Source organism: Bubalus bubalis, chromosome 13, assembly GCF_019923935.1.
Source record: "Bubalus bubalis isolate 160015118507 breed Murrah chromosome 13, NDDB_SH_1, whole genome shotgun sequence".
NCBI lineage: Eukaryota > Metazoa > Chordata > Mammalia > Artiodactyla > Bovidae > Bubalus > Bubalus bubalis.
The window spans coordinates 8,040,875-8,161,665 of record NC_059169.1 but is presented as its reverse complement, the minus strand read 5'-3'; the positions used below and the strand labels follow the sequence as shown (position 1 = coordinate 8,161,665).

General features: G+C 42.6%; 4 protein-coding genes across 12 annotated transcripts; 2 read left to right on the top strand and 2 right to left on the bottom strand.

Annotated features, from left to right (window-relative positions):
* Positions 1-3,839: 3,839 nt before the first annotated feature.
* On the bottom strand, positions 3,840-10,418 carry TEX30 (testis expressed 30). 4 transcript variants are annotated; one of them, XM_006042237.4, is made up of 6 exons: positions 10,287-10,418; positions 7,189-7,262; positions 6,481-6,711; positions 5,658-5,706; positions 4,948-5,153; positions 3,840-4,301 (listed from the first exon to the last, which is right to left on the bottom strand). In XM_006042237.4, the coding sequence occupies exons 2-6, from the start codon at positions 7,201-7,203 to the stop codon at positions 4,128-4,130; spliced, it is 675 nt and encodes a 224-aa protein (XP_006042299.1). In that variant the 5' UTR covers positions 7,204-7,262; positions 10,287-10,418; the 3' UTR covers positions 3,840-4,127. The 4 variants fall into 4 exon arrangements, with proteins under 4 accessions (XP_006042299.1, XP_044783025.1, XP_045018475.1 ...); XM_044927090.2 differs by lacking the exon at positions 10,287-10,418 and adding an exon at positions 7,861-7,995; XM_045162540.1 differs by lacking the exon at positions 6,481-6,711.
* A 1,620-nt stretch (positions 10,419-12,038) lies between these two features.
* On the bottom strand, positions 12,039-25,669 carry POGLUT2 (protein O-glucosyltransferase 2). Its single transcript, XM_006042235.4, has 10 exons — positions 25,117-25,669; positions 23,319-23,524; positions 21,302-21,507; positions 21,054-21,131; positions 20,524-20,696; positions 20,166-20,403; positions 17,558-17,767; positions 16,776-16,865; positions 15,270-15,377; positions 12,039-12,271 (listed from the first exon to the last, which is right to left on the bottom strand). The coding sequence occupies exons 1-10, from the start codon at positions 25,296-25,298 to the stop codon at positions 12,254-12,256; spliced, it is 1,509 nt and encodes a 502-aa protein (XP_006042297.1). The 5' UTR covers positions 25,299-25,669; the 3' UTR covers positions 12,039-12,253.
* A 160-nt stretch (positions 25,670-25,829) lies between these two features.
* Positions 25,830-88,454, top strand: LOC102389249 (basic immunoglobulin-like variable motif-containing protein). 3 transcript variants are annotated; one of them, XM_025262601.3, is made up of 24 exons: positions 25,830-26,198; positions 33,718-34,315; positions 38,011-38,137; positions 41,789-41,884; positions 42,377-42,481; positions 42,695-42,789; positions 51,424-51,556; positions 52,174-52,260; positions 53,205-53,301; positions 54,770-55,001; positions 65,967-66,142; positions 67,056-67,171; positions 67,563-67,649; positions 68,716-68,776; positions 72,399-72,542; positions 74,915-75,122; positions 75,449-76,567; positions 78,907-79,154; positions 79,509-79,628; positions 79,957-80,170; positions 81,838-81,982; positions 84,441-84,641; positions 85,755-85,839; positions 87,503-88,454. In XM_025262601.3, the coding sequence occupies exons 2-24, from the start codon at positions 33,841-33,843 to the stop codon at positions 88,094-88,096; spliced, it is 4,965 nt and encodes a 1,654-aa protein (XP_025118386.3). In that variant the 5' UTR covers positions 25,830-26,198; positions 33,718-33,840; the 3' UTR covers positions 88,097-88,454. The 3 variants fall into 3 exon arrangements, with proteins under 3 accessions (XP_025118386.3, XP_025118385.3, XP_006042295.3); XM_006042233.4 differs by lacking the exons at positions 25,830-26,198; positions 33,718-34,315; positions 38,011-38,137; ... (5 more) ...; positions 53,205-53,301; positions 54,770-55,001 and adding an exon at positions 59,894-60,745; XM_025262600.3 differs by lacking the exons at positions 33,718-34,315; positions 65,967-66,142; positions 67,056-67,171; ... (10 more) ...; positions 85,755-85,839; positions 87,503-88,454 and having other exon boundaries at positions 54,770-56,707.
* Positions 88,455-93,694: 5,240 nt separating this feature from the next.
* Positions 93,695-110,517, top strand: LOC102415483 (protein-lysine methyltransferase METTL21E). 4 transcript variants are annotated; one of them, XM_006042227.3, is made up of 5 exons: positions 93,695-94,143; positions 95,125-95,204; positions 104,888-105,054; positions 106,226-106,343; positions 109,365-110,517. In XM_006042227.3, exons 1-5 carry the CDS (start codon positions 94,097-94,099, stop codon positions 109,823-109,825), a joined length of 873 nt encoding a protein of 290 aa, XP_006042289.1. In that variant the 5' UTR covers positions 93,695-94,096; the 3' UTR covers positions 109,826-110,517. The 4 variants fall into 4 exon arrangements, with proteins under 4 accessions (XP_006042289.1, XP_025118384.1, XP_044783024.1 ...); XM_025262599.2 differs by lacking the exon at positions 93,695-94,143 and adding an exon at positions 94,222-94,410; XM_044927089.1 differs by lacking the exon at positions 93,695-94,143 and adding an exon at positions 94,454-94,609.
* The last annotated feature ends 10,274 nt before the right edge of the window (positions 110,518-120,791 follow it).

Sequence of the window (120,791 nt, the reverse complement as noted above, 5' to 3'; positions counted from 1 at the left end):
TGCTGGGTTTTCCCATATTTAATGCAGCTAATGAAATACTCATTCTTTTGACCAATGGCAAGAGAAATTAAATTCATTTAATGTTTACTACCTTAAAGGGGATTCAACATTTTAACATGAAGAAACTCTAGTTCGTCCCTAAGATCTTTTAAGTGATGACACTGAACCCATTAATTAGTATATCACTGATATCTACCACTCCTATTAATGCTTAAGTTTGCATAGAGGTAAAGAAGAGTCTCCGCTTCCAGGGCTTTGTTGTTCAGTTCAGTTCAGTTCAGTTGCTTAGTCATGTCTGACTCTTTGTGTCCATCACCAACTCCTGGAGTCCACCCAAACCATGTCCATTGAGTCGGTGATGCCATCCAACCATCTCATCCTCTGTCATCCCCTTTTCCTCCTGCCTTCAACCTTTTCCAGCATCAGGGTCTTTTCCAATGAGTCGGTCCTTCGCACCAGGTGGCCGAAGTATTGGAGTTTCAGTTTCAGCATCAGTCCTTCCAATGAATATTCAGGACTGATTTCCTTTAGGATTGACTAGTTGGATCTCCTGCACGTCCAAGGGACTCTCAAGAGTCTTCTCCAACACCATAGTTCAAAAGCATCAATTCTTCAGCACTCAGCTTTCTTTATAGTCCAATTCTCACATCCATATATGACTACTGGAAAAACCATAGCTTTGACTAGACAGACTTTGTTGGCAAAGTAATGTCTCTGCTTTTTAATATGCTTTCTAGGTTGATCACAGCTTTTCTTCCAAGGAGCAAGTGTCTTTTAATTTCATGGCTGCAGTCACCATCTGCAGTGATTTTGGAGCCCCCAAAATAAAGTCTGTCACTGTTTCCATTGTTTCCCCATCTATTTGCCATGAAGTGATTGGATCAGATGCCATGATCTTAGTTTTATGAATGTTGAGTTTTAAGCCAACTTTTTTCCTCTCCTCTTTCACTTTCAGCAAGAGGCTTTTTAGTTCTTCTTCGCTTTCTGCTTGTAACGGTGGTATCATCTGCATATCAGAGGTTAATAGTATTTCTCCCAGCAATCTTGATTCCAGCTTGTGCTTCATCCAGCCCAGCATTTTGCATGATGTACTCTGCATATAAGCTAAATAAGCAGGGTGACAATATACAGCCTTGACATACTCTTTTCCCTATTTGGAACCAGTCTGTTGTTCCATGTCTGGTTTTAACTGTTGCTTCTTGCCCTGCATACAGACTTTCAGGAGGCAGATTAGGTGATCTGGTATTTCCATCTCTTTAAGTTTGTTGTGATCCACACAAAGGCTTTGGCATAGTCAATAAAGCAGATGTTTTTCTGGAACTCTCTAGCTTTTTCAATTATCCAATAGATGTTGGCAATTTGATCTCTGGTTCCTCTGCCTTTTCTAAATCCAGTTTGAGCATCTGGAAGTTCACGGTTCATGTACTGTTGAAGCCTTGCTTAGAGAATTTTGAGCATTACTTCTTGAGAGAAGACATGTGGCTTTCAAGGAGATACTTGGTTGGGGTAATTCAAGAAAAGCTGTGAAGTGGAGAAGAGAACTTAAGGGCCTTAAAGGATGGGAAGGATTGGTAGCAAAGACTAACAAAAAAGTTTCAGGAAGAAAAGGCAGAAAGACTTTGTTCCAAAACTTTGTGCAGTGAATTTAGCTGGAGTACTATGTATAGGTTCAGAGTATGCGGGGAAGAAAATAAGGTTAAAATGTTGGTAGAGCCTATTGTGGAGGACCTTGAACTAAGGTCTTTAACAATCACCTTTGGAGATCCACCAACAGTTTCTGAGTTAAGGTGTCAAATGGTTTACTGGTACAAGGAGACAATAGTAAAATGAATTAGGCTGCTGTAACTATACAGATGTGAATTGATGAGGGCCTGGCTTGTAAACCAGGCAGTGTAAACAAAATGGGGGTAGAATCAGACTTTGATACTGAAAACATAGGATTTGGTAACTAAAAGGAAAGCAAATGGATTCAGGGGTGGTGTAGAAAAGCTGACGTGAAGGAGAAAGGACTTAAAGATAAATCTCAAAGCTGGTTTGTCAAGGACAAGGTTCTCAACTTAGGAATTACTGACATTTTGGACCAGGAACTTCTTTGTAGTGGTTGGTTGTCCTGTGCACAGCAGGATGCTAGTAGAATCCCTTTCTTGTGAGGTGCCAGGAGCACTCCACCCCAGTCATGACAACCAAAAATGCAGTTATGTGGTCCCCACCCATGGCTTGGTACACAGTTCTCCAATGACAAGCTATTTCATCAATCAGTAGTTTCTTTTTTTTTTTATAAATTTTATTTTATTTTTAAACTTTACATAAATGTATTAGTTTTGCCAAATATCAAAATGAATCTGCCACAGGTATACATGTGTTCCCCATCCTGAACCCTCCTCCCTCCTCCCAATCAGTAGTTTCTTATGGGTAACTCAGGGAAAGCTGAGTTGTGCTGTCATGTCTGACTCATTGAGACCCTATGGACCATAATCCACCAGGCTCCTCTGTCCATGGGATTCTCCAGGCAAGAATACTGGAGTGGGTTGACATTTCCTTCTCCAGGGGATCTTCCCAACCCAGGGATCGAACATGCATCTCCTGCACTGGCAGGTGAATTCTTTACTGCTGAGCCACCTGGGAAGCCCAACTCAGGTCAGGGAAAAACCAACTTTAAATGAACTTCTACGTTATCCTTATATTTGCAGTAGTATCTTTGAATGGTCATCCATATTATGCCTAGTTTAGTGTGAAACTTGAATATTATGACTACAAAGCCTGGTTAGTAACCTTTCAAATCTATTTCTTCATTGTACTTTTATACTGTAGTCTGCATTCTAGTAAGTTTTCCTTTGTATTTTCCCTGGTTTATATTATTTGCCAATTGATTTATATGTAATAGATCATTATTATATTTGTTAGCTCTGGTTAAGTATTTTTTATGTTAATATTTTGATCAGTCTTGTTTTAAAAGTTAAGTATTAATTATACACTATTTTTAAAAATTAAGGCATCATTCAAGAAATTCAGTCAAAAAGTAACTATTATACACTGAGTGACATGGAAATTTTGATTTTGTAATAGTACATTTGATTCTAATATTCACATTATATCTAATATACACTTTAGATAGTTATCTAGATTTTTGTTCTTTATGCACTATTTAGAAAAATTAAAATCCACTGACTTCATCAGGGCAGGAGAAACAAGGAACCTGAAAACTCTGAAAGCTTCCTAGGCTGCCCTGGCTGTTGGAACGGCCTAACCTGAGGTCAGTAGGGTACTCAGGGAGTTCATTTCCTACTGTAGAGAACCACTGCTCACTACAAACTCAGCCTCATCACATTTTTTGCATTCTTTATAGGAAATATAGAAACTAAGTTTTTCATATCTAACTCAATACCCTCAAGTCTAGTCCAAGTGATACCTGCACTTCTCAAAGCAAAATTAAGAGCCCTAACTCTGCTAGACACAACACAGATGTTAGTTCCACTATTTACTCATTTCATTCTCTCCTTAATCAGAGAGCTTTAGACATCAAGTTCCCCTACTATATTAAACTCCACGTTTAATCATTGTTGTAAACCTAATGAAGCTTTGCCTGTAACAGACCTTCAGTATGCATTTATTCAATAAAAGTTGTTACTTTATTCTAAAAACAATGTTCAGAGTCCCCATATTTGAAAATGTATCTTCATCTATCCCTTGAGATTTAATAAAACATTAGGTGACTTAGATGTATACATTCTATAAAACTGACTAAATTTACTAAAGCATTGTTTTTCCTTCATAAAGATGACACTGCTCTGCACAATTAAGAGCACTGTTTGAGTTGCACAGCAATGAGACAAAAGTTCTGTTGTAACAAAATTCAACGTTTAATTTTTCAAAACTTATTAAAGAAAATAAATTATATTTAGACCACCTTCAATATTTGTACATCATCTTTATACAACTATGACAGTAATCTCGAGACATTTTATAAAGAACATTAATTTCACTATTAAAATGTTTTAAAAATGGGGGAACATGAAAGGATATTAAATTAGTCTGAAATATATCTCATAATGCTGAGAAGTATGCTCTTCTTTTACAAATTAACTGTACTTGTATTCAAAATAACATAGCCTTTAACTTATAGACAATTATTTCTTGTCCGTTTCAGTGATTTCCTGGATCCAAAACAAAATCTGTGTATTTATTTCTTTGAAAACATCATTTGTTGATCGTCCTTTCACTGCCATGGAATGATTTGCCTTCTCAATCCAGTGGATTTTATGAGGAGCTTGCATTTTCTGTGCCACTTTCTCCAACAAGTTCTAAAAGGAAAAAAGAAGATGATACTAGACTAATACCCTATTGGTGTTTCATAAAGATTTACTCTCTCCTACCCCACCTATACTTGGCATCCATTCACTAAATATTAAAACCTACTCTAAAGATAACTTCTGAGGCAATGGATTGTGCAAGAAGTGACAATACAGACTTCTTACATATAGCAACACCACAGAACAGATCAAGCATTCATTCTTGACAAGTCAAAAAATTCTTCTAAAAAATATTTTTCCCAAGAAAATTATATATTCTGGGAAAGACACTAAAATTTAGTAATATGTACAAGTTACTTTTCTTCAAGGGTCAATTTTATAACAAATTTGAAGAATGTGATTAAATGTTGAAATGATAAAACAAATATACAGTCTAGTAATCCCAAATTCACAAGATTCAGATATTAATCCTTCATTTGCTAAGAGTTAATTCATTTATCACCTAATTACAAGGGGTTGAATATTGTCAGTATGCTCATAGTTTTAGATTCCCCTCAGTAACAGGGTACCAAAGACGCAAATGGAGCATAGTAAAATCAGCATCTTTTTAAAGAGACTGAATGTTGCAGGTAGCATCTTGTTCCCAAGATGTTTCTTTCATTCTCTTTCATTCACACAAATAGCAAGTCATAATCACCTTTTCACACATTTCATCTGCTGAGCCTGACACAAACAGTACAGGATCTTTTATACGAAAGAGATCTTCATCTCTAAGTTTATGCTGCTGTTTTGGATGGTGCAGTGGATAGGAAATACAAATGAGACCTCGAACAAAATCATCAGCATCATCAGGCTCAATATGACACAGTACAGAAGCAGCTGCTCTTGAGCCCATTGAGCGACCTAAAATCAATTAAAATCAAGTTCAGTTTGAAATACAGACATTCACATAAAGTAGCAGTGATGATAATGGCAGATTTAATTTACTATGCATCCATCATATTGCTTATCTATACTTAACAGAAGGTGGCAATTAACAAGCCTCAATACCCACAGACTTGTGAAGAGCTAAAAACTGATCCTAAATCAAATCTAAAAAAAAGAATAATTATTTATTGAAAGAATACTTAAAGAGGTAAAGACAAACCTTGTGAAGGGATCAGTTCAGAGGATGATTCAAGAATATAATAAAAGGAGATGTCTTTGGGTTATAATACATATGTATATGGCTTAAATTCAATTTAAATATTAAAGTACCTTGATGTTATTATACCTGGAAGTGACTTACCAAAACAAAACAAAAAATCCTTAACTCCATTCCTGTCATTAATTTTAATTCTTGATTACCTATTCCTGTATTAATGTGAGTAGATTTTAAAACAAGTGTTCACAAGTATTGCAACTTACCTCCAAGGAAAACACCTGCAAGTTTGTATTCTGAGGTCTTTAGGTAATTCTAGAAAAATCAAACAAAAAACCATCAATTCTTCTCCTATGAAATATTCCACTGGAAAAACCAACACATATTTCTCATCATTACTAGAGTGTATAAAACTTTTACAAAGACAACCACAAAATTTTAACGGATTTTACTTGGAAGAGGTAACCAGTTCTTTGCTCTTCTGGTCATGCCTTCACTATCAAGTCATATATTGGGTAATACACGCAAATATGTGAAAAAAAAAACACTGTCTAAAATATTCAAGTACTAAAACATTTTTAAAGAAAAAAATTTAGAGGGGAAAAAAAGAGCCAGTTAAAAGCTTCCAACTAAGGCAAAATCTGATAATGCTACAACTAACATCTGATTTAAAGCTCTGAAAAACTTAGCACGCTTGAAGTAATTTGGATTAAAAGAAGTTTCGGTTTTCATCCAGGGATTTTAGTTTCCAACATGGAAATCATGCTATTTGTACACTCACAGCATATGAGGCTAACTGTCTAGAACTGTATATGCTTAAGTTATATAATTCCAAGAAGGAAATTACATCATAAGTAGATGCCTTGGCAGTATCATGGAGAAACATCTATGATGTGAGCACTCATCCCTATAGAAACTGATGGCAAAAAAGAGCAATCTGACCACTACCCAGCCTTCACACACTGTTGAGTTTCTAAGAATATTCATTAGGGTTTTTAAAATTAAACCACATGACTAATAAAATTTGTCAATTTACTGTGCATTTAAAAAATAGAATTATTGTAAGTAAATATAAAGAAATTTTCTTACCAAAACTGATTTATATGCCTTAATTCTATGTACAATATTAAGGCCTTTACAGGTAAATCTCAGGCAAAAAAACCCATGAGAGGCAAGATGGGATGCCAGTGATGTCAAATGAGGGAGATTCATATCTCCTGATGCTCCATGTGTAAGAATGACTCCATATGTTAAGCTCTTGTTAGGTACCAAACAAACAGCATCTAGCAATTTATTTCCAAAAGGTACTTTTAACTTTACCTGGAATTCAAGAGAATAAAGGGATCAAAAATTACTTCCCTGACTATTCAGACAAATGAATAACTATATAGGTTTGTTCTGCAATACAAATGATTCAAATCACAGTCTCAAAATTAAAAAGCAATATTAATAATAATTTATATTTAAGTACTTATTGTGTCAGGTACTATCATAACTGCTCTTTATGTATTAACTCATTTAAACTTTCTAAGAATTCTGTGGTAAGTACTGTTACAATTTCCATTTTAGAGATGAGAAAACTGAGGCACAGTACGTTATATCATGTGCCCAAGGTTATATATCCACTAGCCAAGATCCAAATTCAGGCAGTCTGCTCCAAAGTTCTCACTCCTAACCACTAATGCTATACTGTCTCTCACAGTACAAGCTGAAAATAAGAAAATTATTCTGGAGCCATATGACTACAAAAAAAAAAAGGAACCCTGAAGATGCAGAATATATGAAAATATGTATTACCTCTGTATGACTCATTTTCACTGTTGAATAACAAACTTTAAGTGCCTTACATCTGAGAAGCAAAGGACATCTCCCTGAAAAGAAGATTCTATTGTTAAAGGTGGGTTGGCAGACATGGATATGATAAAAGAACTATGAATGAATACATTTAGTAGCTAAAATAAAGACATTTATATATAACTACTTTAGGAACTGATATCTTTACATCTACATTATTTTCATTCCAATGGTCATTCAGAATTGGTTATAGGGCTGGCCAGGTGTGGGGCTGGCAGATGTTATCTAAGTCAATGTGATACCATAATATGCATTCTGTAAGAAAACTCCTATCAAAGTAGGATGCTATATCTTGGTACATATAAATATGTATTTTTCCTAAGCATCTTTGTTCTCAACCAACTATCTTCAACCTAATTTCACAGCATCTTTCTATTAACCCATTTCCTTCATCTTTACTGGTCCCAACTCTTCCTTCTACCCTGCAATGGAAGCAGACATCCACATTTTTTGTCCTGAGACTGCAGAAACCTCCCACTAGACAGAATGTAAATCTCCACACTATTGCCTTTGGGCTTGACTATGTGACTTGCTTTAACCAAAAGAAGATGTTTCAGTGTGCCACTTCTGAGCTGAAGCATGGCAAATTTTCCAGAAGTGCTCTTAAACTCTCACCTTCAGCCCCAAGAAAAGTATGCTCCACGTATTTTTGCTTTTTCAGCCCAGGTTCCACAATGAAGACACATGGAGCAGATCTGAACTCAAAACTGAAGTCTGGAGTCCAGCCTAGTCCAATCAACATCTAAACCACTGAAGAACCATGAAATGTCTACCTGAAGAATCAAGGGCATGAAATGCTGTGAGCCACTAAGATTTCAGGGTTGTTACACAGTATTCTTTCCCGTAGTAAGAGATCTTTTATTGTTCAGGATATGCTTAATATCAGGATCATTAATTTTTTTCCTATTAACATTTACTAATTTATTCACTGAATAACATGTTCAAAATGTACAAAAATATACAGTGAAAAGTCTCTCCCTAATTCCACTTTTGCCTTACCATCCAGATCTCCTCTTCAAAGGCAATCAGTATTCTGCTTATCTTTCAGATATTTTATATACATATATACATACATACATCTTTTTATAAAACTAGTGATATATTTTTTCTGAACCCCCTCCCCAACATATATCTTTGTGATTACTTTTTTATACAATGAGCTTATTTCATTGGTTTTTTATGACTACAAAATATTCCAAAGGAGGGTTGTACAAAATTTATTTTACCAACCATCAATTAATGAAAATTGAGACTGTTTCCAATCTTTTGCTAAAGCAATATTGCAATGAGTGGCAATATTGCAATGAGTGGCAATACATGTGTGTAGACGTATCTATAAATTCCTGTGTCAAAGGGTGTATTCATTTGCATTTAAGAAATACATTTCATTTTTGAATAGGCAATATATGCACATGGTACACTATTTTAAAAGAATAAAAATGTCTGAATAGTGAAGTCTCTTCACATTTTTCCCCCAGCCACGAAGTTCCTTTCCCTTCCAAGAAGCCATCACTGTGACTAATTTATTGTACAGATCCTTCCCTTTACATGTTATGTGTGTGTAGAATTCTCATACAGAGCCTGAAAGGTATTAGACCGACTGCAAAAAGTTCTGGGATTTAAACTGGAGGAGGAAGATGAAGGGCTTCAGCCTTCACTGTCTGTTTTCATAAATGTAGACTCATAATTGTGCTTGGAGTCCCCAGCTTCAAAGATCCCATTTTATGTTCTCAAGAGAAGAGCCTCCCTTCTCCTGGTGGGAGAGAAGCAGAATCCTACCAGTGTGCAACGGGGAAGGAGAGCTTGCTATCTAATTACTTCTCAGACAGACCTCACCTAAGTGGTCTTTATTTGAGCCATCCACATCCATCCCCAGCACCATTCCTTTCACTGCCAGCTCCCAAAGTGTCCCGTGCTGCCAGTTTCTGCACATTTTGAAGATTTTGTTTCTTATATATATATATATAATTGTACGACACTTGCTTTCTGGAGCCCAGTATTTTACTGCTATTGTTTCTTTCCCATTTTCTTCATCTCTGTGGGTTTGTGTCTTTTTGAAAATCCCTTTACTGTCCTTTCAGTGAGATTTCAGTGAGTAAAATTAGATACACGTCCTCAACCCACTCTCTTAACCTAGAATGCTCTATTCCTCAACAAGTGGGGTGCTCGTGTTTTGTTTTCTGGCAAACGCCACTCTTGAGTGATGGACAGTCTGTCCTTGCCAACAGTGCACACACGTGCTGGACTATAGGGGCAATAGTGAGCTGGCTCTAGCTAATAAATCTCGGGTTTAGCGGGTCAGAAGGGGCGGCGGGGTTGGAGCCTGGCTCCGCCTAGGTGTCTTCAAAGGCAGCAAACGCCACCAACTTCGGAGAGAGGCTGCGACGGTTCACCGTCTGGACCCGCGTGCCCACGCTTGTGGGCGTTTTCAAGAGTGATTTGTGTGACTACTGTCGTCAGGATGCGACAGAGACCACATCCGAAGCCGGATGATCGGATGCCACCACCCCTTAACTTTCAGTTGGAAAAAAAAAACGTTCGTGCGTCATCCGCCTCGTCCGGGCGGAACTTTGGAAATCGCGAGGAAAACGCAACGGCAACTGTCAGACTTCAAGTCCTTCAGGGGAGTCGCGGGTCCGGGCCGCCTCGACAACAAGCGGAACAAGGCAGAAACTCGAGGTCAGGATTCCCGGGGTTGGGGACCCAAAGGCGCCCGAAGACCGTCCGATTCCGCCCGTCGGGGCTGCACGGTGGCCGGCGCGCGGGAGACCCTCCTCGCTCGGAGGCCGCCGGTGGCCGGCTCGCCCCGCCCTCACCGTCCCTTCTAGGAGCCTCCCGACCGGCCGGCCGAAGCCCCAGCGGCCGCGGCCCGCGGGACCTAACCGACGCCTCACGCCTCACGGAGTCGCCCAACAGCCCCTGAGGGGCGACGGCCGCGAGGCCGAAACGCCGCTGGAGGGACCGCGGAAAGCCCTCGGAAGCCGTTCCCAAGTAGCAGCCCCGACCACTGCCGCCGCCGCCGCCACAGCCGCCGCACTTACCAGGGACGGGAAGTGGCCGGCAGCACCTAACCGTCCTCACTCCCTTCAGGGAGCGAACTACCACACTCGAAGGGACCGCCTCGCCGCGCCCGCCAGCGCGTCCCGCTACAGCGCAGGCGCGCGCAGGCCTCGCCCCCCAGGCGCGCGAGCCGGCGCGCGGGGCACGCTGGGAGCGGGAGTTTTCCCGCCCCTGCCGCCGGTGCTGTGGCGGTGTCTGCTGCCCAGCCCGAGGGGGCGCTGTCGGGCCGCCTCCCCTCGCTGCCTCACCCCCGACTTCCTCTTTCAGGATGCTTCGGCGTCCCAGCCATTCCCTTCCAGCAGTTGTACCGGCCATAAGACTAAGACACCGCATGCTGCGTCAGAAAAAGAAGATTCCATCCATATTGTATCATATCTAATAGTACTTTGTTCCTTATAACTCGTTTCTTTTCATTGCTGAGTAGTATTCAGTTTTACGGATAAACCACATTTTGTTTATCCATTCACTGGTGGATGGCTATTTGGATGGTTTCCACTGTTTGACTTGTTATAAATAACAGTGCTGCAACGTTCAGAGAGAGAAGGCAGTGTGATGACAGATTTGAAGATGCTGAGCTGCTGGCTGGGAAAAGGAAGGGGCCACAAGACAAGAACCACAAGAAACGCACCCAGGGAGCCAGAAAAGGCATTCTGCCCTCAGAGCCTCAGGAAGAAACCCGCCCTCCAAATACATCGCCATTGTCCCAGAAACACTGATTCCTGACTCTGAAATCCAGAACCCTAAGAGAGTGAATTCCTCTTGTTTGGTATTAATACTTTGTCACGGCAGCAATAGGAAACTAATACAAAACTATGGACACCAAAACTTCAATTTCAGATACATTTTACATGTCATTATGATTCTTGATTTTTTCCAACCATTTACAAATTTTAAAAGCATCCTTAACTTTCAGGCTGTCCAAAAATAAGTGGTGGGCCAGATTTAGCTAAATATTAGCATGATTATTCCATCCATGCATTAAAATAATACATAATTGGATGTACTAGAGTTTTTATAATGGAGGTTCTATAATGTTTCGAAATGAGAATAGTATTAATGTAGTTCATCATGGATTAATGGAACAGAATAAATCACCATAAAACATGAATATGTAAACAGATGCCTGAAAAGCATTTAATAAAATTTTAATGTGCTTCCTTTTTAATAATTGGAAATTTCATATTTTAGTAGTGGTTGTTTATCATTAACCATAACAAATATTTTGCTTAACAGTGAGAAGTCAGTAGCGTCTTTGATCTTTAAAGTAGCCACCACCACTAAGCCCACTTTCTCTAGTAACTGTTTTTTAATCAATCCATAATTGCCCTGCTTATTTATTTTTACTTGTTTATTTCACTCTTCTTTCAGAAGATATAGTGACTGTTCACTATTTTATCTGTAGAACCTAATACAATGCCTGGCACATATTAGGTGCTTAATAAATACTTGTTAAATAAAATCCATTTGTGATGGATACAGGAAGAGGCCAGATTACAAAAAAACCTTGGAAGGTGTATTAATTAGTATTCAGTTTGGCTGTGAGTGACTGATTATCTAAAATAATAGTGTAAACAAGTCAGAAGTTTACTGCTTTGTCATGTAAACTTTATCTAGGTAGGTGATGGCTTTTGACATGCTTCAGACTGAGTTCAGGACTCAGACACCCATTTTTTTTTTTTTTTTTTTACTGCTCCATGGTCCAAACACAGCTAATGATGAGCACAACACAGGCCTTTAAAATAAAAGTGATTTTATTATAAAATTCTAAAAATGTACTTCCAATGACTGTCGTAGGAATACTGCATAAGAAGAAACAGATCTTCATAATCCAGACAATCATAGAGCAGATTTTATACTGTCCATGGAATTAGTATTTAGAAGACATTCTTCTTTTCACTTAAGAAGAGTCTTCAGAGCACCACTATTTGAAGGAAAGGTATTTTGCGTATCACAGTTCATCTTTGGTCTGCAATTAAGAAACAAAATATTTAGAGCCATCAAGAAGTTTTCCACGAGTAAGAAAGCTTACATTTAGTCTATTAATTACTTTCCCCTAAAGACAAAAGAGGTTTCCCTGGTGGCTCAGATTGCCTGCCAATGCAGGAGATGCAGGTTTGATCCCTGGGTGGGGAAGATGCCCTGGAGGAGGAAATGGCAACCCATTCCAGTATTCTTGCTTGGAAAATCCCATGGACAGAGGAGCCTGGTGGGCTACAGTCCACAGGGTCACAAAGAGTCAGACACAATTTAGCGACTGAGCACACAAGCACACAAAGATGAAAAAAGGGATAAATGAAGCCAGTCATCACTAGAGGATTTTAGGACTTGAGTATTTGAATTTTAGGATTCAAATAAAATTTTAGGATTTTACTATTTGAAATCATTATTTATTATTTGAAATCATCTAAGGGTAAAGTCCGGAGAAGGCAATGGCACCCCACTCCAGGACTCTTGCCTGGAAAATCCCATGGATGGAGGAGCCTGGTGGGCTGCAGTCCATGGGGTCGCTAAGAGTCAGACACGACTGAGCAACTTCACTTTCACTTTTCACTCTCATGCATTGGAGAAGGAAATGGCAACCCACTCCAGTGTTCTTGTCTGGAGAATCCCAGGGATGGGGAGCCTGGTGGGCTGCTGTCTATGGGGTCGCACAGAGTCGGACACGACTGAAGTGACTCAGCAGCAGTAGCAGCAAGGGTATAGTCTCATTGGTGGGAACCTGAACATCTAGGGGTCTGTATTATGGTAAAGGCTTGTGTTCTGAACGGTATCAGTGAATGGCCAGAGTAGACACGGCGGGTGGGAAAATCAATAAAACTATCATTCTAGCCGTAAGTTCTATGAATCAGGGGAATCATTTGGCACTCCTCAAACTCACTTATGAGATAAAAATAAATAAAAAAAAAAGAGGAGTGGAGTAAGGCAGCCACCCAGTTTCATTTGGAGCCAACAGACTCATTCTGATACCAAATCAAACTCCATGTGGGAGTACCTTCCAATTTTGGGCATTTCTGTTTTGAAAATGGTTTTCAGTGATTCTGTGGCCTTGCAGCACTAAGAGGGGTTACCACTGATGCTGTGCCACTTCGGAAGGCTGCTGCTGCTGCTGCTAAGTCGCTTCAGTTGTGTCTGACTCTGTGCGACCCCATAGACGGCAGACCCCATAGACCGCCCCTGGGATTCTCCAGGCAAGAACACTGGAGTGGGTTGCCATTTCCTTCTCCAATGCAGGAAAGTGAAAAGTGAAAGGGAAGTCGCTCAGTGGTGTCTGACTCTTCGTGACCCCACAGACTGCAGCCCACCAGGCTCCTCCATCCATGGGATTTTCCAGGCAAGAGTGCTGGAGTGGGGTGCCATTGCCTTCTCCCCTTCTGAAGGCTAGCTAGAGGCAAATCCAAAACAAAACCAAATGAAGCAAAATAAAAATAATTTCAGCAGGTGCTGTATTCATGGTGTAAATACTGCAGTCAGGTGTATTCCAAGCTACCAAAGGTTAACTGCTGTGCAGAATTCCTAAATATTTAACAATCAGTGAGCTTGTATGTGACTTGCCTGGTGGCTCAGTGGTAAAGAATCCACCTGCAATGCAGCAAACACAGGAGATCCAGGTCTGAACCCTGGGTTGGGAAGATGCCCTGGAGGAGGGCATGGCAACCCACTCCAGTATTCTTGCCTGGAGAATCCCATGGACTGGACCTGAGCCATAGGGTCACAAAGAATTGGACACGACTATAGCAACTGATCATGCATGCATGAGCCTGTATGAGCTGGTTCCATCACATTACCAGAGCTGGCAGTCACCTTATTCTTTTTTATACCCTCTTGGAAGGCAGAAATGGTTAACTGCAAAATCTGCTTCTCAACTCTGGTTCCAATGCACAATTTTGAGTCTGTCCATTCACAGACATGGTGATGTTGTTTAAAAGAATGTCAAGCCATTATATAATAATTTTTATACAATATACATTCCTTTAGATGAAACACAACTATAATTGAAACAATCCTCCCCTGCCACAATTCTTTACACACAAACATGCACACAATTTGAAGAAGGCACACTGGTTTTTCGTGCTTGTTTTGCTATAATCCAGATAGATGGTTCTGAGCTAAATTCCTCTCTAGGCTTGGTTTTGTTACCTATAAAATGCCTAAATTCCTCTCTGGGCTTGGTTTTGTCAACTATAAAATGAAGGCATTTACTGGGTGACAGCTAAGGTCCTCTTTAGCCAGCCAAGTCCATACGCGAGCCTGCCTTTTATAAATGAAATCAGTGAAAGTGAGAAAGTGAAGTCGCTCAGTCGTGTCTGACTCTTTGTGACCCCATGGACTATAGCCTCCCAGGCTCCTCTGTCCATGGAATCTTCCAGGCAAGAGTACTGGAGTGCGTTGCCATTTCCTTCTCCAGGGGATCTTCCCGACCCAAGGATCGAACCCGGGTCTCCCGCATTGGAGGCAGATGCTTTACCATCTGAGCCACCAGGGAAGCCCAGTAATGTAGTGGTATTAACAGAGATCACTTTTAAATGAATAATCTGTTAACATGAATAATCATGATTATATATTTTTCCATCTCTAAACTGGGATGATAAACTTTGCAGAAACTATCTCACAGGGAGATGAGGCTATTAGATGATACATGTGAAAATACTTTGCAAACTGCAAATATCTATTCAAATGCTACATGATCTGTAATTCTCACAATAAAAAAGGCCTCTGTCCACTTTGCTGGGAGCTCCTATGTCTCTTCACCTCACTGCATCTTAGCACCTGTTTTTGTTTTTTTTTTTTGTCTTTTTTGCCTTTTGTTGGTAACTTTTTTCTGCCTCTGCTAGAGTGAGTTGCTTAGAGGCTCCAGGAGGAATTTGGGTAGTTGCTGCCTGACTGAATGAGTAAAGGGGAGAATGAGGACTCGGATCACAGTTAGTTCTTCCTGTGACATTGGCTAGGAAGTCAGTTCCGGTTACCTTCTTCCTGTGGCACGTGCAGGGAAAGAGGTCATCCTCGGTCTCTGGTTCTACCCTCATCATGCCCTCTCGGATCTGGGGCTCACTCACTTGTAAACTGGCATATTCCTGTATAGGCAACAATACAAAGGCATGTTTTATTTAGCACTTAAGATGCTGAAGCAGGAGCTCCAATACTCTGGCCACCTGATGCAAAAAGCTGACTCATTGCAAAAGACCCTGATTACTGGGAAAGATTGAGGGCAGGAGGGAAAGGGGGTGACAGAGAATGAGATGGTTGGATGGCACCACTGACTCAATGGACGTGAGTTTGAGCAAACTCTGGGAGACAGTGAAGGACAGGGAAGCCTGGCATGCTAAATTCACGGGGTCGCAAAGAGTCAGACACGATTCAGTGACTGAACAACAACATAAGGTGCACTTACCAAATGAGATACACTGGAGTGTGCTAGAACTCGGTCCATTTAATTCACGTGTGTCAAGTTATGAAATGCAAGGCCCTCCTTAAAACCCCACGACAAGAGCTTCTGAGAGGTGACTGTCCCCACTCCTAAGTCTACCCTTCATTTATATGACTCTTTTATGGTATTTCTTTTCATCTTCTGCCACGTAGTGAAAATGCCTGAGTTCCCATCTTCCCTAAATTGAGAATCTGAGGACAGACTATTTCTGCCTGACCCACCACAGCTGGTACAGCTTCAGTCACGTCTTCATTCATCATGGGCTTCCCTGTCCTAAGTTCTGGGCGAGGAGCTTATGCTCTAGTACATGTGAGTTGAATGAATGAACTCGAATAACCTGTGGCTCTTTAGGAATTCAGATTAGCAAATGCCCCCAGTTCTTTCTTTAGTTTACATACTTCATCACTCTTTAGGAAAGGTTACAAAGCGGGAGCGGAACAGCAATGACCAACTTTGTTCTGTAGCAGAGCCTGAGACACTGGGCTCAATATCTAGAATTCTGCAACTCTGAGATTAAAACAATCTGACTTAGATCTAGAACTATTTATTAGCAAATTACATGCTTACGACTGCATTTTTTAAAAAAGAACCTTTCAAATTGATAGGCTTTGACTACAATCCCTAAATGGGTAGGTCCATAAAGGCAAATTGCAAGAAAAGTTATGGCCCGATGGGGTCAGCACAACAGGTCCAAACATACCTTGCACTGTATAGAAAAAGAAACAGCAACAAAATAGCAGTTTTGTACAAAGAACAAATAAGAATCCATGCCCAGTAACTTTGTAGGCTCAGAGGCCAATTGTCTAACCACATGCCACACAGTTCTAACATTAACAACTTTCCCTTAAGGTTGTAGCATTCTCCATTAGCTATTCTTCAGCATCCTTCATTTTCACTATAATTTAATATTTATCCCTGACTTTCACTTACAGAGGTATATATGTATCTCCTTAATGAAAATACTTTTAGAAATTGTTCAGTGAAACATTACTTGCTACTAACATGAACAATTACAAATATTTCTATTTTCTTAGAAAATACTGACCTGGAAAAGTTTAAAATAATAACAGAATATGTCATCACCCATGAGATTATTTCTTGCAAATTCTTGTCCTGTTTTGGCTATCTTCTTTGCCTATGGGAGCAAGAATAATATCCTTTAATGAAACATATTTTTCTCCATGCAGACATATGCTAAGTGATCTTCCAAGTACATTTTGGTGGGAAAATAGTGGCTACAGTATCTTTGAAGTCTTGTGTGTAAAGGGAACATTAGAGGATGTGTGTTCAAATCAAAGTGAGGTTTTTAAGACTTGATAAAAGTTTAAGAAGTCATATTGGGCCTTCTAGAATGGGCCTCTCCGGGACAGAAAAGGGAGACAAAATGAAGTAACAATGACTTTGCAAAGTCAATGCAAGATGAAGCTTAATGCACTGCCTGAATAATTTTTAGCAGACAATTCGTTTGAAGCTTCTCTCATGCAATCCTTCGTTTTAATCCGTGGCACAGTTAGTTCTTCCCCTGCCAGGCTGACCATCTTTATCTGCATGTTGCTAGTGGAGGGGAGGCAGTGCTTGGAGCTCAGATCTAACTGAGTGAGACAGCAAAATCGAGGCCAAGGGTTAGGTTTTCGTGTCATGTGCAGAGTGGGCAGTTAATCCAAGCCACTGTGCCTGGCTTTACCCTGAAGGGATCTGTGCTATGCATGGGGCAGTGGCTTCCCATTTATAGGAAATGGTCTCCATGTAAGCATCTTGAATGCTTTCCAGGCACAAGACATGGAAATGACCCCGTGATACCTGGGGGTACAAAGAGACTGACCTTACCTCTTCATCGTGATCTTTTGCCCACTGAAGTTTCTCTAGGAGATCACTCAGGTTGCTTTTAACTGGAATGTAGTGTTTCCAGGGCTGCAGTTCGTTATAAAAGTGTTCATAGTAGATGGAGTCCTGCTTCAGCACCACACTGTCACCAACCAGCAGATACGGCAGGCGGTAGGCTGCCACGGTGCCATCCACGTTGATCTGGTATTTATGCTGCAAACCGCAGGACAGCAGAAGAACCTCCATTAAACTCCCTTTTTCCCACTCTTCTTTATTCTCCTCCTCTTTCCACACATCAAACCTCACCATCCTCAGATATAAACTGGCTAGATTTTGTCCTTGGCCCCTGCCACTTAGTAAGTGCTATTAATTATTTATATGTATACATAACACACTGACCTAGATGTAGGGCCTATTTTGATGTTCCCCCAAATTTCAAGAAGGGGGCCCAAGTCTAACGCTGGAGCAACCAATAAAATTATAAAACTGTTGTCCAAAGCCTACCAGTGAAGGAAATTAGATTTATTACGACTACTTCCCAGGTGGCAGTAGTGGTAAAGAATCCAGCTGCTAATGCAGGAGGCGTTAAGAGACGCGGATTCGATCCCTGGGTTGGGGAGTTCTCCTGGAGGAGGAAATGGTAACCCACTCCAGTATTCTTGCCTGGAGAATCCCCATAGATAGAGGAGCCTGGTGGGCTACAGTCCACAGGGTCACAGAGTGGGACACAATTGAAGTGACATAGACGCATGTGACTACTTTATCGATGGCATGATAGTACCTACTGATGGCACATTCTAAACTGTGTTAACCATACCTTTGAAACATCCAGTGGCCACACCCAGCTCTTAAAGAAATTAACAAGCTCTGGGGCAAGAACATCTATGAATCAAAATATTTCTAGCACGGCAGAGGTCAATAAATATTTATCTGTTTATTTAACCGGGTCTTAGCTGAGGCACATGTGATTTTCATGCAGGCTGTCTAGTTGGGGCACACAGGCTTAGTCGCTCTATAGCATATGGGATCCCAGAGCAGGGATGGAAACTGCATCCCCTACGTTGCAAGGCAGACTCTTAACCACTGGACCACCAGGGATGTCCTAGTCAATAGTTTTAAGCTGCAACAAATTCAACAGGTACAACAGAAAGAAAGCAAAGGTCTGACAGGACACTCTCGGAGGAGGAATGGCTGGAATCAGCTCTCTTTGGTTGTAACCATTTCTTTCCAAAATTTCTGTGACATGCATATGGAAGAAAAACTGATTATTCAGCTTACGGCCATCTTTAAGTCTTGTGCTCTGTGCAGTAAGTTGCTTCAGTCACATCTGACTCTTGCGACCCTGTGGACTGTAGCCCACCAGGCTCCTCTGTACAGAGCTCATCAATCACTGACCTTCCCACCTGCAGAAGATGGCTGACTACCCTTCACCACATGGGGCTTCAAAACCCCTTGGGGGTCTAGAGATCAGGGTGGTATACCTCACTGCTTGAGAAAGGAGAGTTGTCAGAAAAAGGATCAACCCTGGGAAAACAGGAACAGCCCACATTCTAGACACAGAGAGAGTGTAGAATCCCCAGTTTTTTAGCAGAACAGCTGGTTGGATTCCAAGTCATTTCCCTACCAGAAGGGAAGAGACACCTGCTTTATATTCCTTCTTTAGTCTATTGTGATTCTATGGCTCAGGGGAGAAATATTTATAAAATCACTAACATGTATTTTTTAATAAAAAAAAGGGTTTGGGGTGAAAATGTGCTTCTCTTGAAGGTCAGTTGGAGAAAAAATTACCCAGATCCCAAACTCCCTTGGTGCATATTTCATGTCAGGTCTAGATACTGAGTCAGGACTTCCCTGGTGGCTTAGAGGGTGAAGAATCTGCCTGCATTGTGGGAGACCCACATTTGATCCCTGGGTCAGGAAGATCTCCTGGAGAAGGGAATGGCAACCCATTCCAGTATTCTTGCCTGGAGAATCCCAAGGACAGAGGAGCCGGCAGGCTACAGTCCATGAGATCAGAGAGAGTTGGACAGGAATGAGTGACTAACACTTTCACTTTTCTAGGTATTGAGTACAATCCAGGTTGCCTGCTAGGGGCCGGTTAGTCCCTGGCGCCCCATGCCTGGATGTTCCTAAAATTTTGTGCTCACCTCTCATCTTCTGTTGCAGAAGGAAATGGCAACCCACTCCAGTATTCCTGCCTGGAGAATTCCATAAACAGAGGAGCCTGGTGGGCTCCAGTCCATGGGGTTGCAAAGAGTTGGACATGACTGAGCAACGATTATCACTCACTCACTCACTCATCTCCTGTAATTTAATTTCCCACCCATCAAATGCAGGTGGGACTTCCCAGGTGGCACTAGTGGTGAAGAACCTGCCTGCCAAAGCAGGAGACAGAAAAGACACGGGTTTGATCCCTGGGTCGGGAAGATCCCCTGGAGAAGGAAATGGCAACCCATTCCAGTATTCTTGCCTGGAGAATTCCTGTGGACAGAGGAGCCTGATGGGTTACAGTCCATAGGGTCACGAAGAGTCCGACACGACTGAAGTGACCTAGCACGCAAATGCAGGTATTTGGAAAATCACAAAGCATTGGCTCTGGATGATGTCATACCTTGAAGAAATCGAAAAATGAAATGTGTTTCACGATGGGACCATACAGGCTTTCGTCGTGTTTAAAGAAGAAGAAGTTGGTGAAAGCAGCGTCTATGAGCTCCGGATGCTTCCTGCTCAGCTTAACCAGCTCTAGTCTCTCTTTGCGGCTGTCTCGCCCTCTCCAGACAGCGGTAGAGTTTTTGCTTTCCCAGGGAGGACCTGTGTTGGCCTGCACGGACATCATATCCAGACTGACTCTGGAAGACAGACAGTGCAACAGATGTTTCCCCCAACCATCGCCTCGCAAGGGGTGTCGGGAAAAAACTCATCAAGGAAAGAAAACCAAGGCTCTGGGTCGTCTGCGACCCATCTCTCACCGGCCCATGGTTTCCAGGACAGAGTCTGTCAAGTCGTAGGTGGGCATCACAATATCCCTGGAGTCCGTGGAGCCACACCAGGAAAAGATCGGATGGATGTGGGGACTGGATTTCTTTTTTTCCAAAGGCCAGTCTCCCAAATTAACAAAAAACTCCACATCAGGCATCTTCACCTAGGACAAGGAAGCCAAAGTGTTAAAATGATGGTATTGTTTTTCATATCAGCCATTTCACTATCACTGTCTAAACTCCACTGCTGTTGTTACTGTTTAGTCGCTCAGTCCTGTCTGACTCTTTAGCGACCCCATGGACTATAGTCCGCCAGGCTCCTCTGTCCATGGAATTCTCCATGGCAAGAATATTGGCGTGGGTTGTCATTTCCTTCTCCGCGGGATCTTCCCAACCCAGGGATTGAACCCAGGTCTCCTGCACTGCAGGCAGATTCTTTACCACTGTGCCGGCTGGGAAGACTATGAGGTAAAACCTGGATTTAAATCGTCCATTATACACAAGAAAAAAGAAATACTTACTTTTCTAGTCAAAGAAAGTAGTATGGCATCCATGAAAATTCTAAAACCTACATGTTCACCGTGAGTCTTGATATAAACCTGGAAGACAATTCCATGTTTATTCCGTTAGTCTAGAAGTACACTTTGGCTTCACTGAGATCAAGCTTATCACAATGATCGGCAGAATGATTTTTAATAAAACTATGTAGCTAGTTGTAGCCACATGGCCAAAACAAAAATACATCACCAAGACAAACAAGCAACTGCACCTTGTTATCCTTCAAGGTATAATGACACAAGCTCTGTCTTTGTCCAAATCTTTTTGGGATTTCCGTTGCAATCTTTTCCGGGTCAACGGTAGGGAAATGCACCAGATCTCTGTGAATCTGAGCAAAGGTTTCTGGGCAGTTCATCTCTCGCAGCCAGGCTGCACTGTCTTCCAAGGGACAGTCACAGCTCTCATGGTACACCGGCCCTGATGACACACGGAGCAAAGGGTACAGGCACAATCTCACTCAGCGTGTGAAACGGGTAACAGATATTTGTAGCATGACTTCAGATCCTGCCTAGTCAGATGGGGAGGGCAATTTGATGGAAAACCTATTTTAAAAAGAGAAACCTTTCTATTACACTGGGGAATAGCGAGTACATCTGTTCTGCCAGCTCTTTATGGTTGGGTCTTAAGATATTTTCACAGTAAAGTCCACTTGGCATGACTTCAAAAGAAAGCTAATGGTACTACATTTTTCTCTAAGTGGCTTCCATAGTCCCTCCATTACTCTTTTTCCCCACATGGCATGTAGGGTCTTAGTTGCCCAACCAGGGATGGAACCCATGTGAGTCTCAACCACTGGACGGCCAGGGAAGTCCCCATAGTTCATTATTCTTTTTTTTTAAATTAATTTTTATTGGAGTATAGTTGCTTTACAATGTTGTGTTAGTTTCTGTTGTACCGCAAAGCATTACTCTTTATGTTTTGTGTACTTAAGAATAACCAAACATTGCTAAAAGGATATCAGAGGCATATCCCTGTTTTAATGAAAGACAAAAGTGATAAGGAATTAATATTTTGATGGTCTGTTATACAAGCAAGTCCTTAAAATGTCTAAGATATTTTCTCAATGGGTAAATCATCCTAAGGATCAATACAAGTGGGAATTCCCTGATGGTCCAGTGGTTAGGATTCTGTGCTTCTGATGCTGAGGCCTGGGTTTGATCCCTGGTGGGGAAACTAAGATACTGCAAGCCTTGAGGCGAGGCCAAAAAAAACAAAACAAAACAATACAAGTAAATAAAGCACCCCTACTATGGTTAGTAGTTTTTAAAAAAATATATAAAGAAGCAAAGTAATCCTCAAAACACCCATTTCACTAATACTATAATGAATTAATTACGTGTCTAGAAATAATACTAATATAACATAGAATCTGAATTGAGATTTCATTGTCATTTATTTCTATAATTCTCAGATTGTCACCTGACCCAGGCAGTAGGAGACAATGGGACATCTTTTTAAGGTTTAGCAGGTTATATGGTACCGTGTGGTCCTAGTGGAGTGAGGGGAAGGAACCTAGACACTTTCTACAAAAATGTTTGCCTTTCTTGGAGCAGTGGGTCAAGAAAGATTTGTGTGTCTGTATTCTCCTTGCTTCTCTAATATTTTAGGATATATGTCTGCTGATATGGAATGATATGGCTTTAGGGAAGAAAGCTGTACTCTTATCCTATATAAGAAAACATCAGAGAATTTCTCTGGAAAAATAGCATTGAAACAAAGCCAAAAAACTACAGTCAACTTTCACTGTCTCTGCCAAGCCCTTTCTTCCTGAAGTGATTGACCGAATTTCAGTGACACTCATCAGTTACTTAAGTCATATGTCCCTAACTAAGAAAGTGCCATCTATGACTATATATATATATATATATATATATATATATATCTTGATTGTTCTTGCTAATGTTGCATCTTCCAGAAGCAAATTCTCTATTACTAGAACTTAATACTATTAAGTTCATATTAAAGAACATATTAAGTTCTTTCCTCTTTAGTGAATTACAATTTCCATTCAAATCGTGCATTTCTTTCTTCTACCAGGATTCTCAACTTAGCTTTCAACTTCAGTCCATAGGGTCACTAAGAGTCTGACCTGATTTAGCAACTGAAAAACAGTAACAAAATTTCTTTTCTTCCAGTGAAAAAATATCAGGCTAACCTGCTTTTACTGACTGAATGACAGGTAATATTGTATTCAAACACTGTTGTTTTGAAATTATATTCCACATTACCTTTTAAAATATATGGAGATTTGGCCACATGTTGACCTTGGAATTTGACTTCTATCTTCAGGTTTTTGTAGCTGGCGTACATTCTGTATCTTACTATGTAGGACCCATCTTTTCGGTCTAAAACCTGGACCCCGACTCTAGTGAATTGCTCATCTGGGGCTGAGATTTTAATCTGGAACACTTTTTCACCCGGAGAAGATGTGAATCTGTGATGGGAAGAACAGTGCAACATAAAGATTATTTTAAGAAACAAACGTACAAAGACTATGGTTTCCAGTTTGTGAACCTGAGTATTCTCTATATCCTCCCCCTAATATGTGCTTGCTTCCTTTTCCTTCATGCTTTCAGTGCCAGAATGAATAGGATGGATTGGAGATGAAAAGGAAAAGAGGATGACAATGGTCAAGATAAGTTAAAACCATTTCATTAGAAAATTACAAGGAGGTATTTTAAGACTACTAATCTCTGTAAACATAGAACATCCTTATGCATTTCATATATAAAAATAGTCCTATTAACCTACTATTTATTTCATGCCCATCACATCTTGAAATCTGTGATCAAATGATGCCTCTAAAGAGAATGGTTTTCTGAAACATGGCTCTCAATGATTCTTTAAAAAAAAAATCACTATTATAAATAGTACTCAGCCATGGAAAAAGCTAGTAGTTAGTATATTATCCAAGGGATGTTTATAAAAGGCTTTTTTCTTTTGAGGGCATGCTCTTGGTGTTAAGATTAAGATGGTACTCAGTTTCCCAACCATACTATTTATAACCAAGTGACAAAATTGATAATGTTCCTTTTCTTTGGAAAACTTCTTATTCCCAAGATGTTTTTGCCAACAAAATATACACAGACAGCTTCATTATAAAAAGACAATCATGTCAGAGGTATGTGAATTCTACAAATAAGTTTCAAGCACGAGTGGAACAGTTGAATGCAGTGGGATGAAATAAAGTTGTAACAAACACATAGGAGATTCATATTTCGATTCTTTCTGCCTCAACCATAACATTATGAATAGTGTTTTATTTTTCATTTTGAGTTTCAAAACACACTTAGTGCAGAGGTCTACCTGAAAACACAGCAGCACCAGAAAAAGGTGAAGCCAACTAGTTTCTAACAACTGAGTTCAAATTCCTTATAACAATTCATGCAAAAATTAGAAAAGAGTTCCTTGTGCTAGATTTTCATTAGTTATCTATTTTATACCTACTGGTATTGGGATTGACTGTATCTATGGCAACCCCAATCTATTCAGTGCTCTGTGGTGACCCAAATGGGAAGGAAATCTAAAAAAGAGGGGATATAAGTATATGTATAGTTCATTCACTTTGTTGTACTAGCAGAAACACACAACATCGTAAAGCAACTATACTCCAATAAAAATTAATAAAAAAAAGAATGTATAGATCTAACTGAACCACTTTGTTGTACAGCAGAAATGAACACATTGTAAAACTACTATACCTCCATAAAATAAATAAATAATAAATTAATTTAAATAGAAAAAAATTTAGAATACCTTAAGCAAAGTACAGGGGTTTGTTCAGCACTCATGTAGGACTGCCCTTCAAAAGGGCCAGGAGAAGAGCTAACTCGAAATGATTTCTAAAGCTACAGAGAAAAATTGAGTAGGAGGGGGATAAACTTCCAAGGAGATGTGAATAGCCCCCAGGTGTCCTGGATTTTAAACCGCTGTGGAGAAACGAGTTCTGGGAGGACAGAACGCGAGGAGAGTAGCAGAAAGCTTGAACTGCCTTCTAAAATCGTTATGGAGCCATTGCGGACTTACTTCTTGCCCGATGTGTCCACCGCCTGAATGTAGAAATAGCGCGCGGGAAGGACCACGGCTGCCTTGAGTCCGGGACCCCATACTTCACTCTTCTCGGGGCTCAGTCGCCTCTCTCCGCCGCTCTCGGCCAGTGCTGGAACGGTCGCGAGAAAGAAGCAGTAAAGCAGCAAAATGCTAAACATTTACAAGCTGGACTCAAGATGATCCACGGATAAATGAAGTGGAAGAGGTGGACGCAGCCAGCCGCGGCTCGGGCGGGGGCGCGTCGGCCGATCGCAACAGCAGGCGAGATTCCCTGAGGGGGTCTCTGGCTGTGCTGTTCGTGCTGTTCGCGCGCGGGGGTCTCCCCCAGAGACCGGGACGCAGGCTTGTCCTGCTGAAGGATACCAGCAGTTCTGCTGAAACGGACAAGAAGCACGCCGCTCCTTTTTCCTGGGACAATGACAAACCGGCGTTGCTTCTGTAACTGTAGCATCATTGGGGGCGAGCCCGTCTCAGGTTCCAGCCCAAGGTGCAGGGCGAGGGGATTGGCCCGCGCGTCGGCCGGGACTCAGTAAGGCCTCCTCCGAGTGGATGGCCGAGTGGACACGCGTCCTGGCGCCGGAGCTTCCTGGGACGTGTAGTTCGCGGCTGGGCTAGCGGAAATCCTGCCAGGTTTTTTTTTTTTGTTTTTTGTGTGTGTGTGTTTTTTTTCACCTTCTCTCGCTCGTTTATTTACTTCGCGGTAGCCGCTTTCAGGGGACAGATAAACAGTAGATGCCCAATTAAGGGGCACGCGCGTCTTGGAGGAGCAGCTAAGATTAAAAAAAAACAAAAACAAAAGAACTGCCACCATATCCTCCGCACGTGCAGAGGACAGGTGTAAAACCCGATGAAAGGAAGGTGTTGCCCATGACATCGGACGATCGGTCGCCCGGCACGGCCGTCTGGGCGCTGTCCCCGCGCGCTCCGATGGGACGCGAGACGCCGGCCCCAGGGTAACCCGAGGCGCATCGCGGGCCGCGCGCTGGAAGCTGTGATCCTGGACCGGGGCCGGCCTCCGCCGCGACCGCCGCGGCCCGATTCCACCGGACAGGCCAGAGGTACCTCGGGCGGTGGGCGGGGGTCGAGGTGGCCGCCGACGACCTTGCGCCTTGCGCGCTGGACCCGGGGCGGGGGGGTGGCAACTGAGCGCAGCTGGGCCAGGCCTGCCGCCTCCCACCTGCTCTCCGCGGGGCCCGGTGGTCATACGAGTGGACGCCCCTGCATGGGGACCGGTCCTCCGGGGAAGAAGTGGGCGAAGACCTGGGCCGCAGGGTGGAGGGAAGCGTCCGGGAGAGAAAGGACGCGTCTTCTCAGGAACAAAGCCCGGTTTGGAGGGGCGGCGGGGACACCGATGGCCCCCCGGCTGGCGCGGCGCGAGCCTCCGCGCCACGCTCGGCTGGGCCCGGGCCCGGAGAGCGCGGTGGCCGGGCCCCCACCCCGCACGGCCCGCGCGGTCGCCGGAGGGGTCCCGGCCAGCTCCGACCTCGTACCGGGAGCCTCCTCCTCTCCCCCTTTCTCCCTCTCGGCCTTGTCGACTGCCCCACAAACTCTGATGAGCCGGTGGCCCCACCAGCCAAAGCCAGGGCCCGGGCAGGGGTCAAGGCGAGGGTTTTCTGTACTGTTTCCTTCGGGGGGCAGTTAACATTAGTACTCATATCAACTTGTGCATTCAGAAACGCCAATCGGGGGCTTTCTCTTAGCCCGGGTACGGGACTGCCTTGCGCCGCAACCCGCCCCGCGCCCCCGGGCCCCCTCGCGGGCTAGAGGCGGATAGCGCGCGGGTGAAGGGCGGGAGGAGGGCGCGGAGGCTCCGCTGCCCGGCCCGGGGGTGCGCGGCGCCTGAGGATGCGCGGGGATGTCTGGCGGCGCGGGCTGGGGTAGCCCCGCTCTATTTCCTGCCGGCGGGCGCCGCCTCCGCCTCCGCTGGCGGCGGCTGCAAGCGGCAGGCCTGCGCCACTGTCGTCTTCATCCCGGGGGCCTCCGAGCCGGCGGCGCCGCCAGCTTCGCAGAGAAGGGCGGTTGGGCCTCCGATCGCCTGCCCGGGAGCCGGGGCTCGCCGCTGGCCGGAGCGCGCGTAGACAACCACCCCCCTACCTCCCCCCGGCATCCTTCGGAGGCGGGCGCCTCTGCCTGGGCAGGGGCTCAGGTCTGAGGGAGGAAGGGGCCTGGAGGGCGTGCGGAGGGGGCTGGCGGAGGGAGGGGGGCAGACGAAGATCAGACCCCGTGGGCTTAGCGCGTCTGGCCCTCTGGCGTCTATTCATTCCATCCTTCTTAAGTCCTTCGCTGCCCTTGGTCTCAGCGGCCTTGGGCAGAATATATAGATCACAATAGTGGTCCTACGTGGAAGCCTTTATTGGAAGCCTTTTAAAGATACTTCGTTCTCTAAGCAAACCTGATGCTTAAAATACAACCAGAAAAGAGTGTAACTGAGGCCATGAATAGTGTTATTTCCAAATGTTTATTTTACCTAGCAGTTACTTCCAGTGACAAAAATCTTTCCTCCAGCTGTGCATTTGAAGCTGGCCATTTGATGAGATTTCTTCTACACGGAGCTAAAGAGTACTGTTGCTTCTCATAGGATTTTATGAATAAATCATTAAGTCCTGAAGCTTAGGCCCTGCATTCAGTCTTACTAGTAAATCATCATAGAGCATGGCCTCCTTTACTGGATGAGGGAACCTCAGTTCTCACCGATGAGAGCCTGGGAGGAGAAGGAGTCCCCTTGCCTAGAACTTCAGGTCCTGGTTGCCAAGGCCACTCCTGGTAAGCCCTCCTGGAATCTGGGCTCCTAATCCCGGGCTTACAATAATGCCTAGGATGCTGCAGGGGCTTAAATATATATCTATTGATGAGACTTTTACAAATCACCCTGGGGATAAAGTAGTCAGGAAAACCAGATTTGCAGGAGACAGAGATTCATCATATAAACACACGATCTAGAATTGCACCCTGGTAAGACCTGTGAGGAGAAGGAAATGGCAACCCACTCCAGTGTTCTTGCCTGGAGAATCCCAGGGATGGGGGAGTATTGTGGGCTGCCATCTCTGGGGTTGCACAGAGTCGGACACAACTGAAGTGACTGAGCAGCAGCAGCAGCAAGACCTGTGAAGTCTCAGTGTACAAATCTGCCTGCCAGCGCAGGATACTCCTGTTCCATCCCTGGGTGGGGAAGATCCCCTAGAGAAGGAAATGGCCACCCACTCCAGTATTCTTGCCTGGAAAATCCCATGGACAGAGGAATCTCATGGGCTACAGTCCATGGGGTCGCAACTTAGCAATGAAAGACCTGTGAAGGGGAGGTACTGAGTTTGTACAGGGTCGCCTGGTCTCACTGAAGGAAGGAAGCATCTGGAAGAAAGTGACATTTGACTGACATCCAAATGTGGCCTTCCCAGGTGGCTCTAGTGGTGAAGAACCCACCTGCTAATGCAGAGGACCTAAGAGACTCAGGTTCGGACCCAGGCTTGGGAAGATCCCCTGGAGCAGGAAAGGGCAACCCACTCCAGTATTGCCTGAAGAACCCATGGACAGAGGAGCCTGCAGGGCTACAGTTCCTGGGGTCGCAAAGCAGTGGATACCACTAAAGCAACTTAGCACCCGGCACATGAAGGATAAGGGGAATTAAGTAAATAAAGGAGAAGAGGGAGGAGACAGCATTCAGAGGAAGGAAACATGGTCCATGGGGAGAGGAGAGTGAGGTGGAGGTAAAGAGAGAGAGAAAGCCAGTTGGCTTTTTGTTTTCATAGCAGAGAGTTTTAGGCAGGGGAGTCACGTGATCACATATGTGTACACGATTTACTTTCCATTATCTGTGCACAGGTCAGGTTAGAAATGTCAATGCATGGGAATGGGCAGGGACCTAGGAGCAGAAAGAAATGGTTTATAAAAATCATCTTCAGCATCAGTCCTTCTAATGAACACCCAGGGCCGATCTCCTTCAGAATGGACTGGTTGGATCTCCTTGCAGTCCAAGGGACTCTCAAGAGTCTTCTCCAACACCACAGTTCAAAAGCATCAATTCTTTGGCGCTCAGCTTTCTTCACAGTCCAACTCTCACATCCATACATGACCATTGGAAAAACCATAGCCTTGACTAGATGGACTTTTGTTGGCAAAGTAATGTCTCTGCTTTTCAACATGCTATCTAGGTTGGTCATAACTTTCCTTCGAAGGAGTAAGCGTCATGGGAAGCCTATACATAGACATAAATCCCTTTCCTTTTAAACTTCATTCCCATTCATCCTGATGTTTCTGATAAGAATATTCTCCTATTCTGTTGCTGTTCAGCCGCTGTCGTGTCTGACTCTTTGTGACCTCATGGACTGCAGCACGCATATATATTCTCTTATATATGTTCCAGATTAGCTTTGTTCAGACATCCCCACCCTGCTGCACAGAGAGCTGGTCCCATAGGCAAAATTCCATTTAATCTGAGGAAGCAAGCTCTGTCAAAGCAGAAGCTAAGTCTGAGATGAAGAGATAACAGGACAAGGCCTGGAACATTTCTGTGTACCCTGACCCACCCGGCCAGCCCCCTAAACCTTTGTTCACCGCCCCTCACCATGGCCGCATGCTCTGTTTCATGTCCCACCCTCCTGCAACCCACCCACACAACCCCAACACAGAAATAAGACCTCCTTCTATTCCCCACTGTGGCTTTTAGTGAAAGGCATGAGAAAAACAGGAAAGGAGTAGGAAATACTTTGCTCTCAGGGAGCTATATTCAATATCTTGTGATAAACCATACTGGAAAAGGATGTGAAAAAGGATGTGTGTGTGTGTGTGTATATGTGTGTGTGTGTAAACGTATATGTGTATATATATGTGTGTGTGTGTGTGTGAGCATAGCTAAGTCACTTTTCTGTACAGCAGAAATTAACACAGCGTTGTAGATCAACTGTACTTCAACAAAATTTTTTAAAAAAGAAAATGCTTTGCTAGGGCATCTGCTAAGAGAGTAGCTTAGAGTTTGGCCTGTACAACCTCAGATACACAGAGCTTCTTCTCTCTCTCTCTGTCTTTTTTTTTTTTCATTAATTTTATTTATTTATTTTACTTTTGACTGTGCTGGGTCTTCATTGCTGCGTGAGCTTTTCTCTAGTTGTGGAGAGTGGGGCTGTTCTCTGGTCGTGGTGCACCGCCTTCTCGTTGCGGTGGCATCTCTTGCTGCAGAGCAACGGCTCTCAGCGTGAGGGCTTCAGTAGCTGTGGCTCGCGGGCTCTAGAGCGCAGGCCCAGTACTTGTGGCTCACAGGCTTAGTTGCTCCCCGGCCTATGGGATCTCTCCGGTTCAGAGATCGAACCCATGTCTCCTGCAGGCAGCTTCTTTACTGCTGAGCCACCAGGGAAGCCCTACCCAGAGCTTCTTTTTGAATCTTCCTCTACTGTCACATCCAGAGAAGGCAATGACACCCCACTCCAGTACTCTTGCCTGGAAGATCCCATGGACGGAGGAGCCTGGTAGGCTGTGGTCCATGGGGTCGCTAAGAGTCAGACTCGACTGGGCGACTTCACTTTCACTTTTCAGTTTCATGCATTGGAGAAGGAAATGGTGACCCACTCCAGTGTTCTTGCCTGGAGAATCCCAGGGACAGGGGAGCCTGGTGGGCTGCCGTCTATGGGGTCGCACAGAGTCGGACACGACTGAAGCGACTTAGCAGCAGCAGCAGCTACTATCACATCAGGAGATGAGGAAGAAGGAAAAACCGGCAAAGCTTCCTGTCGATAGATCCGCTACTCCTAGGATTTCTTGACCAAAAAGCAAAAAACCCGTGGAGGTTCCGCCTTTGGCAATGAAGCTCCCGCCAAACCAGCCCTCCTCCTGCAAATAACTGAACTCTGCATAAAGTACTAAAAAAAATCACTGTCCGAAATGTATGACTATGGAGGAAGCATTCCTTCGAAAGAAAGAAAATAAAATCTTCCCTAGGATATGTGGGGGCTTTCCTGGTGGCTCAGACAGTAAAGAATCTGCCTGCAATGCGGGAGACCTGGGTTCGATCCCTCGGTTGGGAAGATCCGCTGGAGGAGGGCATGGCAACCCACTCCAGTATTCTTGCCTGGAGAATCCCATGGACAGAGGAGCCTGGTGCGCTACAGTCCATGGGGTTGCAAAGAGTTGGACACGACTGAGCAACTAAGCACAGCACACAGGATGTGTGGGGTCCTCCTCGTGTGGAGCTCTGTTCCATAAATTCCATGAGGGACATGCAGTAGCTGTGCTGGTTTCTTCTCACAGACTCCAGGGCTGTTGTGGGAACCATCTTCTATGATTGCTTATCGCTTCTGTTGCTCAGTTGCTCAGTCCTGTCTGGTTCTTTGCGACCCCATGGACTGCAGCACGCCAGGCTTCCCTGTCCTTCACTATCTCCCAGAGTTTGCTCAAACTCATGTCCATCGAGTCCATCGGTGATGCCATCCAACCATCTCATCTTCTGTTGCCCCCTTCTCCTCCTGCCTTCAATCTTTCCCGGCATCAGGTCCTTTCCAATGTATAGTTTTAATTTATTTTTTAATTGAAGGATAATTGCTTTACAGATTCCAGTGTCTTAATCATCGGTTTTTGTTATTCAGTATTTGAGGATGGGTTTTATTATAATCATTTTCCTGTAACCTAGGAAAACTATTCTCATTTCTAGTTTTTCAAGTAAGTGAAGGGGCAGAGACAATAACTGGTCACATTCCAACTGGTTACCCTGGGTGGGTTTTATCTATGAAGTGGTCCCTGGGGAGGTGGGCTCACTCTGCTCTGGCACTTGCTTCAGGGGATCTCCCATATCACCTGGAATGGTTTGATTCACCAAGGTCTTCCTTTTGTTTAAATCTTCAACTTCCTCAGATAACCCTCAGTTGTTATTAAAGTTTGTTTTCTTCGCCAAAGGCTAGGTGTACGCCTGAAACTCAGTTTTTCCTGAGACTGATCAGAAGTTAGTTACTACGGGCTATAATTCATTGTGGTGATGCATGTAGAGTTTTGAGATGTGACACAACTGAGCGACTGAACTGAACTGATACACCATGAGTGTGTGCGTGCTAAGTTGCTTCAGTCGTGTCTGACTCTATGTGACCCTATAGAGTGTAGTCCCCCAGGCTCCTCTGTCCATGGGATTCTCCAGGCAAGAATACTGGAGTGGGTTGCTGTGCCTTCCTCCGGGGGATCTTCCTGACCTGGGGATCCAATCCCAATCTTCTACGGCTCCTGCCTTGCAGGCGGATTCTTTACCACTGAGCCACCAGGGAAGCTTATATACCATACAATTCACTTACTTATTTATATCTATCTATTTATGTTCATTTCTTTATTACTTATTTTGGGAGCAAACACAGAGAAACAGTTTGTTTATTTAAGACAGAAACAAGGCAGTGATACACATCCAGAGAGAAAAGGGTGTGGGCGTCTTCTCTAATGAGGAGGAGCCTGGTGCACCTGTTTAAAGTGTACAATTCAGTGGCTCTTACTACATTCACAAAGTTGTGCATTCATCATCACAATCAGGGAATATTTTCATTCCTCCAGGAAGAAACCCCATCACTGCCAATCCCCTTTCGCCTCACAAGCCCTTAGGTAATCCCTAATCTAATTTCTGTCAGTGTACCTTTTCCCAGTCTGAGCATTTCATGTAAAAGGAGTTACACACTCTCTGGTCCTTTATCACTAGCTTCCTTTACTTAGCATAATGCTCTCAAGGTTCACCCATGTTGTAGCATGGATCAGTATTTCGTTTCTTCTTACTGTCCAATAGTATTTCATCGTATGGATAGACTACATCTTATTTATCCAATCATCAATTGATGAGAATTGGGTAGTTTCGTTTTTTTTTTTTTTTTTAAGCTATTATGAGTAGTACTGCTCTGGACATTTGTGTGGACAGACGTCTCCAGTTCTCTTAGATATATTCCGAGGAGTGAAATTGCTGGATCATATGCTAACTTCATGTATAACGTTTAAGGAGCTGTTTTCCAAAGTCATTGGAGCATTTTGCATTTCCACCAGCATTGTATGAGGGTTCCAGTTTCTCCACTTCCTCCTCGATCCTTATGATTATCTGTCTTTTTGATTCAAGCCGCCTGGATCAGTATGAGGTGGTATCTTACTGTGGCTTTGATCTGCATTTCCATGAAGGCTAGTGAGGCACATATTTTTATGTGCTTATTGATCATTGCTACATCATCTTTGGAGAAATGACTGTGCAGATATTTTTCCCATCTTTAAATGGAGTCATTGGTCTTTTTATTATCCTATTTGTTGTTCAGTCGCTAAGTCGTCTCTGACTCTTTGCAACCCCATGGACTGCAACCTGCCAGGCCTCCTTGTCCCTTACTATCTCCTGGAGCTTTTCCAAGTTCATGTCCACTGAATCAGTGATACTATCCAACCATCTCATCCTTGATTATCCTAAAGCATCATTTAAAAATAATTTTTAACCAGACAGATGGTCAGTGACCACAACTTAAGTGTACAGTAGTTGTGAAATAAATATTTATCGAATGAAGGCCTGTGAAACACTTAGAATATGTGTTTGCATTTTGCAGTGTCTAGTGGGTTGTTGATCTTTCTGTCTCCTCCCTCTTTCCTTAGGAGCCCATTTTTGCAGCTCTCACGTTTTTGCAGAATGCTGTAAATGATTGTCACAGCTGTTTCTCAAGAAATAGAAAGCGTGGCACCCTCTTCCTCACAACAGAACTTTCATAGTTGCGTTCAATGCCTAACGTTGCAGAAGCAGAAGGGGCAGATGATTCTGGAAATGGTGAGCACAAATCCGAGAGAAGGTCTCCCGAAGAGAGCCTGCAAGGTGCCGTTCAGTCTTTCTGCACCCGCGCCTCCGGAGAACCCCTGGGTCCCAGAGGAGATGGTCATTATCCGTGGAGCTGTCCAGTGACCCACACTCGGGAGAAGATTTACGCCATCTGCTCAGACTATGCCTTTCTCAACCAGGCCACCTCAATCTATAAAACTCCAAATCCAGCCCGTTCTTGCCTCTCTGATAGTACCTCTTTATCTGCGGCAAATAATTCCTCAAGGTACATTGGCATCTCAGCCAGTACGTCGGACATCATCTACAATGAAGAAAACAGCTTGGAGAACTTATCCAACAGCCTGGGCAAGCTACCTCTTGCATGGGAAATTGATAAATCTGAATTTGATGGAGTGACCACGAATTTGAAACACAAATCAGGTGAGGAAGGAGCCTGGATGTTCCCAAGTGAAAATAAGAAGAAAACAAGCAATATCACTTGTTTAAACTTGCAATTAGGCATATTTTCTTGCAATACAGGAGACCCAGTTCAGGAAGATCCCCTGGAGAACGGAATGGCAACCCACTCCAGTATTCTTGCCTGGAGAATCCCCATGGACAGAGAAGCCTGGTGGGCTACCGTCTGTGGAGTCACAAAAAGATGGGCACAACTGAGTGACTAACACTTTCATTGTGTTGTTTTTCATGATCAATTCAGGTCAGTCGCTCAGTCGTGTCCAGCTTTTTGCAGCCCCGTGGACTGCAGCATGCCAGGCTTCCCTGTCCATCACCAGCTCCCGGAGCTTGCGCAAACTCATGTCCATTGAGTTGGTATTTCATTATAGTTTTAAAAAATAACCTTGGGGGTAAGACACTTAGTTCATTAATGTGTTGCCATTGGAAATTTCAAACTTAACCCTTGTGTTTTGAGAGCTTGGGCCAAATCTAAGAGTGCTGTTAAACGGAAGTATTACAGATAAGTACGCAGTAGTTTAGAAATGGGTAATGAGGTGGCTAGAATAACATAGTATTTCTGTTTCGCAGCGATGTGAATTCGTATTTCCCAATGAAGCATCTAGTTTTCTTTGTTACTATATAACAGTCTGACTTTTCTGTTGTTAAAAAGTTTTGAGCACTCAGCAGGGTCTCCAGGTGCCACCGAGTAGGTTGCACACTGCACAATGTGAGGGGGTGCCGTGTAGTCTTCACTTTCGCAATGTGGTAGTTCTGGAACACATCCTAATGCCCTTCCCGTCTTTCTTTGGAACTCACAGTAAGACTGGAATTTTGTGAGGTAGGTTCTGTTATCTTCATTTTATAGGTGAAGGAATGGAGGCATAGAGGGGATCGATTTTGGGATACACTTGCACAGCTAGAAAGAGGCAGAAGTCAAGTTCGTATTATTTCTTGGCTTTTCGGATCATTTTGTAAAATCTCTGTCGATCTGCATGTTCATTGACAAAATCAACTTGTTTCACAGAATGTTTTGTAAATTTGTAATTCTTGGGGAGTCATCAGAATTTCACTTTGTGTCTCTATTTGTGGGTGATTGGTCTATAATTTTTTTTTGGTGATATCTGTTCAGGTCTCCTAAGACGTGTTGGGAAGTGCTCTTTCTTCCTGTTTTCTGAGGGGTTTTCAGAGGGCTGATCACAATCTCTAAGTACGATTGTAGAGCTGTCTTGTGTGTGCTAAGTTGCTTCAGTTTGTGTCTGCCTCTTTGTGAGCTTATGGACTGGAGCCCGTCAGGCTCCTCTGTCCATGAGATTCTCCAGGCAAGAATACTGGAGTGGGTTGCCATGCCCTCCTCCAGGAGACCTTCCTGACCCAGGGATCACACCCGCATCGGCAGGCAGATTCTTTGCCACTAGTGCCATTGGGAAGTGTTCTCGCATCCTGTTTTCTGAGGGGTTTTCAGAGGGGTAATAACAATCTCGAAATATAGTTATGGAGTTGTCTTGATTTCCATAGATTCTGTCAGTTTAATCTGTGCATTTCATCTACATTGTAAAGGTGTTCACATAAAGCTGTTCCTAACAGTTCCTTGTATCCCTCTAACACCTGTCGGGTCTTTAGTGATAACTCCTTTTTCATCCCCAATGCTGGTAGTTTATGTTCTTTTTTTTTTTTTTTTTTCTAGCAGTGGGTGTATCAGCTTTGTCTTTTCAAATAACCAGCTTTTAGCTTTACTAATTTTCTGAATTGTCTGTTTTTGTTTCACTGATTTATGCTCTTTACTATTTTGTTCCTCTTATTTTGGGTTTATTTTGTTCTTTATTTTCTATCCTCTTGATGCAAGACTTTTCTGTGTCAGTATTAAACGCTCTAAAATTGCTCACCAAGTACTGTTTTGGGGCTTCCCTGGTGGCTCTGATGGAAAAGAATCTGCTTGTAATGTGGAAGACCCAGGTTCGATTACTGGGTCTGGAAGATCCTCTGGGGGAGGAAATTGCATATCACTCCAGTATCTTGCCTGGAGAATCCCATGGACAGAGGAGCCTGGTGGGCTACAGTCCCTGGGGTCACAAAGAGTTAGACACCACTGAGCAACTAACACTTTTACTTTGAGTGCTGTTTTTGCTGAAGACCATAGATTTTAATACAGTTTATTTTTAACTATATTTAATTTGAAATATTTTCCAATTTCCCTTATTATTTCTTCCTTGATAAATACCTTATTTAGAAGTACGCTATGTTATTTCCATATATTTAGGGTTTTTCTAAGTACCAATGTCTAATTTAGTTCCATTATGGATGGAGGACATATGACCTGTCTTTTTAAATTTTGTTAAAGTATAGTTGATTTACAGTGTCTTGCTGTTTCAGGTATACAGTTCAGTGGTTGGGTTATACATATACATATATATTTTTCAGATTCTTTCCCCTTACAAGTTATTACAAATTATTGAGTATAGTTCCCTGTGCTATACAGTAGGTCTTTATGGTTCCAGCTGGTTTTGGGTGCCAGATGGTTTCATTGTAGAGCATCTTGAATGAAGAAAAAGGATCTTCTTCCACGTTTGTTTTCTAAACATGTATCTCTATAATCTCTATTGTCTAATTTATGACTGACTCATGAAAATGAAATATTAGCTTTTATTTAATTTTTATAGCAGATTGATTTTGTTTAAAATGTAATACGTGTGAGGGGTTTTAAAGTGCATCTAGCTAGGACTTCCCTGGTGATCCGGTGGTTAAGACTTTGCGCTTCCAATGCAGAGGGTTCAGGTTGGATATCTGGTCAGGGAACTAAGATCCTACATGCGGTGAGATCGAAAATAAAAATAAAGATATAAAGTGCACATAGCTATGTGAAATGTCCATGGTGTTTTAGTGAAACGAGGCTTGGATGTTAATTAATAATATTTTAATTTTTATTATTTTTTGATTGGGTGATCCACTAAATGGAAACAAAAAAGTATAAAAATCAAAGAGTGTAAAAATTCACTTTTGTCTCCCTTTGGTGAGGCTCCCAATTTTCCCTTCCCCTCCGTAGATAACCACTGTGTTGTCTTTTGTGTCTTTTGGAGAATGTGTGTGGTGTCTGTGTGTCTGTCTGTGCACACATATATATCTACTTGCACAGAAAGGAGGCTTTGTTTCCCATTCTGGCTCCTGGTGCTAAAGTTGCATTTTAATAATGTACTTGCATGCATCATTCTTAATTCACTTTGTGGTCTCTGGAGGCCTGGAGCTATTTTTAAACATCACATCATCAGATTATTGGATCTGATGCTTTTACTTTCTCAGCAGAGTAACGTTAATGTGGTTTTATTGTTTTATAGAAAGGATTCATTTTCTGGAAATTGGTCTCGTTAAATATTTTACCATTGCTAATTTGATTTTCTAAATGTGGCTAAGCATTTTCTGATTGATTCTTTTGCTAGCTAAGTGACTAGCCCAAGGATTAAAATATAAGAACCTGATAGGAAATAACATTCATGGTTCTTTAAATGTATTTTTATTCTCTATCCCTTTCTTTAAGGCAGAGGGTATTCTTGAAGATACATACAGTTTTGAATATGTTTGTGAATAGCATTTTTAGACCTAGCTACTTTGATATTTGTTGCATAATTAGTTGTATTGTTTTGGGATCTTACTTCATCTTACCTCATTTTTATACTCTTGTGTTCCAGGCAATGGAAAAAAGCAAGTTTCCAAGAAAAAAACTTCAGATAAGAAAGGAAGACATCAAAGGGAGTGGCCTCAGTATTCTCCTCTTGAAGATATTAAGCAGCGGAAAGTATTAGACCTCAGACGATGGTAATTGCTAAAAATTGACCTTTTTTACCTAACCACAGTACCACTGTCATACCTAACGAAGTTAACAAACATTTCCTTAGTATCTCATTTTTGGGCTTCCCTGGTAAAGTGGTAAAGAATCCACGTGCCAATGTAGGAGAGGCACGTCAGGAAGATCCCCTGGAGAAGGAAATGGTAACCCAGTCCAGTATTCTTCCCTGGAAAATACCATGGGCAGAGGAGCCTGGAGGGCTCCAGTTCATGGGGTCCTAAAGAGTAGGACATGACTGAGCTACTGAGCACACACACAGCGGTCCATGTAAACTGGAAGTTAGGTGTAAAGACATGATTAGATTCTGGTTGAATACTTGGGGGCAAGAACACTGTCTTGGTGACCTTGTGTCCTTCATACTGTATCCCATCAGAAAGTATGTGGAGTCTGCTCTTTCGGGATTCAAGCTTCTAAGAGTGATCCCTGGAATACGGGGACCACAGCCTCAGCCACACTGTCAGGTCCCTTTCTTCCCTTTGCCGCCATCAGGTCATCACACTGTTGGCAGTGGCTTTGAGCCAACATCTAGACAGCCATCAACTTTTCACCTAGTGGTTTTAACCAAACCCACTGATGACCCCTGCCTGAATCCTGTTATAAAATGGTGATTTTTCAAAATTCTCTCATTTCTTCTGCCTTTACTAACTGCTGCTGCTGCTAAGTCACTTCAGTCATGTCCGACTCTGTGCGACCCCATAGACGGCAGCCCACCAGGCTCCCCCGTCTCTGGGATTCTCCAGGCAAGAACACTGGAGAGGGTTGCCATTTCCTTCTCCAATGCGTGAAAGTGAAAAGTGAAAGTGAAGTCGCTCAGTCGTGTCCAACTCTTAGCGACCCCATGGACGGCAGCCTACCAGGCTCCTCTGCCCATGGGATTTTCCAGGCAAGAATACTGGAGTGGGGTGCCATTGCCTTCTCCGGCCTTTACTAACTGGCATTCCTTTAATGAGAAGATCTTCCACTTAGCAGCTGGGGCTATTTGGCGGCCATAACATAGAGTTCCTATTCTAAAGAAAAGGATGTTTAAGTCATGATAGTTTTTAGGTACTGCTAACCTGTGATTTGAGGTTTTAAAAATTCTTTGGTGTGATGTTTTAGAAATATTAGATTTCTTTCTCTTATTTTATAAATATTAGATGCTTTGCTGTGGGCTGAGTACAGAGAGGCAGAAAACAGGACTTTATTCTCCAATCTAGTTGAGAAGAGAGAAAAATGTAAAATATCTCAGGAACTTGGTCAGATGGTGGGTGGGAATAAACAACCAACATGAGAGGAGGTGATGATCACTGAAATGCTTCACTGAGAAGCTGGGGCTTAAGAAAGGAAAACGAGGGGGTAGAGGGTCTAAAGGTCTTTGAATGGATGGTAGGAAAGTGTCTGGCAGGTTGGTAATGAGGAGTAGACTGGTCTGTCTGAAGTGAGGTTCAGAGCAGCTAAGAAACTTACCCAAGATCACATGGCAAATACGTAGATCTTGCATTGAAACTGAAGAGAATTGGACTCCAGAGTCCTTGTTCTTTCTTTATAACACCTTTCAAAGTCTATTTCCTGGATGTCAGGTTAAGGATTTAGAACCTTTTTCCAGGGTAGAGATAATCCACTGATGCTTTCTTAACAAAAGCATATTTCACAAAGATAAACTGGTAGACTGTATTGGAGAAGTGACACAGATAAAAACATTAATTTTACTTTCTTTGGAGCGAGGTTTTATGCATTTTGTTCTGAATCCCTTTGACTTAGGATTTGTTATAACCACATATATGAGTAATTATTCTTAATAGTGTAACATGTAAGGCCATAAAGATTTGGATGAGGAAAGATAGATGTGAGAAATAATCTAAGGGGAAAAATTACCTGGATGACAAGTGTATTTCCTGGAGAATGTTACAAGGTTAGAGATGGAATGGAAAGACCCACAGAATGTCAGTAAAAGTTTTAAGCTGGTCATGAACAAGACTGGTAAAAAGTTTGGACTGATGAAGAAGTATGAAAAACCTTAACAGTCCCTAAGCTTGATCCTAAGGATTTAGTGTGTAAGATGGAGGAGGGAGATTGAACCATGGCAGAATAAGGTCTTTTTACTCCACTCCTTCCCTCAAAACCATGAAAACAATAACAAGAAAATGAAAAACAGGAAATCCTCTATCTTCCCTGAAACAGAGAAATAGCAACATCCCCAAACTATCATTTCTAATACATACTCATCAGATCCCATACATTCTGTATTAACAGAGAGGAGATACTGAGACCTCATAGACTACTGCTGGCCTCGAACAATGCAGGTTGCTCTACATTTCAGGTGACACCCCCGAACCATGGTGACTCTGGTTAAATCTAGGGGTATGAGCTGTGGTGTGAGAGGGGAAGAATCTGAATTCTTTCAGGAGATCCAGGTCAGCACTACAGAGATGCAGGGAGGATTGCAGGGGAAGACACTGTGCTGATCACTACCTAATTATCTTACCAGTTGTATGCCAGCTGAGAACACTGCCTCTAGGGATTTACAGGAAAGGTGGTGCTTATAGGAGGGCAACACAGCCACACACTTCCTGATTTCAAAACTTATTACACAGCATAAAGACAGACATAGACCAATGGAACAGAATTGAGCTTAGAAATAAACATTCACGCAAATAGCAAATAATCTTCTGCAAGGGTGTAAAGACCACAAGATGGGGAAAGGACAGTCTCTTTGGAAAAGAGTGCTGTGATATCCACGTGCAAAAGAATGAAACTGGACCCTTACTTCACATCATACACAAAAATTAACTCAAAATCGATTAAAGACCTAAATGTAAGACCTAAAGCTATAAGATCCTAGAACATAGGGGACAATCTTCATGACATTGGATTTGGCAGTGATTTCTGGAGTATGACACGAAAAGCACAGGTAGCAAAAGCAAAAATAGACAAATGGGACTACGTCAAACTTAAACATTGCTGTGCACCAAAGGAAACAATCAACAAAGTGAAAAGGCAGCCTACAAGGTGGGGGAAAATGTTTGCAGATCATGTATCTGATAGGGGATTGATATCCAGACAATATAAAGAATTCCTACAGCTAAAGTTGCTAACAGTCATACACGTAGCTCAACTAGGAGTTTGCATTGAAATTTTAGGAGCTGGCATCTAAATTTATATAGCTGTAATTTTTTTCCATTCGTTTGAGTAACATTCACTTTAGTCATACTTAGCCATCATTCTTAAAAAGCATGATTTATTGTTATGCGTTTACAATGCATGCATGCTCAGTCATCTCCCACTCTTTGCAACCCTATGGACTAAAGCCCTTCAGGCTTCTCTGTCCATGCGATTTTCCAGGCAAGGATACTGGAGCGGGTTACCATTTCCTCTGCCAGGAGATCTTCCCGACCCGGGGACTGAACGTGCATCTCCTGAGCTGCTGCACTGCCCGGTGTGTTCTTTACCATTTGAGCCAGTTATGCATTTATAATGTGTTTAACAAATATGAAAATACTTTAAATGAATGAATATTTAACATTGGTTTGAATGATCAAAGTTTTCATTATGCTAACATGCTCAGTTGCCATGAGTGTTCTGTTTTTATATGCGTATTTTGTGTTTATTCAAGTGAAGAAAACAGTCTTTTACTTTTTCAGGTACTGCATAAGCCGACCACAATATAAGACTTCTTGTGGCATCTCCTCGTTAGTTTCTTGTTGGAATTTCTTGTATAGCACAATGGGAGCTGGAAAGTAAGTTTGATAAGCTATCTCTAAACTCCATATTCAGAAGTTCTTTGGTGTTGCTTTTGCTATAATGGAAAATTTTGAAATATGGAATAATGAAAGATTTTTAAAAATATTCTTTTAAAAAAATGTATTTATTTATTGATTGCATCGGGTCTTAGTTGCGATGCACAGACTTAGTTGTCCTGCAGAATGTGGGATCTTAGTTCCCTGGCCAGGGATCAAACCCACATCCCCTGCATTGCAGGTGGATTCCCTGCATTGCAGGGAAGTCCCTATAATGGAAGATTTTTAAGAACAGATTTTTTAGAAATTGGGGGAAAACTGCCATATTTTGTTTGAAACCTTTTAGCTAAAAATAAATGTATGCATTGTTTTTGATAAGATAAAAATGTAAAATTTTAATAAAACTGTTTGCAAATGAGACAGTAACATTGAGACAGGTTGCATTTGCGTATGATGGAAATTGTCAAATGAAAGACCATATTTCTTTTGTAGTCTTCCACCCATCACCCAGGAAGAAGCTTTACATATTTTGGGCTTTCAGCCTCCATTTGAAGATATTAGGTTCGGCCCCTTCACTGGAAATACGACACTTATGAGGTATGAAGCCTGTGTTTAGAGGAAGACCTTATTTCTAGTTCTGCAAAATAATAATTCTGTAGGTGTACATTGATAGTAAACCCTGTATCTGACCGTTCAAACCCAACTTCTGATACATATGCCAGGCTTGGGCTCTGCCCGAATTTTACTGAAATTGGAATAGCACTTTCTTTGGAATTGTTGCTATGAGTGAGTCTACTTGTTATTTTTCAGGTGGTTTAGACAAATTAACGACCACTTCCATGTAAAAGGATGCTCATATGTTCTATATAAGCCTCATGGGAAGAATAAAACAGCTGGAGAAACTGGTAAGTAAATACATAGAAGATTTACACACACCCATACACACACACACACACACACTTAGGATTCATCTCAAAGATTGGTTTTGATTCATGGGATATGCTGTAAACTATAAATACAGTCTATCACTCTATCTAAGAGGAAATCATAATAGATAATATTGATCGTAATATATAGGGTACTTTTCAATGTACAATTTAATATTTTTTAGTTCTTTCCCTCTTTGAAGGTAGAACTTTTTAAGTTTTATGGCATGTCATAAACACTGCTTTAGCACGGTGTGTTTTTTGGGCCCATGGGGTGTGTGTGTGAGAGAGAGGGAGAGAGAGAGCTTGCTGCTACTAAAATCCTTTCAGGAAGCAGCATGGAATTTGCAGTTCCTCTTCCTGAAAGGGAATGCAAGGATTTAGAATATTTGTTGTTAGAGTGGCATAAAAATATATAACAACAGGACAATGAACTGTGAAAGTGACATAGTTCTGTTATAAAAGGGTCTTGGTTGTTACAGAGAATAATACAGTCTATCCTAAGGATTGTGTTAGTTATGTGCTAGTTAAATAATTTGAATTATTTGAACATTTCCATTTTTAAAATTTCACAATCACCTTTTGAATTTATGATCAGAAACCTACAATACAGTGTTAGAGAAAATGTTCTTTCAACACTTGTCAAAAGGGTAAGGAAGACTATTGAAGACTGTTGTAATGGGGAACTGGGTCATGGGAGAGCAATCGGGCTCAACCTGAAACAACAAACCAACTCTCAAAGCGAGGGTTCCATGGATGGAAGGTTATTAAGAAGAGACATCAAGGGTCCTTGCTGAACTGGTCTAACAGGTCTTATCTCAGGCAGTCTAAGGGTTGGGCATTACGAGTGAAGGATAAGGACCTTGATCTTGTCCTGGTGGGGGGTATCCTGGTGGGGGATTCTCTCTCAACTGACTTTGGCAGAATTTTTGCTAAAACTGGATTCAGCCAGGAGGGACACAGAATCCCAAGGTCCAAGCCAGCTGAGAAGAAGGCTCAGCGATGCCTTACTTGAGGTAGGATATAGGTGGGCTCCAAGTTGGGGAATTTACAGTCAGCCAGCCTCCTCTTTGCATTTCTTGACATCAGAGACAGCTGGGCTCCCATTGAGGAATTTATACCCAACAAGAAACAGGATAAATAGCCGGTCTTTGTCCCTTACCTTAAGGGCATAGTTGTGGCCAGGACAAAGAAAGGAAAAAACCCTGTCTGATAAAGGAGACACTAACCCATGCGTAGAAAGGCTCCTTGGAGTCAAAAGTGAGAAGGTAATTCCAGGCCATAATGAGTCGTGCTCCTCCCAGAAGCCTTCACTTCGAGATCTATCTTGGCTAGGGTGTGCGTGCACGTCCCAGGGGACGGTCCTAAGACATATTAACCAGGCGGGGACAAAGCAAGGTGATTGGCCTGAGGGAAGATCTAGATCTGGAAAACTGCTTCTTTCTAAAGGATTTAAACTTCCCAAAGGCACCACTGTCTCTCTGAGTTTGCCCATGTGCCTTTCCGCATGTACTTTTCCTTTCAATAAACTTTTTACTTTACTCTTTATCTTCTGCCTCCTCGCCTGAATTTGTTCCTGACTAGGCAGGCAGGGCTAGGAACCTTAGCCCTAACTGCTGGCTCCTGTGGCCCAGTGGTTAGGAGTCTGGGTCTGAGAAACGAAGCCCCTGCTTCCAGCTAGCACTCGCTGCTGCTTGCTGCAAGCTGCCGCTTACTGCTGCGTGCGTCCGAAATCAAACTGAAGTCTGCTCAAGCAGAGGCTTTGTCAGCAGAGAGAGTACCTGGTTTACTAAGCTCAAGGAGTGAACACAGAGTAACGGTAAATAAACAGGGTCTATTTCTGTTGCCTTTTCACAGGCGTATCCAGCTGCTTGTGAGGCAGGCAGACTTGGAGTCCGCATAGTGGTTTCTGCACATACTGGTTCTGTGATCTGAACGAGGTGCTTAAACTCTCACTCACTGAGCCAGTGTAGACTGTTATCTTACTGAGCCAGTGTGGACCTTGTCTCCATATTTTCACCCCACAGGGTCACTGTGAAGATAAAAGGAGACGTATTTGTAATATACTTAGCCCCTTGCCTGACAAAGTAAGGACTCAGTCAATGTTAATTTTATTCTTATTGACTGAGCTCTGTGCAGTGGCAGGGGGCCTTTCTCCATGGAGCCTCCCTGGTCAGGCTCAGACGGTAAAGCATCTGCCTGCCATGCGGGAGACCCACGTTTGATCCCTGGATCAGGAAGATGCCCTGGAGGAGGACATGGCAACCCACTCCAGTATTCTTGCCTGGAAAATTCCATGGACAGAGGAGCCTGGTAGGCTACAGTCCATGGGGTCACAAAAAAGTCGGACACAACTGAGCGACTTCACTTTCCTTTCCTTATTCTATGGAAAGGGGAGCCTTAAATGTTAATAATTTTTTAATAATGTTAATAATTTTTCCTGTTTCCATTGTGGCTGTCAACACATCCTCTCTAAGTAATTGATCAGGCGATGAAAAACTAAGAGAGGATAGACTTTGCAACACACATCAGTGTTTTTCCTTTGAGGAATAGGCTCTTCTCTCCATCCCTCCTCTTTTTTTTTTTTTTTTTTTTTTTTTTTGATGCGAGGAGAGGAGTTGTTGCTATAATTTCTTCAAATAAATTTCAGTACTGTATTTTCCCAGTTTTGTTCTTATTTTTGCTTTCCCTATTACAAAACTTGACTTCTCACTGTCTCTTTTTCTACCTGTGTTTTCCTGGATTATAACTGATCCACTTCCCCCTTGATCTTTCTCTTCAAGCCTCAGTGGTCCTTAGCAAGCCCTGCCTTATGTCTGACACTTGGATTTCTCTTAATTTCTGTAATACTGGTCATTTTTATCTGTTGTTTGGCATTTGGGACGTGCAGCCTCATATAATGTTGCATCTTTTTAATGTGTCTGCCCAGCTTCTTGGTCATAGGGACGTCCCTCACTAACCCTTTGATTCTATGTATGATGCCCTCTGACCTTATCCATGTGACCCTTGGGACTTCTGATTGTATTCCGAGTGGAGAGTGTTAACCTGTGTCGAACAGAAGTTGTTCCTGTTCCATCTCATTGTAGAAGACAGAGTTGCAGAGACAGGCTTTTCTCGTTTGTCTCTGAAATATTCAGTAGTGAAAACCGTGGCCAGTTGTTAATGTGCATTAAAAAAAATACTTTGAAATGTATCTTTTGTTTGTTTAGATTTTTTTTTTGTGGGGTGCCCTGTGGCACAGCATGTGGGATCCCAGTTCCCCAGCCAGAGATTGACCCCACACTCCCTGCAGTGCCAGCTCGGAGTCCTTACCACTGAACCACCAGAGAAGTCCCGTGCTTAGATTATTTTTAAGGGCTCTCAGGCCTGTTTTCTTTAACAGGCTTTACATTTTCCTGGTGACTACACTTGTTAGATTTTGGAACTCCCTCTTTTCTGGCTGACTTGCTCGTTTCCTATGGGCCTTCAGGAAATGTGAACTGAGCTTGTGCACGCTCAGTCATGTCCAACTCTTTGCAACCTCATGGACTGTGGCCCGCCAGGTTTCACTGTCCGTGGGATTTCTCAGGCAAGAATACTGGAGTGGGTTGCCATTTCCTTCTCCAGGGGAGCTTCCGGACCTGGGTATTGAACCTGTGTCTCTTGAATTAGAAGGCAGAGTCTTTCCTACTGAACCACCTGGGAAGCCCTCACTCATGGAATAAAAGCAAAATCCAGGGATTTTAACAAAAATGAACAGATTTGACTGTGAATATGAGTTGAAGCATTTTTTAAGAGCTGTACTTAATAATGACTCACAAAATTTTGTGCCAGAAGTTGTCAACATTAATGTCAAACTATTGGTTCACTTATTATTATTCACTTCCTATTATTGTTACTTATTAGAGTAAAACGTCAAACTGTTGGTTCCCTTAGTTACCAGCTTTTGTGCCAGGAACATCTAGATTCATTTGTTTTTAACAGCTCGCTTGAAAATTATACTAACATTCCTGTATTTCTTTTTATTCTTTTAATAGATACCTTTGCCCTATCACGACATAACTACCAGTTAACTATAGTGTCTTAGTGTATCTTGAGTGGACTGTGCATTTATATTCTGTTTTCCTCATCTTCTGGTTTTCTCCAGTTCATATTAGACACAAGATCAAATAAATCTTTTCCGTGTGTGGCACTAATATATCCTTTCCTACTTTGGGGACTCTGTGTAACTTGCTGAAAGCGTCAAGTCCTTCGCACCATCCCAGGCGAGAGCAGATTGGTCTTTTGATGCTGTCCTGCATGTACCAGTTGAATTTAGAAGATTCGAGGGTCTAAGAACCTTGCAGGATGATACTGTGTTGCTAGATTGCAAAATCCGGTTCTTGTCTTTGAAGGTATAAAAATGCATTTTGATAAGTTCTTTTAGAGTTCTTTGGAGTTCTGTTCTTATAGAATAGACTCTGACTCATCAGGCTCACAGAATATCAGAATGCTAATATATTAACTGAGAGTGAGAAATACAGGATCAAAGGCACCAGCATTTCCTCGACGGCTGCTCAGGACACACACTGCTCCTCGCAAGGCAGCAGGCCAGCACATTCTGGTAGTTTTGCTCTGCTTTCTCTACACCATCCGCATCATGGCTCTGCATTTGGTAGTGGCTGCTGTGTCGCTGAAGTTTCAGATTCTTGATATCCTCTTGACTCCACATCCTGATGTGGTTTAGACCCCACATCAGTCTGAATTTAGTTTCCATGTGTAACGCATTCCTTTGTCTTCTGCTATGTAGCATCACCGTCTAGGATGACTGCCTTAATGTACTAAGTGGTATGTTTTATTTCAGAAGGTGATCTTTTTCTGACCTTACACTGAATTTCTGGGGGTGCCCTACGAGAGGCCTATGTGCCCTCCATTCTGGACCAGACGATGTGCTCTTCCCTGACTATCTCCCTCCCATGCAGTAGTGTGGTTTTCTCCACATGCTCCTTCCTCTGAGTTGTCAGAATCCTGCCACTTGATTTTGTTCTGTCCTGAATGCCACCCCCTTCTTGATTCCTTAAACCCAAGGTACTCTTTCTTCTTTGAATTACACCCCCCCCTTTTTTTTTTTTGCATTTTTTCCACCCTATATCCAAGTCACCTCTTTTATCTTCTCTATGAGGGCAGCTTGAGGTACTATGCATTCCTCACCTTTTGTTTTCTTATGGTTCCTGATATATTGGGTTGGCAAAACAATTCAGGTTTTCCTGTTACAGAAAACGTCATGATACAGCTTACAGAAAGGCCTAAACGAACTTTTTGGCTAACCCAATAGTTGGTAGCTGTTCATTAATTTGCTTCCTGAATTGAGTGCAATAAAAATTTCCTGTTAACCTTAGACCAGTGGCTTTCGAGATGTGACCCCTGAATGAATATCAGCATCACCTGGTAATGTGTTAGACATGCAAATTGTTGGTCCCCACTCCAGACCTACTGGGTCAGTCACCGAGGGGTTAGGTATCAGCAATCTGTTATTTAACAAGCCCTTCCTGCTCAGGTTTGAGAACTACTGCTGTGGCCTTTCTGGACTTCCCAGGTGGTGCTGGTGGTAAAGCTTGCCAGTGCAGGAGATGTAAGAGACATGGGTTTGATCCCTGGGTCAGGAAGATCCCTGGAGGAGGGCATGGCAACCCACTCCAGTATTCTTGCCTGGAGAATCCCATGGACAGAGGAGCCTGGGAGGCTGCAGTCCATGGGACTGCAGAGAATCAGAAACAAGTGAATGACTAAGCACAGCGAAAATAGTAACCATGGGCTTCCCTGGTGGTGCTAGTGGTGAAGAATCTGTCAGTGCAGGAGAGGTGGATTTGATCCCTGGGTCAAGAAGATTTCCTGGAGAAGGAAATGGCAACCCACTCCAGTATTCTTGCTTGGGAAATCACGTGGACAGAGGAGCCTGGCGGTCTACAGTCAATGGGGTTGCAAAGAGTTGGACACAAATGAGGTGACTTAGCACGCATACACTCTGTTACCTTTCTAAAGAGGTGCTATCCCGCTTCTTTATCAGGAGTGTGGTCTTCCATTGATAGGAAGCTCAGTGATTTTTCATTCTGTGCTCAGTTGAGTCTTGGGAATTCTATGGTGGTGCTTCAGGGCTGGTGAGGGGAGAGGGGTGAGCCCGTAGATTCCCTTCCTCCTTTTGGGCCACAGTAACAGCTTTGATCCTTTTTATGAACTGGCCAGACATGTAAACTTTCCTTGCAGAAGGCGTTCCATGTCAAAATAAATCTGAAAATTACTGATCTGAATTAGAGGTCAGCAAACAACAGCCCATGAGCACGCAGCAAACAACAGCCCACTTTATTTTATAAATAAAGTTTTATTGGCAGATAAACATATCCATTTGCTTACACACGGCCCAACACACGGCCCACGGCTGTTTCTGTCTGTGGCTGCTTTCAGCTACAGCGCCAGAGCTGAGTAGTAGCAAGGGTAGTGCCCTGATCCAGGACTTCCCTGGTAGCTCAGGTGGTAAAGAATCTGCTTGTGATGCCAGACCTGGGTTTGATCCCTGGGTCAGGAAGATGCCCTGGAGAAGGAAATGGCAACCCACTCCATTATTCTTGCCTGGAAAATCCCATGGCCAGAGGAGCCTGGGGGGCTATAGTCCATGGAGTTACAAAGAGTTGGACAAGACTTAGTGACTGAACAACAACAATCCAAGTCCATCAGAACGTTGTCATGTACTTTGAAATAATAACAAAAGATATACCTGAGTAGCATGATCATTACTTCATAGAAGAAAACCCATCTTGTGTCCTCTAGAAAACTAGGACATATTCTAAGAGTATTTGTAGCAGGTGAAATAGTATGAATATTAATGATGGCAAACTTTCACTCCTATCTCATTTGCCCCTGAATATATTCCAGACATTAATGTGACTCCTATTCATAATCCCAATAAGGAAATCAGCTGTTTTGGATTATATTTGACTTAGGAGGGAAGTGTGAAATAAAAATTTCCATTAAAAAGTTACAATAAAGTTCTTTCACAGGAAGTTTTAGTTATCTGGGGTAACTTTTTATATGGCATTTTCACAATCTGACAAAGATTTCAAGAGTTCTTCCTAAGCCAGTTATGTGTGTAAGAATCTTTAGTATTTACTGGGTTTATGAAAAGTCCAAATCTATTTACATTTGCTTACTATTCTGGAATATATCTACAACCAAGTTCAGCTATGGAAATGAAATACTGAGCATCTTCTTAATTTTAGTTCTTAGAATTCATTTAGAACTATCCTTGGGTGTCGGTTTTTAGTTTGTCTGAGGAACTCAGCCCAAAACAGCAGAAAGACTTATTTATCATTATGAAATAGAGATTGTGGTAGAAAAGATTGCCTTGCACGCAGGAATGCACATAATGAAGTAAAAATCTATGGTGAATCTATGAGTAAAAATCTCCTAGCTGAAACCTTGGAGAAAGAGCTTGAGACAGAAATGTTATGGTCTCCATGGAACTCACAAATTGTGTGTATCTCTGGGGATTGGGGGTGGGCTCCCACCTTCTTGGCTCTGTTACAGCCATTGACCAGCTGTTCTTGGGCTTCAGCTATTTCAGTGGCCAGAAAGTCCATCAGAAAAGCCATAACTTGGAAATTTTCGTCTACTTCAACCATTTTTAGGATTTCCTGTCTTAATGGGCTATTTGTTCATGAATAATTTAGTTTCTTCCAGGAGATGCAAGTTAATGAAACTTCAGTTAATGGCTTTAAGTATTGAGTGGTGGTTAAAAACTGGTTTCTTATGTAATACTTTTGAAATTACTTTGTAACTAATACAGGCAGCCACTGGAAAGATACAAAGAGAAGCAGTTATAAGAGGATGCAGCGGTTCACCAGCCAGTTTCTATAAAGATGTTCTTACCACTTGGCTTGTGAAAACTGTTCCTCTAATTTGGGTGATTTTTGTAGAAAGGATTGTAATGTGTATTAATGGGAGAAAGTTTTCCTCTTTGGAAATTGTTTGGAGTTTGTATTTGTCCATATACTTCAGTGGTTTCCAAATTGGGATGTTTGCATATGACAGCTTTACAGAGTGATCACTGTGGTCTGGGAAGAATGAATTAGAATGTCTACATTTTAATCTAATTAAAAATTCCTATTTTTGTGTATCTTTTAAATCAGTAGTCATTATACATAGTTTATAAACAAACATGCTTAGTTAGAAATTTCTAGTGACAGATGTGTACAATCAGAGAAGTTGAGACCCTTGCTATATATACCAAGTATTAACTTTTATAGACAAGCATATGTGTTATTTGAAGGTTTTGGTAATCAAGGACATATTTCAGTTATTTAGTTTGCTATTCAGTTTATCTGAATTTCAGTCTAAAGGGTAAGATTGAAATCCATTAATTAAAAAAAAAAATCTATCAATAGTTATTCATTTTTTCCCCAGCAATGTCCATTTGTCCCAAGTAATGTCTTTTCTGCCTTTGAGTCCTTAACTGTTTGTATAATTACTTGTGTGTGTATATATATATATATATATAAAATTGTATATATAATATACAACATATATATTGTATAATTGTTTGTATGAAGCATAGACAGTATTTTATGGTCCCTCAGTTGGTTTGTTTTTGCTTTTTTGTAGCATCTGGGGCCTTGTCGAAGTTAACTCATGGATTGAAAGATGAATCGTTAGCTTATATCTATCATTGCCAAAATCATTATTTTTGTCCAATTGGCTTTGAAGCAACCCCTGTCAAGGCGAATAAAGCATATAGGTAAGCATTTTTATATTTTATGTGCATACTTCACCAGGAAAATATATTGTTGAAAGCATTTATGAAATATTTGGTTCATTAGACATTGGAACACTCGATGATTTGCTTTCCTTACATCAAGTAAGACTATCCTTTTAAACATTGTAGCTGAATCTTTTGCAGAATTGTGTTTGGTTTATTAGGCTTTTCTCGAGATTCCCTGGTGGCTCTGTGGTAAAGAATCTGCCTGAAATGCAGGAGAGGCAGGTTCCATCCCTGGGTCGGGAAGATCCCCTGGAGAAGGAAGTGGCAACCCACTCTAGTATTCTTGCCTAGAGAATACCATGGACAGAGGAATCTGGTGGGCTACAGTCCATGGGGTCTCTAAAGAGTCAGACATGACTTAGCAAGTCAACAATAACATATTGTAACAAGGGATCAAGCCCTACCTAATTTATGCTTCCTTTTTAATGGCCTCTGGAGTTTTGTTCAAACCTTAACTCCAGTTCTGTTCTAGTGCTAATGAATTCTATTTCTGCATAAACCTCAGTGTATGTTTTATCAGTATATAATTAAAGTAATATTTTCAAGGGAGTGAATGACTTTATGAAGCTTACTGTGAATGTATTTTATTCTAGCAGGGGTCCCCTCACACCACAGGAAGTAGAATATTGGATCTTAATTGGAGAATCAAGTAGAAAACATCCTGCTATTCACTGTAAAAAGTATGTTAACCCCTCCCTCTCCACTTTTTCTCAATTTCTGCTAAAAAGCCTGTTGGAATTTTAATTAGAATAGAATCCATAGAATCCATAGTTTAGTTTGGGGAGCATTACATCTGAATAATGTAGAGTTTTCTCTTTATAAATATAGACTGTATCTCCACTTAATTAGAGCTTTAATTTCTCTTGGCAATGGTATTTCTCAGCATAGAATTTTATATATATTTTGTTAAAAGTTTTTCCTATATTTTTTGATGCTATTGTAAATTGATTTAGTTGAAGTAATAGTTGAGTTACAATGTTGTGTGAGTTTTAGGTGTACAGTAAAGTGATTCAGTTATATATATACATATATATATTTTCAAATTATTTCCTATTATAGGTTATTACAATATTGAATATTGTTCCTATAAACTGATTTTTAAAACATTTTATCTCCCAATTATTTTCTGGTAGTGTACAAAAATACAATGGATTTTTCTATATAGGCCTTAAATCTTACACCTTTATCAAATTCAGTTGTTAGTTCTAGTAACAGATTTGCAATACAAAGCAATTTGTAATTGTTTTGGATTTTCTATACCATCAATCATGTTGTTTATGGATAAAGGCATACTAACTTATAAAACTTTTGAAAATGTACTTGACTCCAATTAAAAAGAAAATATGGAATGTTTCCACACTAGCCTGCTGGATGTCACTTAACAGGTTGATATATATTTTTATTTCATGTGGAGAGTAACCATTTTTAACCTTGGCATTAGTTGGATAAAGAGAACTGTCATTTAAAAGAGGATTTATGGAAACCTAATAGATGAAATAATCCTCTGATGGAAGAATTATTGCCATGGAACTGTTGTAGCAAATTGCTCATGTGAAAAGTTCCATTACTTTTTAAAGAATTTTAAACTTAAAGAAAATTGTGCTTTATTCTTCCTTAACAATAGATGGGCAGATATTGTTACTGATCTAAACACTCAAAATCCAGAATATCTAGATATCCGGCACTTAGAGAGGGGGCTGCAGTACCGAAAGACAAAGAAGGTAAGAATCCCACTATGTGTGAAAATATTTCTTAACTGGCCAAAATGCAGTCATTTTACTCAGCACTCTAGGTTGTAAATAACAGAAACCCAGTTCAGACCATTTTAGACAGAAAAGTGAAAACCGAGGACACATGTCTTTAAAAGGAAATTTACAGTAGCTAGGACGGGGAAGCAATCTAGATATCCATTGACAGATGAGTGGATAAAGAAGTTATGGTGCATATACACAATGGAATATTACTCAGCTATAAAAAGAAATGCATTTGAGTCAGTTCTAATGAAGTAGATGAACCTAGAGCCTCTTATACAGAATAAAGTATGTCAGAAAGAGAAAAGACAAATATTGTATAGTAATACATATATATGGAGTATAGAAAGATAGTACTGATGATTCCACGTGCAAGGCCACAAACACAGACATAAAGAAAAGACTTTTGGACGCAGTGGAGGAAGGAGAGGGTGGGATGAGTTGAGAGAATAGCACTGAAACACACACACTACCATATGTAATATAGATAGCTCGTGGGAGTTTGCTGTATGATGCAGGGAACCCAAAGCCTGTGCAGCGTGACAACCTAGAGGGGTGGCACATGGGTGGGAGGAGGGAGGGACCTTCAGAAGGGAGGGACCTATGTATACCTGTGGCTGATTCACGTTGAGGTATGGCAGAAACCACCGCAATATTGTAAAGTAATTATCTTCTAATTTAAAAATTTAAAAATGCAAGAAGTCCAGCCAGGTGCCAGCCAGAAATATTATCAGGGGCAGGAAGCTAGTCTGTCTTGTTCTCAGCTGTCTTTCTGTTTGCTTCCTGAAGATCATCGTCTTTCAACTTAGGTCTGCCTTTCAGAAGAACAGTCTAGACTGAGACGGGCCTGCCTCCAGCCCAGTTCTGTAGTGGTGGCCCAGCTGGAGTCAGGTGCTGACCCCAGGGCATTAACTGTGGCCTTGGGGCAGAGCCGTGTTCACCAACAAGGCCACTGTGGGTGGTTCTCAGGGAATGGTATGTTCTGTGGGTTGAGGAGACAGCCCGTTGCTATAATCCCACTAACATGTGAAGAACACATAGCGGGGAGAGGAAGAGGAATGATCTCGGTGTTTGGATTAGGCAATGTTGGGATCACTGAGCGTGCGTGAGAGGTAGAGAGGCAAATGGGGGCGGTGAAGGGGTCTTGGCTCCTGTGGACATTGTTATATTTTTGTAAAGGCAGCTGGTCAGGAAAGATGCTGGGTAGTGTGATCTGATGATGTCGGAAAGGATAAATACTATTTAGATGCAGATGACGGCGGGGAAAAAATCCCATGGACAGAGGAGCCTGGTTGGCTACAGTCTATGGAGTTGCAAAGACAGCACAACTGAGCATGCATGCATGAAGGAGGGAAAATAAGAGAATTCATTGGAACCCACATAGTATAACTAGTTTCCTCTTGTTTTCTGAACCGAACATTTTTTTTTTTCTTCTCAGGTTGGAGGAAACTTGCATTGCATCATAGCATTCCAGAGACTTAGCTGGCAAAGATTTGGCCTTTGGAACTTTCCGTTTGGAACTATTAGACAGGAATCACAGCCTCCAATGCATGCCCATGGAATTGCCAAATCTGAGAGTGAGGACAATATCTCCAAGAAGCAGCACGGGCGCCTGGGCCGGTCTTTCAGTACTGGTTTCCATCAGGACTCAACATGGAAAAAGATGTCCAGTATCCACGAGAGAAGGAACAGTGGCTACCATGGTTACAGTGATTATGAGGGGAATGACTGACCATGCTGGGTCCCTACGCTGGGGGTCACACACACAGCTGGTTGATGCAGGACTGTGTTAAGGCAGTACGATATTTTAAGTCTATGTTAAATAGGAACAGATCTTGTGGGGCAAAACATAACCTTGTAGTTCCTCCCGTAAATAAGCTTGTATATGAATAGGATGGGTGATTTCAGACATATAAACAGATAAGCACAGATTTTTTTTTTTGTCCTTTTAAAGGAAGAGTATATAAACATTCTGGACAGTTTTGCAAAGTCCAATAAAATTACATATAAACAAATCAGACACAATTTCATTCAATAACATCATGATTTGAAATACTTAAGCATGAAGGGATTTCTCATGACTTGACCCCCAGATATTTGTTGCAGTTTTATTCCTAAGCTCAAAATTTAAGGTACTCACTCTCTGCCCTTTAAAAAAAATTGGGGTTGTTGACTTCTAGTTTTTCTCTTGTGGTTAAAGCTCATTTCAAATAACTTAGTGAGTCTAGGAATTCCTTTTTACTTGTAGCAGTATCTTGCCTGCCTCGTATTTTTCCTGATTAACTTTCTCAGGATTCTTAATAAAGAGGCAAAAGAGAAAAGACTCCAGGCACTGATCTTTTCTGCTGGTGCAGATGGATGACTTCCTGCATCAACTCAGGTGTTCTGGACTTTCTTGGTATGTTGTTGTTACATATTGACAAGAACTTTAGGTCTTGAAAGACTTCTGTAAGTCTACAATAAACCTTGGTTTAGGGATAGAGTAAATGAACAAGTGGGTTTCCCTGATGGCCCAGTGGTAAAGAACCCGCCTGCCAATGCAAGAGTCATGGGTTTGATCCCTGGGTTGGAAAGATCCCCTGGAGATGGAAATGGCAACCCACTCCAGTATTCTTGCCTGGGAAATCCCATGGACAGAGGAGCCTGGTGGGCTACAGTCCATGGGGTCGAGAAGAGTCGGACATAACTTAGCAACTAAAACAACAAAATAACAAATGACATCTGAAGTTTCTACACCCAAAGTAACCTTTGAGGTGAGATGTGATATGTGACTGGTCCCCCCATATGGAGTCATGTGTTGATAAAAAAAAAGCATTAAGGATGTGTTAGGACTGCCCATCACTCAGAGGGCAACTATCCATATTCCAGGCTCTGAGCTCTTTCCTTTTGTAAAACCATATAGACTATTAGCTATTTGAAGAGAGTGTGTAATTGTTCAGAACGTGTGGATTTCATGTATTTGAGCTCCTGTCCAGTCGCTGTAGTTTTTCTTCTTCTGCCAACCTGTGACTCATGAACAACTAGGATCTCTTGTTCTTTCATTCCAGGGGCTGCTCCAGGACTCCAGTCAGTAACTTGATTATTACAAGGTGCTGAATATGTTGGTAACCATATTGCAATACACCTCAAGGAAAGGGTTCAGATTTTTATTTTGAAAATATTTTCATTTCCTTCTCTTTTGAATTTTATATCCATGTATCCACTCAGATACTCCTAGCCTACAGATGGGGATATTATGAAATGGGCATTTTTCTGAAGAGAATATTTTGCTTGAAAGGCCAAGGACTGAAAGAGATTTGTAGGTTGCTGATTTTGTTACTTCATACTGGAACTTTTAAGAAGTTTTCATCAATAAAGTTTTGTTTTCTACTTTTAATCATGTGAATGTTTTGAACTTTTAAGGATGGAGTGGCCTTATAATTTGAAGTATATGACAGAGGTACATGACAGAATTTGTCAATTCTGCCTGAGTAGTATAAGAAACATCTGACTTTTATAATTAGTGAGACTATAGGCATATGTCTATAATTTTAGATTTTTGTAAGACTTTATATAACAGGAAATAGAAAATGTAATTCTTTAGCTTGAACCAAATTAAAACTGTGATTTCTGGAGGTCAAATCTTGATTTCATATAGCTCAGCCAAATATTTCAGAGAAGAGGTTGGTAAAGAATGGAGATGAATGTAACATAAAACAGACAACACAGTAACATCTAGGAAAACAGGATGAGTTTATATATATTGCTTATTGGCCATAATCAACTTTTATAAAACACTTAATATACATGATCACTTAATAACTTGGTTTATAAGTTTGGCAGTTATGAGGAGCACACTGAGGTTTATAGGGACTGCTTTTCCAGAATCTGTAAGCCAGTGACTGCACATTGCTCTTTGAAGATTAGTAACATTCCTGTCATAATTTCTTGGTCAGTTTTTCTTAGGGGTCTCCATAGAAGCAATGAAAGTTCATATTACTGGCTTGCTACTAACTGGCTGTTATCATCTTGGGCAAGTTAAGATTGTTTTTCTTGTGCATAATTCCTCATTGGCTAAAATGGGGATAATAGTACTTATCTTACAAACTGTTTTGAAGAATAAGTAAGTTAATACGTGTAAAGTGTTTCACACAGTGCTTTATAGATAGCAATTGCTATTTGAATGCTTGTTATTATTATTAGCCTATATAATGTGTATTTTCCTGGCAGAATCTTGATAGAGAGCCCTTCGCTGCTGCTGTTGCTAAGTCAGTTCAGTCATTTCTGACTCTTTGTGAACCTATGGACTGCAGCCCGCCAGGCTCCTCTGTCCATGGGATTCTCCAGGCAAGAATACTGGAGTGGGTTGCTGTGCCTGCCTCCAGGGGATCTTCCCGACCCAGGGACTGAACCCACATCTCTTATGCCTTCTGCATTGGCAGCAGGTTCTTCACCACTAGTGCCGCCTGGGAAGCCCTTTAAACAGCAACCAAAGGAACCAATTCCTTATTAATCAAATGAACACTCCTCAGTTGATGTTCCTTCAAAAATACATTTTGTATCCAAGAAATGTTGCTCTGGTTTTACAAGCACTTACAGTACTCAAATGCTCACACTGACTACTTGTTTTTACCTAGCTCTCAAGTAACTTCAGGATAAGGCAATGGCACCCCACTCCAGTACTCTTGCCTGGAAAATCCTGTGGATGGAAAAGCCTGGTAGGCTGCAGTCCATGGGGTCGCTACGAGTCAGACACGACTGAGCGACTTCACTTTGACTTTTCACTTTCATACATTGGAGAAGGCAGTGGCAACCCACTCCAGTATTCTTGCCTGGAGAATCCCATGGACGGAGGAGCCTGGGAGGCTGCAGTCCATGGGGTTGCAAAGAGTCAGACACGACTGAGCGGCTTCATTTTCCTTTCACTTTTCCAGTATTGTTGCCTGGGAAATCCCATGGACAGAGGAGCCTGGTGGGCTGCAGTCCCTGGGGTTACAGGGTCTGAGGTGACTGAGCAACTGAGTACACAGGTCAAGGAAACCTGGCTACTGGGAACCATCTGTTTGGGCAAAAAATAGTTTCACTAAAAACTTATTTTCCAATCATTTCTTTTCACTGATTTTAATCTATCTTCAATAGTCCAAATCTGAACCAATATGTACGAAAAGGCTACCATTCATTGACCACTAGTGGTTAAGTACTTCACAAACATTACCTATGATCCTTGCTTGAAACAGTTTGCAAGACTGCTTCTATGCCCGCCTATTACAGATGAAGAAAGATGTTTTGAACAAACCTGATCTGAGCAATGCTAAACACCATAAGTGGTTTAGTGGGGGTTTGAATCTAGCCTGAGGGTCCAATCTACCACCTTTCCAGGAGCTACTTTGGCAATGAGTTTCTTGTTATTTCTGACCTAAAAGCCTCTTAAATGCTGAAGAAAAATGTACTTCAAGGGCTAAAATTTTAAACCATATTACTATCTGGTTACTACAAATTTTCAGATAACTACCTACTTATTAATGAAAAAATATCAACCAAATCTTCCACCTACTTCTGTTTTGACTATGCCAAGGCCTTTGATTATGTGTATCACAACAAACTGTGGAAAGTTCTTAAAGAGATGAGAATACCAGACCACCTGACCTGCCTCCTGAGAAATATGTATGTAGGTGAAGAAGCAACAGTTATACCTGGACATGGAACAACAGACTGGTTCCAAATCGGGAAAGGAGTACGTCAAGGCTGTATATTGTCACCCTGCTTATTTAACTTATATGCAGAGTACATCATGAGAAATGCCAGACTGGATGAAGCACAAGCTGGAATCAAGATTTCCATAAGTATCAATAACCTCAGATATGCAGATGACACAACACGCCTGGCAGAAAGCAGAGAACTAAAGAGCCTCTTGATGAAAGTGAAAGAGGAGAGTGAAAAAGTTGGCTTAAAGCTCAACATTCAGAAAACGAAGATCATGGTATCCGGTCCCATCACTTCATGGGAAATAGATGGGGAAACAATGGAAACAGTGAGACTTTATTTTTTGGGGCTCCAAAATCACTGCAGCTGGTGACTGCAGCCATGAAATTAAAAGTGGATTGCTCCTTAGAAGAAAAATTATGACCAACCTAGACAGCATATTAAAAAGCAGAGACATTACTTTGCCTACAAAGGTCCATCTAGTCAAGGGTATGGTTTTTCCAGCGGTCATGTATGGATGTGAATTGGACTATTAGGAAAGCTGAGAGCAGAAGAATTGATGCTATTGAACTATGGTGTTGGAGAAGACTCTTGAGAGTCCCTTGGACTGCAAGGAGATCCAACCAGTCCATCCTAAAGGAAATTAGTCCTGAATATTCTTTAGAAGGACTGATGCTGAAACGCCAATACTTTGGCCACCTAACGCGAAGAATTGACTCACTAGACAAGACCCTGATGCTGGGAAAGATTGAAGGCGGGAGGAGAAGGGGACGACAGAGGACCAGATGGTTGGATGGCATCACCAACTCAATGGACATGAGTTTGAGTAAACTCCGGGAGTTGGTGATGGACAGGGAAGCCTGGCGTGCTGCGGTGCATGGAGTCGCAAAGAGTCGGACACGACTAAGCGACTGAAATGAATTGAAAGCTTCCACCTTTCAGTTATTGCCTCCCGCGATACACAATACTTAGCATCAAGAATTTTCACAACTGGCGGCAGACTGGGAAGAAACCGACGCTAGAAGAGCACGTACAAACCCGTAACTTCTGAAAGAAAACGCTCTGCGTATAGTTTCAACGTTTAACAGAAATAAGACGCCTCCGTGGAGGAGGTAAGGCGGCCAACAAGCCGTAAACACAGGGGCCGAACCACTCCTTCACTTCCGGAATGCATCGGCGCAGCGGATATACGTCATCGTGGGGAGCCAGGACTTCCGCCTTGCGAGACGCATTAAACAGCATCTGGGGTGCTCCGTTTCCCGTGCGTGTACGCCTGAACTTGAGGAGACTGGAGTCTTCGTAGGAAGTTTTTCTGGCTGTTAAATCTTGCCTGCGCCGGCCCTCACCCTGGTCGTCCGTTAAGAGTGCTAACGTTTGGGCCAGAGCGCTGGAGGAGACGAGGACTTGCCCCTCAGCGTCGCCAGTTTTCTCTGGTCCCGTTTTTCTTCCGCAAGGCTGTGTCAGTTTCTGGAAACTGCCCATTTCGACGGGGCCGGTTTTTCCTAGACAGCTGCGGGCTCTTAATTTTCCGTCTTTCCGAGTAGAAGCCGAGAGTGCTCTTCCTGGGCCCGGGGCGGCGGTGCAGCCGGGCGGGGAAGACTTGGAGTGAAAAGCCGCCCGCGACGCCGAGGACACAGCTCCCTCATGGGAGTTCAGGGGCTCTGGAAGCTGTTGGAGTGCTCCGGGCGGCAGATCAGCCCGGAGACGCTGGAGGGGAAGATCCTTGCTGTGGGTATCCTTTACGCGGCGTCGGCGCTGGGGATGCTCGGTGGACGCCAGGGTTTGTTTGTTTTAATCGAAGGATAACTGCTTTACAGAATTGTGGTGTTTTCTGTCAGACATCAACGTGAGACGCCAGGGCTTTTTGCTCTCAGTTTTCCTAGGGCGCAGAGCGGCGTTGGAGGGGCAGCCCGGGGGAGTCTCACGCTGGGGCGGGGGGGGGGGGGGGCGGGGAGTACTATAGGATCTTCCTCTGGACGCTTCCTTTCTAAGTGTCTCATTTCCTCCCGCTTTGCAGTCACAGCTCCCTGGATTGGAGTCTTAGGCCCAGCGCCCTACGCCTCTCTACAGTTCTTTCATCTGGGAAGTGGAGGTGATAACAGTCTCTACACACAGAGTTGGTGGGAGGAATAAAGGGAATATTTAAATGAAAGGAGTTTAGAAATAGTGTCTGGCCCTGTTAATATTGCAAATCCTGAAGGTGTTATTCTGGCTGGGAGATCAGCCTGGAGAAAACAAAGTCGACTTCCTACCAGTAGTTTTGCCAGCTGTCCTGAGTCTTGCCCGTTTATATTTATGAGAGGAAGAAAAACGTGTGTGGACATGCGTTTTACATTTTCTTTTTTTTTTTTAAGTAACTTACTGTTTTTTTTTTTGTTGTTACGAATTTTGGAATAGGAAATTCGTATGGTACAACACCGCAAAGATTTCAAAAGGTGTACCGTGCGTTATTTTCCTCCCAACCTCTGTGATGGACTTGTTTGTGTGCGTGTTTGGCTGGTTTTGTCTTTAGAATTAGATGTTATTTCCTAATTACGGAAACAGGTGAAAGCTGTTTCTGAAATTTTAGTGTTTTTATTTGTTAGGCATTCTTCATTATCTATTGGAGAAGGAAATGGCAACCCACTCCAGTGTTCTTGCCTGGAGAATCCCAGGGACGGGAGCCTGGTGGGCTGCCGTCTATGGGGTCGCACAGAGTCGGACACGACTGAAGCGACTTGGCGGCAGCAGCAGCTTCATTATCTTTCTGTTTTTATCTTTCTTTTCTTTTTCTGAGTGTTCTGTTCCAGAAGCTGGTGGTACCTTCCACCAGTTCCCTAAGTTGGGACTTAGGAGCCCAGGGGCTCCATGCTCTGTGGAGAAGACAGTGCTGCAGTAATTGCTGTGGTAAAGGCAGTCAGAGTGGGTGGGGATTCAGCAGGAGGAGCTCATTGACTTGGGTTGGAGACAATTCATATGTAATGCAACAGTGATAATTGTTTTTTAAGTAAACCAAGACGATGATAATGATGATGATTATATATTTTTTGCAATGTGGGTAATTTAAAACACATCCGTAATGAATGGTGGCTTACAAGTTTTGTGCCTGATAGCTTGGGGCAAAGGTTTGTTGTTTTTTTTTTTAAGTACACATGCTGTGGCCGCCCTCTAGTGGTTCCTTAAACCATTGCTTCCTGAAGGTTTTCTCCATGAAACTATTAGTATCTATCCATAGGAATGAAAGCAGTATTGTCAGGAACCCTTAAAACGTCAGCAAAAGTTTATATCAGTTTACATTCCAGCCCATGTGAGGAGTTAATAGTTTGTAAAATGTATTCAGGTTTTTTGGTTTTATTTGTTAATGAAGAAATTACCCTTGGCATACTAGGTTCATAATTTATTCTTGAATCCCTGAAATAAATTGTTTGGTCTTTTTACCATTTCCAGCTGAGTGTCTTGTTTATTTATACAATATAAATGTTTGTGTCAAATAATAAAGAATAATTAAACTTGTCTCTTATGGACCTTAGCATTTGTAAAATACACTTAACTCTATTATTAACAAAATATTACACTCTGTGTAGGCCCCACCTGCAATGTGGGGGACCTGGGTTTGATTCCTGGGTTGGGAAGATCCTCTGGAGGAGGGCATGGCAACCCACTCCAGTATTCTTGCCTGGAAAATCCCTGTGGACAGAGGGGCCTGGTGGTCTTCAGTCCATGGGGTGGCACAGAGTCAGACATGACTGAGCGACTAAGCACAGCATGTTTAGTAGCCTGTGTTTCAGAAGGTTCATGTCTTGTTCCAAAGGATAGCAGAGTTGAGAGCCACCAATCTGAAATTAGATTTTCTCATTCCCTGGTGGCTCAGATGGCAAAGAATCTGCCTGCAGTGCTGGAGACTCAGGTTCAGTTCCTGTGTTGGGAAGATCCCCTGGAGAGGGAATGGCTACCCACTCCAGTATGCTTGCCTGGAGAATTCTATGGACAGAGGAGCCTGGTGGGCTACAGTCCATGAGGTGGCAAAGGGTCCGACACAACTGAGTGACTTAACACTTCATAAAATTGAATGAGTTAAGTAGAAACTTATTCCATCTAATACAGTGGTGTAGCAACCGGAACAAACCACTTAGAAATCTTGACCCAGTACAAGACAGAACTAAGCCAACACCAAATCGTACTTCCAGGATGGACCCTTTAGCTGACGTCTTCTGGTCCTCACCACTGCTTTCTGTTTTCACTCAGGCTACTGTAACTAGCTTAAAACAGGTTTCCTTGTATTCATAGTTCATTCCTCACTTGGCCACTGGGGTGAGCCTTCAGTGACCGCAGATACATCACGTCCTCTCCCTGCTCCTCTTGCACCTGCCATGTTGGCCTTGAACAGAACACATTTCTGGTCCAGGGCATTTGTGTTCGCTGTACCTCCAGCCTCACTGTCTTCTCTCATTTGCTCAGATCTGTTACTTCTTTGGACAGGCCTTCCCCATCTAATGTAGTCCCTGTTGACTCAGACAGTAAAGAATCTGTTTGCAATGCAGGAGACCTGGATTTGATGCCTGGGTTGCAAAGATCCCCCTGGGGAAGGAAATGGCAACCCACTCCAGTATTCTTGCCTGGAGAATTCCATGGACAGAGGAGCCTGGTGGGCTACAGTCCATAGGGTCAAAAAGAGTAAGACATGACTGAGCAACTTTCACATTTTCCCCCACCTAAGAGCCATGGACTCCCAATCATGTTTTTGCCCATTTACTCTGCTCTTAGTTTTCCTCCTTGGCACTTACCAACAACCTAATGTATTCTATTAGCTATACTAGATTTTTATTGTCTGTCTTCCCTATTAGAATTGCAAGTTTCTCAGGGGTCTGGACCCTGTCTGTTTTGTTCATGGCTTTATTTTTCACTCTTCTATCCTTAGGATTTTGGGTATGCCTAGTAGCCCACAAATATAGGAGTGAATCTAGCTTGCTGTCCACTAGTTGGTTTACGTAGTGTTTATTCAGTTAATTGTTGATGGGCCTTGTCTTTTATGGAGGTTAGTTAGGTAATGTCATTCATACAAAGATTTAACTGCTCAGCTCATCCGATTGCAGATCTTTGTTGCCTCCTCTGTACGCTGAGAGGGAGAGCCGTGCCAGGCAGTGTGGTTTTGACGCATCATGGAGCTCAGAGTCTGGACTGCTCCCCCACTAAACTGTAAACTCCATTAGCTCAAATGCTTTGATTGGTCTAGTTCTGTATCCCCGAGCGCATAGAAGCATTTCTGCTGTGAAGTCAGCAAGGTGTTTTTACACAAGAGTGGATCACTGGACGTCTTAATCTCGGCCCAGGGCGTGACACCTAAACCGATACCTGAGAGGAGGGCCCCTCTAGGCTCAGAGAGGGAGGAGCTTTTTCAGGCTGGGGAAGGAGCGTGAAGACCCTGCAGCAAGGAAGGAGCTCAGTGACTTCCAGGCTTCCAGAGAAGCCCAGTGGCTTGACACGAGCCAGGAGAAATGAGCAGAGGGCAGCTCATTGAGGGCTTCGCAGACCTGTATGAGCTTCAGATGATATCCTAAAGGCAATGGGAAGCTTCCCAGGGGTTTTCACTATAGGTATGTTGGTGAACTCTAACATACACTTTCAAGATAGAAAGGGAGAACTGATGGGACCTGGCAGTGCCGGATGAGGGGAAGGTATGGGGTGGCGCTCAGGGTTCTGGCTTGAGCGAATTGGAGAGATGTCCACTGAAACGGGCGTGAGTAGCCTGGTGTGAAGACAGGGGGCTCTTTTTTTTTTTTTTAATTTCTTTATGGATCTCAGGTTTTGCTTGTGTCAAGTCTGCAGTGACTGTGAAGCAGCAGGTAGAGACTCAACTTGGTCATCCATTCTGGGGTCAGGAGAGCTCTGGGGCAGAGGTCCATGCCTGGAGTGTGGGGCTGTGGGGGCTGCAGTTGCGGGGGGCCAGAGGTAGCCTGGATGGACGCTGCAGACTGGAGGAAAGGAAAGGGCCTGAGAGCCACCACCATGGAAGTGAGCACTCTGATGGTGGGCCAGGGGAGTGGGCAGAGATCCAGGGAACGCAGCAGAGGGCTGTGTCCCTCTCTTAGGAACAAACAGAAAACAGTTGGTTAAAAAGCACTCTTCAGTGAAATTTAAAATAGAAGATGACTCCAAGAAGAAAGCAATCAGTTGTAATCACAGCAGACGATAACTACTCTTAACATTGTGTTGACCAAAAAGTTTGTTCCGGTTTTTCTGTAACATCTTATGGAAAACACCAAACCATCTTTTGCATCAACCCAGTATTTTGTGGTCTGAGCTTCGATTATATTTAACATACTGCATATGTTACAAAATAGATTTATACTGTCCATACTTTTGTAACCTGTTTTATTTCTTCCTTTAATAATATTTTGTGACTGCTTTATGTGCTTAGCTTCCATTTTTAAGGGTCACTTGGATTGCAGCAAATCATGATATCATAATCTAATTTTAAAAAAAGACCAATTGGAAAACTTCCATTCTTCATATTTTCATTATTATAAACAAAACCACCTTATAAGTCACTCTTATTAAAGTCTGTGATGACTTCTTGAGGATAAATGTGTGGAAGTGGAATTCTTACATAAAAGAGAATGTAGATTTTAAAGTGTTTTGCTATGAATTGCTAAATCGTTCTCCAAAAGAGTTGGTTAATTTACTAAAATTTCATATAGATCACTGGTTTCTTTTAAAGAAGTTCCTTTCAATTAGACTTTTTAAAGGAGACATGTGCCTGTGTGAGCTTTTACAGTTCAGGATGTAAACAGTGATGACAGGAGCCCAACTAAAGGGAACTCACTTTAGGGAGATTCCAGTAGGGCTGAACATTTTTCAGTTTCAAGTGAATTGGGATGAGTGCTCAGTTTTAATGTTTCAATAATATCAGGCATTGGGGATTTGTAAGGGGAGGGAAGGATTTGCAGAGTGTTTTCCATGAACAATTCTTCTAGATATTAGCATCTGGTTAAACCAGGCCCTTAAAGGAGTCCGCGATCGCCACGGGAACTCCATAGAAAACGCCCATCTTCTCACTTTGTTCCACCGACTCTGCAAACTCTTATTTTTCCGAATTCGTCCTATTTTTGTGTTTGATGGGGATGCTCCACTATTGAAGAAACAGACATTGGTAAGAGTTATATATATATATATATTTTTTTTCTTTCTGCATTCTTAGAATTTTAGGTCAAATTTTAATTGACCTAAAATTAAAATTTTCTTCTTAGAATTTGGGAAACCAAGACTTGCTTTGACATATATCCAGTTTAATTCAACTTTTAAAAACAGATAATTTCTTTTCAAAGAAATTTACCTCTGAAGACATTGTATAACATGAGTGCAATAATATTTAATGTTTAATAAAACTATTAAAGTTAACAGTAGTTATAGTAAAGAGTTTTCCCTTTGGATTGTCTTCTTAAGTGTTCTACAGTTAAACTTACACAGTATTGTATAGCAACTATATCAAAAAGAAAAAGAATGTTTTGATAGTCTTGGCTTATATTTAACTGTAAGCACAGAGACTATTTCATTTTTCCCTGTTTGGAAATTTCTTACAAGGTATATCTGTACATTTTAGGATTTCTTATGACATCATTTTGGATATGGAAGGGCAGAGTTACATATAAGTAATGTGTTTTTATAAAAACTAATACCAGAAATTGGCTTTGACCTAACAGTAGCATTTTAAAGACTAGTTAATTGATGTAATAATCCCTTTAGGGAAGCATTTACTTAATTATATAGTATTAAGTTTAGGCTTCTTGGGAACATTAAAGGACATTTAAAAGAAACAAAGTAATGGTTTCCCAAATACATTGTATAATAATTCATTAAGTAATACTTAGTTGGAAACTCTGGCTGTCCTTTACACAACAAAAACCTGAAGCTGTTCACTTGTACACTAATTAGGAGAAAACACTAAAACAGCTACAATCTGAAAACTCAGAAGACAAACCAAATTCAATGGGGAAAAAAGCCACAGAATTGTTTTTAATATACTAATACCTCGAAATAAAATCCTATATTCTTTCTTCTCACAGGCTAAGAGAAGGCATAAAAAGGACTTGGCCACCAGTGACTCCAAAACAACTACAGAGAAGCTTTTGAAAACATTTTTGAAAAGACAGGTTATCAAAACCGCCTTAAAAAGCAAAAGGCAAGCAGAGAATTACATTCATTTCAAAGATGGGCATTTTTTATGTTTGCACTGAATTCTGTGATTCCCTTTCTCTAATGAGAGGACTCAATGGAATGTCCATTTGACCGAGTGAACTGAGGTGACAGTTCTCTGATCTTTGAGAATCAGCTTTGACAGTGAGAAGGAAAAGCTGCCAGGTTGCATCACTTGTATGTTTTACTCTCCTAACAGTTTTCTTCATGCCAAGACCAGGTTCCCTCTTTCTGGAGGCAGGCAGGCCAGCAAGGGCATAACCCATCCCCTTTGGTTTCCCCTTCTTAGCTGGGTTTGTGTGTTCAATGGGGAATATTACTGACTCTCAAAATACTGTTTCCTGTCATCTCTGGTGAAGCCTCTGTGTACTTTTCAGGGAGGAAGCTCTTCCCAGTCTTACTCAAGTTCAGAGAGAAGATGACATCTACGCTTTGCCACCTTTACAAGAGAAAGAGAAAAACAGGTAAATGTTTTAACTGTTTAAAAATGTCATTGCTGCATTCAGACAGATTTAAACTTTTATGTTTTACTTAAATGATAAGGTGTGTTGGATTAATGCATCTGCAATATGCATTCTCAACACTTAGATTGGTTTTTAAAGGCTGCATCTTCTATTGACTCCCATTGTGTTTTAGTGGTTTGTGGTGGTTTCCTTTCTTCATCCTCAGGAGCCTGTGTTAGCACTGTTCACAGGCTCCTGAGGATGTTTAGAGTTTGTGGAGACGTGGATTCTGGTTTTTCTGACTCTTTGTTGACACCTACCGTCTCAACCTGCTTCTCAGCCTGGCATTTTCTCTCTCACCATCACTGAAGTCTGCACACACGATGTCCTCCCTGTTAAATCCAGTGGCTGCTTTGCAGTTCTCAGGCTGATGTGGTGCCCACGTGGTCCTGCTCTCTGGGGACCTCTCTGGTCGCTCTTCCTCCTGCTGGCTGATGATCCTCAGCGGCTTCCCTGGTTGAAGTGCGGGTGGAGGGCCGGTTTGTCCCCCCGCCCCAACCCCGACCACCCCCATTCCTTTCCCAGGGCTCCCATGAGGCCACACAGCTTTTGAATCCCCGCTGCCGCCATCACCATGTCTCGAGGTTACTGGTCTGGCTTCCGCACTTCTGTCTCCATCTCTGATCTTACCCTTTTGGAGGAACTCCTATCAGGCCCAGTTTCTGATTTGTAGTGTAGGACCTGTTAAAACTCAAATCTGATACTGTCGTGTCCTTGCTTAAAACACGTTCTAGTTTCTTCTTTTTTCTCCAAGCAGTGTAATTGCAAGAGAATTCAGAAAGCTCCTGCAGTGAGGTGACTCTTAATTGCCCCTTTAGCAACCTGCTGGTGGTGGAAGATGTTAGATCGTGTTATGATCGTTCCCTTACAGGTGTCCCTACCATATGGTGAGACCAAAGATGGCGCAGTTCTTGCCATCTTATTCACCAGTATAGCTTCTGTAACTAGCAGTGCCTTGCACTCAAGAAATATTTTTGTGAGTCATCATTAAATCATAGGTATTATAAATGGTGTGTTTGACTTTCAGTTCAGAAGAGGAGGATGAAAAAGAATGGCAAGAAAGGATGAGTCAGAAACAGGCATTACAGGTATTTAAATAATTTTTGAATGCAGAATTTATTCTATTATTAGTATTTGAAATGAATAACATGAAAATGAATGATTTTAATGAGTAGTATGGACTTATGAACGTTCTTGATAAAGATAGATACTACCTTATTTGTTGTGTATATATATATGTGTGCATGCATATATAAAATATACACATGCTCACAAATATATATGGAATTATGCATATCTAGGTATCCAAAATAAGCCATCTTTCTTTTTTAACCAGCCAGTAAATAAATATAATAATTAGTGCTCATATAACAATAATGGAAAGCACGTCACCCGTGAATAACTTCTAGTAGCATTTTGCTGTATGTTGGTGCCCCTCCCACCCTGTATGGTTGCATATCTGTGTGTGTGTGTTTGGAAATGCATATGTGTTTTGAGGGTACATGGGTACATACACATCCATGAAGATGCATGTTGGTGCACAGGCTGTAGTCATCTATTGCTGTGTAACTTAGTGCTGTGATGACTATCTTTTATTATCATCTTCTTCACTGATCTGGGGGTTGATGAGTGCAGGGGGCAGTTCCCTTGAGCGTCTCCTGTGTGGGTGCAGTCAGGCTGGAGCTGGGACTGGAGTCCCTCCAGGCCTCCTCTCCTGCGTGCCCTGCTGTTGATGCTGGCAGTCCGTCAGAACTCCCGCCTGTGTGTCCTGAGCTCGGGCACAGTGGCGCTGGGTTCCCAGGGCAGGAGCCCAGGAGGAAGTGACTGCTGGGCCTGTGCTGCCCTTCCTGACAGCCTTGGGGGATGCACAGCCTCCTGTCCACGGCGCGCAGTTCACTGGCTGCCGGGTAAGGTCAGCACCTACTGGATGGGAGGGGACTTCATCTAGAAAAGAGAGTCAGAGAACCTGTGGACATGTTCTATCATCTAATGAATAGCATGCTTACAAATTGAACTTATGCTGTGGATACATGTTTTTGAAATTTCCTGCAAGTTTCTCAGAGTAGCAGGTAACATTCTTTGATTCCCTTGTCTGTTTATAATAATATTTTAGTATGTCTGTTAGAAGACTTTTGAGCTAAAATTGCAAGGTTCTTCAGCTCATGAAGATACTGCCTTATTAACACAGCAAGAAAGCACAGACTTGGTGAAGACCAGGGACCCTGTGGGCAGAGAGATCTGCAGTTAAGTCTGGGCTCCATTGCTCACTAGTTTTGAGATCTTAGATGCAACTTAGCTTCTCCATGGTGCTTTTTTTTTTTTTTTTTTTTAAATTTTTGATGCCCTCCCTGTTGAAGTGATGCGATCATTCTTGAGGGAGAATACTGGAAGCTCTGAGTAAAATGACTGGCCTGTTTTAAGTGCTTGCTGGTCTGCAAACACACAGCACACATATGTACAAGAAAGCAAACTGTATTATTTTATCTTCTTTACTAATGAAGAGTTTAAAAGTACTTTAAGTAATCAAATTAAATTTAGAAAAGTTTTATACTTTTGCATGTCTGTGAAATTTCTCACAGTTAATTTCACTTTTGGTTTTAGAAAGTGAAAGTTGCACAGTTGTGTCCGACTGTTTGCGACCCCATGGACTGTAGCCTTCCTGGCTCCTTTGTGCTCTTGTCCTAGAATTCTCTAGGCAAGAATACTGGAGTGGGTTGCCATTTCCTTCTCCAGGGAATCTTCCCAACCCTGGGATCAAACCCAGGTAAAGAATTGCAGGCAGATTCTTTACCAACTGAGCCACTAGGTTAAGAGCAAAACAAAATGTATCTAACTAAAGCAATTATAAGTATTATTCAAATTCGTAAGGCTCATCTCTGCCTCAGGGACTTTGCACTTGCTGTCCCTTCAGCCTCGGATGCTCTTCCCTGAGCAGATTTCTGGTGTCTTTCGTATCTCTGCTCACAGGTCATTATTATTATTTTTTTGTTACTTTTTATTTTGCACTGGGGTAGAGCCGATTAACATTGTTGTGATAGTGTCAGGCGAATACAGGTCGTTGTTTTTTGTGGAGTCTTTCCTATTTAGCAAATATTTTTTTCTCTTTCAATTCTTCTAATCAACTTTATCAGATTAACTTGCTTTGTTTTCTCATCATTATCTTGTTCATTTATTTGTTTATCATGTGTTTTCTTCTTCTAAGAATAGAAGTTTATCTGGCATGATCTCTAAAGTACTTTAACACCTGGAACAGTACATGGTATATTAGAGATGCCTAGTAAGTATTTCTTTTTTCTTTTGAATTAATGAATGTTGTTCATTCACTCAGTCCTGTCCGACTCTTTGTGACCCCATGGACTGTAGCACACCAGGCCTCCCTGTCCATCACCGTCTCCCAGAGCTTGCTCAAACTCATGTCCATTGAGTCGGTGATGCCATCCAACCATCTCATCCTCTGTGTTCCCTTCTTCTCCTACCTTTAGTCTTTCCCAGCATTAGGGTCTTTTCCAGTGAGTCAGTTCTTTGCATCAGGTGGCCAAAGTATTGGAGCTTTAGCCTCAGCATCAATTCCTCCAGTGGATATTTTGGATTGATTTCCTTTAGGATTGACTGGTTGGATCTCCTTGCAGTCCAAGGGACTCTCAAGATTCTTCTCCAACACCACAATTCAAAAGCATCAATTCTTGGTGCTCAGCCTTCTTTATGGCCCAACTCTCAGATCCATACATGACTACTGGAAAAACCAGTAGCTTTGACTAGATGGACCTTTGTCGGCAAAGTAATATCTCTGCTTTTTAATATTCTGTCTAGGTTTGTCATAGCTTTTCTTCCAAGGAGCAAGCATCTTTTAATTTCATGGTTGGAGTCACCATCTGCAGTGATTTTGGAGCCCAAGAAAATAGGCTCTCATTGTTTCCATTGTTTCTCCATCTATTTGCCATGAAGTGATGGGACCAGATGCCATGATCTTAGTTTTTTGAATGTTGAGTTTTAAGCCAGGTTTTTCACTCTTTCAGCTTCATCAAGAGGCTCTTTACTTCCTCTTCACTTTTTGCCTTAAGGGTAGTATCATCTGCATATCTGAGGTTACTGATATTTGTCCCGGCAATCTTGATTCCAGCTTGTGCTGCATCCAACCCAGTGTTTCTCATGATGTACTCTGCATATAAGTTAAATAATCAGGGTGACAATATACAGCCTTGACATATTCCTTTCCCAATTTTGAACCAGTGTGTTGTTCCACATAGGGTTCTAACTGATGCTTCTTGACCTGTATACAGGTTTCTCAGGAGGCAGGTATGGTGGTCTGATACTCCCATCTCTTTAAGAATTTTCCACAGTTCCTTGTTATCCACACAGTCAAAGGCTTTAGCATCAATGAAGCAAAAGTAGGTACGTTTCTGGAATTCTCTTGCTTTTTCTATAATCCAACAGATGTTGGCAATTTGATCTCTGATTCCTCTGCCTTTTCTAAATCCAGCTTGAACATCTGGAAGTTCTCGGTTCATGTACTGTTGAATGAGTAAATGGATGTATTCCCTCACCTGTCTGTTCACTTTAATGCCTGTTGCAGATTATGCATAACTGCGTTTAGCCTACTGTAGATTATGTAGAACTCTGTATACAAGCACACACACAAAGTCTGGCATGGTGTGTAGAGTTAAGTGTATAAAATGTAAATGTCATGATGTTACGTTTCACTCTTTACAGGAAGAGTTCTTTCACAATCCTCATGCAGTTGACATTGAGTCTGAAGATTTCAACAGCCTGCCCCTTGAAGTAAAGCATGAAATCTTGACTGATATGAAGGAATTTACTAAGCGGAGAAGAACATTATTTGAAGCGATGCCAGAGGTGAAATATACAATAGCATGTTAATGTGTAAAGTTAAGAGTGTCAGCAAAATTTTCTGTTAAAATAAGAGAATATTGATAAACATTACTTACACGATCTGCTGTTTTCAGTAAACAGTCTTTGCATATCTCTGAGATCCTGTGAAACATCATTTTGTGTAAGTTGGAACTTACAGACATTTGCTCACACAAGACCTCTTGACTTTCCACCAAGACCAAGTCTTGTCTCCTGCTCGGTGTTCTCACAGCTCCCTTTGGTATCTCTTTAGATTCTTAGCTCCCAGATGTGCCTACCTTGTGCACTTCTGTATTTTCAGTGCTTAGCTCAGTATTTTTCACGTAGTAGGTGCTCAGTAGTTCAGTCCTTAAGTTAGTTCATGAAAGTTATTTTAATCCATCATATACCTTGTAGAATATTCACAGTAATATAGAACCTAATCACAGTGGAGAAGTTTGTTCTAACTTGAAATTCCAGGTATCTGTTCCTCTGAAGGCTAGAAGTGTAGTCTTCCCTCTTCCTCTTTCCTCTTCCCTCTTCCTGGACCAGGAATTGAACCACTCCCGTCTTCCCTCTTCCTCTTTCTGGATGGTGGTAACAGGGAATTCAGTGGTAAATTCCTCAGCTTGGAGCCTCTGATGGTGGCTTCGCAGCTGCAGAAATGGGAAGTGGGGCAGTGCGTGGAATCGGGTTCTGTTGAGTGTGTTCCCTGGTCTCACTGCACCATCCTCACTGTGTTTAGCTGGTGAATGAGTGTTGTTTTCCTTCCTTCTGCTACAACCTGTTCTTTCTAACATCGTTCTCCGTTAACTTTACCTATAAATTTTGTAATATTGCTAATGAATGGATGTGGGGCTTTATTTTTTTTCTACAGACTTTCAAATGTTTCTTAGATCGATAAGAAAAATATGAAAAAGGCAGGAGGTGTTTCTTTTCCCATCATTCCTTTCTGCTTTTCCATGAAGCACATGAATGTAGGAAAATGCCAAGGTGTACAGAAATGATGTACAAAGGACAGAAGTAAATTTATTTTCACCTCTGGGGAGGGACGAATCCGTGCTCAGTTTATCAACCAAGCATTTTAAAAAATAATTTTTATGTATTTATTTTTGGCTGCACCGGGTCTTGTTGCTTTGCACGGGCGCTTCTCTAGCTGTGGGGCGTGGAGAACTACTCCTCGTTGCGGTGCATGGGCTTCTCAATGCGGTGGCTTCTCTTGTGGGGAGCATGGGCTCTAGGGCGAGCAGGCTCAGTAGTTGTGGCTCCTGGGCGCTAGAGCACGGGCTCAGTAGTTGTGGCACACCGGCTTAGTTGTTCCACAGGCTGTGGGATCTTCCTGGACCAGGGATTAAACCAGTCTCTCCTGCATTGGCAGGTGGATTCTTGACTCCTGAGCCACCAGGGAAGCCTTCTGAAGCCCTTAGTCAAGCGTTCTATTTCTTGAGTGTGAAAGGACCTCTGGCTTGTCTTTGAGGAAATAGAATTTTGATTATGTAAACAACAGTGGAACAGATGGGAGAAAAAGAGTCAGTCCCAATGCCTTGCTCCATTTCTTCTCTTTCTGCCAACACGGAGCCTCTGGGCTGGGTTGGCCAGGGTAGAATGATGCACAGCCCATTGGATCTGTCATCCTGGTAGCTGAGGGAAGTTCTGAGTCATATAGGTTGGACCTTTGCACTGTCTGTACATTAGGCAAATGCAATATTAGTAATAGTAATGTTGGTGAGATATGAGTGATCATAATAATCTTGGTAATAATTTAGTATAAGGCTTAGCAACCTGGCTTTGACCCAGATCTGCCATGTAACTAACCACACGGTTCTAGAGAGGTTACTTAAACTGTTTAAGTCTCAGGTTGCTCATTTGTAGGATGGAGGTAATGACTCTGTCTCCTTGCTGACTGAGGATAAAATGGGATAATGTATGTAAAAACACTTAGAAGAATGCCTTACTCAGGAGATGTGCTGTAAATGTTAAGTATTATTAATAACTGACTACAATGATTTATTGTGTGTCTTTTGTGGACCAGGGACCAGCACTTCACTTGCATTTTAAAAAACTGTCTGTTAAGCCACAGTCAACATTTCAGACTCCCTGGTGTGCATCCCACGTTCAATAAATGTTTTTTGAGTAAATAACTGAATCATAAACAGGATTCATGATTTCTTTTCTTTTGCCCAGTTCTTTTTGTTTGAAAGATTACTCTTTAACAAGGCAATTATGGCTTTCCCCTACTGTTCACATTTTACTTTTCTAGTGTAAAAATAGCACCAATGGAAAAAATCAGTTATCTCCTTTGGGGAAAAGGGTGGAAATATGGGAATACTATCTGTATTTAATGTATGAAATCATTCTGTTTATTTATTTTGTTTTAGGAGTCCAATGACTTCTCACAGTACCAGCTAAAAGGCTTGCTTAAAAAAAACTATCTAAACCAACACATAGAAAACGTCGAGAAGGAAATGAATCAACAACATTCAGGGCAAATCCAAAGGCAGTATGAAGATGAAGGAGGCTTTCTGAAGGAGGTGGAGTCCAGGAGAGTGGTCTCCGAGGACACTTCCCACTACATCTTGATAAAAGGTACCACATACCATCACTTACTTGATGGTTAAAACCCAAAAGTATGTCACGTCTCTGAATTCTATAAACTCCCACCTGCAGATAACATGAATGAAGCCCTACTTAATTTATTAACTATAACTATTATTAATGTGATGATCTATACAACCATTAATGTATTAACTAGTACTGTACCAACCCACTTTAAAATTAATTAATTCCTAGTTGCTGGTTAAATGAGAATTTCTAACTTCATCATGAGAACACGCATATTCTTACTCGTCTAACTAGAAGCATGCTGTCACCCTGTAGAACTACCCAGTGACACTGTTTTAATTTCTCTCAAGGTGTTCAAGCTAAGAAAGTCACAGAAGTGGATTCAGAGTCCCTTCCTTCTTGCAGCGAAAAGCATAGTGGGGCTTTAGACACGAAGTCACCTCCGTGTGAAAAACTGAAGCCAAAGAAAGAGCCTGATGCCTCCCCTCCCTCCCCGAGAACCTTGCTGGCCATGCAGACTGCCCTGCTGGGCAGTAGCTCAGAAGACGAGCTGGAGGGCAAGCATTGCAGGCCGTGTGATGTGAAGGGCCCACCTGCTCCCACCCCTGAGGGTTCTGTGTCCCCGCTGACCCTCTTGGCCATTCAGAGAGCTCTTGATGATGACGATGAAGATCTGAAAGTGCATGCCAGTGTGCAGACAGAGGGGGCGGGCAGGAGAAAACCAAGACCGCTGGTGAGCAGTTCTGATGAGGAAGCTGTGGAAGAACCTAAAGTGAGAGATGGAGACAGAGAGCTGTTGACGGGAGTGCCTCGTGCCACCAGTGTGACCCTCACAGAGGAGCATGTGATGAAAAAGAGTGATGAAAAAGAGCAGACAGACTCAGCTCCTTTACTGCAGACTGTCTTTTGTCAAGGCAGTGAGTCTAGCTTTCCAAAAAAACAGATGCCATCTATGCACGCGTTGAAGGAACCCTTTCAGACCAGTGCTGAGTCTACAGCTCAGGATGGAAAAGATCTGGTTCCTTTAGAAAGCACCGTGGTGCCACACGGGGCTGTGCCTGGGCTCTGGGGGGGACCAGAGCAGATACCAACACCTCCGACAAGTCCAAGTTCTGGTTCAAGGACTGAGACGTACACCACAGTGTCTGAGCCACAGCAGACTCTTCCGCCTGAGAATAAACATGCCACCTCCGTTCTCTCAAGTGATGACGAAACAGAATCTGAAAAAAATCCTCCCCCTGATGTCGCTGGCACCGCCAGTTTGCAAGAATCGAGTAACACCCTGAGTGTCGCTATAGACACAGTAAGTGACTTAGGAAATGAGGCACCTGTTAGTGCCCCAGAGCATGAGAATTTCTTGAAAACCATCCAAGAACATGAGCCCGTTGGATCTGCAGGCCAGGGTTTGATTTTGGTGCCAGAGTCCACAGAACCAACAGAAGTAGACTCCGAAGACAGTGAATCCGACGGTAGGTGCTTGCGCTTTCCTACGAGATAAAGAAACGCAGGCTTTCACACCTGAGCATGGTCCAGGTCCACATTGTCCGGCTGATGAACTAGAGACCCAGAAAGGTCAAGTGGCTTTGCCAGGGACACATAGCTCATAATGCAATCTTGACCTTTCCTGGTGGCTACTCTTTTTGTCGTATTTAAATTAGGGAGGAAGTGCCCTAGTTGGAGAAGGTAAAGGTGAGTTTCCCTTTAATTTTTTAGTTTTTTGTTTTGAAATAATTAGAAAGTTTAAAATGTTGGAAAAATTTCAAAATCTCTATTTCCCTCACCTACAACCTCATTACTGGCATTTTACCACATTGGTTTTTTCGTATCTCTCTCTCTCTCTCTCTATATATATATATGTTCAGTTCAGTTAAGTTGCTCAGTCATGTCCGACTCTTTGCGACCCCATGAACTGCAGCATGCCAGGCCTCCCTGCTGCTGCTACTGCTGCTAAGTCGCTTCAGTCGTGTCCGACTCCGTGCGACCCCATAGATGGCAGCCCACCAGGCTCCCCCGTCCCTGGGATTCTCCAGGCAAGAACAATGGAGAGGGTCGCCATTTCCTTCTCCAATGCATGAAACTGAAAAGTGAAAGTGAAGTCACTCAGTCGTGTCCGACTCCTAGTGACCCCATGGACTGTAGCCCACCAGGCTCCCCCATCCATGGGATTTTCCAGGCAAGAGTACTGGAGTGGGGTGCCATTGCCTTCTCCGCCAGGCCTCCCTGTCCATCACCAACTCCTGGAGTCCACCCAAACCCATGTCCATTGAGTCGGTGATGCCATCCAACCATCTCATCCTCTGTCGTCCCCTTCTCCTCCTGCCCTCAATCTTTCCCAGCATCAGGGTCTTTTCAAATGAGTCAGCTCTTCGCATCAGGTGGCCAAGTACTGGAGTTTCAGCTTCAACATCAGTCCTTCCAATGAACACCCAGGACTGATCTCCTTTAGGATGGACTGGTTCGATCTTCTTGCAGTCCAAGGGACTCTCAAGAGTCTTCTCCAACACCATAGTTCAAAAGCATTAATTCTTCGGCACTCAGCTTTCTTTATAGTCCAACTCTCACATCCATACATGACTACTGGAAAAACCATAGCCTTGACTAGACGGACCTTTGTTGACAAAGTAATGTCTCTGCTTTTTAGTACGTACACATGTATATTATATATCTATACACATTTATGTACATTCAAACCTTATTTTTCACAGATTTCATATTTGCGAAATTGCCTACTCACTAAAATTTATTTCTTAGCTCAGAATCTGTCCTCACAGTGGTGTCTTTGTAGTCATCTGCAGACATGCAGAATGACCAAAAACTTGAGTGACCACACTGTTCCAGCTGAGGTTGAGTGGGAGACACTCTGCCTTCTTGGTTCTGCTCCCCTGCAGAAGTGACCAGAGGGTGGAGACTGGTGCAGCGTAGACCAGGAAGCTCCAGCTCTGGGGCCATCAGATGGGGCTGGAATCCCAACCTCAGCACCTGTTCATGGGGCCGTGCAAATGCCTTTGAACTCACACTCATGTCTGTACTTCCTCTCCAGCGTCACAGCTCTTACTCCGTGCTCTGACCTCTTTGTAATTTCCCTGGCTGACAGTTAAGGACCTTCCACTGTCTTCAGTGTATTTACGTATTGGCTCATTGTCTATAACCACCTCCTGGTCTCCCTGGCCGCCTCCTTGGAGGACGGCTGTCTTCTTGGCCCCAGCCCCCAGCCCTGAGAGCCCCAGGCCCTCTGTCTTGAATACGTCCTCAGACCCAGCCTCCTCCACCTAAAGTGGAGGAAAGGAATTAATCCATAAATACTTTTAAAGAGAAGAAGAAATATTGAGAGAGGGAAGGGACATGGAAGACGAAGAGCTGTTTCTCCCGTCTTTCTCCAGGGCTCTTTTTCTAAGTCACAGCTTTTTTCTTTGCTGTGTTCATAGTGAAACAGCATAAAAACGTTTTCAACAACCTCCATAATTGTGTACATACCCTGATAGTTCTTTTTTAATTTTAAAGCAATATTAGTTAACTTAGAGAGCATTTTTGTATAAAGCAGATGTGTAAGTATTGAAATCTCAGTTCCTAATTTCAAAGAAAGTGCCAGTATATCTAGTTGAAGAGGCTTATTTTGAAGTTATAGACACTTATTACTAAATCTATTTAATAATAATTATACTATGGTTATGTTATATGTTTTCTGTTACTTTTAGGTCTTTCCTTTTTAGGGTAAAACACTTTGCAGGATTCTTTTGTAAAGCTCTTGATTTCAGGATAACTTTAATATTTCACTTGTAGACAAAATGACCACAGTATTTTGATACAGGAAGTTTCATTGAAGTGCAGAGTATAAAGAGCAGTGATGAACTTCAAGCCGAGTTACAGGAAGCTTCCAGACCTCCCTCTGGACAAGGTGAGGAGGAACCGACAGGAACTGAGAAGGAAGAAGCCACTGGTGACTCCGAGGGCCTCCCAAGAGAGATTTCTGAGAGTGAGGCCGTGGCTACTGAGAAACACGGAGAGACTGAGAAAGATGCAGAGGATTCGCTCCATGAGTGGCAAGACATTGATCTGGTAATAACGTGACGTCGCGCTTTCACTCATTGCTAAGGAAGCCAAGTTAGGTAGCGTTCGAGTTTCCCATGAATTGCGGGTTGAATCCTCACTAGCTGCTCATATCTATCTTCTTGCTCCTCCTGACGGCTCCTTTCTCGCTAGGTTGCCGGCTGGGATAGTGCCCGTTCCCCGTGTGAGGTAGTGGGGGAACTCTAAAGGTTTTACAGACTTGCTCAGAAACCCAAGTGGAAAGCTTCGTAAGGAGAAACAGCTTATTGGTAACTTTAGTCAGACTAAATGCAGACTTTTTTAGAACCAGTGAACTTAACTGGGTTATTAGTGTAATTGTCTACAAATGAAATTATTTTACAGGATGAGCTGGAAGCTCTGGAGAGCAACCTCTTAACCCAGCAGAATATACTGAAAGCTCAAAAACAGCAGCAAGAGCGGGTGGCCGCCACTGTGACAGGGCAGATGTTCTTGGAAAGCCAGGTGGGTGAACAGCCGGGGCCTCCTTGAACAATACCTGCCATGCCTCTACTGAATCAGACCTCCCGAGGGAACGTGCACGGAATGACACATTTAGGCACGGCCTCCACTTTGAGGGCATGGCTCCCACTTCCAGGTGACGGCCCCCACCTCTGGGACACGGCCCTCACCTCCAGGGGACAGCTCCCACTTCCGGGGGACGGCCTCCACTTCCGGGGCACGGCCTCCACTTTTAGGGCCTGGCTCCCACTTCTGTGGGACGGCCTCCATATCCGGGGGGGAGGCCAGGTCCCGCTCTTCAGCAGGGCTCACGGAATGTCTCACTCTTCAGGAGCTGCTCCGCCTCTTCGGCATCCCGTATATCGAGGCTCCCATGGAAGCAGAGGCTCAGTGCGCTATCCTGGATCTGACTGACCAGACTTCCGGAACCATCACCGACGACAGTGATATTTGGCTGTTCGGGGCGCGGCACGTCTACAAAAACTTCTTCAATAAAAACAAGTTTGTAGAATATTACCAGTATGTGGACTTTCACAACCAATTAGGTAAGACTTTAGAGTACGATTCGTTTTTGAAATTTACCTTAGGAATTTATATTATGAATTCTTTCTTTCCAAGGGACTAGTTGGTGTATTGATAGAAATGGTAGGGGAGACCAGATTCGATCCCAGGGTTGGAAAGATCCCCTGGAGAGGGAAATGGCAACCCACTCCAGTGTTCTTGCCTGGAGTATGCCATGAACAGAGGAACCCGGAGGGCTACAGTCCATGGAGTTGCAAAGAGTTGGACACGAGTGAGTGGCTAACCCTTTCACATACATGTTTTCGTATGATGGTCTTTGCTTCTGTAGAATAGGATTTTATTGCTTTATTTTAGTTGCACAGGGTCTTTGCGGAAAGCTAAGTGCAGGCTTTCTCTAGTTAAGGTGACTGGGGGCTACTGTTCCCTGTGGTGCATGGGCTTCTCATTGCGGTCGCTTCTCTTACTGCAGAGCACAGGCTCTAGGTGCACGGGCTTCAGTAGTTGTGGCTTCTGGGCTTAGTTGCTGTGCAGCATGTGAGATCTTCCCAGACCAGGGATCAAACCCATTGTCCCCTGCATTGGCAGACAGGTTCTTATCCACCATACTACCAGGGAAGTCCAGAATAGGATTGTAAATTCAGAATAAAGAAATTAAAGCCCTTGTCATGTTTAGATGTTTTCTGCAGTTTCAGTCATCAGACCTGGTTACACTCGATTAGTTACCTGCACTCTCCAGAGTAAACCGGAGGTGGCAGAGAGGGGAGGCAGGTGCAAGTCACTCCCTCCGGAATCATGAGCCTCAGGGTCCTGTATTATTTCTGGCAGTGATCCCTCATCCTCCCATTCCTTCAGCACATACACACTGAGTGATTCCTGTATGCCAGTTTTTGTTCTCGGCATTGGGAAGTGGGGAAACAGCAGAGAATAAAACAGTCCAGCAGGAGACACAGATGATTAAAAAAGCACATAAATCATAATTTGACAGCAGTGTGAGCCAAATAGAAAAATAAAACCACCAAAGAGAGGCAAGAGTGTTCTGCAGTCACAGAAAGTGTGTGTCCTTTGTGGTCAAACAAGGCTTTACTAATCGTACCTTTGTGGCTGGAGCTAAAGGAGAGAGGAAGCAGGAGCTATAGGTACCTTGGGGTGAGCATGTCAGACAGAGGGGCTGGCATGTGCAAAGGCCCTGAGGCAGAAAGAAGCCTGCTTGGCGTGTTCTAAAGAAGCTTGGAGGTGGTTTTGGGCTGTATTTTGTCTCCTCAGAATTCATGCATATAGAGTTGTCTTGCCTTGAATGAGGAGGTGGAACGGTAAGGAGCAGGTTGGGGGACAGTGAAGATCTGGGCCTGACTGTGTTGTTTCTGAGATGCCCATGTGACGTCCTGATGGACACTTGATTATGTGTGGCTATGGTTTAGAGGAGAGGTCTCGGGGAGAGAGCTGCATTTGGGGGTCACAGGTTATGCGGCATTGAAAATTGTGAGGATGAATGAAATTTTAAAAATCCTAATGCAATGTCATTTACAAAAAAAAAATCCTATTTCAAATAATGAAACATATCTTTGGACACTGGACAAGATATACACACACGTATATTATCATTATAAGAAAACAGTTATAAATCTTATGTAATAAATGTTTATAAAACAAAAGATGTAAAAATATGTAATAATAATTTTTACTCTTACAGGATTGGACCGGAACAAATTAATAAATTTGGCCTATTTGCTTGGAAGTGATTATACAGAAGGAATACCAACTGTGGGTTGTGTTACCGCCATGGAAATTCTCAACGAATTCCCTGGACACGGCCTGGAACCACTCCGAAAATTCTCGTAAGTCCTTTTTTAATTTCTTTAGTTCTGGTGTTTATTTATAAACACCCAAATTAAACAGGAATATTACATCATGAACTGTCATAGTTCATTCTTCATTGGGAAAGAAGGAGGAGGTAACAGTTGGGGTTCTAAAGTTTGTTTTCCCTTTTCTAGAGTTTGAGGAAATCAGAGAAGATTCTGTTTAGATTCTGTTTTTTATCTGAGCTAAAGGATACGTAGCCAGTCCTGTAGGATTTCCTGGGAGCGTAGAAGTTACCATTTCATTCCTTCATGTATTTATTGAGTAGCCATTATGTGCCAGACAGTGTGCTGGGCTGGAATAGAAAGATGGCCAAGTCACAGGCTGTGCGCTTAGGAGCTGCCGCACGCTGGGGCCAAGGGAAGCATGCGTGTACTGGTGCTTCTGTGTCTGAGCGTGCCGAGGGAGATCGGCCAGACCGGGGAGTGGGAATGTATGTCTTAACTCGTCAATGGCAGATAGAAAAGGGCATGGAAAGGGTGAAGCACAGGAAGACAGAGTGTCTCCTTGCTTTTTTCTCTGCTTTCCCTTCTACCCTGATCAATTACTCCCCACTAGAGCAGAGCTACTCCTAGTCACGGGCTGAATTCAGCCCAGCTGTGTATGGTTTGACCTACACAGTATGTTCTTCTTTCATTTGGAGTTGGCTACCAGCATTGAAATTGGGGGAGAATTCACAGAAAATTTTGGAGGAAGGGAAACGAGACCAGAAAGTGCCGAGTCCAGATTCCCAAATAGTCCCAAAACACAGAAGAGCAATTCCACTCCACTGGGTTGGTCAGGGCACGAACTCTTCAGTTTTATATCACAGTCGCTGCCACTCGCTGTTGTTCCCCTGGAGCTCAGCTGGTGGGCAGGTCATCATGGCCGTCTTTCATGTTTGTGTTAAGTGCCTGGGCCGCTTGCTCTAAGGAGGGGTGATCCTTTTGGTTTGATGGGTTTGCTGTGCTGCTCTTCTTAGTGGCAGTCATGATTACTGTGTCGAAGATGAAAATTCACAGCCAGTAGGAGAGACATAGCGGTATTCTCCCGTTGCCCTCTTGGACAGTATTATACAACTGATGAAGATAGATCTTTTGTTTTTTTTTTTTCCCTTTTCACATTTTGATCCTGCACAAAGCCTGCAGTTGGTCTTTCTTAGCACTAGAGGGCGCTGCTGCCTTGGTGAGGGGCCACACTGATGGAGACCAAGTCTGTCAGTTCCTAGGACTCAGTATTGAAGCAGTGATGATGAGCTTTTAGGTTCCATTGAATGAATATATTGGAAAGGGTTATATTTATGTTTTTTTTAATTTTCGTGCTATTTATTTATCCTAACTATATAAAATTTTCTGGCTGTTGGCTGCATTACAAGCTACCTTAAGTCTCAGTGACTTCATGCAGCAATAGTCACCGATTTTGCTCATGAATCTGCAGTTTGATCAGGCTGCATGGGGATGTCTTGGCTCAGGTGTCAGGGGCACCGAGCTGGGCCCCTTGAGATGGCTCACTCCTAGCTGGTGAGTGGAGCTGTCCGCAGAGCTCAGCCAGCAGTGTGGACCGGGGCCCTGGACCCTCTCCATTGGACCCCCTCACAGCATGTCGGCAGCTTTCAAGGCAAACAGTCTAGAGACAAAAGAGACAGAAAGTGGAGACTGCAGTCTCTGAAGGCCCGGCAGAGTCACTTCCTTGGCCACAGAGCTCGCCCGGCTCAAGGGGAGGAACATGGAACCCTGCTTCTTGTTGGGCGGAGGGGCCAACATGGGCTCTAACCCACCACAATGATTTGTACTCACAATGGAAAAATTGAATAAGGAATAAAACATAAAGAAAATTGATAGCTGTATCCTCACTTAGGACATTGCCTAGCACAGGATAAAGGAATAGCTGTTAGTGTTTTATTATTGTAAATACTCCTATGAACTTCTTCTCTCTTTCTCCACATATATGTATTTTTCCCAGTACTGGGATCATATTTGATGTAGAGTTGTATTCTGCATTTTTAAAATTTGACAGTCTTCATGGTATTTTTACATTTTATTAAATATTTTTGAGTTCCTTATTGTAGTTGACTTGAAGTAAATAATACAGATACATTACTTCAACTTGGGCTTTCCTGGTGGCTCAGCTCGTAAAGAATCCGCCTGCCAATGATGGAGATGCAAGAGACGCAGGTTCGAACCCTGGGTTGGGAAGATCCCCTGGAGAAGGAAATGGCGACCCACTCCAGTATTCCTGCCTGGAAAATTCCATGGATAGAGGAGCCTGGTAGGCTCAGATCATGGGATTGCAGAGTCTGACATGACCGAGTGCATGCATGTGCATACATTATTTCATTTTACCACTGGGAAAGACACAGAGGAGTTGTGGCTAAACTTTAAGTTTAGCTCTTTGTCTGTGGTGCATCAGCTACAAGGTCTCGCTGCTTCATGAAGACTGGTTTCCTTTGCCTTGTAGAGAGTGGTGGCACGAAGCCCAGGAGAATAAGAAGATAAGGCCGAATCCATATGACACCAAAGTGAAAAAAAAGTTGCGCAAGTTGCAACTCACGCCTGGCTTCCCTAACCCGGCCGTGGCGGATGCTTACCTCAAGCCTGTGGTGGACGAGTCCAAGGGGTCGTTTCTGTGGGGCAAACCCGACCTCGACAAGATCAGAGAGTATCCTTTCCCTTCCTCAGACACAGGGAACATCAAGGCAAATGTGTGTGTTGGTTTAAAACCTACGAAACATGAACTTGGATCACTTTTTTCTTAATATTGCTTTAGCTCAGATGCTCCTTTCCATTCCTTTCTTTCCATTTTTTTTTTTGTGGTTAAGTACACATAACATAAAACGTTACCATTTTAACGATCTTAAGTGTACTGTTCAGGGATTATGACATACTTTCCCATTATTGTGTAACCGTCATCACCATTCACCCCCATATCCTTCTTCCCATCTTCTGAAACTAAAGCTCTATACCTATTAAACACGAGCCCCCCCGTCAACCTCCCGACCCTGGCCACCGCCATCTGCTTTCTGTTTCTGTGGCTTTGACCACTCCATGTATGTTCATCATGTAAGTTACACTGTACTGTATAGATCTCCTCGTGACTGGCTCATTTCACTTAGCATAATATCCTCAAGGTTCATCTAACTGTAGCATGTGGCAGACTCTCCTCCTTTTTTAAGGCTGAATACTGTTCCGTTGTATGTAATATCACATTCTGTTTATCCATTCATCTGTCGACGGACACTTGGGTCTCTTCCACATTTTAGTTATTGTGAATCATCTCTTTAGTTTTAAGGAGGATCTTTATTTGAGATAAATAGTGATAAGCAATCATATTTAAGTGTTTATTCTGAAAGAATAGAAAAGATGATTAGGTTTGTTCTTTTTATTACTGTTCTTTTCTTCATATTTAAATAATCACCTGGATAGATATTTTAAAGTTTGCAGTAGTATTAATCTAACTACATCTTTTTCTCTCAAAGAAATATATATATGATATCATAAATTTGTTTTTATCCTAGATTAGCCTTTTTTTCACAGTCACTAGTCTTGGGTGTCCTAAAATGAGAGTTGGATATCTTTTATCTTAGAGAATATTTATAAGAACATACTGCCATTGTGTTGGAGTAATTTGTTATCTTCTTTTACCATTTTAATCTTTATAAATATGAAAATCTTTGGAGATATGGGAAGTGGAGTCAAGGGTGGGTTTTTTGGACCTTTTTACTTATCACTTGTAAATATCTTTAAAAACAGTATAAGTCTTAACTGCCTGCATATTTTGTCAGCGGTATTTTGGCTGGAACAGGACGAAGACAGATGAATCTCTGTTTCCTGTATTAAAGCAACTGAATGTCCATCAGGTAATTGTGACAGCCCTTTTCCTAAGCTCAGGATAGTGAATAAAGTTAGGAAGGCTGTGATGGCCAGCTGTTAAAGACCTGTTACTTTTACTTTGTGGGGCTTCTCTGGTGGCTCAGACAGTAAGGAACCTGCCTGCAATGCAGGAGACCTGGGTTCGATTCCTAGGTCAGGAAGATCCCCTGGTGAGGAGAATGGCTACCCATTCCAGCATTCTTAACCTGGAGAATTCCATGGACAGAGGAGCCTGGCAGGCTACAGTCCATGGGGTCGCAAAGAGTCAGACATGACAAAGCAACTGTAAAAAGAGGCCTCTGTATGGCCCTCAGTTCCCTTGGGTAGGTAACAGCATCTTGTTTTATCCATGAGTGTGTTCCTGCCCACACAGGAACCTCCTCTCACCCCAGAGACAGCCCACAAAATGTACATACAGGTAAATCATTCTGCAGAATTCAGGCCAAATCCTGCAAGATACATGTTCAGATTAAATCCTTTCAGTTAGGTCGGGTTAACCTTGAAAAAAAGAAAAGGCAAAGCTGAAGTAGACTACCTTTCCAGAAAGTTTCGTGGTGTTTGGCGACTTTCTGTGCTGGACGCCTTGTATGCCCACCAACAAGAAAGCTAGTTGGCTTAGTAACTGATTACTGCTTAATTTCAGATAAATTTTGTTGTAATACTGTTCTCCCTTTTCATTGTAGAAGTTAATATAAGTTTATTTCTCCGAAATTAGAAAGTGAAAAAAATGAATTAAAATTACTCGTTGTTTGCTTCCTCCAACATAGAGGTTAACATTTAGGTCTGTTTTCTCTTATTTTTCCCCTCCTTCCCACATATATTTGTTACCAGACATAATTGCAATTTGATATAAATAATCCCCCCATTCACTGGTTAGGGTAAGTTTTTGTGTGTGTGTGTGTTTTGTATAGCTTTTATGTTAAATGACCAGATTACATCATTTCATCAAAGAGATTTAACCGAATTGGTTCACTTCCCATAGTGGACCTTGAATTTTCAGGTTTTGTATGTAATGCTGTGATGGACATCAGGCAAATAACTTGTCTCAAACAACTATTTTTAAGGAATGACTTCCTGAAAGTGGAGTTTTAGAACAAAAGTCAAGAATATTTCTTACGACTCCTAATCTGTAATACTGTGAAGTTGCTTCCTAAAGGTATCGTGATGACAGTGTTTTTAAAAGGAAAGAGTAGATTTAGAAACAGACTCCATGATACCGTGTTGCTATAAAAGAAGATGATTTTGTCCCTGAAAAATATTTAACTCTCTTTGAATGCTGATGAAGGGATTTCTTACTTGATATGTGGGCAGAAGGATTAGTTGACAGAGGTGGCGCTTTCAAGTATGATGTTGAAAGTAGAATTTACTGCCAGCATTCATTTGGGAGAGATGGACTTGTTGTTTTTGCATTCTCTTCCCTTTTAAAAAAAATTTATTTATTTTTAATTGGAGGATAATTGCTTTACAATGTTATGTTAGGTTTTTGCCATACATCAACGTGGATCAGCCATAGGCTTACCCTTTTGAAAAAGGATGAATTAGTATTTTCTGAAAGAGTCATCCAATGCCACTAATAATAAGGTGGAATTCTTTGATTTGCTTTGTAAAATTTACTTCCTTGTCTGATCGATTATTATTTCATTTTTTTAGACACAGCTCCGAATTGATTCTTTCTTTAGATTAGCCCAACAGGAGAAACAGGAGGCTAAGGGTATTAAGAGCCAAAGACTTAACAGAGCTGTGACATGTATGCTGAGAAAAGAAAGAGAAGAAGCAGCCAGTGAAGTAGAAGCAGCTTCTGTTGCCATGGAGAAAGAGTCTGAGTTCCTTGATGAGGCGAAAGGAAAAACCCAGAAGAGAGGCACAGCAAATAGATGGAAAGAGCCATCCAGCCCGAAAAGAAAGAGGCTTTCGGGTTCTAAAGGAGGGAACGAAAGTGGAGGGTTTTTGGGGGAGGCCTACCTCTCGCAGTCATCCGAGGCCTCTTCAAGTGAGGATGCGGAGTACTTCCCTGTGATGGGCGTGCGAAGGGCGAAAGCACCCGAGGGGTCCAGAGCCCGCTTGTCAGCTGCACAGAGCGCAGCACAGCCTGCTTCCCGGAGGGACGGCGGGACCACCACGAGCAGCTCCAGCGACGACGACGATGGGGGGAGGGCGAAGCCCGTCCTGGTGACTGCCAGGCCTGTGTTTGGGAAGAAAAAGGGGAGGCGCAGAAGCACGAGAGGAAGGAAGTGGAAAACCTAGCCCATGCAGCCTCTGTGATTGGGCACAGCTTAACGTTTTGTGATGAATTTGTTGTGGGGAAATAATAAAATTCACAGTATTTGCATAGTCTTTGTTGTGTGGCTTTTAAAAATATGCACGTTAAGCTGGACAATTACTTATTTTCTTTAATATGTTGTTACCGTTTTCTAGTGTTTTCCACTTCATTGAATATTTCTTTGTATACAGGCCTCATCTGTTCATGTTTCTAGTATTATGCAGTGTCGATGCTTTCTAACATCAGAAAGGGAAAAGGGGTTTCTGTTGATCAGTACTTACTCTCAGTGTACGTTCCCTCTAACTTTCCAACCTAGATGAGAATAAAATATATTTATCTTTATATCCATTTCATTTCTGTAAGCATTATGTATGTGCATGCATGCTAAGTCGCCTCCGTCATGCCTGACTCTTTGCGACCCTGGACCGTAGCCCAGGCTCCCCCATGCATGGGATTCTTCAGGCAAGAATACTAGAGTGGGTTGCCACGCCCTCCTCCAGAGGATCTTCCCCACCCAGGGATGGAAGCTGCGTGTCTTATGTCTCTTGCATTGGGAGGTGGGTTCTTTACCACTACCACCACCTGGAAACCCCTTACATAAGTATTTTCATGTTTATATTTGCACTCATGTATGTTTGCATTCCAGTGCAGCTTCTCAGATACTTGAGTCCATAGCTGCTGCATTTCTTTGCTCATTAGTTCTTTCTTCCTAATTTGAAATTCATCTTCTGCTTTAGCCTTCTCTAAAAGCTTTCTTCTAAAGTCAACACTGACTTCCACATAAACAAAATAAAATCTTTTCTTTTGTGTGTGATTTTTTAAAATTTATTTATTTTTATTAAAGGATAATTGCTTTACAGAATTTTGTTGTTTTCTGTAAAACGTCAACATGAATAAGCCATATACATATATCTTCTCCCTTTTGAACCTCCCTCCCATCTCCCCCTCACCCCCATCCCACCCCTCTAGGTTGATACAGAGCCCCTGTTTGAGTTTCCTGAGCCATACAGCAAATTCCCATTGCCTATCTATTTTACAAATGGTAATGTAAATTTCCATGTTACTCTTTCCATACATCTCACCCACTCCTCCCCCTCTCCCCATGGCCATAAGTCTATTCTCTATGTCTCTTTCTCCACTGTTGTCCTGTAAGTAAATTATTCAGTATCATTTTTCTAGATTCCAAAATAAAATCTTTCCTTAATGCTTCTTTTCTCTGGAGATATTTAAAATAGAACAGTTTTGAGGAAGGGTTGGGAAGAGAGACATTAACTTTTTCATGTTATTCTCTAATTTCTCCAAGCTACTTAAAATTGAGAGTTTTCTGCATATGTGTTTGTAGGTAGAATAGCAGTAGTTTTGCTAAAATGTAATTTTGTTGCCTTGATAACTTATATTTGTCCTGTACTGCAGTAGCTGCTGGAGAAGGCAATGGCACCCCACTCCAGTCCTCTTGTCTGGCAAATCTCATGGACGGAGGAGCCTGGTGGGCTGCAGTCCATGGGGTCGCTAGGAGTCGGACACGACTGAGCGACTTCACTTTCACTTTTCACTTTCATGCATTGGAGAAGACAATGGCAACCCACCCCAGTGTTCTTGCCTGGAGAATCCCAGGGACGGAGGAGCCTGGTGGGCTGCCGTCTCTGGGGTTGCACAGAGTCGGACACGACTGAAGCGACTTAGCAGCAGCAGCAGCAGCAGCTGGAGTGAAGGCTAAGCTGCTGTAACCAAGACATGTTCCTATACCATGTGAACCACTGTTTCCCTGGTGGCTCAGATGGTAAAAGAACCCACCTGCAATGCAGGAGACCCAGGTTCGATCCCTGGGTCGGGAAGATTCCCTGGAGAAGGAAATTGCAACCCACTCAAGTACTCTTGCCTGGAGAATCCCACGGACTGAGGAGCCTGCTGGGCTACTCAAGAGTTGGACACAACTGAGCGACAAACACTTGTACTTTCAAGTAAGCTGAAACGCCAGCTCTTCTCAGCAGTCAGGCCAGCCTGGGCTGGTGAGGCAGGTGAGCACCTTGAGGACATGCAGGGTCCAGGTTCAGCCATCCCTTCGGTACTGTGCTGCTTCAGATGTCTATGCTGGTCATGGCTGTATCTGCAGTTGAACCTCCTCAAAGAGGAAAGAACCATAGTCCTGGGTGAGCAGGATGTCTTATGTTAAAAGTTAACTAGAAAAATCACTTCCCGTTCCCATCCTGTTGAACTGAACTGACCGTATTCTTCAGTGTATACTCGACATACTCAGAAACGTAATCTCTACCTGGACTGTGTATCCAGAAGGAGGAAAAATGGATATTCAGAGCTATTAGTTCAGTTCAGTCGCTTAGTCGTGTCTGACTCTTTGCGACCCCATGAATTGAAGCACGCCAGGCCTGCCTGTCCACCAACTCCCGGAGTTCACCCAAATTCATGTCCATCGAGTCGGTGATGCCATCCAGCCATCTCATCCTCTGCCGTCCCCTTCTCCTCCTGCCCCTAATCCCTCCCAGCATCAGAGTCTTTTCCAACGAGTCAACTCTTCGTATGAGGTGGCCAAAGTACTGGAGTTTCAGCTTCAGCATCAGTCCTTCCAATGAACACCCAGGACTGGTCTCCTTTAGGATGGAGTGGTTGGATCTCCTTACAGTCCAAGGGACTCTCAAGGGTCTTGGAACTCCAACACCACAGTTCAAAAGCATCAATTCTTTGGCATTCAGCTTTCTTCACAGTCCAACTCTCACATCCATACATGACCACTGGAAAAACCATGGCCTTGACTAGATGGACCTTTGTTGGTAAAGTAATGTCTCCGCTTTTTAATACGCTATCTAGGTTGGTCATAACTTTCCTTCCAAGGAGTAAGTGTCTTTTAATTTCATGGCTGCAATCACCATCTGCAGTGATTTTGGAGCCCCCCCAAAATAAAGTCTGACACTGTTTCCACTGTTTCCCCATCTATTTCCCATGAAGTGATGGGACCAGATGCCATTATGTTAGTTTTCTGAATGTTAAGCTTTAAGCCAACTTTTTCACTCTTCTCTTCCACTTTGATCAAGAGACTCTTTAGTTCCTCTTCACTTTCTGCCATTAGTAGATGACTTAAATATGTTTGCAAAAAGCCTGTTTACTCAGTCCATATGCTAATTAAGATGTGTGCATGCTCAGTTTGTACTTGACTCTTTGTGACCCCAGGCTCCTCTGTCCATGGGATTCTCCTGGCAAGAATACTGGAGTGGGTTGCCATTTCCTTCTCCAGGGGATCTTCCTGACCCAGGGACTGAACCCATGTCTCCTGCGTCTCCTGTATTGGCAGGCAGATTCTTCACTACTGAGCCCCTGGGAAGCTCTGTACCAATAAAGGTAGACGTCTGGGGGAAAAAAAGACAAAAAATAAAACCCAAACACCATTATTATCTTATGCCATAAGTACAGTATTTACAGGACAATTTGAGATTATATCCTTTTTTCCCTCTAAACCCTGTGACCAAGGTAGATCCTTTATAAGGGAAGAAACAAGTTTCAAGATGTTATTATAACTGTCTTTACCAAATTCACCCATCTAATAGGAAAACATTGTGACCTGAACCCAAATCTTCTAATTCAGAATTCAGGGTGCTCTTTTACCTATAAAAAAAGGTTACACATTTAAGACAAACAGCAGCATAGCAAATTTATCATTTTTCAAAGCAAGTTGGGATACCTGTAACTTATTTAGCATGGTGACCATCCTATACTTTTCCTGTAAATTTGTATTTCAACTTATCTTTTCTTTAGCTTTCTCTACATTTGCTGTTAAACCTGCTATAGAGCTTTTTATTTCATTTATTCTATTTGATTCATTTTTATAGGTTTAGGTTCTCTGGTGTAATTCTTTTCATCTGTTTTTTGTAATATCTTAATCACAGTTACTTTGAAGTCTGTATCAAACAATCCTGGTTATCTAGGTTACCTGTGGGTTTGTTGTCTGTTTCTTGGTATGACTAGTAAACTTTGAGTGAATGCTGGACATTATGTATAAAAAATTGTAGATGTTGTGAGTCCTCCTCTGGAGAGGTTTCCAGAAGGTATTCTGGCAGGAAGCAGAGGGGAAGGTCACCTTACTTTAACCAGGACTGAGTGGATTCAGAGCTGGTTTGCACTTTGTCAGACTCCATATCCTAGTTTTCCTCCATCCCTAAAAAGTAGTTTTCCACAGGTACCAAGTGGGATATTTCTTCTTTTGAATTTTGTTCTGTTTTTAGCCACTTTATGCTTGGAAAGTTAGCCTCTTGCCCTAAACATCTTCCTAAGCAAATAATTGAGTAAAAAGTCAGTGCTGTGTTGCTATAAGCTACTTAGAGCTGGAGGCAGAAGTCTCTCTGTACTTCTTTTTTCCCAAAACAGTTCAATATAACCAAAATAATCATTGTCATCATGTCTCTTCAGATGATTTAGACATTCTGCCTGTCTAAACTGAGGTTCCTTGATCTTTTAAATAACTTGTGGGGATGGAGCATTACTCAGCCATAAAAAGGAACACACCTGAGTCGGTTCTAATGAGGTGGATGAACCTAGAGCCTATTACACAGAGTGAAGTATGTCAGAAAGAGAAATATAAATATTATGTACTAACATATGTATGGAATCTAGATGATACTGATGCATTTATTTGCAAGGCAGCAATGGAGAAACAGACATAGAGAACAGACTTATGGACACGGAGAGAGGGGAGGAGAGGGTGAGATGTATGGAGAGAGTAACGTGGAAACTCACATTACCATCTGTAAAATAGCCAACAGGAATTTGCTGTATGTCTCAGGGAACTCAGGTGCTCTGTATCAACCTAGGGTGGGATGGGGCGGGAGATGGGAGGGAGGGGACATATGTACACCTATGGCTGATTCATGTTGATGTCTGATAGAAAACAACAAAATTCTGTAAAGTAATTATCCTTCAATTAAAAAATAAACTAAAAAATAACTTGTGGGGAAAGACAGGTGGTTTTTTATTCACCGAATAATTCTTCCTTCTTGTTTTAAAAAGATCCAAAAAGAAAAGAGCGTGTCCTCTGCCCAGGATTAACTGCCTGTGGATAATTGTTTTCCTCATTTAAGATTTTGCAGTTTCCAGAATGTTTTTTTGTCTATCATATTCATCTCATAGATATTATGTGCCTTTTATATCTCTATTTTACAGATGAGGAAGCCAAGAAACATGCTAAGTCAGTGCCTAAAATCACAGGCCAATTATTGACAGGAGTGATTAAAATCAGGCTCCCAGACCACTAGTCCTGTCCTATCCACTGTTGTGAGCTCCATCCATCATCATATGTGAAGTATTTCTTAGAGGCTGTACCCGCACTCCTAAGTTTAACTTTACAATATTGCTGGGTTTCATTACCTGTTAATAACTTCTTATTCAGGCTATTTCCAGCAGTCGCGGGAGTTAAAACACACTCTGAGTTGCAACCCTACATGCACGTGAGAAGGTGTACAGGCTACAGATACCCTCCGCCTGCCTCTTCACTCCCCGTAGGAAGGAACTGCGGTAACCTAATCCCTGCGGTCAGAGCTCTGCAGCACACGCTCTCCCAAACCTTCTGGGGCAGTTGTCTGAGGCTAAAAATGGCCTTCGTACCCAGACAAGGTGACACGGAAAGCATGTGGCCTCCGTTTCACAGGACGTCAGAGCTGGGGACGCTTAACTAACTCTTGGCATCCAAGTGAAAAGTTATCACTTGGCCCGAGTCGCCTTCACTCATTTGCAGGAGGAGTTGAAACCTTCCCGCTGGCTCTCGCTCTGGGCACGAGACGCCCGCATGGAATGTGCCTACTTACTTTCTCCGACCCCTTATTTACGGGCGTCCCAGCCTCGCTGCTGAATCTCAGAGGCTGTGCAGACGCAGCTGTCAGGCTTAGACCCGCTGCCAGCAAGTACAGTAGTCAACTGCCGAGCTTGGGCGCTCGCCTTTCGGGCACCATCAGAGGGTCTCAGCAGCAAAGACCAAGTTGTGGATGATCCTTTTTAACCTTCTAGAAACTCAGCTAACTCGTGTACATAGGTATGTCCAGACTTCACGTTTAATAAATGTTGACCTGCCGGCGGACAGGTGTTGTAAAGACCGTGTCCCTTTAATGGAAGAGAAACTAAATTGGGAACAAACCGGGTGACCACTTTCGCTATTGTTCAGCCCTGTGACCTCAGAGGCGTAATATAACCTTTGATTTTCCTCCTTTGTAAACTGTAAGGAAAACAATCTGCCTCCTAATTTACTGAGGCATAGTTTAAAGAAAGATGTGGTGGCGGTGACATGTGTTTTAGGAGCCGGGTAGGAAAGGGGTGAATGTTAATTCATGGTAGTACAGTGATTATTAAAGGATTCAAAAACTGATGCTTAAAATATCAAATCGTTGTTTTCCAAAGTTGGAACTACAACTTACTTAAGCTCATTCATTCACAAGATATGCTTTGTTTGAGAGGCATACAAAGCTTGAATTCCTTTCCTTTTAAATATCTTTGCTGAGATGGTATGGTTTTTTTTTTTTTTTTTTAAGAAGAAGCTACTCAAAAAAGAAAGTGTTTGGTGGTTGGGCTATTTGACCTTGGGTACAGGCTGATGACCATGGGTGACAGCATCTTTGCATCTGTTGCTATGTAGGGAGGTTTGTTTTGGATTAATGCTATGGTGTTCACTACACTGAGTGGAACCGTTTCTCTCCCAATGTTTTAATCACCTCTTAAGTTTTAGGATTGCTCTCTGACTAGTTAGTAGGAAGATGATGGCTTTCTTTGTGATAGCTGATGTGGCTCTGGTGAAGAATGTGTTTTCTTCTTCCAAGAACTTCTAAAATTTCTGACTCTGAATTTTAGTTGGTACTAGATAGATTGTGTTTTAATGGTCTTTTTAAAAATCATAATTTCTTAATAAGATATTTTAATATAATTTTCTCTACTGTATTTGGTGTTAAATTTTATTCGGTAACTATGAGAGCACATTTTGAATTAATTATTACCATTTGATATCTTAATGTTATTTGTCTAGTTTTCAAGAAATGATCAAGAAAGCATCGATATATCGCCATCCATTAGCTAATCACTTAATGGATCCAGAAGTTCAAAAAGGTAAATTATTTTTTATTTCTTTATGTAATTTGACCAATTCTAAGAAGACAAAGCAACTAACAGTGTACATGCCAACCTTTACGGTGTTCAATGATGTCCTAAAGACAGCTGGGGCATTTTATCAATTGCATATACACCTGTGTTTGTGTTTGCTAACCTGTAACTATCTCTAACAATGTTTATTGTCTCCTGCTATACTTGATGATACGTTAGAGATAATTCTGACAGGTAATAAATCAAGTATATAGACTTGCTAGGTATTAATAGAGTTTTTTTTTTTTAATCTGCAAAAGTGGAATAAAAATTTTCCCCAGATGCTACATGTTAAATACATGATTGTGATTTCTTAGTTATTTCTTTTCAGATAGGAAGATTGCAAGAGAGATAAAAATAGTCTTATGGTTTTTACAATTGCTTCCATGAAAGTTGATTTTAGACTATAAAATTTGTCTAGCCTGTGTGTATGGTCCCTCTGATGTATTAATTAGAGGCAAACACAGTGTAATTTGACCTCTTTTGACCTCTTGTGGTAAGGAGAATTTAAGGTCAAATTCCACTACCAGTGGAGTTATTTGGATTTGAGCCACTGTTTTTTTTAATATCATCCTAAATATCAAGAATGACTTTTCATAGACTATGTAATATATAACTGTTCCCATTGCCTTGAGATAAAAAGTGCAGATAGGGACTTCCCTGGTGGTCCAGTGCTAAGACTCCACACTATCAATGCAGGGCCCCAGGTTCGATCCCTGGTCAGGGAACTAGATCCCACATGCTGCCACTAGATTCCACATGCCGCAGCTAGAAGCTCCTGCCCGTTGCAACTAAAGACCCTGCATGCTGCAATGGAAATCGAAGATCCTACATGCAGCAACTAAGACCCAGTGCAGTCAAAAATAAATAAAAATTAAAATGTGCAGACATACGCTCTTGACATAGACTAGAAGAATTATTACCATATTTTTGTAGAACAGTTGTACAAACTTAATTGTCTAGATTTCTTTCTCTCTCTGTTTTATCTACACACTTTGGATATTTTCTAACGACTGTAGTCCTGTTTTTTTTGCCTCCCTTTTTTAGGCGTACCAGGTGGCCTCTGCCTGGGTGAGCATCATTAGGCCAAGAGAGCTGGGTGTATGCCCAGTGTTGGCAGCCTACATGGCTTAAACGTGAATGGTTTAACTGTAGTAATTTTTGCAAATCTAAACACTTAAAGTCATAATCACTGTAGAGAATCCAACCATTTAGATGATTTGAATGAAGATGCGATTTCTCTGCAGTTTAGGAATAAAATCTCATCACTATCATTACCATTAGTACAAAGCCTGGTTTCCACTGTGCATATGGTAATTTGGCGAATTACAGAAGATATGGAAGAAGTTCAAGGTAAGGTGCAGACAGAACCAGTATGAAAGTATTTTACAACGTGAACAAACACAGCCCATAATAATCATCCACGTAGCCGACTGAAGCTTTCAAAATACATTCACAGGCGTGGTGCTGAGGCGATTAAGAGTGTGCCGATGGGGCAGAGTCACATGGCATTTTGTTGGAAAAGCTTTCAGGAACCAGTAGAACACTCAGTTCTCAAGTACTGAAGGGTATTGGCCCTTTCCGATCTACCTCTTTTGTACTTGGTTATCTTGTGCTTGGAAAGGATGGAGCAAGCCCATAGCCCAGTGCTTCTAACTCAACACTGGCCTGAAGATCCAAGAATTATAGGGTAACACTTGTTATGCACAAAGTTAGGACTATAGTGAATGCTGAAAATTCCTCTGTCTTTGGTTTCTAAGGAGACGTGGTTTCGATCCCTGGGTCAGGAAAATCCCCCAGAGAAAGAAATGGTAACCAACTCCAGTATTCTTGCCTGGGAAATCCCACGGACAGAGGAGCCTGGTGAACTGCAGTCCTTGCGGTCACAAGGGTCAGACATGACTTAGTGACTGAACAACAACGAACAGTGTCTAACACTGCATTATAATCTAAACCGTCTAAAACCACATCCAGGTCAACTGTGCCAAATCTCAGGTTGCCTACCCTTGTCAACAGCTGCTCTCCAGCTGTTAGCACAAGTAGCCACATGCTATAAAGGCTGCTCTCAGGGTGCGCAGCCTTGGATCAGGTCCATCCTAACCCAAGGCTCTGTGATGCCTGCTCACAGTGACTCCCAAACCTGGCCATCCAGCTGCCTGCCTGATGTCCTCTGTTCTGCCTTGCTTTGGTTTGGTCCCTTCAAGAGGTGGATGCCAGCATGGGACTAAACATGCCTGAGATTTACAGGGGGAGATGTTTGCGAAGAAACATCCCAGGTGGCGCTGGTGGTAAAGAATCCCACCTGCTAAGGCAGGAGACACAGGAGATGTGGGTTCATTCCCCAGGTTGGAAAGATCCCCTGGAGAAGGAAATGGCCACCCACTCCAGTATTCTTGCTTCGAGAATCCCACCGACAGAGGAGCCTGGCTGGCTATAGTCATGGGGTGGCAAAGAGTTGGACACGGCTGAGCACAGTTCCCATCATAAGCAATACTGCCTTAATATAGGAAGAAGAAATTTTGAGTAATTCTATTGCTGTTTAAGAAACATACCAAACTGTAGTCTGAGTTAACATTAATATGCTAATTGGAGTACCAGAGTACACAAAGTTACTAATGGGAGAATCATCTATCAACACATTTTACGTGTTTAAAAAGTAATCTGGATAAATATCTGCTAGATAAGACTAATCAGTGTTTCACATATTGAATAATAACCCTTAAACACGGTAATCTGCCTCAGATATCTTCAAAACTCGGTTGAATGTCAAGTTTGAACATCACTTGTTGCCCTCCAGGGAGGAGTCTACCACTGCCTCGGGAGCCCACAAAGTCACCCGTGGCTCCTAGACCCAAGGCTTGCTGCCTCACTGCAGACTCGTGCGTCTTTTGTCTAGATGATTACGGCTTCTGATTCGCTTCTAAGTAGCCTCCGCTGCTACCACCAGAAGGAAATTCTCAAATATCAAATTCGACGGGGTCAGTTCTTGTCCTCATGATAGTCATTGCTCCTGCTCACCCTGTAGAAGAAAGGTCAGCACTGCCCTCGGGTCATCCCCGCCCGCCTCTTCCGGCTTGTTTTCCATACCAGCCTGTACACCAGCTCGCGGTCCTCCCGGTTCGCCAAGCCTGCCTCCATGCCCCGGCGGGGGCTGCGTCTATCTCTCCTGACCTCCCGTCCTCCCTTCCCTGCCTGGCAGCCCTCATCTTCCCTCTGCCGCAACTCAGATGTCTCCTCCTGAGAATGCTTCTCCTGATTCAGCCAAGCGGTGGGGCTTCCCATTGCTCGTCTGAAGTATTTCTTTTATCCCACGTTGGTACTATTCCAGCAGCCAGCTCTGAGTACAACTAAATTTGGTTCTTTTTTATTTTTTAACCCCTGACTTGCAACCTGAGCAGTCTCAGTAAAAAGTGAATTTTATTTCTTTGGCAAATGTATTGGTAGTTATCATTTGAGCCACTTAATGAAAGTTACAGCCTCTTGTATAACACAGGGAGCTCAGCCCGGTGCTCTGTGATGACCCAGCTGGGTGGGATGTAGGGTGGGAGGGAGGCTCAAGAGGGAGGGGACATATATGTGTATATACACACGTGTGTGCTAAGGTACTCAGTTGTGTCCGACTCTTTGTGACCCTATGAACTGCAGCCCGCCAGGCTCCTCTGTCCATGGGACTCTCCAGGCAAGAATACTGGAGTGGGTTGCCATTCTCTTCTCCAGGGGATCTTCCCGACCCAGGGATTGAACCCACGTCTCTTAGGTCTCTTGCATTGGCAGGAGGGTTCCTTACCACTAGCGCCACCTGGGAAGCCCCCCCACCCACCACACACACACACACACACATACATATAAAGGTTTACATACACACACACACACACACACACACATATACTTACAGCCGATTCACGTTGTTGTACAGCAGAAACTGACACAGCATTGTAAAGCAATTATCCTCCAATTAAAAAATACATTCTGGCAAAAAAATTATAGCCTCTATATATTCTTGAAACTAAGCAGACATCCAGACAAAAAAAAAAAATTTGTGAAAACAGCATAAGGGAATCAGGTTTAACATAAGGGCCTGAGAACTTGACATTGCTGAGCCTTTCAGAATTCTAGTTTTCAGGTTTGCCTGTGACCATTCACTAATCTGAAAATATCTTTAACATCTTTAAAAAAAACTCTCTAGGTATTTCTAAGAAGCACATGACATTCATCTTTGAACAGAAGATTCTATTGAATGACAGTCTCTTTCATTTAGTTGAAGGGTTTTTACTTTAAATTTTGCTGACAGGTCTTCATGACAGCCCTCAAATGGAAGCTTAAATTCACTTGTCATAGCTGTTAAAGAATTTTTTTTCCCATGTATTTCTGTGATCTGACCCTTCCATCTATTACTGTTGTTATTGACTTTAAAAGTATAAAAGAGAAGAATGCAGACAGAACCTGCGTTTTTGAAGGCTTGTTGCAATCCAGCCTTGAAAGTCAATTCACTGTTGGATTTTCCTCTTAAGAAAATCATCATTGTAACGTGGCAGAATCTTGCTAATTTTTACTTTGTAATTGAAATCACTTTAGTTCTCCAGAGGACAAGAGCACCTGGTAGATTTTATTCACAATCAGCAAAGATTTAATAGCAGGAAAATGGTGTTAAGCCTTTATAGTATCAAAAGCATTAAGACAGATAAGCCTAAAATTGCAACATAATTGTTATGGTTTCTTGATTGTGTTTTATTTACAGTTTGTTTTAATATTTGTTTCAATATTAAATTCATTAATAATAATACTCTAAGATTAAGGTAGATAGCTTTATCTACAGATATAGCACTTCCCTGTGGGCTCAGATGGTAAGGAATCTGCCTGCAATGCAGGAGACCTGGGTTCAATTCCTGTATTGGGAAGATCCCCTGGAGAAGGAAATGGCAACCCACTCCACTATTCTTGCCTGGAGAATCCCATGGACAGAGTAGCCTGCTGGTCTACAGTCCATGGAGTTGCAAAGAGTTGGATGCGACTGAGCGACTAACACACACAGGTATAGATATCAGAAGTTTTCTACTTTTCATGTAGGGAAGCCAAAATTCCACATATTGCATAACATTTCCTGGTTTTAGTTATTTGTCCTGGGGCTGAGTGCTAGATTACAAGGAAGGAATACGTGTAGAATTTTGTTCTTTGGAAGTGTAAATTAGAATTCCATTGTATGATAAGACTATTAACTTTTGGAGAAAAGTGCTCTTCACATCTTTCCTAAAAACCAAAGAATATCCACTAATTCATTGACCTTCTCAAGATTCAGTCCCATAATCAACAAATAGCCAAACATACTCTTTGGGAACCTGTTCTTTGCGTATTATGTTTGGAGCATAGATTTCCCCCTTTTGTTACAACAAGGCAATGTTAGGGACGCCCTGTAAAAGTGCAGCTTTTCCGTTAGATTGCTGCCCAGTGGCTCTTGTCATCAACCTTGAAATGGGTGGTGATATTGCTAAAACACTGAGTGCGTGCTAGTCCATGCTAAACTGATTCAGTCTTATCCGACTCTGCAACCCTATGGACTGTAGCCCACCAGGCTCCTCTGTCCATGGAATTCTCCAGGCAAGAACACTGGAGTGGGTTGCCATTTCCTTCTCCAGTGGATCTTCCCCACCCAGAGATAGAACCTGTGTCTCTTATGTCTCCTGCATTGGCAGGTAGGTTCTTTACCACTAGTGCCACTTGGGAATCTCCTGTCTTTAAATTTAAATAAATAATTGTTCTTAAATTATTAGCCCTGGGGGTTCCCTGGTGGTCCAGTGTTTAAGGCTTGGTGATTTCACTGCCACGGGCTGGGTTCAATCCCTTGTCAGGAAACTAAAACCCTGCAAGTCTAGAGGTGAGGCCAAAAAAAATTTTTTTTAACCTCAAAATCTTTAATGCTAAAAAACAGTAAAGTTTTTTTTTTTTTTAATTTATTTGGCTAGGCCAGGTCCAAGTTGCTGCTTGTGGGATCTAGCTCCCTGATCAGGGATCGAACCCAGGCTAGGGATCGAACTCCTGCACTGGGAGCCCAGAATCTGGACCACTGGACCACCAGGGAAGTCCCTCAAGTTTTAAGCTGGATGTAATTGTGTGTGTGTATTTGCTCTTAAAATCCCATGTATTACATCTGGACAAATAATTTTAAGTACCCAAATTCAGTATATTTTGATTTCCTGCTATCAATTAAGGAATATTTTTTATGAGTGTCCCTTTCTATGGAATGACTGATATTCATATAGTCTTTAAATTCAAAGGAGAATACTAATATAAAACACTGTCAGTTAAATTTTCTTCAGCCTGACAGTGTTTGCTATAGGATATGTGATCAGCATAGGTGCATAACTAATTTCTAATGACCTTGTATAATGATAGAATTGTGTTCTTTTAGGGTGTATGTGCAATTAATCCCTGGGTAAAGGATCTGCCTGCAATGCAGGAGACCCAGGAGTCTCGGGTTCGATCCCTGGGTTGGGAAGATCCCCTGGAGAGGAAATGGCAACCCACTCCAGTATTTCTGCCTGGGAAATCCCATGGACAGAGAAGCCTGGCGGGCTACATATAGTTCATGGGTCACAAAGGGTCTGACACGACTGAACAACTAAACCACCACCACCACCACCACAACATGCGATTAATAGTGGTTGTTGTTTCATGAAATTCTTTGGAAATTTCATGAAATTCCAATCTCTTGGAAGATCCTTTAATTTGGGGGGTGTAAGTCATTTTAAAAATTACATAATATATTTACATATATATTTTAAATCTCAGTTCCTTATAGAAGTAAAAATGTCATTCTTGAAAAAAAAGTGACTAGCTCTATTTATTTACATTTGTTATTACACTGTAGTTGTTAGGACAGCAGCACTGATCTGGCACCTAAGCTTTCTTTTAGGAAAGCGCAAAGTCAGAGATGTCAGTGTGGTAGCGGTAAATACTCACTGGCAAAGTTTTTATATCAAAGACTGGAATCTTAGCAGGTGCTCCTGGGATTTCGTGTGCTCTGAGGTCTATTAATCCCCGATACCTTAGGTGACTTGTCAAAGAAGTGCTCCATTTATAAGGAGTTCGCAAGGAGGCCCAAGCAGGCACATTCAACTAAAGGTCAAGGAAGCAATTAAAGTTCTCAGCTTTCCCCTAAAGAACTTTCGTAGCCCTCTGCTGTCCCCCCAGCCTCCCATCTTAGCAAGGCAAGTGAATCTAGCAAAATGAAAGTTAAAGTTCAAAGGCAACGTTATTACCAATATTACTGGCTTCCTGGAGCCCTTCCTGAATGTGAGAGCCTGCTGTTGTTTCAGGAGAAATACAGTGAAATATGTTAGAAGAGGTGTCTCTTGCTTAGGACTCTCCATTTTTCACCAGTTTGTTTTCTCTGCATCTCTGCCAAGGTCAATGTGAGTGCTGGTGGAGGGGGTTGCGGGGGTGGCCCCCTACTGTGGAATGCGGTGAGGTTAGAGTCCTTCGGAGAGTGCTTGGTTCTGTCTGGGTCTGTTCAGGGATCACAGAATTTAGGACAGGAAATCATCTTGGCTCAAGTTCCTGCTGGATTGTGGCCCCTGAGGGAATCTTCCAACAGGGACAAACTTCATCTCCTTCTTGCCACTGTGCTCCCAGAATGCTACGGAATGATGTTACTGGAGCTCACAGGACAGAGTTTGGCAACTATTGGGTGGTTCAGAAAGTTTGTTCTAGTTTTTCAATAAGATGTTATGGAAAAACCTTTTGGCCAACTCAGTACGTCTTCTCTTAGGACTCAAGAACTCAGGGCAGCCTCTCTCTCACCCCTGTTTTTGCCTCAATGCATGGAGAAGCTGCAAAATCTCCTGGGGCCTTGAGTCCAGAATTTTTAAGACTGGTGCCAAACTCCTCATTTTTTTTTTTAAACCTTTGCATGTTCCCCTTTCCTAAAATTTTGGGACTTGCTTTAATGATAAAAGTTTGCTCGTTTTTGAGGGAAACTGCTTCCTTACTTTTAGGAAGAATAGATTTAAAAATTGCTGGTGTCAGATTTTGGTTTAGAGTTAGGGAGAATTGTGAATCATCAAATTTTCTAATTGCAGAATGGGCTGCTTGTGAAGGAACAACTTCACCCTCAATGGAAATATTCAAAGAGGCTGAACAAGCTGGGCATGTTGTTCATCCCCAGAGGAACTTGAGTTTCCTGGATGAGGTGCAAGCTGAGACCAGGAGGCAGCCGCGGTGTTTTCCATCTGACGTTCAAGGATCGGATGACATTTGACTTTGGAGTGTCATATCTGTTTTGAAAGTATGAATGATGGCAAGGTTGGAAAGTGTGAAGGTTTTAACTTTCGAGATTTGGGAAATAAATTTCCCAAGAGAAACTTGTCTTCTTCTATGAAGACCAGAATGAGAAGTTTTTGTACTTCCTCCAAATTTCTAGGAAATGTTTTTCTTTTCTGTTTGTTTACTTTCTTGTTTTTGGGTCTCAGGGCAGAGGTGTGAGCGAGCCATACCCTTCATGTCATAGTACATGCGCACCATCTCAGCAAGACCCCCCTGTTGTATGTGTATCTGTCTGTATCTTGTTTCATTCATCCTTTTTACCCATTTCATACTTCCTTTCCTTTTCCAGCTTCTTCCTGGCAACCTTTCTAGTGTGTTTGATGTAGGTCTTTGACAAATATTTTCACACATATCCACTTAAGGACTTGTGTAAAAATTTAGAAGAGGGAGCAGGATTGTTGGCTTGTAGGGTATTTATATATAAATTAACAAAATACCATAAGATTGCTCTCCAGAAAGCAACATTTTGTATTCTTATCAGTGAAACTTATCTGATATTGTCAATGTTAAGATGTCATGAGTTGCCCCCAAGCAATAATATAAAAATAAGTAATAATAATATAATACAAGTGTAATTGATGGATGGTATCACATGTCTTTTGCTTGGATTAAGGCAGGTCACAAAGGATCTGCTACATTGAAATAACTGGAATTGCACTGTGAAGCTAATATGAATAGTAGAAATCTTAGATTCTGTCGTCAGTCTTTCTTTTGTTCTAGATGAATAGATTGTAGCCTTTATTTATTTATTTTTTTTGGTTGCTAGCCTTTAAACTATGTTGTTTTTTTAAAAAGTCTTTCAATTGTTTATTTCACATAGCGTTGCAGAAAGGACTAGCAGTTGACTTCAACCTCAGTAAAAATCAGAAAGATGTTGTCCCAGTGTGTGAAATGTCAGCTTCTGTTAAGAGCTGTTTTCAAATAGTTTTACCTTACTACCATTATGTTGCAGCTGACGTCAATGACTGGTCAGAAGCAACTTAGAGCAAGTGGAAATGCTGCATTTCCAGTAGATTCTTCTCCTTTGCCATGGTTTTACTGCTGCAGCCACAACCACTGCCTTTTTCTTGAGAGCTTGTTCGGAGGTTCTAGCAGGGGAGCGCAGCTACTCCTATACCCTTGACCGAAGACCGGTCCTCCTCTATCGGGGATGGTCGTTCTCTTCGACCGAGCGCGCAGCTTCGGGAGGGACGCACATGGAGCGGTGTGGGAGGAAGGGGACACCCGCCTAGCCAGCCAGATCAGCCGAATCAACCCTGGCGATCAATGGGGTGACAGATGTCGCAACCAGATCACCCTCACATCCCACTGCCTTTTTCTTTTCCTTTCAGAGAGCGGAGAAGACGATGCTGACAGGACAGTGGTTGCAGAGATCATGCGGAGATGTTTCGTTCCAGCGTTTGTAACGACCATCCCCTGGGAAGGGTTTCATTTCGCTGGTCATGAGATCCGGATCAATGAAGCCACGGATTGTTACGGCGCTGTTGTTTGGCCATCGGTATAATTTAAATTATTTTTCATCCAATTTCGTCTATTATTATATACCATTTGGAAGGAGAAGAGAGGTTCCATAGTTCTATTTTGTGACCTCAAGCAACAGTAAAATTTAGAAATCAAGAAATTGGGAAAATGCTTCCACCAATTCTATTTCTGACTTGTAGGGTTAATAAAGACTGTTGTTTACACATTCAGTTTTTGGTTACTATGGGTCAGAAAAGTTTAGAATTGTACACATTTTTATTTCCCATTTAACTGGGCTTTATTTGAGTTAAACGATTAAAATGAAATCTGTATCAGTCTCAACATGCAGAATATTCTAAAAGGCCACACTCATTTATCAATTGTCCTACGAAGGCTGCAGCCCCCTCTACTGTCTGCCCCAATCTTGAACATATATTTCTTTAAAATGACTCTTATTATTAGAAAGTGAAACTGAAGTTGCTCAGTCGTGTCCGACTTTTTGCGACCCTGTGTACTGTAGCCTACCAGGCTCCTCCATCCATGGGATTCTCCAGTCAAGAACACTGGAGTGGGTTACCATTTCCTTCTCCAGGGGATCTTCCCAAACCACGGATCAAACCCGAGTCTCCTGAATTGCAGGCAGACGCTTTACCCTCTGAGCCACCAGGGAAGCCCTATTAGAAGTTGCTTCCTTTAAAGATAATCAAGCCTAAGTAACTGAACTCTATATTCTTAGTTCTCTTCTCTCCCCAACAATCCCCAAAGACTTTTTCTATCCTAAATGTTGAACCTATTGGAGAATGTACTTCTGTGGATAATTTTCTATAGAGAGATGTGTATATACACACACATACACTTATATGTGTGGATGCCTGCTCAGTTGCTCAGTTGTGTCTGACTGTTTGCGACCCTGGGGACTGTAGCCCGCCAGGCTTCTCTGTCCATGGGATTTCCCAGGCAAGAATACTGGAGTGAGTTGCCATTTCCTCCTACAAGGGATCTTCCCAATCCAGGGATCGAACCCACATCTCCTATGTCTCCTGCATTGGCAGGCAGATTCTTTACCACCGTGCCACCTGGGAAGCCCACTCTCACATGTGCTCATATATGTATTATAGCATTGTTGGGGTATTTGTCTAATAGAGTTTAATATTGCTTTCTGTGATTACTTACTAAGTACTGTTTTTTCTTTTTTTGCATTTTCATAGGCCCTTGTTCTGTGCTATTTTCTGGAAACTAACGTAAAGCAGTATAACCTGGTCGACAAAAATGTGATTGAAATTGGAGCTGGAACAGGGCTTGTCTCCATTGTGGCGAGTTTACTTGGTAAGTGGCTGCTTTAGATCAAGTGGGATCAGAGAATCCAATGATCTGATAGCATTAGTTGCTTTTGGTATCCATTTACTATGCCTGGAGAATTCCATGGACTGTATAGTCCATGAGGTCGCAAAGAGTTGGACACGACTGAGCAACTTTCACTTTCATTTTACTATAACCTGGGCCTATTTTTTTAATATATATATATAAATGATAGTTTATTTTGAAATTCTCCTCCTGATAGAAAGTTGGTCCCAGTTTCTCATAAGTGAGTCTTTTTACATATTTTTTTTTTGTACATATATTCCCCCCCACCCCCCCACCCCCACCCCCACCCCTGTTTTTTTTTTCCTGGGCTTGTTTGCCTTCTTATTCCTGATATTAAGGAATATCTTTTAGTTTTTTCCTATTTTTATTTATTTATTTCTAGTTTTATTCTGAAAATTTTATGTATTTTCAATTGAAGGGTAATTGCTTTACAATACTGTGCTGGTTTCTGCTCTTCATCAACATGAATCAGGGCCTGTTTTCAACCCCTTCATGCTTTGAATGGGCTTCATTAAGAAATTTAAAGATGTTAAAGTCACCTAACTGGTTTCTTTCCGAATTTTCTGGGAAGCTGTATTAGTTCTTCTCCTGGGGTGTAGGTCACAAGCGCATTCTAGCCGGCATGTTTATCCTGGCATTCTGGCTGCTGGAGGACATGGGAAATATGAGGCATAGGCAGAGCTGACTGCTGCGGACTCTCTCTTCTTTATTTAAATTTCAGCCCCATTTCAACGTCCGCATATACTTGGTATATTCCTTTTGGATTCTGAAGTCATTTTCTTTTATGAAAAAGCACCTGTTAGAATAGAGAAAGAGTGTTAGAAGTCTCGTCTGCTTCTCAGTTTAGGCACATGTCCTTGAATTTATTTTCTCAGTTATTTCCATTCTTCTTTTGCGATCGCTTGTTCTTTCACCAGCATCTTCTTTTCCAACTAAATGTGCGATGGTCTCTACGTGTGTCTGAGCCTGCTTCAATCTTTTTTGTTGTTGTTATCTATTTCACAACCTTAATTTATCTGCCTTCTCTGATGTGTGAAGCCCAAATCCGTCTTGATTTCCTTGATCTTCAGAAGTGCACACCTGCCACTCTAAAATCTTGAGGGGAGTTCAAGATTTAGCAGTTCACAACTTTCTAAAACACTGGAGAAATATAGGACCCATGAAACCCTCCCCAAATATTTTATTTTTATAAATTGCTCTGTCTTGACATTGCTTTGAAAGTCACCATCCCACTTAGTATGGCTAGTGTCAGAGGTCCTCTTGGATTTATACCTGAAAGCTTCCTCATCTGAGAGCAGAATTTGTGTTTGGGGAAGTTGTCCATTCATTAAAAAGAATCAGTCCCTTTGGTCTGCTTGTATGACTTGACACAAGCATCAGAAGAGGGAAGCTTTGTTTGGTCAGTGGTGGTGTTTACCTCTAGACACGAAGCTCTTCATAGTCAGCCCCAGTGCCTCAGTTCAGTCGCTCAGTCGTGTCCGACTCTTTGCAACACCATGGACTGCAGCACGCCAGGCTTCCCTGTCCATCACCAACTCCTGGAGTTTACTCAAACCCCATGTTCATTGAGTTGGTGACACCATCCAACCATCTCATCCTCTTTCAACCCCTTCAGATAGTTTATATTCCTATGGGTGAAGGGCAGTGGCGGGAGGAGTCATTCCTTATCCTGAGATTTTAAAAAGATTTGTTGAACTTGATAGACCTCCCACCCTATACACACACACTAGAATGCAGAGATTTTTATCTCTGTGATTCTACCAATGAAATGTTTATTTCCCTCCCGTTTTAATAGTTTCCAGAAATAGAGTCAATAGCCAGAGAAATTTGCCATCATGGGTGAGAAATGGGTTCTAAACTGGTCTGGGGTGAACTGGATTCCCCTCCAGATCTATTCTCTCGTCCCTTACCCGGGTCTGTCCTTGTCTGATGTAGATTTCAGACAATTCTAGACTTATTTACACATTATTTTCAGGTTCTCCTACTGCCTAAAGTTCATGTTAGGGGACAGACTTTATTGAGTTTTGGTGTACAATTTTCTCCTGAAAATGACTGCCAGTATTCAGTTTTAACTATAGGTTTCTTTATATGTTTTCATCTGAGCATTCTGTCCTGTGTGTATGACCTTTGGCTGCATGAGCTGTCTGTGCAGGTTGTGTGTGCACGCGTGCTCAGTCACTCAGTCTTTGTGACCCCATGGACTGCTGCCTGCCTGGCCCCTCTGTCCATGAGATTTCCCAGGCAAGAATACTGGAGTGGGCTGCCATTTCCTCCTCCAGGGGATCTTCCTGACCCAGGAATGGGATCTACGTCTCCTGCATTGGCAGGTGGATTCTTTATCTGCTGAGCCACCTGGGAAGCCCCAAATGCAGGTTGTAAGAGTCAGGCTTATAATGGGGTCAAGCTGAAACCATGGGCATGGACCTGGGTGTCATGATACTTTCAATGTAGTGACACTGAGAAGTCGTCTCTCCTGCTTCCACTTCTCACACTTAAGCACTTCCTGGTCAATGATGGGGTGCTCAGTGTTACGTACACTCATTTGGTCTCACATGACTGGAGCTCAGGTTTCTTTTAGGGAAGATCCTGTTCATCTTTCAACAGTGACATCTGATTGTTCCAATCCAATGAGGATACCAAAAATCTTTGAATTTCCCTTCCTTTTGATGTTTTAAGTAGATAAATAGAAAATAACAGCAAGAATAACAAAACAAAACTGACCAAAAAAAGAAAAAAAACCCAGGAGACCAGAAAAGTGCAACAGATGTAAAAGCATCAATACCTGGAGAACCTAATTGTGTGTAAGGGGAGGCGCGAGGCTACCTTAGCATCCATTCTGAAGGCATCTCCCTCTTGTGTGTACTGTGTCTTTGACGTGGGGCTAGCCTTCGTGCCGAATTGCAAAGTGCACGGTGGCTCACAAACCGATGGCTTCACCTCATCCCATGAAGGTTTCTCTCCCTGCTGTCCTTTGTCTCCCAGGCGCACACGTGACTGCCACAGATTTACCCGAGTTACTTGGAAACCTGCAGTATAATATTTCTCGAAACACCAAAATGAAAGCTAAGCATCTGCCTCAGGTCAAAGAGCTCTCCTGGGGTGTAGCTCTAGAAAAGAACTTCCCCAGGGCTTCCATCAACTTTGACTACATCCTGGCGGCCGACGTCGTCTATGCTCATCCATTTCTCGAAGAACTCCTCGTTACCTTCGACCATCTGTGCAAAGAAACCACCGTCATCCTCTGGGTCATGAAATTCAGGCTGGAGAAGGAAAATAAATTTGTGGATAGATTTGAGCAGTTGTTTGACCTGGAGGAGATTTCTAGTTTCCCTAGCCTGAATATTAAGTTGTATAAAGCGATGAAGAAAAATCAGAAGAGTGCATGTTATTCTCAAAGGAGGATGTGGAAAGCGAAGCCAATTTCTGGTAGATTATTGCTTTAGCAAAGACCTAGATAATCTGATGTAGCACTGACTTTCCCAAGGGGAAACACACACACACACACACACACACACACACGCGCGTGCGCGCGCGTGTGCGCCTCACCCCAGGCAGCGATGTTCCCAGATGTAGCATGTGGATCTAGAGAACTGCACAGCCATTGTGTGCTAATTGATTAGGACAAGGGCTGCTTTCCTTATCTTTCTATAGCACCATCTTTAATTACTATCATCTTAATACATGGTGCAGTCATTGTTAAGGTATAACTGTTGAACAATGGTTTTTAATGAACAATGGTTTTTAATAATGGTGTCTCTCACATAAGCTTACGTGATTCTCTCTTTAGAAATAAAGAAATGGACTCTAGTGAGCTCACAAATAAATCAGAAAAGGTGAACATAGGGTGTGATGGTCAGTGTGAAATTACTGTGGCTTTGTTAGTGCCAGCTTACAGGTGGTCTTTCTTCTCTGCTCGGCAAGGTGGGTCTCCAACACAACCCCTGAAATCAATCAAGCTGGTGGATTTGAGGTTATGGGCAAGGACATTTCACAGTTCACTCCAGTAAATGAAAAATGAATGGAAGAACACATAAAAACAGCTGAAATTTTGGGGGGAGTTATTGTTTTATTTTTAAGCCAAGTACAGATACTCTGTATCACAAGAACAGAAATAAATATAAAAGTTTGAGTTGAAGATACACATGAAAAGATTTCAGTCTCTAATCTCAAATAACCAGACATATGGCTGTTATTAACATTTAAAGCTTTTCTGATGAACATACAGAGACCTAGATATTTGAAATCCTATGTGCTTTCTTCCCACCCCCCACCCCCTGCCAGGTCCTTAGAGATTAGAATAAAGTCTGAAGTAATTAAAGTCAGTGCAAGAAGAGCAAAATCTTAGGGTTTTGTACCACGTAACAAGACTAGTGGTTGTAACCCTTCTGGGTTCTCAGTGATGTTTGCTGGGCTAGCTCTGTGCCCTGGGAATGCTATCGTCCAGCCCTTTCTACTTCGCTGGAAGTTCTCAGTCTATTCATGGTTGAGTAGAGCCAAAAAGCCACTTCCTAGGACTCTGACCTCAAGCCAGGATGCAAGTGTACTCCGGGTGGGTTTTTTTGGTATGCGAGGTTCATGGGGTCATCTCTTCAGAATTACCAGGATTTACATGCCCTTTGTTGTTTTCACAGCCTGTTAACATAAAAGAAATCAACTAACTCTCAGGGGCCATTCTAAGAGTCTCTGTGAAATCAGTCTCCCCACCATAAGGGGGCCTAGGCTGCCAGGGGTGTGGTCCCTGCCCCAAAGCCACACAGCTGCAGGGGGGCAGTGCTGGGCACTGGGGCTCAGGGTGGAGTCCAGAACCCCTGAACTTTTTTGGTTGTTGTTTTGTTTGTTTACCATTACTCGGCCTTCATGTATTTAAAAAAGTCATTTTCACACTCTTTTGTAAGTGAAGTAATTTCTTCCAAGTGAAATCAACAGGCAGACAGGTAAGCAATGCATGCACGTGTTTAAGGTGATACTTAAGCAGCGCTGGAAGGAGGTGAAGGGACAGCTGTGCCAAGACCTTCGTGCAGGAGCTCACCGGTCCTCAGGAGGAAACACCAAACCAAGGCCAGTGAGCTTGGAGCGGGCTGAACTGGGGAGACCAGGAAGATCGGGGATCGGAGACGCTGGCAGGGCTGGGTCGTGTGGGACCTTCGTGGCAGGCTGGGGTCTCGGGAGGCAGGCCTGGAGGTGGTGTAAAGGGGGAAGGTCACTTTTCAGGATGGGATGAAGACGTGTGGAAGGAGCAGAAGGAAGCAGGGCAGTGGCAGAGGTCAAGCTGCTGTGCAGGCCCAGCCGTTCCCCCCACTCCCTGGGGCCTCTGGACCTGGTGACTGTCCCTAGATGTAGGTGGCCCTGGAGGCTGTGGTTTGGGGAGGTGACAGCAGGGTTAGGTGATGCTGGAGGGCCCAGGGCATTGCCAGCCCAGGCCCTCTGCCAGCAGCGCTGCTGTGAGGTGATGAGTCGCTGTGAGAGGTGGGGGAGCACGTCAGGGTGGCTACCACCTCAAGGCCACTGTGGAAGCTGGGCTTCTCCTCCAGGCAAGTGGAGGATCGGGGGATAGTTTGGAGAAGAGTGAAACAGTCAACCCTCCGTGTAAGGACCACTCTGGTTGATCACTAGTGTGAGTGATCACTGGAAACTAGAGTTTCTAGATCACTGAGTAGGACACAGGGGCCAGCAGGAAGGCATCAGGGTCCCTGGGCAAGAGGGTGGCCGCCTGCTCACAGCGGGGACTGTGCCCAGAGGTAGCGAGAGGGGTCGTTTCTGGAGGAGTCTGGAGAGAATCCTCCTGCAATGCGGGAGACACAGGTTCGATCCCTGGGTTGGGAAGATTCCCCCAGAGGAGGATGTGGCCCCCCAACTCCAGCATTCTTGCCTGGAGAATCCCATGCACAGAGCAGCCTGGTGGGTACAGTCCATGGGGACACAGAGAGTCGGATGACAGTGTTAGAGCACACACTGGAGCCTGAAGCCAGCTGGCCTTCTCCCCACGCTGGATAGGATGTGATGCTGACTCTGGCGTTTTTGGTCCGGGTTGGTGGACAGAATGTCCAAGCTGTGGGCTGGGAGGTGGTTTGTGATGCTCACGTAGGGAATGACAGTGAACCCAGGGTGAAATAAGGGCCCAGCCCTGAGGCGGCCGGGCTGAAATCAGACACAGCTGCATCTGACGTAGTTTTTTTTAGGTTCTGTCCTTCTTCCTCCCGATTGTATTAGGATCTGTTGACTCCGAAAGACTTTGCTGCCACCGTGGCCCTTGCACTGGTCAGCAGAGTTCCAAGGTTCCTAGAAGCTGTCTCAGAGGCTTCGAGGAAGGTTTTAGGTGCCACAGCATGAATCTTGGGGTAGCAGGGGAAAAAAATGGTTCTTCTGCTCAAAAAAATGTTTGTATATCACTGCTAAGCTATTTTTAGATAGAATAGATAAAATGTCCTTTCAAAGACTGTTAGAACCCAACCTACCATATGGCTCCTAACAGTTCTTTTTGCTTTAAGTGTCAATCTGTCAAACACAATGCTCAATATCCATTGTTTTATTCTGTTTATAGCACTCACTTGCAAATTTTAACACCCACCCACGTACCCTGCCGCTCTTGCTTCACTCCGTTCTGCGTGTTTGTCTACTTTTATCTTTTTGCTGTTGTTTCTCCACACTTTTCTAGATTCAATTTTATAATAATTGAATTCCAAAAGATGTAATTTGAGTGGGTTTTTTTCTATCTTACAGTTTTTTTTTTTTTTCTGTCTAGGAATTAATTTGTTAATTTTAATCCAAGGGAGTTTACTGTGAATTTGGCCTTTACTTCCCTTTGTTCTGTTTTTCTCTCTTTCTCTCTCTCTCCTTTTTGACATGTTAAACTACGTTACTTAAAACCTTTAGCCTAATGCTTGCAGTAACTTTCCGGGTTTCTAATAGAAGGAGAATGCTGTCAAGGTTTTAATAGAGGGTATCAGAGAATCATTATTGCTTCACAGTGGACATACTAACTTGCTGGTAGAACTCTGCAGCTTAAAATTTCTGTTATATGCATGTAACCAGAAAAGTTCTTGTCTCCAGACTGTACCAGCTGACTTTAGCAAACTAAATACTGTACTCAAATCTCTGTCTTAGAATTTACTGATCCACCTTATTTCATTTGTACTAGTTTTTGTCCACCAGGATGTTTTAAATATTGGTTTTCATTTTGTATTAATATTTTGTTCTCTTTTGTGGATAAAGAATTGTGGCATTGGGTAACTTCCTAAGAGAGCTGGAGCCACAGCAGAAAGAAAAAAGATGAGGAAACACAATTTCCCCCTCTTTAAATCCTCAGATTCCAGGAGCTTGGTGTTCTCTGTGAATGTCTGGCCTCTACAAAGACCATGTCCAACTTGCTTTAAGCAATGCAGGTAAGTAATTTCTGAATAGCCTTTGGTAGTAAAGTATGTCCGCTGGGTAAGATTTGATACAAGAAAAGATTTATATGTAGTAATTTTGAAAACAATCTGGGGACCTTGGGTTCTAGATATAAAAGAATTAAAGTCAAATTGAAGTAGATCAGATAAGTAAGCTTAATGAAAAGTTTGGAAGAAAATTAATCATATTGTGCTTCTTTTCTTAACTCCATTTTAACTTAGTTCATGTGGAAGAAGTAAAAAATTGTCAAATATGTACATTTTTTTCCCAGCAAATTATAAGGCAATACTAAACAAAATTGGGAGTACAGCAGGTAAATGCTTTCACAAAATGTAGGGGATATGGGCAAAGCGAAATGTAAAAGTGTCATAAATATTTACGAGTGTGTTTGTGAGTGGACTCAGTTCTCTATGCCTTCTTTATGGAGGCCAGAAATAGTTCACACATGATTTCCTCGTCTTGGTTTTGGCTTTTTGGAGTTTGTGATGTGGAATTAAGTCTAGAATTCTTACCTGCAAGTCCAATGTCAGTATGTGCTCTGCTTCCAAGTTTCATGCATAATCCAAGTCCGTGTTCTGTATGATTTTGTGGTCGTATTAATGGGACTGTGTGTCTTAGGGGCCTTAGTTAGCATCAGTTAGTTCTGTAGTCATATTAAGTCCTTTTTCTAGGAGTTCCTGGGCTGGACAGGAGTGTTTACTCAGCCTGGGTATAGCTGTGTTACGGTTAGATCGCTCACTCCGCTGGCTGCCTGTGCTATTGACCAAACCTTTGGCCTCTATCATCAACAGTGCTTATACCAAGAAGGCTCAAAGGCAGGAACTTTTCTTCTCAGTTCTCTCAGTTTCTTTGTTTCTAAGGCAGTTGTCTTTCCTTGAAATCCAATCAAGTTTTAGAATTGGTGCTCAACCATCAAGGAGCTTAAAAGTATCACTAAAAATGAAAACAGATGTCCAGGTCAATTTTTTTTTGATAAATGGCATTAATGGGGGGGGAAAAAGGAAAATATTGGCTATCTGCTGCTAATTGCTAACATTTTACCATAACAAAATATATTGTTAAGCTTTCTAAACAACAACACAAGCTGAGTAAGATTAAAATAAGGCATATGAAATATTTTAGTGGGTAGGCATTAGTTCTGGAGAAGGCAATGGCACCCCACTCCAGTACTCTTGCCTGGAAAATCCCATGGACAGACGAGCCTGGTGGGCTGCAGTCCATGAGGTCGCTAGAGTTGGACACGACTGAGCGACTTCACTTTCACTTTTCACTTTCATGCATTGGAGAAGGAAATGGCAACCCACTCCAGTGTTCTTGCCTGGAGAATCCCAGGGATGGGGGAGCCTGGTGGGCTGCAGTCCATGGGGTCGCACAGAGTTGGACACGACTGAAGTGACTTGGCGGCAGCAGCAGCAGGCATTAGTTCATAATGTCACAAATACAGGACATAAGGCATCTGAAAACTTTTATTTGGTAAGTGCTAGATTTTGTAGCTTAGGTTTTTGAAAATTTCCTATTTTCTTTGTCCACAGTCTGTCTGTACTCCTCTTTATTTTGATTTAAAAATTTCAGCCCCTTACCTTCATGTTTTTTTTTTTTTTCTTTAGTGTCATGATTTAATTTGGATTTCTTATCTCTTTCTGTGTTTCCTTTGTTGGAAGAATATAAATCATAATGGCAAAGGTTGTCTCTTTGTCCCAAACCATCATAAATAAGCCCAAAGAACAGGCCATAAAAATGTAAGAAATTTGTAGATTAAAAAACATGAGCAATGTTTTTTGTACCCACCTGATGTTTGGAGGTAAAAGTACAGTTTGCAACTAGTAAATTATTAACACTTTTCTACCAAGGATTTCCTTCTTCCTTAGGGTCTCTGTGACTAATACATAGTCAATTTAAGAATTAGAAAGGTGTCAAACATGATAAACACATTTTATAATCATGTATTCAAAAGAGGAATTGGGAATAATGAATATGATTATAATTAGTTGGAATAATTATACAATTATTCTAATAAATATATGTTAATAATAAAAATGTGCACATTCTTATAGCGAGGGGAGGAAAATGCTAGAGCTTTTGGAAGCTCAGATTTCATATATTTTGAAGGTAATTCAAGGAGGCTTAAAGGCAATTATAAGAATGCAAAACTTTTACTTTCCTGGTATTTTTTCTTCTCTAGGTAGCCATCTAATGGCTGTCATTCATTCATTCATTCATTCATTCATTTATTCAGTATTTACGGAAATCCCATAATATGCTGAGCAGGGGCTAGAGACGCATAGTGAACAAGGTAGATGCCCAGCCCTCCTGGAAGCTTCAAGTTCAGTGCAGACGGGCGGATGCCGTGAAGTCCACGCGTGGTGGGAAACAGACGCGCTTTCAGAGCAGTGTCGGGTGTGCTGATAGGAGGAGAGCCAAACGACCACCAGGGCATGAGGGAGGGCTTCCCGGAGGAATAACTTGCAGCTGGGAAAGGAGTCGGAGGCAGGGGGGTTTTCTGGGCAGCTGACAGTGACCCCTTTGAACTACTTGCTGGAAAAATTGTAGCTTCGAGTAACCCATGCTGAAACAACTCCGTTTGTGGCACCCTCATGCTCTGGGCTCTGGTTTTAGGTGTTTTAGGCAGAGCCTCTCATTGATTACCTCCAATAAATACCCTGGTTGCATTAGCCCATCTTACACAGGAGGAAACTGAGGCTTGCTGAGGGTGGACCGTCTCTCCAAGGGTACTCACCTGTGTCTGGTTGGGATGGGGACCTTGGTCTGTAAGGCACTGAAGTTTGTGCTCTTTTTGGGCACTGCCCTGTGTTCATCTTCCATTCTGAGATGGGCACAGAAATCCTGCATTTGAATTTTAACCTGCCTAGTTCAGAGCAATCTAGTTTATTGAATATTGTCTTTATTTGCCTCCTGAGCAAATTAGTGTAAGTGGGGTACTATTGAGATGTATCTGCATTATGAACTCCTTTTCACAGTACCTCACAAAGAATGCTTTTACAAATGTATGTATATATATACTCAGTAAAGGCTTAAATTTTCTTTGCAAGGAATATCATACAAATGTTAGATCAATTAATTTAAACATGGGTAGAGCTTACTTCTTGGAAGAAAAGTTATGACCAACCTAGATAGCATATTGAAAAGCAGAGACATTACTTTGCCAGCAAAGGTCAGTCTAGTCAAGGCTATGGTTTTTCTAGTGGTCATGTATGGATGTGAGTGTTGGACTGTGAAGAAAGCTGAGCGCTGAAGAATTGATGCTTTTGAACTGTGGTATTGGAGAAGACTCTTGAGAGTCCCTTGGACTGCAAGGAGGTCCAACCAGTCCATTCTAAAGGAGATCAGCCCTGGGTGTTCTTTGGAATGAATGATGCTAAAGCTGAAACTCCAGTACTATGGCCACCTCATGCAAAGAGTTGACTCTTTGGAAAAGACTCTGATGCTGGGAGGGATTGGGGGCAGAAGGAAAAGGGGACAACAGAGGATGAGATGGCTGGATATTATCACCGACTCGATGGACATGAGTTTGAGTGAACTCTGGGAGATGGTGATGGACAGGGAGGCCTGACATGCTGTGATTCATGGAGTTGCAAAGAGTCGGACATGACTGAGTGACTGAACTGAACTGAACTGAACTGAGAGAATTTTTAAAATTTTTATTTGTTTATTTTACTTGGAGGCTAATTACTTTACAACATTGTAGTGGTTTTTGCCATACAGTGACATGAATCAGCCACGGGTGTACATGTGCCCCCCATCCTGAACCCCCTCTCACCTCCCTTCCATCCCATCCCTCAGGGTCGTCCAAGTGCACCAGCTTTGAGTGCCCTGTTTCACACATTGAACTTGGACTGGTGATCTGTTTCACAGATGGTAATACACATGTTTCAATGCTATTCTCTCAAATCATCCCAACCTCGCCTTCTCCCACAGCATCCAAAAGTCTGTTCTTTATATCTGCATCCCTTTTGCTATCTTGCATATAGGGTCATCGTTACCATCTTTCTAAATAACATATATATATGCGTTAATATACTGTACTAGTGTTTTTCTTTGTGACAAAAACAGCTCAGGTGGACTGAAGGGAAGGCAGTGGGTGCCCTTGGATGACTCCTCAGTCGAGGAAAGGCCAAGGGGGCAGGGCTGAACTTTAGAGCATCACCCGATCTGTCAGTGACACCAGTGTTTACGGGCTGTCACTGGGCGGGGGGCGGTCACCGCTGATCCAGCCTCACTGCATCAGCACCATCGGAGCCCGGGGTGAGGCACACACACAGGTTCCCGGAAAGCACCTTTCCGCAGTCTTCCCACCAGCGTGGCTTCTGCAGCCCAAGCAGAGTGCACAGGGGCCGTGCTGGGGAGACTGGACGGATATCAAAGTGCCTGGCTAAGTGGAAATGGCCTCTGTTATCCACCGGCCTGTGGTTCACCCGATGCCAGGCCCTGTGGTTTCTGGGAGGACGGCCCTGCCGAGGAAGCAACCCCACATCTGGCTGGAGGTCTGGACCGGTGATGGGATGTCAGGAGATGCAGACGGGGTGGGGGTAGGGGTGCTGCTTCTGTGACTCCCGTGGAGGGCAGCTGTCAGGGGCTGTCCTCGAGGGCTCTGCCCCGAGGACCCTGCCCGTTGCTGCTGAACACAGAATGTTCCAGAAAACAGGAGGGAGAAGGCTGTATCTAAACTCCTGGCAGGACTTAGCTTCTCTGGGCAGTGACAACTTCAAAGGAGGGATGGTAGGAGCAGAAACTCTAGGGAGAAAAACCTCAAGGTTATGGAGGAAGAGGAATCTCAGGACAAGTTTCTCTTTTCTGCTGTTTATTGCATCCATTCCTGGCTGGTGTGTACACTGACCAGCAGGTACTGAAGACCGCTGACCTACTCAGCAAGTGCCCCAGTGTGGAGTCTCATAGATGCAAGAAGGGAAAGCCAGAGCATCTGGGGACATTTCAGCTCCAATGCCGATAAAATCCACCTCAGATACAAAGCGTGAATTGATGCTACCTTTTGCTTCTACCAACCAGGTGAAAAGCTAAGGATTTGAGTGGGTACCATTTCCGCAAAACTCCAGGTATTAAATCCGAGGCTGGCAGTACCAAAGGCTGCCACTGGGGGGCCCCAGTGATCTGTACAATGAACTTTTCCCATCTGAATAAATAAGTGAAAATAAAAGAAATGATTTAAACGAGTGAATTGAATTATGAAAGATTATATGCAAATGCACCCAAAGCGGTAAGGGGTAAATACAGCACAGTGTAATATGATAAATATGTGGAGCCGGCTGCCTTCATTAGGGATTGTTTAAATTCCACCCCTGCCTCAGCACCCTGCACACGAAAAGAAACTCTCCAGGAAAAGGGAAAACAAGGGCTGTTTTTCAGTTCTTTGAACACCATACACGCGTCCATGGCTGCGTGTGTGTTTGTGTATGTGTGTGAGTGGGGAGAGGAAGGGAGGGAAAAGTGTGAATATTGATCACACTTTCTTGTGACACCGTGCTGTGCCAAGTGGCTTCAGTTGTGTCTGACTCTCTTTGACCCCATGGACTGTAGCCCACCAGGCTCCCCTGTCCATGGGATTCTCCAAGCAAGAATACTGGAGTGGGTTGCCATGCCCTCCTCCAGGGGATCTTCCCGACCCAGGGACTGAACCCAGGTCTCTTACATCTCCTCCATTGGCAGGTGGGTTCTTTACCACCAGCGCCACCTGGGAAGCCACTCTTGTGACACAGTGATTCTCCAACCTGAGCCTGGCTCAGAGTCACCTGCAGAGCTTGTTAAATGCAACTAGCTGGGTCCCCAGCCCATTCAGCAGATCTGGGTGCCTGAGAACTTGCATTTCTAACAGGCTCCTGGGCCCGGGGATCACACTTTGAGAACGGCTGTTGTCATACATGACACGTCACCCTTGGGACTTACTCACTTGAAACTAGGGCATTTGGGCAAACAAAGGAGAAGCCGCTGAGAAAGTGTTCCACCGTGTCCCTATTCTGTGTCTGATATCCACATCTTAAAGGGCACCCTCTTCCTCCAATGAACACACCTCCTCCCTGTGACCGTCCCTGAAACCCCTACCTACATTCCCGAAGGCTCCATCCTTTCTAAGTGGTTGGGAAGGCAACTTCATTAGCAAAGCAGAGACATCACTTTGCTGACAAAGGTCCGTATAGCCAAAGCTATGGTTCTTCCCGTAGTCACGTACAGATGTGAGAGCAGGAACATAAAGAAGGCTGAGCACCAAAGAACTGATGCTTTGGAACTGTGGTGTTGGAGAAGACTCTTGAAAGTCTCTTGGACTGCAAGGAGATCAAACCAGTCCATCCTAAAGAAAATCAGTCCTGAATATTCATTGGAAGGACTGATGCTGAAGCTGAAACTCCAATACTTTGGTCACCTGATGTGAAGAGCCAACTCACTGGAAAAGACCCTGATGCTGGGAAAGACTATAGGCAGGAGGAGAGGGGGACAACAGAGGAGGAGATGGTTGGATGGCATCACTGGCTCAACGGACATGAATTTGAGCAAACTCTGGAGGATGGTGGAGGACAGAGGAGCCTGGTGTGCTGCAGTCCATGGGGTCCATTTATGTTCATCTTGAGTCTGCCTTGTTAAGCCTAATTATAAATAGCCTATGAAGTGAAGAGGGGGGAAGAAAAACTGTCCTGAGATTATTTCACAATCGAATCTAAAGGGATATTTCTTGAAACTCGAGCTTGGGGACTGTGAATACAAAATGCTTGTAAGCTATTAAAGAACAGACGGTGACACTGTTTAAGTTTATTGCTCTGCATTCAAATGGGCTTTTAATTAAAATATGTGTGGATGCTCCCAGTACTAGAGATTTAACTCCCAAGTCTTGTCCCATCTTTAGAGGGGAAGTTCTGACACACACAACAGTGACAGCCTTTGGGGCGGGCTCTGTGGTGGTGCAGAGGACTTTGTGAGGCTTGGAGCGGGGAAGTCCTTGGTTTCATCACTGTAGAAGCATCCCGTCCATGGGCAAGCACCCCATCTGCCACC

Bases quoted from the DNA above. Each gene is read 5' to 3' on its own strand.
- TEX30 (XM_044927090.2), bottom strand. From the start codon at position 7,987: ATGTTGATTGGACTAGGCTGGACTCCAGACTTCAGTTTTGAGTTCAGA. The intron at 7,263-7,860 runs GTGAGAGTTTAA...TCTTCTTTTCAG, and splicing joins TACTTTTCTTGGGGCTGAAG to GGAGATGTCCTTTGCTTCTC. The intron at 5,707-6,480 runs GTAAGAAAATTT...TGATTTTTCTAG, and splicing joins AGGCATATAAATCAGTTTTG to AATTACCTAAAGACCTCAGA.
- POGLUT2 (XM_006042235.4), bottom strand. From the start codon at position 25,298: ATGTTTAGCATTTTGCTGCTTTACTGCTTCTTTCTCGCGACCGTTCCA. The intron at 23,525-25,116 runs GTAAGTCCGCAA...TTCCCATCACAG, and splicing joins GTGGACACATCGGGCAAGAA to ATTCACATCTTCTCCGGGTG. The intron at 21,508-23,318 runs GTAATGTGGAAT...GTGTGTCATCAG, and splicing joins ATCTCCATATATTTTAAAAG to GGCCGGTGTACCATGAGAGC.
- LOC102415483 (XM_006042227.3), top strand. From the start codon at position 94,097: ATGATCCTTTTTAACCTTCTAGAAACTCAGCTAACTCGTGTACATAG. The intron at 94,144-95,124 runs GTATGTCCAGAC...TTATTTGTCTAG, and splicing joins CAGCTAACTCGTGTACATAG to TTTTCAAGAAATGATCAAGA. The intron at 95,205-104,887 runs GTAAATTATTTT...TTTTCCTTTCAG, and splicing joins GGATCCAGAAGTTCAAAAAG to AGAGCGGAGAAGACGATGCT.
- LOC102389249 (XM_025262601.3), top strand. From the start codon at position 33,841: ATGCCTAACGTTGCAGAAGCAGAAGGGGCAGATGATTCTGGAAATGGT. The intron at 41,885-42,376 runs GTAAGTTTGATA...TTTCTTTTGTAG, and splicing joins AGCACAATGGGAGCTGGAAA to TCTTCCACCCATCACCCAGG. The intron at 80,171-81,837 runs GTAAGACTTTAG...TTACTCTTACAG, and splicing joins GGACTTTCACAACCAATTAG to GATTGGACCGGAACAAATTA.